Source organism: Dipodomys merriami, unplaced genomic scaffold, assembly GCF_024711535.1.
Source record: "Dipodomys merriami isolate MVZ:Mamm:240054 unplaced genomic scaffold, mDipMer1.0.p SCAF_39, whole genome shotgun sequence".
NCBI lineage: Eukaryota > Metazoa > Chordata > Mammalia > Rodentia > Heteromyidae > Dipodomys > Dipodomys merriami.
Genome location: NW_027205492.1, coordinates 5359298 through 5484223, shown reverse-complemented (window position 1 = coordinate 5484223; position 124926 = coordinate 5359298). Strand labels below are relative to the sequence as shown.

Sequence of the window (124926 nt, the reverse complement as noted above, 5' to 3'; positions counted from 1 at the left end):
TTGCGGTTCAAAGCCAGCCCGGGCAGGAGAGACCATGAGACTCCTATCTCCAATAAACCACCAGAAAACCGGAAGTGGCGCTGTAGCTCAAGTGGTAGAGCGCTCGCCTTGAGCTGAAGAGCTGAGGGACAGCGCCCAGGCCCAGAGTTCAAGCCCAACGACCGACAAAAAAAAAAAAAAAAAAAAAAGACTCCTGAAATGAAAAGGCTTGATCCCCAGGGCAGAGGTGCTCAGAGGTGGAGGCAAAGCCTCCTGACTAATTATCCCTACTTCACCAAATTGTTGTTGATTCAGTAAGGCAAATCCATGTTTCTCAAATGCATCCTAATCTACTAATTCCTTCTTAGATGTCTGATTTTTTGTCTGACAGCTTCCTGTCATTATGACTAATTTCGGGGACTGGGAAGGTGGCTTAGTGGTAGAGTGCTTGCCTTGCATGCATGAGGCCCTGAGTTCGATTCCTCAGCACCACATAAGCAGAAAAAGTGGCGCTGTGGTTCAAGTGGTAGAGCACTCGCCTTGAGTTGAAGAGCTGAGGAACAATGCCCAGGCCCAGAGTTCAGGCCCCACGACTGACCAAAAAAAAAAAAAAGGCTAATTTTGAGGTCTGGAATGTGGAAACTGTATGGTACACAGGTTACACAGGTAGATAGGAAGGGGAGTGGAGAACCTTTTAAGCTGTGGAGAGAAGCCCAGGGAGACAAGGAAGTTAGAAAGAGAGTTAAAGGGAACAGGACAAGGATGAAGAATCTGTCTATCCTTAACAGCAGTGTTTTCATCCCCCTATGACTAAGCCCTGAGTAGGAGGTGATACAATACTTAGAAATGCTTTGGGATCCGTGCCCTGGTGACTCACACCTGTACTTCTAACTATTGAAGAGGCTGAGATCTGAGGATCGTGGTCCTGGTGGCATCCAAAGCCACCACCTGGGTATAGCCATGAACTGTTACCTGGTGACCTTGTTGATCACAGACCGACTAGTACAGCCAATGTGCCCATGCGGTGGGGGCAGCACCCACTGGAATGTGGATCTTCACCCATGCAAGGTGCCTGGGCATCACCTGCCTGTAGTACCTGGGCTTCAATTCCTCCACTGGCTCAGAAAGGCCAAGCTTCCTCTAGAGTCTCTAAAGCAGAATCTGTCCTTGTCTTTTCCTGATTTCTGGGGGAAAGCTGTGTTGCCAGTCAGGATGGGCTAGGTTTTGGTGCAGTAACAAATGATCCCCAACATTTCCTGAGTTAGCACACAAAACCACATTGCTTGCTCACCCAATGCCATCTCTCAAGTGTACTGTATTTCCTTTGTGACCTCAAGATCCAGTTTACTTCAGCCTCATGCAATATGTACTTCCAAGATGTAGGAAGTACAGGAAGTCTGAACGGGTCTCCAGCAGTTGACTGAATGCTTTAGCCAGTGAGTAACACCCGTTGCTTTGGCCAGCACCCTATAATGTGGCTGACTTGAGCACTAGTATTGTCTGCCTCTTGGAGTGGATGAGACCAGAGAACAAGGGAGACAAATGGTACCTGCCCTATCCAGCAGAGGGACAACAGCCCTGCTTCCCAAAATCACCTGTCCAAGTTCTGACTGGTAGCTAAACAACCCAACTGGGGACTCTATCCCTTTCTTGAAGTACTTCGACAGCTCAGAATCTGTCCATTTCCGAATGCCGAGAATCCCCAAGATGGGAGCTGTCCAGCTGTGTGGAGTGCTGAATCACCACCCAGGCATGGGATGGAGGCGATGGATGAGGTAGAGATGGAGGCAGTTAAAAGTTGAATGGAGCTGGGCACCGGTGGCTCACACCTGTAATCCTAACTACTCAGGAGGCTGAGATCTGAGGATCATGGTTCAAAGTCAGCCCAGGCAGGAAAGGCCGTGAGACCCTTATCTCCAATAAAACTCTCAGAAAACTGGAAGTAGTGCTGTGGCTCAAGTGGTAGAGTGCTTGCCTTGAGCTGAAGAGCTGAAGGACAGGCGCCCAGGCCCAGAGTTCAAACCCCATGACTGACAAAAGAAAAAGTTTGACAGCATTTGCTTGGGTGACTATTGTCAGCTCCCACCCCACTGCTGCTTCAGGAGCAGACCTGGTGCCAAGAGACAGATCAAGCTTAAGAGAGACAGGAAGGAACAGCTGATAGCATGGACAGCACAAGGTCCCAACAATAAATAGATGACTAGGAAGTCTGGAGGCACTGCACTGCCGTTATTCCGCTTGTGATCTGGGACATGGCCATTGTATTCTCCCACCTTTAGTTTTCTCACATGGACACATAGAGGTAGTATATGTTTCTCTAGACTTACTGTTCTCTTGGCCAAACAACCACCCCCTGGCCAATTGCAAAGACCCAGGTGCTTACCTCTGTAGTTAATCCCACATGAGCCTACCATAGGGGGATGATCCAATACAAGATTTCCTGGAATATCTCTGAACCTTCACCCCTGCCCACTGCCAGCCCGTTGACTGTGACTCCATTATGTTGTTATGGTGACAGGAGGGAACACTGGCTTTTCCCAGGTCCTTTTCTGAGCCTTGAGAGGAAGGGTTCATCCAGAAGTCTTGCCCTTTGCCTCCATGGTAGATTCCTTCTCCCCATATCCCTCCTCAGCATCTGTAATTCTCTCCGGAATCCTTATTTGACTCCTGCATCCATTCTTCCCTTCTGGAGAATAATCACAGCAAGAGAGGCTGATGGGGTGGAACTGAACCTCACCCTCCAAGGACAGGCTAATTGGTCTCAGCCAGGCTGGGTGATCTCATCTCTCAGTGATCAGGGCAATGTCAGGTACAGTAACTCAGGCTCATTCAATAGTACATTCGGTCAGGCATGTGCTGGGCTGTTAACACTCCTTCCTGATGAGCATTACAACACAGGATTCATGATACTGCTTCCATCCAGTGGCCACTATGGAAACTGCAGGATCCAATGTTTGCTTGCCTGTCTGCCATATTCTCTTTCTCCTTCCCCCACCATAGCTTATCTTCTTCTTCCCGCCCCTTCTCTCTCCTGTTTCTGTTCATTCTCTTCTCCTCCCAAACAGCCTGTGCACCCCATTATTCCAGTCTAATATCAAACACCACCTATGCCAGCCTCTGGCCTGCATTTATCTTTGATGACTCATTTGAACCAACTTGAATCAGTTCTCTGTTGGACAGTGATCAACCACTCCAACCTTGGTGGCATAAAGCGGCAGCGTCTATGGCTCCCCTCTCTCACCATTTAGGAGGTTGGCTTATGAGTGATCTCCAATCGGGCTCTGTTTGCAAGGTCAGGCTGGTGGTGGCTGGGGCTGGAGTCACTTCCAAACTTTTCCTACTCACGCACCTCGTTTTCCCAGGGGCCTATATGAGTATGTGAGAGGGCTGGTATTGTTAAAAAGCTATTAGCGTGCTGTTTTGTTTTTTCTTTGCTAAAAGTATAAAATGATGATGGCTACTCCTCCAGCACAGCAGTCAGAAAGTCAAGCGCCTCGCGCTTACCTGTTAATAGACCCCACCTCCGCCCCCACCCCAGGCCTCACACTCGCAATCCTCCAGCCTCAGCCTCCCAAGTGCTACAGTCCTGCATCACCACACACTTAAAAACAAGATCTTTAGAGATGCTGTGATTTATCCTGTTTCACACACATGTGTGTCACGTGGGGACGCTTACGTGGGAGAAATCCTGCAGGGCATGTAGTCTTAACACCGCCGCAGTTTAAGGGACTGTCCCTTCTCGCCCGCAGCGTCGGTGACGTCACGTGTCACGTGTCTTTTCTGTCCGGGGACCGCAGCCGTCGTCTGCCAGGGGCGGTGGGGAGCCGTGAACTTGGCTCAAGGCGGTGGCCGCGGCGCCTTCTGGGTAGTGTGGTCCCGGAAACTCAGCCACGCTCTGTGGAGGGCCTTGGAAAGCGTATACGTCACTTCCGGGCACCTGCCCAGACGCGTTTCCGGTGCTCCGCTTGGCCCCTCTGGGACCGGGTGCTGCAGCCTCCGCCTTCTCCGGCCGCGGGGCCTGCTGCTGACTGGAAGCCAAGTCGGCGTCCCCCGAAGTTAGGGAAGGGCTGGCGGCGGGCTCCGGGCCCTCGGGGGTGGGCCGCGGGTCGGAGCTGGCCTTCCGCAGGCCGGCAGCGCTGGGCTCCGGGCCCGCAGGCCTCGGGAGCGGCCGGCCGCGGCCCCCGGCCCGCCGTGCGGGGAGGGGTTGTGCGTGAATCCCAGGTGTTGGCGTTCGGTGCGGGAGCCGCGCGGGGGCCTGGGGACCTGCGGCCCCTCATGAGTGCGGAGGGCAGAGCCTGCGGGGCGAGCCGCCGCGGCGGGGAGCGGCGGGGCGCGCGGCCGACCGGGCGGCGGGGCGCGCGGCCGAGGGCGTGGCCTCTCCATCACGTCCCAACACCTGTCCGCGCCCCAGCCTCCACTCTGCTTATTCGGAGTTGTCCAGACCGTGTCCGCCATCACCCGGCATAGAATCACACAGTGTAGGTGAAAGAAGAGCCGTTTAAAGCTGTTTAGATTTCCGTTACTTTAAAGTTAGGACGTGGAAGATAACGCTTTCATCTCCTCAGCTGTCTACTAGTGACAGCTGAGAAGTGAATGCCACTCTCCTACTTCCAGCTCCGTAGTTAGGACTAGGTCCTCTTGTGAAGCTGAACAGGGACACCCACCAGTCAAAACAGATAAACACCTTAAACCACTTGCATCCTTTCTTACTGGAACCTCTTCATCTCACTGGCTAAACACATTAGCAGAAAAATAGGTAAGTGACATAATATCAACGTTTTCCTGTGTTAATAAATATTTTTATCCTAGCTTCAATTTTAATGCTGCAATACCGTTCCTAACTTTGGAAATCTATTTTTCTTTTTTTATTCTTTTGTCGGTCATGGGGCTTGAACTCTGGGCTTGGGCGCTGTCCTTGTGATCTTCAGCCCAAGGCGAGTGCTCTACCGCTTAAGCCACAGCACCACTTCCCCGTTCCTAACTTTGGGTATATTAATTTTTATTGGATCAGTGTTCTAGTATTGGATTCGGGTTATGTTTTTATTTTTCCAAAGGAGATACAAATTGACAGTAATTCAGTAGAAAACATGGGTGCACTCAAGAAAAACGGCTCATTTCACGACTTTTAACTAGACGTTTCCTCCATCTGTGGGTTTCCTGGATCATATTGGTCTCAGTGCCATTTCTGTACGTGGGTGTGTGTCTGTCTTGCTAGGTACTTGTAAGAACTGCCGCACTAGCCAGACCTCTCACGACTCCCTTCCGCATTCTTCCTTACTCAGCTCTGCTTTCATCTCTCTTGGCCCTTTCTCAAGAGCACCTGAAAATGAACGAATTCCAGGTAAGTTGTTTAGGGATTTACTTCCCACATTTTTCAGTGGATTTCAAGAAACTTATAGTTTGTACATTCAGATGAAATAGGAGGAGGATATAAAATTCAGCTTCTGACAAAATAGGAATATCAGATCAGTACTGGAAAAAAATTAATCTAAGCATACCAAATCATACAGTACTTTAGACTTATTCAAGTTGTTTCAGAAAGATCCAGACAAAATAAAACAGACCTTACTTACATTAGTAATTAGTATAACTTTTTTTTATCATTTATACATAAACATTTTCTTCAATAACCTTTGAATAAAAGCTGCAAAGGCTTTCACCAAAACCCTCTGTGAAAGGAACACAGTGGATTTCCTGAGACTCTTATATCCAGGCAAGCAGAGGAGTTACGGGGAACTAGCTCATTATCATATGTGTGGACAGCACTCTGCTGTTTTCCATGATCTTGGGATAACCGAGAGTAGATGGTTTACATGATTTCAGTTGTACTTTTAAATGTACCGTGTAAAAGTTTTTCACTTGCTTTCCTCATTTCAACTCATTTTATTCAGTCTGTGGTGTCTAACCATCTCACCTGCCTCCATGGAGCCATTCTAGTAAAAGCAGTGACCTACATATTTTCAAACCCAGTGGATGTTTTCCAGTGCATGCTTTGTTGCATTGACAGTATGATCTCACACACACACACACACACACACACACACACACAAAGTTCAGCTTTAATAATTATTGTAATGTCATTCACAAGATTCTCTTTCTAAACTCTCTAGTCATTTCCACCATTATATGGTCTTCTTTTTGTACCATAAACATTGCTATTCCACAATTAGCCCACTATTATTTTATACCATTTGTGGTTTGATTTTTTTTTCATACCATTTGTGGTTTTAACTTGCAATATTTTGTGCTCAAAATCTTGTACTACTTCTAAGAGCCTCAGCCTGAGATTTTCGGTTACCCCTTCTGTAAAAAATGTTCCATAACCCCTCGGAGTTCCCCAGGTCCAAAATAGAAATAAGATTTATAATCTGTTTAACTTGTTTCCTCTTTAATTCTCTGTCAGTGCCACTACCATCCTACCAGTATGCAAGCTAGAAAGAAAGTGAGATTCCTTCATTTTGCCTTCCCCTTCCTACTTCCCTGTCTTGGTATTTCTCCTAGATTGTCAAAAGATTTCTCACTTGTCTGCCTTCTTTGACCTTAAGACTGTTGCTCAAACTGGATAGGCCCCTAAAATGCCAAGGCTCCTTTAGATGACTTAGAAAGTTATTCATGTTGGGCTGGGAATGTGCTTTGTGGTAGAGTGCTTGCCTAGTATGCTTGTAGCCCTAGGTTCAATCCTCAGTACCACATAAACAGAAAAAGCCAAAGTGGTGCTGTGGCTCAAGTGGTAAGAACACTAGCCTTGAGCAAAAGAAGCTCAAGGACAGTGACTAGGCCCTGGGTTCAAGCCTCAGGAATGGAAAAAGAAAAGGCTATTCATGTCACAACCACTTCCTACTTATTTAATTCCTGCCACTCTTAAGCTTTTCCTTCAATATCTAGATACTGGTCAAACTGTTAGGTGCCAAATAGTATGCAAGATATACATTTAGCTTGGACAAGAGAGATCTTATCTCTGGCTCCATGGAGGTTGCAGACTAGGGAAAGAGAAAGACATTTCATTTCACAAATATCTGTGGTGAGCTGATTTTCAACTTTGTCAGACTTATCTGTCCATATAAGTAACACCTGTCATACAAAGACAATCTGTTCATACTCACCATCTCTTTCATTTCTTTGAGTCATTGCCAGCTACACACCACTCCAGTAGAACAAACTGAGGTGTGGTTTCAGGCTTCCTGAGAGACCAGATGATGGAACCAAATGTTGCAGCCTGGAAGTGCGTGCACATCAACTCACCTTGGGTGTGAACTGTGAATTCGGGAAAAGGGGAAATGAGAAGAATGTGGGCAGAAAAAGTGCCCTTCCTTGCCCTCTTCCATGTACCACCATATGGTCTGGCCATATGCTCCTGGAGAAGTCCCACGTGCTGATGGCAGTCCCCCACTGAGGCTCCTGCCGCCTCTGTGAGGCCTGCAGTCGTCATAGGCGGTGGTAGTAGGCAGTGTAATGACAACACCTCTCACTCTGCATTGCTTCCATTCTTTCCTCTCTTCCCCGCCTCCCTCTCCTGCTGTTCTGGCCCAAAGCTCCCACTGAAATCATAGCACTTAGTTTTTGCTTTCATTGGGCTCTATTCAAGTAATCCCAACTAAAACCCAACTCTATCTTGGTAGACATAAATAATCTACTTGTATGTATTTTTTTAATCTGTGTGGGAAAAATAGAAGCAATGACACTTAAAATATTTTTATTTATGGGGCTGATACTTAGGGCCTTTACTCCTTGAGCCTCATCTCCAATTCTTTTGAGGTTTTTCTTTTTTTTTTTTTTTTTTTTTGAGAGGATTTCACACTAACTCCAGGCACAATCCTCCTATCTCTACCTCCCAAATAACTGTAATTACAGGTGTGCACCATCACACCCAAACCTAATTGTATGTATATGGAATCTCTTGGTTACAAATATCCCAAAAGTGAGAGTTTAGTCTGGTATTTATATATCAAAGTTTGAATCACTGAATGTGACAATTACAAATTCACACACTGGTGTAGGTGTGATGTTTTCATGATTCGCATACCATGCTGTTACTGCCATCAGTGATACTTTTTTTTTTTTTGTCAGTTATGGGGCTTGAACTCTGGGCATGGGCACTGTCCCTTAGCTCTTCAGCTCAAGGTGAGTGTTGTACCACTTGAGCCACAGCACCACTTCCGGTCTTCTGGTGGTTAATTGGAGATAAGAATCTCACAGGATGATGCTGGGAAGGTGGCTCAGTGGTAGAGCGCTATCCTTGAGCTGAAGAGCTGAGGGACAGTGCCCAGGCATAGAGTTCAGGCCCCACGACCAGACCCAAAAAAAAGAATCTCACAGACTTTCCTGCCCTGGCTGGCTTTGAACAGTGATTCTCAGATCCCAGCCTCCTTAATAGCTAGGATTACAGGCGTAGGTCACTGGCACGCAGCCATTACTGATACTTTTCAAGAGAGTGAAAACTTCTGAGATACCAATCCAAATCCAACTTTTTTAATGTACCCAGTATTGAATTTCAGGAAAATTTATGATGTTAGAGAGATAGATGATAAGCAGATAAACAGAAAAAGATCATTGTGAACAAATTTGTAATTATATAGATGAGTATTTAGGACATTAGAAAGTTATGTCACGGGCTGGGAAGGTGGCTCAGTGGTAGAATGCTTACCTTGCATGCCTGAGGCCCTGGGTTTGATTCCCCAGCACCACATAAGCAAAAAGAAAAAAAAGCCGGAAGTGGCGCTAGGGCTCAAGTGGCAGAGCACTGGCCTTGAGCTGAAGAGCTGAGGGACAGCGCCCAGGCCCAGAGTTCAGGCCCCACGACTGGACCCAAAAAAAAAAAAAAAAGTTATGTCAGGCCTAGGACATTTCTGAGACTGACCTGTATGGTGTAATTCATCTGCTGTCCCTTGTTCCATCTCTCTCTGTCACATACTAGCAGCATCCCACAGAACTTTGGCAGCCCCCAAATTCTTGCACAGATTCAAGGGGCAGGTGTCACCGACGCTGAGAACCACTGCAGAGTGATGATGGCAGAGGGCATTTAGTTCCCAAAATAAGCCCCGCTCCCACATTCTGCCAGCTGCTTTTGACCAAGTTTCCATATTTCAGTCCTCCTTAGCTTTTATCCCCACGTGGTTTGTGACCTGAGCCAGGAACCATGTCCTCATTCCTTTTCCCTCTGCCTCTGGGCTGCGTGTGTGCAGAGCATCTAGCTGCACCTCTGCATCAGTGGAGAGTCTGCACTACCTGTGGGTCTCCCTGTGAGAAAGGCCCCTGATGCATTTCTCTTGGTGCCCCCATTAAGCAGTGCAGCTCACATTCATGTTCCTCATTTCATTTTGTGAACCCTGCTCTGAAATCAGGCCACTTGAGTTTCTTTTCCCTTTATGATGAGCACAGATCCATTTCTGAGAAAGTGAATACAGCCACTGGTCCTGCTGTGGAGGGCACTGTTCTGTCTGTGGGCAGAGGACTGATGATCTGTGATATCTCACTGCTTCTCCAACTCATTGGCCTTTTGCTTCCAGTAATTTTGTAATATTCTAATTATCAAGATCTTATATGTACACTGTGTGCCTGTAACTAACTACAAGCTACTATTCATTGTTAGGAAGCTTGTAACTTTTTGGAGGGAATAACTAATGGGGGACATAATTCGGATAATGTGACTACTTCTGATTTATGCATGGAGGACCATTGCCTGATGACAGGAGGGATGTTATTAAATCACTGCTGAAGTGTGTTGTGTCACAGTGAGGATGTGGAGGCCAGGAAGGCAGGCTAAGGTAACCTAGAAGTTGTGTGGTGCACTGTCTGCAGCGTCCCAGAGCACAGGGAATGCACATGTGTTGGCAGAGTGGAAAGGCTGTTCCATTTTTTTTTTACTGTTTAATTTTAAATAAATTTGGACTTTGAAAAAAATCATACAGAGAGAACTTACAGTCCTTTGTCTCTCATGACCTCAAGACTTTACTGGCCAATTACCCTATACAGTTCATTCCAGCCCGATTACAATGCCTTTGTCTCAGATGGAGAAAGCTGACTCTCATAATCTACACTCAAGTTATCTGTCTTCTCAGCTATGTCTACACATGTGGAAAACAATTTTCCTATGGAGAAGAGCTGAGGGCATGGATTAAGTGATAGAGTGTCTGCCTAGCAAGCCTATGACTCGAGTTCAAACACCAGTACCACCCCCCAAATAAAAACAACAAAACTTTTTAAGTAGATAATTGTATACAGCTCTTTTTCACCTATAGTTATCACTGAATGGAATCAGAATGCTCTTCTCCACAGTTCCTTTGGGCAGTTCTTTTCTTTATCTTATCCACTATGCCTGTTGCTTCTCCCCCCCCCCTTTTTTTTTTTTTGCTAGTCCTGGGGCTTGAACTCGGGGCCTGGTGCTGTTCCTGAGCTTTTGTGCTCAAGGCTAGCACTCTACCACTTTGAGCCACAGTGCCATTTACAGCTTTTTGGTAGTTAATTGGGGATAAGAGTCTCACAGACTTTCCTGCCCAGGCTGCCTTTGAACCACAGTCCTTAGATCTCTAGCCTCCTTAATAGCTAGGATTACAAATGTAAGCCATTGATGCTTGGCTGTTACTTGTTTTTAAGAAAGTTAATTTATATGGCACTATTTGTATTTTGTTTGCAATTCCCTTTCCATATCGTGTTTGATTTTAGTTATTTGTTTGGGGGGTAGGCGACATTGCTGTCATTCTGAGTCAAAACTGCATAGAAAGACATTTAGAGAAGGGCCACTTGTTCCTCATCTCTTCTTCCCTTTTCCCATTTCTGTCTCCCCACCCTCCCCAAGAGGTGGCTAAGTTCATTCATTTCTTGTTACCCCCTCTGAATTTCTGTATTACACACGTGGTGTTTTTGTGTGTACTTCCTTATAGCTCTTCCTTTTGTACATAAAGATAGCACCGTAGATACTCTTCACTTTTCTTAGCAGTATACCCTGGAGATCACTACATGTCCATTCATAGAGACCTTTCTCATTCTCCCAGTCACCTCATTTTGCCTTCTGACTACCATTCTTTGTCTCTTCTGACTTCCAAAACCAAATATCCACCTGTCAGATGGATATTTATGCCCACACTTCAAGAATTTCAAACATAGCGTCTAAAATGTTCCACTCCATTAGCTTCTGCTCAGATCTTTTGTTGGTTTGTTCTACAAGCCTCAGCATACAATATTCATATCTACTGATCTGATGATGCTAAGTAATTGCACAAAACATCTGCAGCGCCAGCCAACCAGAGGCCAGCTCATCCTGCTCCTTGTCATTGCAAAATCCACCCCCTCCTTCCCACCCCCACTGGAACTGCCTGAGGTCCTGTCTCACAGGACATCTTCATTTGACTTTTAATCTGCTCTCCATTTTTCAGAGTCGGAGATAGAAACATTTTCTTTAGAGGACCAGATGATAAATATTTTCAGCTTTCCTAGCCACATGGTGTCTGTCAGGTCTATTCATCATAAGGTTGTAGCAAACAGTCACCAGCAATGTGTAAACATGATATGGCCAGATCTAGAGCTCAGCAGATGGCTTCTGTCCATGGCTGTTGTTTGCCAACCCCTATATTCTGAAGCATTTCTTCTAAAATACACATTTGGCCACAGTACTCCAGTATGTCATATATATGCCATTATACATATATATATATATATATATATATATATATATATATATATATATACACATACATATATATTTCCACTATTCACAACAATGACAAAGTCAAGAACAAGAAATACTCCAGGGAGTATTGTGTTAATATCTTGGCTAAAAGAATGAGAGAATAATCATACTTAATTGGTATTAAAACATAGCTTAAATCAACTATAATTACATGATAATTTCTAGTTAAACATATGTGTTAGTAGCATGTGCAAGAATGTTTTACAGATGTATTGCACTGAGTAAAAAGTCTTGAGATTGAATTCTAGGGAAAAATGGCCTCTGTTCTCTGCCTTCTGTCCAGGCTCCCAGGTTTTTTTATACAGAAATAGCTGTGAGTTTTAATCTTTACATCTGTCTTGTCTAGTGTATTTTTTTGTTGATCACATTTTGACAAAGCACACTGTATTTCACATCCAAAAGTACCCCTTCCAAAGAAGTCTAACGACAAAATGGAAAAACTACTTTTCTCCTTTTATTTATTTATTTATTTATTTTTGAGTCCGGTCATGGGGCCTGAACTCTGGGCCTGAGCGCTGTCCCTCAGCTCTTCAGCTCAAGGCTAGCGCTCTACCACTTGAGCCACAGCACCACTTCCGGCTTTTTTTCTTTTTTGCTTATGTGGTGCTGAGGAATCTAAGCCAGGGCCTCTGGCATGCAAGGCAAGTGCTCTACCACTGAGCCACCTTCCCAGCCCTACTTTTCTCCTTTTGTGGTCATCCATTTCTGTGTGTCTGACTATTGTTGCTCTTTTCTGAAGGTATGTGTTTCTGTGTTGCTTCATCAGAATGGATGCCTCTTGAGAGCAGGACCAGTATTTTTAGGAGAGTCAGTATTTAGGACATAGTGCAAACTCCATACATTTTAAAAATTCATGTTAAAACAATGAATAGGATGGGCTGGGACACAGCTCAAGTGGTAGAGCACCACCTGGCAAGCATAAGGCCCTGAATTTAAACCCCAGCACTCCCCCACACACACAAAAAAAGTGACAGGATATTTCTAATTTTCTAGCCTCCACAAACAATACCACCTTAGGGCATACGGTTAACCACAGCAGTGGTCTTACATTTGATGTTCCCATAGATTTGATGTCACTCGGTTCTAATCAGCTTAAATGTGGTCTTTCAGAAATCCATTTCCTTCATGGACTTGACAGTGGACTTCACCCATGAGGAGTGGCTGCGCCTGGGCCCTGTGCAACGGCTCCTGTACAGGGAAGTGATGCTGGAAAACTACAGCAACCTCATCTCAGTGGGTGAGTGTGCTGTCCCGTGCAGCTCCCCAGAGTACCCTTCCCTTCTGTGCTAAGTCTTTAGAATCAAATTACCTGGTCTTGAGCATCAGGGGAGAAAGATGATTCAGAAACATTCGTGTGAGCATACACAGGCACATGCACGCACACACATACTCTGCCTTCTCCCACCCTTCACTAAATGTTCTGACTTCACCCATTAGAGTCCCTGAAATCCAAAGAGCTTGTTCCAGTTCTGTCTATGTCTTTTGTCTTTTCTCATTAACAGGGATACACACTAGCAAACCAGATGTGATCTTCAAGTTGGAGCAAGGGGAAGAACCATGGATAGGGGATGAAATCACAAGTCAGAACCACACAGGTGCGTAAATGATAACTGAGCTGGCAGAAACCACGGACTTGAGTTCCTGTGTGGCTGGTGATGACAGAGCTCTGGAGGTGGTGTGAGGTCAATGAGCTGTCATGCCACAGATTCCTTAGCACTCTCCCCAAATGTACATCTTCAATTGAAGCTTATAAAGATTCTTTGCCACTGAGTGACCTATCCCCACAACCATTTTTATGGCATTCTCTCCTTGCCTTCCTTGCCCCACTACTGTCATGGAACTGTGGTTTCTGCTTTTTTTTAAATTGTGCCAGTACTGGGACTTGAACTCTGAGACTTGTGTATTGCTTAGGTTTTTTTCTCTCATGGCTGCTGCACTACTACTTAGGGGTCTTTGCTGGTTAATTGGAGAGAAGAATTTAACAGACTTGCTGCTGGCTTCAAACTGAGATTCTCAGATCTTAGCCTCCAGTACCTAGGATTAAGGTGTGAGCCACTGATGCTCAGCTAGGCATGCTTTATATTCAAACTAATAAGTGGAAATAAATAATATATAAATATATAAGTACATATGTGTATAAATATCAGTATATATACATATGTATGTGTATATATACGTATTTGTCTTTAGAATGTAAGGTTTTTATTTTTATTTTTGATTGGTTGTAGGGCTTGAACTCGGGGCTTGGGCACTATCCATTCCTGAGCTATTTTGCTCAAGGCTAGTACTCTCCCACTTTGAGCAACAGTGCTTTGTCCAGTTTTCTGGTTGTTAGTTGGAGCTAAGACTCTCATAAACTTACTGCCCAGGCTGACTTTGAACTGTGATTCTCAGATCTCAGCCTCCTGAGTAGCTAGAATTACAGGCAGAAGCCACCAGTACCTGGATTAGAAAGTAAGTTTTTACTGAGTGGCAGTGGCTTGAGTGAATTGAGGTTTGAAGCGTAATTTAGACAAAAAAGTCCATGAGACTTTATCTCCAAAATAACCAGCCAAAAATAGGGATGGGGTAGTGATTCAAGTGGCAGAGTGCCAGATAAGCAAGCATAAGACTGCCAAGTTCAGACTCTAGTACCACCAAAAATAATAATAAATGTTAATTTTTTAAAGTTTATTGGTTAATGAAGATTGAGCCCCAAGCCTTGCACATGCTCAGTGAGTGCTCTCCCACTTGAGCTATGCCCCAGCATTTCTTTCTGTTTTTATTTTGTTTTTGTGATAGGGTCCCCAGTTTTTGCCCAGGCTAGCCTCAAACTTAAGCTCTTCCTATCCCCACTGTCAAAGTAACTGGAATATTGTGGGCATGTGCCTGGCTTTAAAAATAAATCTTGATTTATATGATCTTTCTCATTTGTTGGGGTTTTTTGTTTGCTTGCTTGTTTGTTTTGTTTTTCCTCCCTACAGTTTAAGAAATAGAAATAGTTTTTATTCCCAGCCTCAGAAGGGTTGGGCCTAGGGTGGAGCAAATAAGTGTCCTAGCACAGAGCTTAAGAAGATCCTCCTCTCATTTTAGGGATGTAACTTCCCAGGCTGTCCGATTTCCTTTCTCTACTCGTAGCCATGCTCAAACGTCAGCGTTCCCTCCTCCCTGCAGAATGTCTTACCCTTTCCTTGTGTTTGTGTCAGCACTGACCATCTTTCTGAGGTCTTACTCCATCTTATTTTTCTCTTCAGTTCATACATTTTTCTATTGCAGTCAATACTTCAGTCAGCCACACTTCCAGTGTATGCAAGTATTGTTCCCTGTGGCTGTTTTTTTCCAGTCTATGCTTTGCCAAGTGTCAAGGGCTCTTGAGTGTTCTTTCTTTAATCCTGGGAGGCTGGGTTTGAAGTGTACACACCAGGGTATTGATATACACTCTCATTTCATAGCATTGCATGTGTGTAAAGCCTCACAAATTATTGTCCATTATGCTCCTTTCTAGAAGATGATGGTGCCTTAGAGAAAGACCCAGAAATCCAAGACAAACATTTGAAGCAAATTGTATTCAACAATGAAACAATGATTACAGAAAAAAATGATGTATTTGGGAACACATTTACCCTGGGCATGAATAATCTTCCCTCAAGAGAAGTACTTTATAAATGTGATTCAGATAGAAACTGCTTGGAAATGAATTCAGAAATAATTGTAAAAGAAAGCAAAGAAAATGCAAAAGTTCCTAATGAACACAGTGGATGCGAGAAGTCACTACTCCATGCTAATCATGAGAAAGGTCATTCAGGAAAGAAAAAGTCCAAAAGTAACCAGATGAGGGAAGTCGGGAGTCAAGATGAAGATGTTCTGCTGCATCTGAACAATGAGGCTTTGAAACTACCTCTCGCCCATAAGAAACACGGGAAGTCCTTCCAGCTGCCAGTTCTTTCTGCACAGAAGGAGAGACATGCTGAACAGAAGTCAAATGAATGTGAGGACTGTGGGAGAAGATTTTCTAAAAGGTCCACCCTCGTGGCCCATCAGAGAATCCATACGGGGGAGAAACCCTATGCTTGCAGTGACTGTAGGAAAACCTTCCGTGTGAAGACAAGCCTCACACGACACCAGAGAATTCATACTGGAGAGAGACCCTACGAGTGCAGTGAGTGCGGGAAAACCTTCATCGACAAGTCTGCCCTCCTTGTGCATCAGAAAATTCACGGAGGGGAGAAATCCTATGAGTGCGATGAATGTGGAAAGACTTTCTTTCGGAAGTCAGCTCTCGCGGAGCATTTTAGGTCTCACACAGGGGAGAAGCCTTACGAATGTGAGGAGTGTGGGGAAGCCTTCAGCAAGAAATCTTACCTCATTGTACATCAGAGAACTCACAGGGGAGAGAAGCCAAATGAGTGTAAAGAATGTGGGAGAACCTTCTTCTGCCAGTCGGCTCTGACGGCACATCAGAGAATCCACACTGGGGAGAAACCCTATGAGTGCAGTGAGTGTGAGAAAACTTTCTTTTGCCAGTCAGCCCTCAATGTGCATCAGAGGAGCCACACGGGAGAGAAGCCCTATGAATGCAGTCAGTGTGGCAAGTTCTTATGTACCAAGTCTGCCCTGACCGCACACCAGGCCATTCACAGAGGAAAGAAGTCTTACGAATGTAGTGAGTGTGGGAAGCTCTTTTACCATAAGTCAACGCTGGCTATACATCAGAGCACTCACACTGGAGAGAAGCAGGAGGCGCTCAATCAGTGTGATGGAATGTCTTCTGTGCAGTCAGACTGCAGTGAGCGTGAGAGTGTGAGCACAGAGGAGAACCCTGAGTGTCCCGAGCCTGAGCATGAAGTCAGCAAGAGCCCACCCCCCTTACTAGGTCGGAGAACTATCTGGGACAAGCCCTATGAATGCAGTGATTGTGGGAGGGCCTACTGCAGGAAGTCAGCTCTCACACATCATCAGAGAACACACTCAGGCGAGAGACCCTATGAGTGTAACGAGTGTGGGAAAACCTTCTCCCAGAAGTTTTCCTTTAGTGAACATCTGCGAACTCACACTGGGGAGAAGCCATATGATTGTAAGGAGTGTGGGAAAACCTTCTGCCACAAGTCAGCCTTCAGAGTACATCAGAGAATTCACACAGGAGAAAAACCCTATGAATGTAATGAATGTGGGAAAACCTACCGCCGGCTGTGGACACTGAATGAACATCAGAAAATACACACAGGAGAGAAACCATATGAATGTGACATATGTGAGAAAACATTCCGCCACAAATCAAACTTCCTGTTACATCAGAAAACCCACAAGGAGTAAGTTCCAAGAAAGCAACAAATAATTCACCTAATGCCAAAACTAAGTGGTACCAGTAAGGAGTTGGGAATTTTTCCTGTCAAGTCAGAGAGCTCACAATAGATGAGAGATACAGTCTGTTTAATAAATGAGGTGGAACAGTCATTGTAAACCATGAGAATGCTCGACACCATTTCAAACACCATGCCAAGTGTGCCTCCTCTTTGAATATGAAGCATGTTATTTAGGTTTAATTGTTGATTGTTCTCCATTCTTGGTATATGCTAGTGTGAGGCCCTAATTTTACTTCATTCCAAACCAGTGTCACTTAATCAACAATGCAGACTGAATAATTTACAGCTTATAAATTTACAGTGTCTTGAAATCTCAGCTTGGTTTTTGCTTTCTAACCATGCCTCTGTTGTCTAATGACAGCCCCCAGTCCCTGCATCTGCAAAGGTAACCAGAGGACTGGCTGGGGCAGCTCAGTTCTACTTGTGATGAGTTTAACACTGGAGCCTTTGATACAGCTGAGCAAATGAAAGCCCTTTCTAGGATGCTTCTAATGAAAGAGGGTGCAGCACAGCTGGAGTGTGATCCCCACACTTCCAGCAGTAGGAAAAAACAGATTTAAACAGCAAAAGTTTAAACCCGAGTTTATCTCTCTGATCTTACCTCATAATATCCACACATCCCTGTTGTGTCAGTGGTTTAATTATATCGGTATATTTTCAAAAACCTCTGGGATTATCTAATAAGCATGTTTGTAGATATATTCTTTGAAATTCAGACTCAGAAAAAGGAGGAGCCTCTATAATGCTAATTAGAAATGTATTAGATGAGTCAGGTGCTATAATTCCAGCTACTCAGAAGGCTGAGATCTGAGGATTGAGGCTAAAAGTCAGCCTAGGCAGAAAAAGTCTGTGAGACTCTTTATCTCCAGTTAACCACCAGAAATCCAGAAGTAGTACTGTGGCTCAAAGTACGGTAGAGAGCTAGCCTTGAGCAAAAAGTTTGGGGACAGCGTCCAGGTCCCAAATTCAAGCCCCATGACTGACCAAAAAAAAAAAAGTATTGTATGGATATAGGCATTTAGGACTGGATGCCTTTTATGGCCTAAATATTCTTAAGTCCTGACTTCTGTGAATGGGAAATGATAACCCATTTCTGGCCTCTCTGCCACGTTATGGAATGGCAGAGGTAAGATGAAATGGGTTCATCTCATTGGTAAAACAGAATAATAACAGTTTTCTTAGCTCAAGTCTTTTCCTCTTTGTGGTGAGCTTTCCTTGCATTGCTTATGGCTATGCTGGTAGACTGGCCTCATTCGCTTCCTCAGCTAATGGCCTGCTTGGTGGTCACTTTAACCACCTATCAGCCCAGTCTCAATCAGTAGCAGAGGTCTGTTTGCTGTATTTGAGCCTGAACCTTCTCTATTTGGATTGTAGGGGTGGAAAAAGGTGCCTCCACCTGAAGCTTAATTTATCTGCCCATTTATTCAGTCCTTACTTGAGTCCTTCAGTGAGATAAGTGTATATAATAATATGTGTGCACAGGTATATATGTTAAATATATATGAACATAAACTTAGATGTGAATATGTGTTGTGTGTATTTGTATACCATTCTTATGTAACTTATCTTTTGCTTTAAAATTGTCAGTAGATGGAGTTTCAAAGACAATTTTTGTCACAACTTTGGCCAAATTTTTTGCTGATATATAAATATTTAGCTTGGTCTCGCCAAACTTACTATCTATTGTAAATGAAGCTGGTGGACTGCTTTGTAGCTTCAACTTGGCTTTGCTGAGATCTGTATACTCGCTGTCTGTAGCTGTACTGTCTGCTTATTCACTTGCCTTGAGTTAGAAAACCAGAGTTCTGCCTAATGCTGTATTTTCTTTCCTATGGGTTTGATTGATATTATATAGATGGAAAAGCTATATGGTGAGACATTTTTTCAAATATGATGAAAAATATAAATGTCTACATCCAAGAAGTTCAGTAAGCTTCAGACAGGATAAAAAAAAAGCCCAGCAAAATAAAACTTTAAGGCACATAGAAATCAAAATCCAATTTAATAAAGAGAAAAATCTTTAAAATAGCCAAAAGGACATGACACATAGGAAATATTTTCCCGGGGCTGACATAACAAATGAACCTAAGCCGTGTGATCTACAACCACAGAAATCTGAGGTTAGAAGTCTGAGGTCAAGGCTGTGTTCTTTCTGAAGGTATTAGAAGATGGTCTTCCCCAGGCTTCTTCTAGCTGCTCTGGCCATGCTTTGGTTTGTTTCAACTTTTTTTTTCTTGGTGGCCCTAGGATTCGAAATTAGTGCCTTGCCCTGCTAGAAAGCACTCTACAGTGGAGTAATACTTCCAGCCCTTTGGGCTCTGTTTGTTTTTAGCTGGGGCCCATCCTTTTGCCTGGGCCAGCCTCAGACAGCTCCATAGTAATGGGAATTTCTGGTATGAACTACCAGACTACCTTGTTTGTTGAGATTATAGCTGGGTTCAAACCATGACCCTGCCTCTATCCTACCTGAGAGGCTAGGATTATAGGAGATGTGCCATCCACCTAGCCCTCTAATATTTACATGACATTTTGGTTATACATGTTTTTGTCTTTCCCCACTTTGTAAGGACTTACTGGATTAAGGAACCGCTGGATCCAAGGATGGCTTAATCTTAACTGTTTACCTTGTCTCTAAATGACAAAACATTCTGACATACTGGAGGTTGTTTAGGAACTTGGTGATTCAACCTGTAACACAAGGAAATGTAATCATTGTCTCTTGCTATACAGAAAATTACTCCCCAAAGTTAGCAGCTTAAAACAATGTTACTATTTCATTGTATGTTTAAAACTTGGGAGAATTTAGCTAGGCTGAAGGAGCCACTTTTACAATGACACCCTTACATGGCTGTTAGCAGGAAACTTCAATTTCTCATTTGACCCCTCCATAGTTTCCTGGGTACCCTCATGACATCCCCCAGGTGAGTGACCCATGAGAACAAGACAGAATCCACATCTCCTTTATAGCCCGGTTTGGAAGTCATAACTCACTATACTGACTTGGTTTCACAGACCAACCTTGAGATGTAGCAGAAGAACACACCTTGTGCTGTGTCTAGATATCTAACATTTGTTCCTCCAGAACCATGCTCCACCCCCTCCACAAAGTAGACTAGGAGCTACATCTGCTGAGATCTGTGACCCTTAGGGTAGGGGCCCTAGCCAGAACTCATTATAGCTAGGGCTTTCCTTAGGCTTCTAAAATCATTTCTTTTCTGTGTCATTCCCGGATCAATCAAAGCAGAGCAGCACATGTGATCTCTGGATGGATGGGCTTGTTAAAGAGATAGGATCTTACGCGATTGTGGGGAATTGGTTACATGATTGACTCTGTGGTTGGTTTTGGAATCTATAGGCCAAGCAGGAGAAAAGAGCCAGTGGGGGAAAACAAAGCAAGCTGAAGCCACAGAAACAGGTAGGCCTGTGTTACTCTTCAGTGTCATCAACCCAGGCAATGTGGGTAGCCTAAACCATGCCTATGCCCAGAGCAGGAGGAGCTACTGGACTTGCCTTTGAACAGAGGGCCACTAGAGGCCTGGCTTCTGGCCTCCACCAACAGGAAAACCTTCAGGTAAGAATAAATGCTGTTGCTACAGACACCCAAGCACAAAAACACAAAATGACTGCTTTTCTACCTCATCCTCCACAGTCCACACAGAAATGCTCCTTATGGTCCATTGTCACTGAAACACATCTGGGAATACATACAGAGCCAATGGAGAGGGTCACCTTACAGACTAGAGATGGGTGACTACCTTAGTTTCCTATACTTCTTTATAGTCTTCATTGTTTTTCCTTTATTCCTTTCCAATGTACTGTTTGTTCGTGGACGTGATGCTATAATGGGTGCTGTCAGCGAGCAGTGCCAGAAACATAGGTGGACGTGTGTCCCTGCAGACAGGGCCAGAAGTCCTTTACTTTGGCATTTTCCTGGGTTAGCTAATGAGTGATCGGGCAACAGATTAGTGTGTCTGCCTGCCACATCTCAATCTTTGGGTGTTGCTCCTTTTATAGGCCCAAATGAGGGGCTTTCATATGTGATGTTAATGTGTCCATTGCTTCTGATAGGATTTGCTATATTTGCGGATGTGATTGCTTATTGGCACATTTGTCAGATGCGTGATGTGCTGGCAGATGATGGTTGTTCATGAGCATAGACAAGATGTGGAGTCATTTTTATTTGATACTTCTACTCAAAATGGGGTAGTCAGGTCAAAATTGCTTTATCAAATGGAGTAGTCAAGATTGGCATAGCCTTACTCTGCTGTTCTATGCAACATAGAACAGACCCTGCCTGTTCTCAGCCTCTAGAAGTGTCTTTGGAAATAGATCCTGAAATAGAAATAGTAGGATCCTGGAGAATATGGTATCGCTAGGGTTCCAGCCCTTACCCTTTGGAGCCCAGGTGAACACAGCATAGCGGGCCTTAGGGCAGAGTGATCATCAGGTCTGGCCTGCCAGGGATGACGAGTTGATCATGAAAGCCTAGAATAAAATTAGATAGGCAGCTTTCTGAGATGCAGCCTTATGAATGAAACATTTCGGGGTCACTTGCACAGGACCGTGGCTGAAGGGATTACAGTGGGAATTTGCAGAACCCTACTCAGATTCCAGGTATGATTTCCTGAATCCAGAGCGGAATTAGGAAGGCCTTATACTGGCTCAGCACCACTATCTACCTGAGCCCTCTCAGGGCTACCTGTGACCATTTGCCAGCTTGACTGCTCTGGAGGAAGGGAAGTGCTGAGACCCACATGGATAATTCAGTATTGACTCAGAGAAAAGGCTCCTGCTGACAGTTCTCAAATAGCGCCATGGGCCACATCAGAGTGGAGAAAAGGTCAGGAGACAGAGCTTGGCTTGAACTCCCCACAGAGGGTAAGCTTTGCCTGTGGACCTCAGGCCCTTTTTGTGGTGATTTCCTCAGTCCCAGAGTACATAAGAGATGTTTCCCAATGAGAAGAACCCCTTCTATGGGTTCCCTAAGGGATTTTACCTTTGTAGGACATGTGTATACAAACCTGGTTGGTGTGGTATAACATGCTACCCGCCCAGGCAGTCACTGAGGGTGCGCACCCAGACAGCAGGTTCCTGCCCTAAGTACAGGAGGCCATTGCTCTGTAGTGTGTGTGTGTGTATGACAGCAGGTTCCTGCCCTAAGTACAGGAGGCCATTGCTCTGTAGTGTGTGTGTGTGTGTGTGTGTGTGTGTGTGTGTGTGTGTGTGTGTATGACAGCAGGTTCCTGCACTAAGTACAGGAGGCCATTGCTCTGTAGTGTGTGTGTGTGTGTGTGTGTGTGTGTGTGTGTGTGTGTGTGACAGCAGGTTCCTGCACTAAGTACAGGAGGCCATTGCTCTTTAGTGGTGTGTGTGTGTGTGTGTGTGTGTGTGTGTGTGTGTGTGTGTGTGTGTGTGTGTGTGTGTGTGTGTGTATCCAAAGGCACACTGGAAGTACTTGGAAATAGAATGTCTCAGCTCCATTCAGATCTGTTGAGCCACTGTGGTGTATGTCTGTGCCCTCCCCTCTCTAGAACACTAGGATGTGGCACATAAGTTTACACATCAAGAGCTGGGTGCTGGTGGCTCACACCTGTAATCCTAGATACTCAGGAGGCTGAGATCTGAGGATCATGGTTCAAAGCCAGCTTGGACAGCAAAGTCCGTGAAACTTTTATCTCCAATAAACCACCAGAAAACGGAAAGTGGCGCTGTGGCTCAAGTGGTAGAGCGCTAGCCTTGAGCTGAAGAGCTGAGGAACAGCGCCTAGGCCAAGTTCAAGCCCTACGACTGACAAAAAAAAAAAAAAAAGTTTACACATCAAATAAGTGAATTCATTTTTGTCAATAAAACAGTAAGTAGTGGTAATTAGTCCCTTTCCCCACTGCCCCTCAGTCTTCTGTAGGGAAATGAATATTGTTATCAGGCCAGCATGCATTTTTCTGCCTTTCTAACTTTCTACCCATTCATAGGAAATCAGATAAATTAGATGGAGGAAGTAGCTAGTGTTGTGCCACCTGCATAACAGGAATCCCAACTTATGAATTGGGAACAATGGCACAGAATGACAATGGTAGTAACAATGTCTGTGTCAGGTACAGATTACAGTATAGTCCCAGCCTTGAGAAACTTCCAGACATTGTAAAGAACCATATAACTTACACCTAGCAAAGAGCATTAATTGTGGACTCTGTAGATGTTCTCAGCATCCGTCTGTATCACTTTAGCATATACCCCAGGATATATCTATTGAACAGTCAAGGCCTTATGAATGAATACATCGTTACTGATGCTTGAGAATGATCTGAGTGATTTGTAGCTTGTTTTAACAATCACTTCTCCTAAAATCTTAACTCATTTAATTACCACACCAGTCTCATCCAAATATTCATTATAGGATGGTGCTTTTAGGAGACTAAAAAAAATAATCAAGACCAATTACTTTGAAGTGGAAATTAGATGCTGTGATACATAACAAAGACACTTAAGCAAACACCAGAATGCATTCTCAGTTAATTTAGTGATGAACATTCAATACAACACAGAGCCAGTGCTGCGAAAAATAAGGAGATCAGCATACATGGTTTTCACGATGAATGTAAATGTATGCTTCCTGAAAATGCCCCCTTCCACTTCAGTCTCCTTCCCCAACAGATTAGTATTGAATAATGCAGCTTTTGAATTCTTCAAGGCCCACCCTTATCAACAGAATCCCTAAATAACTTGCTATACTATTACATACCAGAGCGAAGTTTACAGATTTAACATTTGGTTTCGTTCCTATACTTGGTATTTATATTTTTTTATTTTTTTATTTTTTTTGGGGAGGGGTCCGGTTGTGGGGCCTGAACTCTGGGCCTGGGCGCTGTCCCTCAGCTCTTCAGCTCAAGGCTAGCGCTCTACCACTTGAGCCACAGCGCCACTTCCGGCTTTTTGCTTATGTGGTGCTGAGGAATCGAACCCAGAGCCTCAGGCATGCAAGGCAAGCGCTCTACCACTGAGCCACCTTCCCAGCCCCTTATATTTATTTTTAAACTCTCAGGAGATGTATGTGATTCTTACAAAATATAAGCCAATGTTTATATTCTTCTACAAAGTATATATTAAAACACATTGTAAACTTCACCTATGTCAAAATATTACAATTCTATGTAATTTATATTATAATTTTAGTGGCTACCCAGTATCCCCCTTTGTGGATGCCTCTAATCGATGGCAATTTTGTTTTTACATTTAGGTGTTTTACTGTGTGATAATGTGAACATAAACTGAGACTGTACCTTTACTTGTACCTTCAGACAATTACTTCTTTAGGTCATATTCTGGAACGGGAGTTGCTACAGTAAAGTACATGTTCTATTTAAATCTTGGGACAGAATGGCCTTGAGATTGTTTCATAAGTTATACTCAAAAAAGAAATTTATGAGGATGAGCATTTCTCCAGACCTTCGGCCTACATGGTGTCAACTTTCTTTATAATCTTTGCCTGCAGTAAAAGCCAAAAAATGTATTTAAGAACTCTCATTTTTTTCTTTGTAGTTTATGGACTGCATACATTTATTCCTCATTTGCATTTTCCCTCTTATTACTTGCCCTTTATATCTATAGATCATTTTTATGGTAGTGTGATCTTCTTATAAATGTGTATGAGATAATTAAATGAAGTCAGTAAAGCATTTCTTTCATGTACTTAGCAAATCTATTTTCCAAATGTGTTTTTACTTGATTTTTTTTCTCTGAACACAAGGTTTTAAATTTTTCTAGGCTACAAGTCACCAGACATTTCTTTAGTGGCTGCTGCCTTTGATCCCTATCCATAGATGAACCAAGGAGATTCTCTGATACTTTCTCTAGGTACTTAGTGATTTGTTGTTAAAGTGGTAAATCTCTAAGATTCGGTGAAATGTATGTGTTACACCATGTACAATGACCTTCCTCTTCTACCTCTTGTTTTTGTTGTTGTTGTTGTTATTGTTGGAGGTGGTGGTTTGGAGGCTTGAACTTGGCCTGGGCACTGTCCTTTAACTTTGTGCTCAAGACTAGCACTCTACCACTTTGAGTCACAGCTCTACTTCCAGTTTTCAGGTGGTTATTGGAAATAAGAATCTCACTGACTTGGAAGTGGCACTATGGCTCAAGTGGTAGAGCACTAGTCTTGAGCTGAAGAGCTCAGGGACAGCTCCCAGGCCCAGAGTTCTAGCCCCATGACCAACAATAACAACAACAAAAAATCTCACTGACTTTCCTGCCTGGGCTGGCTTTGAACCACGATCCTCAGTTCTCAGGTTGAGTAGCTAGTTTTTAAAATATGACTTGTGAGGACTTCATTTTCTCTACTCCCTACTCATCCTCAGTTGGGTTTTGTCATACTCTGCAGTTCCTGCTTCTCCTGTGTGGCCTGTGCCATTTCAGCTCTTGCTGACTTAGTCCTAGATATTCAATGTACTGTGACTAGAGCTTATTCTAATAAATTATTGTCTTATTATCACCCACAGAAGAGAAGCATTTGACATAAAAGAATATTGAAGCCAGGCACCAGTGGCTCAGGCCTATAAACCTAGCTACTCAAGAGGCTGAGATCTGAGTATCCTGGCTGGAAGCCATTCCAGGTAGCAAAGTCCATGAGCCTCTTATCTCCAATTAACCACCAAAAAGCCAGAAGTGGAGCTGTAATTCAAGTAGTAGTGCACCAGCATTGAGTGAAATAGGTAAGGAACAGTACCTTGAGCTCAAGCCTCAATACCAACACACACACACACACACACACACACACGCACACACACACACACACACACACACACATGTACGTGTATATTGACCTACATATCACCAAAGTTAATACTACCAAAGATGAGATTAAACTGACATCATGTGGGGTTTTATGAAATGTGTAAAAGTACCTCTTATATAGGAGTCCTGTCACGAGTGTAAAACTTAAAATTTTAAGCATGAAAAAACAAAGGGAAGGGGTGACACTGTCCAAAAAGAAATGTACTCGTTACTTGACTTGTGTAACTGTAACCCCTCTATATATCAACTGTATACTAACATTTTTTTAAAAAGAATGAAAAAACAACAAGGCAGAGGCTTCTTCAAAATCACTAATATCACCAGATACAGAGAAAGACTAAGAAATTAAAGGAATTTAGATATGAGGACTGGATATCACAAATGATTGGGAATTAGATCTTGGATCAGTAAAAATGTGATAAAGGATATTCTTTTTTTGTGTGTTTGTGTGTGTGTGTGTGTGTGTGTGTGTGTGTGCTGGTCCTAGAGCTTGAACTCAAGGCCTGGGCACTGTCCTTGAGCCTCTCTGTGCTCAAGGATAGTGCTCTACCATTTGAACCATAGCACCACATCCAGCCTTTTCTGTTTATGTGGTACTAAGGAATCCAACCTACAGCTTCACGCATGCTAGGCAAGCGCTCTACCACCAAGCCACATTCCCAGCCCAATAAAGGATATTCTTGAGGCAAGGTGAAATTTGAATACAGTCCAAAGACTTGATAGTGTCATATCCTGGTTTAATTTGACCATTGTATGATGTATATATGTATGTATATGCCCTTGTTCATAAGAGATATATAGTACACTGAAGTTTGAGTGACAGTTCATGTCTGCACCTGGTGAACATGATGAGGGGTGAGAAAAATGGGGAGGGAGGGAGGGAAACACGAAGGGAGAGAATACATGTGGGTAAAGTATTCATAATTGGGGCATCTAAGTGAACAGTTTCTAGGTGTTCAGTCAGAGGGAATTGTTGCTCCAACTTTTCTGTAGGTTGAAATATGTCAAAATGCAAGGTTTAAAAGGATCAGGAAACTAATGTGTTTGATGAAAAGAACAAAATGGCACATCAAGTTTTCAGGGCCCTATTTAAAAAATACAGTTGTCTCTGGGAGAAGAGATAAGGAGTGCATTACATTCCATCATTTTTTCCCCTTTGATTTATGTATATTTGCCATGTTGTCTGTGATTTCAGCAAATTACTTTCAAAATCCAGTTTTGTGTGGAGGTAGCATTTGCATTTGGGCAGAAAACTTGCTGGCTGTATTAATCTTTTTACTTTATTTAACTTTTGTTTACCATATTGCTTGTTTCTCTTTTCCTATAAATACTTGGCTATACGGCTTGCTTTTATTTTCAGTAAATATGTTGCTGTGTCACTCAGCTTTGGTTACATGGAACAGTGTTTTTGTTTTCATGTGTGCAGTGGCCATACCTTCTGCTTCTCTAAGTAGCTTTGCATCTAAAGGGATTGGTTGTGGGTGGAGCCAAGTTCAAATCCCTATTGCAATGTTTTGCTGGGGAGTGAGGGACTAGGGCTCCAAACAGAAGCAGAAATGACTTCGGAGCATAAATCACGAAGTCGCCAGATAGAGCAGAATGCCTTCCCCCTAGGGGAGGGAGCCAGGACAAAAGTCTTGATTGTGATGGATTGCCCAGGAGGACCGGGAACTTGCCTCTCATAGCTCCTACTGCGCATGTGCAGTTCTTCCTCATTGTTCCCCGCTCCCCTTGTCTCCCGCTTCACCCAGCAGATCATCCTGGAGCTTTGAAGTGAACAAGTCGTCGCTCAGTGACAGGGCCCGGCAGGAGTGTGTGCACTGCAGGAGACAGCTAGTTCAGAGGGTTGCTTTGCCAGACTTGGGGTAAGTTTGGTCTACAGCAACAAAACTTGCGCGAGTCCCACGGGGATTGAAAGAAATCCTGCAGCACTTGATCTGGAGTGGACTCTGTATGTGGGGGTCTAGTGAGTGAGGAGATTCCGGGGTCTGCGGGTTTCTCAAGTTGGGGACGAGGGATCCAGGCAGGGTTTCTGGTTGGGTATAATGCCCAAATGAGGAGGAAAGGCATTCAGATGTTAATGAGGTGTTTATTGAAGCTTCTAGGATTTGCCCTGCCCTGGCCTAAGTTCCCACAAGTCAACCCCAAGACCAACCAACCAGCGGAGTGGGAATGAATTCCCAGACAGGTCTGAAGGTCAGACTAGCAGCTGATTTCAGATCTCCAGTTCAGTGTCAAGCTCTGCCCACAGAACGCCATTGGGGGGGGGGGGGGGAAGATGAGCCTCTAAGACTCAATTATTCCTGAAAGCTGTCTCACGGTTGTTGTAAGCAGGGTGTGAGAGCACAGCAGCAGAGCCCTAGGTGGAGGGCCTGGCTTTTCCCTGGACAGGTTACCTGATCTCGGTCTTCATTAAGTACTTGTACCATCTGACTCTCAAAACACCCCAAGGCCTTTGTCACCAGCCCCATTTTAACAGAAAGAACACCAAGAGTCTAGGTGCGTGGAGCACACCTAGGAGTTGGGAGGTAAACCCCAGTCATTTTATATCCATACTTCAGCCTGTTTTATCCAGTTCTTTCTCCTCAGCACGCAGCACTCAGCATGCCTACGGGCCACCAGCCCTACCTGGAGCTGGTGAGGACCAAGCCTTCCCTGCGGGAACCTGAAGATCTCCACCTGGCCCTTACTTTGTAACAGAGGCCTCTGATCTCTACCTGGGGCATCTGTTCTCCCTCAGCAAACTAGACTCCCAAGCCACATTCCTGACAGCTCTCAAAGCAGCCGGCATCAGAACCCACCTGGGGCTTGTTCAACCAACCCAGCAGATGTTAGGGCCCAATTGGCATTCCTGAGTCAGTAAAAGGTGGGGAGCAAAGTTTCCCTTTTCCTCTAGTCCCCTCTGGTGCTGGTGCCGCTGGTGTGAGGGAAGCACTGTGGGGCCTGGTGAATCCCAGCACAGTTGGACCCAGGCAGGGATTCCAGATTTGAATATGAATTCCAAATTCAGACTTAATTTTGAATTTATTCCCTCCGGTCAGGTTCAGACATCCTGGGATCACATAGTTCTTGTGGGAAAAGCAGAAAAGGAAGACAGAAGCAGGAATCCCAGCTGGGATAAGCCAACCTTCTAAGGAACTGGACACCATGGCTACAGGACAGGGACTCTGGATCCTTCTGCCTGAGTAACGTGCAATCCCTGCAGCTCTCAGGCACCACCCGTCAAGTGTGGGCCTGAGTCCAAAGCAAGAAGGTGAGCTGGGTTGAGGGTGGTAATCCAGAGGCAGGCCAAATGGGAAGAGAAAGCCCTGTGGGAGGGAGAGGCGGGGGTCAGGAAGAAGGCCTTGGAGATACTGCCTCCATTCTTCCCAAAACCCCATACCCTGAATTTTCCAATCACTCTTCTCAGATTTGCTGAGATTACAGAGTCCCCACACCAGTACCTACAGCAGAACTTTAGCTGTTCACCCACTTCTGTTTTCAGGGGTTATATAAACCTGCTTTACTAGAAGAGCAAAAAATATGCCCGAAAGAGTAATTAGCACAGTGCTTAAACACCTGATTTCTGAACTGGAAGAGAACAAGGGAAGGGTTGACAGTATCTAAAAAGAAATGTAGTCTTTATATGACTTACATACCTGCAACCCCTTTGTCTATCACCTTTGTAATAACAGTAAATAATTCATTTTTATAAAGCATTGTCTCTGAAGCCAGACTGCCAGGTTCAAAGCCAGGCCCACCATTCCTCCCTGTCCCCACTTATGGAATGGAAATAGCCAGGGTACATACTTCAAGCATGATTTTAAGGGAAAGTAGCTAGACCCATGCTTGTTACATAGAACACTGTTCAGCCCTGTTAGCTCTAATACTGGTAGAATGAGGGACTGCCGGACCATAAGGAGAACTGAAGCCCCAGACTACAAGGCCATTGCCCACCATGTCTCAATAGAGTCAAGTCTTTCAATTAAAAAAAAACAACCCTTGGAGAACATTAAAACTAAACAGGGAGAGTGATGACAGAGGTGACATCAATCAAGAAGCACTATACTTATAAACTGATTTATTGACTGGCAACCCCTTTGTACAACTACTTAAAGATAGTAAAAAAAAAAAAACACCATTTAAAAATCTAAAGGAGGGCAAACATAAAATAATAGACTCCTTTGAAGCATATCTGTCTCTACTGTCAATAGTTCCTTTAATTTTTTTAACCTCCAAGAGTTAAAAATATCTGTAGAAAAGTAAAGGAGCAGATCTTTGTAAGGTCTTTGTTATATCACTTCTATATCTTTTATTATGGGAATAGTCAAAACATACAAAAGTAAGGAAAATACTATAGTAACTCTAAAGCACTTATGATAGCTTCAACAGACAATTATATTGTCTGCATGACAATTATATTGTCACATATGCGCGTGAGCCCCCACACACATATCTGTATACTTTCTCCCTTTCTACTTTTCTTCATATGACAATTTTAAAGTAAATCCTAGTATGTAACGTGCAGTATGCAACATGTTTACAAATGGGCTAAAGTCCTGGTATCTTACCCTTCACTGTAGTACAGCTTGTTTAGCCAGATCTTAATGGGGGGTGGGGAGGGAAAGCATGGAAATTATTAGGGACCAGTGTTGATCTTCTGCCATGAAAGCCTGTTCTCTGAGCTCCATGTGGTGACACCAAGGTTGCCTGCCATTGCTTTCAGGGCACAAGTCTGCTGCCCCTGCCGTGGTCTGTAAGTGACACCAAGCAGTGTCTCTCAGTGTCCCACCAGGCAGCCATTCGTCAGCAGTATATGTGGAGTTCCAGGAGGCACAGGTGGTCTTGAAGGCTGACCACTGACCAAATCAGTCCTGACTTCTGTGCGCCTTCCCTGTGGCCCAGCCTGCCTTCACAGTTCTAACCTCTCCCAGGAGCTGAAGAGAATGGACACATCTCAGGTGAACAGTTCACTTACCTTTCTTCTTTATTTTTGTTAAACATATTTGCTATACAAGAGGGGAATTCACTGTGACATTCCCATACACATATATAAGACATTCCAGTGGACCCCCCCCATCTCCTGTCACTCTACCCTTTACTCTCTGCTTCCTAGTACAATTTCCAGAGATTTCCTTGTTCTATTTCCACCATAGTCTTCCTCTTTCACTCATTTCCTTCTTTCTTTCTTCCTTCCTTCCTTTCTTCCTTCTTTTCTTTTCTATTTTCTTTTCTTTCTTGAACTAGGCCTGGGCACTCTCCCTGAGCTCTTCAGCTCAAGATGAGCACTCTACCACTTGAACCACAGCTCCACTTCCAGTTTTTCTGGTGGTTAGTTGGAAATAAAAGTCTCTCTGACTTTCCTGCCCAGGATGGCTTTGAACTGAGATCCTCAGATCTCAGCCTCCTGAGTAGCTAGCCCACTGTTTCTTGTTACTCCATGTTTTCTGTGACATAAGGAGTTTGGATTTTCGTTAGCCATGTTTTCTTGTTAATTGCTTTTCTTCATTTGTTCATTTTTTTCCTCTGCATGATTATTTTTGCTGGTGTTTTTCCTCTTCCAGTAGCTTTGAAGGTCTACATTTTATTTTTGTTCCATGATTGGCCACCCATGCTGTGTTTACACACAGATAACACACTGCTCTCAGCATCCCAAGTTTTTGCCTGTTATCGCCTAAGCAGGGACAGCTGTCCACACTTTGGGTTTTCTGCAAATCCTCTAGCTGCCGTTCTTCTCTCCTTTTTTCATTTATGCAATCAATATTACTCTGGAATCCTTGCTAACAATTGCATCACTCTAGCTACTTGAACAACAATAATTTCAATTTGAATAGTATTTTCTGACCATTTATTCCAGCCCTAAGTTGGAGATAGAGCAACAAAACTATAATAATTGGTCTGCCATAATATTCTCTACAATTCACAGCTTGCCACTATAGATTTTCTCACATAATTCTGGCAGGGTAGGTACTTTAATTACACCCTTTTTACCGGCAGCTAGAAAGATAGAAGTCATTTCCCAAAGCTTGTGGCTGAAAGAGTTCAAAGAGGGCCTCCCTGGACGGTTGTCAGATGGGGACTTTCCAAGTGCACTCTGAGTTTTCCACCCATTTCTGAGAGCCCATGGTTATCTTTGTGTGTTCCGGCCCGCATGTGAACTTGGAATGGAGCTGTCTTAGGAATGGTTGCCAGATAAGACCCCTCAGTCATGGCACCTCCCACACTCTGAAGTGATTTGTCTTTTATCTGAAGGTGAAATGTAACAGGGTGCCTTGTGGTCTCTATTTATTTTTATTTTCTAGACGTAAAAGGTTTTACAGGGGGGTTACTTTTCAACATATCCATCTAAGTGGTCAGTGCTTCTTGATCCCCCCCACACCCATCACACCCCCATTCCCCAATCCCATGTGCTCCCTCCCCTAGGCTCATTTCACAGTTCCCACTTCCTTTAACACGTAGGTACAGGGAGTATTCTTGCTGTGCCTGCCCCCTGTTCTCTTTTCCATTCATTTTCCCCTGCCCCCTCCTCCACTAACCATCACTTTCCAGATTCCTGATACTCATTTTGTTCATATTTTCATTACTAAACTCTGACCACCTTCTTAGCTGGAAAGGAGGTTGGTGTGCCCTCTGCTGACCCCTGGTGGCAGTCCCAGCTGTCGCAGAGCAGCAGGTGTCCCTGGGCTTCAGAGGCTGGTTTTATGACCTCATCCAGATGGCCACAGGTGAGGCGGCGCCGCTGCCCCAGCCCTGCCATCCAGTGGCAGGGGCTCTCAGGGCTGGCACCCACCGTGTGTGGCTCTGTGTGAAACTATAAGCGCTTTCCCTGATACCCCTTATAAGATAGCAGCTCTCGCTGGCCTGTCTACTGCCCCCCATTGTCCCGCGTCGTCTTCCTGGAAGTCGGCTAACTTTGGACGGAGGGCTGTGGACTATGGCACACAGTGAGTGCTGCGCCCGCCCTCTCAGCCTGGGGGTCTGACACACCATTGCTCTGCACAGTCCTGGCAACGGGAGACTGATGAGAGGTTCTGCCTCAAAGTCCATTTCCTTCAGAATATTCTGAGGCAAGACCACCTGCCATGTCTCCTAGCACTTGGAGAGACCTAGGAGAAGGGGTGTGGTACCTTGGTTTTCATTCCTTTGTGGGTAACCTGTTTCTCTCTTTCCTCCTCCATCATCATCATCTCCTTCCCCTCCTCCTCCCCCACCCCCACATTGTGCTTAGATTTGAGATATTTTTTACCATGCAGCATCTGTTTATTTGTTCCTTTTTTTAGTCTGCTTGGTAAATTGACTGTGCTAATGAGATGAAGACTCATATGCTCTGAGGTGTTTTGATCTCTGTGTTCACTTCCTTCTGCCTTCCTCTTTGTCCTTAATACTGAAAGTCTCACTGGACTCTCTCCTCAATCTGTTCTCTTTGTTCTTTGGCTTTACCTCATTACACCCATTTTTTTTTTTTTGAATCTTTGGTCTGCACATAGAGAGATTCATTCTTGCAAACCCAAAGCCTTCTCGGCAGAGTTTTGGTTTGGTTCTTTCCCAGATCAGCAACAAAATATTTAATATTGGTGATCCTTTTCTTAGAGCAAACTTTTCTCATTTCATGGAAGGAAGATTCTCCCATACATCAACTTAGGATTATGAATTTGAGTGTTTAAACGTTATTCTCTTCAATATCTTATCTAAATTTGTTTTCACAGTTACTAATCTATTCATTTCGGTGCTTATCTCTTAGGCTATTCATTTTCTTTACATTAAATTTGTTTAGCAGTCTCCAAGCCTCTTCTCTTTTTCAGTATTTTTTTTTTTGTTGGTTGTGGGACTTGAACTCTGGGCTTGAGTGCTGTCCCTGAACTCTTTAGCTCAAGGCAAGAGCTCTACTGCTTGAGCCACAGTGCCACTTCCAGTTTTTCTAGTGGCTTATTGGAGATAAGAGTCTCACAGACTTTCCTCCCCTGGGCTGGCTTTGAACCTCAATCCTCAGATCTCAGCCTCCTGGAGTAGCTAGGATTACAGGTGTGGCCCACCAGCACCCAGATCTTTTTCTCTTTTTCTTCTTTTCTTCTCCTTTTCTTCTCTCCTTCCTTCATTCCTTCCTTCTCTTTCTTTTTCTCTTTCTTTTTTTCCTTTCTTTCTCTTTCTCTTTCCCTCTCTTTCTCCTTCCTTCCTTTTTTCCTTCCTTTCTTTCCATCTCTCCTTCTTTCTCTTTCTTTCTTGTGCCAGTACTGAGGCTTGAATTCAGGGTTTGGGCTCTGTCCCTTGGCTTTTTTGCTCAAGGCTAGTGTTTTACTATTTGAGCCACAGCTTCACTTCTAGATTTTTTTTCTGGTTGGTTGGAGATAAGAGCCCATGGCTTTGAACCATGATCTTCAAATCTGTCTCCTGAGTAGCTAGGATTATAGGAGTGAGCTACCAGTACCGGGCTAAAGTCTCTTCCTGATGTTTACTTTTTAGCACTAGCATTCTCTCCAGTGTTTTCCAGGTGAATCTGGAAGCAGAGAGCTTACTGGGTCTGTCTAGATACTGGTGTAAGCTCATTCAGCACAGTGCTCTGTTTCCATGATGTTTCTTCTGGGAGAAAGGACTCCCTTGGCACTTTACATGTGCATTGTGGAAACTATTAGTCTTCAGACATTCATTGCCATTAGACATACGGACAGGGACAGGGAGGCAGGAAGCAGTTCTTTACCAGAGCCATGGGTATGGGGCACAAGGCTTGGCTTCTCTCTTGGGTTTCAAATTCTCGCAGACTCTTGGGGGCAGGTCCCTGCTTTTACAGGAATATCCTCCTGAACACCAACCATCCAGGGTAAGTAAGGTTCCTCCAAAGATTCTGAGCAGCCTTCTCCTTGCTAACCATGTGCCCTGTTCAGCTCCAGCTCCCCTGCTCCTGAGCTGGCAGCTCTACTGGGCTCTGTAGGCGGACCCGAGGCTTCTGCCCCTTCCATCGTGTCAAGAGGTGAGCAAGGTGCCCCAGGGTCCACCTCCCACTGTGTGTCTCCCAGAGACAAACAGGTGTTGTTCACATTCTCACAGTTTCTCTGGTGGACACAGCATGTTTATGTTTCTCGCTCCTGCTGTTTTAGAAGCAGAAGAGCTCAATCCTGTGGCATCACTTGCTCTTGAACTTGTCTCTTCTGAGGCCCCCTTGTGTGTTCACAGCTGCATATGGCTCCACTGCAGGCTGTGGCTCTGCTGGAAGCTGCAGAGGGGGAGTGGGCTCCAGGCTCTGTTTTCCTCATGGATGCCAATCACGCTCCTCCCCGTGGGCCCCAGGCTGAGTTCCTGGTGAACACATTCCCTCTAGTGATGGCTCAGGCTCCTGCAGAGACACCTGCATCCACATCCTAGATCTCTCTCCTGAGTGCCAAGTCCCCCTGCCACCTGCCACCCACACCTCTCCATCTGTATATTCCACAGAATCCTTTATGCTAACATGGCCAAGCTCTGTCTTTCCTGCTCAGGGAATTAAGGCCTTAGCGTCTTCCTCAGCCAGAAAGGGTCCAGGCCTGCAGGGGAAAACTCCAATGACTTTATGAATTACTCCGTGAATTTATAGATACACAGCAGGGCCTAGTGGTTCAGGGATGACTTCTGTCTCTCTTGCAAAGTATAACCAGAAGGAAGGTAGTGTTAGTCAGCTCCCTACCGCATTCTGGTGAGCTCTTATGGAGAGGGAGGAGTCAGGGCATGCCGACACTTTGCTACATCCGGTCCTGAGCATTTCTGAGCAAGACTGATGGTTACACAGGGGCCAGTGCTGTTCAGAGACGTGTGTGTAGACTTCACCCGGAAGGAATGGCAGCTGCTGGATGTCACCCAGAGGCTTCTGTACAAGGATGTGATGCTGGACAACTACCGGCACCTGCATGCACTTGGTGAGCCCTGCCCCCCTCCCCACGCCCAGCCCCCCCAACATGGGTAAGCCTGGCATCCCCCACCCTTTGATATCCAGTACCCACAGCACTAGGTGAGCCCAGCCCCCTGCTCGACGTCCAGCACTCACACACACTGCGTGAGCCCCTTGTGACTCCCAGAACCTGTGTTTCCTGTTTTGGGAGCCAAATCCTTACAGAGTAGGGCATTTTAGGCCTGGGATTTTGGGCCCTAAGACACTTTGAGGGCACTGGAGAGAGTACTATGTTCTCCCTTCCCCAGTGGCAGGGTCCTTCCCCAGATGCCCACCTCTCCGGGCAGGATAACCAGCTGTCCCCCACCTCCCATGGGACCTGGGGTTGCTGGCTTTGATGAAACCCAGAAGGACCCTGCCGTGTGTGCTTAGGCCCTCTGTGCTTCAGGGGGCCTAAACCCGAAGCAATTTTGAAGTCCTCTGTCACTTCTCATCCCAGGGCTCTGCATGACCAAACCTCAGCTGATATGCAAGCTAGAACGAGAGGAGGAGCCATGGATAATGGAGAGAGAGCCCCCGAGTCACAGCCACTCAGGTGAGAACCCCAGAGTCACAGCCACTCAGGTGAGAACCCCCGAGTCACAGCCACTCAGGTGAGAACCCCCGAGTCACAGCCACTCAGGTGAGTTGTGGTCAGGTTGGAAGAACAGGGAGAATCTACATCCTGGTGGTCCAGGGTGGGGGTTCTTTGCAGTGTGGTCAGAAATCTTCTTTGAGGCTTTGGGCTTTGAAAAGGAGTAAATGAAGATGATGACACACCTTAGATCTCAGACCTCTAAAGGTCACTCTTCCGCATAGACTTGTTTTTTGTTTTGTTTTTTTTGGTTGTGGGGCTTGAACTCTGGGCCTGGGTACTGTCCCTGAGCTCTTCAGCTCAAGGCGAGCCCTCTATCACTTGAGCCACAGTGCCACTTCCGGTTTTCTGGTGTTAATTAGAGATAAGAGTCTCATGGACTTTCCTGCTTGAGCTGGCTTTGAACTGTGATCCTCAGATCTCAGCCTCCTGAGTAGCTAGGATTAAGATGTGAGCCACTGGCTTCCAGCATTATTTGTTCTACTTGAGTGTGTGTGTGTGTGTGCGCCAGTCTTTGTGCTTGAACTCAGGGTACAGGCACTGGTCATGAAATTTCTTGCTCAAGGCTACCACTTGGGTCACAGTTATACTTTTGGCTTTTGGTAATTAATTGGAGATAAGAGTCTCATGGACTTTTCTGCCTGGCTGGCTTCGAACCTCAATCTTCAGATCTCAGGAACTCGAGGTAGCTAGAAATGCAGGTATGAGCCTCTGGTGCCCAGTCTTGACTTGATGAGGTTTACTTGGCTTCTACACAAGCTACCTGCTGCCTTCCTCATTCCAGACACCTGTTTCTATTTTCACTCTGTGTAGCCATTGTTTATCTTCTCTCCAGGGTCATGCACTCATTTATTCATACATTCCTTCATGCAACAAATACTCATGTAGAATTTGCTCTACACCAGTTTCTTTTCAAGTGTGGGCACAGACCCTGCTCCTCTCAAGAGGGCCAAGTGGCTAGTCAATACAGACAGGACGGATACAAGTCAGTACTGTGAAGAAGGAAAGCCAGGTGAGCAACACAGGGCAAATGGGTGTTTGAGAAGGGAGATCAGGAGGCCTCTTTCAGGAGGTCAGCCTTTGAACAGGAACAGTGGAATGAAGGTGTGTGTGTGTGTGTGTGTGTGTGTGTGTGTGTGTGTGTGTGTGTGTGTGTGTGTGTGTGCGTGTGTGTGTGTGTGTGTTGGTACTGGGACTTGAATTCAGGGCTTGAGCATTGTCCCTTAACTTTTTCACTCAAGGCTGATGTTCTACCACTTGAGCCACAGTTCCATTTCTGGCTTCTTGGTGATTAATGAATAAGAATCTCCTGGACATTTTTTGCATGGGCTGGCTTTGAACCACAATCCTTAGATCTCAGCCTTCTGAGTGGCTAGGATTACAGGTGTAAGCCACTGGCACCACCTGGATTGGAATTTTGAATGAAGGGAAGGAGAGAGCTATGGGTTTTCTAAGCAGTTTCCAGACCAGAACAGGGGATGCCAAGCCTCTGAGACAAGACTGTGTTTGGTGTCATGAGAGAAAATTCAGGGCAGTGGAGGTCGCATACAGACCTGAAGAGTAACTTAGAAAAACGGTAGGTAAGATAGCAGGTCAAAAAGAGTACCTTGAAGTGTTGTAGGTAAATGCAGAGCACAGGATCCAAGCAAAAAAGACAGAGAACCATCCATCCAAGATGCAGAGGGGACCAGAGAGTGTGGTCCCAGAGCCCCAGGAGCAAGGAGGTAAGGAAGAGGTAGATTCCAATATGGAGATGCATGTGGACAGTCAGCTCGACCCCTTCTTTACTGAAAATTATCCCAAAGAAAATGAAAACAAATGTCAAGTCCATTTTCACTAGAGGCTGCAAGAAGCTGAAATCTCAATGTGAAAAATAAATAAGTTAAAATTTAAAGCTAGAAAACCTGCCAAAAGCAGTGAAAATCAGGCTTACTCATGTAGCTAGAGAAACAAATCATGTAGGAAAATACATTAGCATATATTGTCTAGACAGTACTTACCTGACTCCTAAATTGCACTTGACTAAAGATTAGGGACCACAGCTCAAGAGGGAGAGAGCTTGCATCACATGCTGGAGGACCTGGATTCAATCTCCAATGCTGCAACCAATTTAAAACTATGATCAGAATAAGTAAAGTTCACCGCAGTAGAATTGAAAGTGGTGAGGATGCACTGCATGGTCCTGAGGAGGTCTGTGTCCTGAGTTGACTCAGGACACAATAAGTGAAAATTCCAAGGGAACTTTGTGTCTTGAAGTAAATAGCTCTCTTCTTAGAGAAGCTGCTTCTTTAAGAAGCTCTTCTGCTTCTTATAGGAACCGATGGACTTGTAGACTTGTGGATGGTCTCTTGAACTTGCACAGTGAATGCTAGTATAAGAATCCAGTATAAAATCCAAGCATATTTGCTTTGTGAGCCCACCAGTTTCTGTTTTTTTGTGTGTGGTTTTTGTTGTTGTTGTTTTTGCCAGGCTTGAACTCAGGGCCTGGGTGCTGTCCCTGAGCTTCTTTTGCTCAAGGCTAGCACTCTACCACTTGAGCCACAGCACCACTTCTGGCTATTTCTGTGTATATGGTATTAAGGAATTGAACCTAGGGCTTCATGCATGCCAGGCAAGCACTCTACCACTGAGCCACCTTCCCAGCGCCTTGGCTTCTGTTTTATCTACTGTAGGAAAGTCATCTGTGTAGAAGAGGTCAATACTGGGACTTGAATTCAGGACCTCACACTCGCTGCCACTCTACCACTTCAGCCACATCACCAGCCCTTTTTGCGTTCATTATTATTTTGTTGGTGGTGGTGGTGGTAATTATAGGGCCTGAACTCTGGGCCTGAGCGCTGTCCCTCAGTTCTTCAGCTCAAGGCTAGCACTCTACCACTCGAGCCACAGCACCACTTCCGGCTTTTTCTGTTTACGTGGTGCTGAGGAATCAAACCCAGGGCTTCATGCATGCAAGGCAAGCACTCTACCACTGAGCCACCTTCCCAGCCCCACACTCATTATTTTTCAGATAGGATCTCATGCTTTTTGCTTAGAGCTGGCCTCAGACTGTGATCCCACTACCTGTGCCTCCCAGTAGCTGGGATCACAGGCATGCATCATCACGCCCAGTTTGTTGGTTGAGATGAGCTCTTGCTACCTTTTTGCCCAGCTTAACCTCAATGATCCTCTCTATCTCAGCACCCTGAGTGTCTGGAATAGCAGGTAGATGCAGGCCCAAGGGAAGTTATACATACTCTTTTAAGTGTACAGTTCATATTGCTGCATAAAATGTGAATAAAGAGGATAACAATAATCACTCATAGACAAAATTGTTTACAACAAAGACAAAAGGTAAGCCAAGCCCAGTGGCTCAATCCTATAATCCTAGCTACTTAGGAGGCAGAGATCTGGAGGATTGAGGTTTGACAATAGTTGGGTGTCATGTATATATCATCCTGCTATACAAAGAAGCACAAATAGGAGGATCGCAGCCCAGGCTACACTCAAAAGCAAAACACTATCTCAAAAACAACTATTTCAGAAAGGGAAGACAGAGAGGAACCAGCAGCAGAGCACCTGCCAAGCAAGTGTGAGGTCCAACCCCAGGAGGACACATAATAAAATAAAACCCCAAGGTTAATAAAAGCCCTTGGAGCCCATGTGAGTAGCCAAGTGCTTGAGTTATTACATGAAAGAGAAGAAGAAAAACATGGCATAAAACCAGCAGTAAAAGCTAAGCACTGAAGAGTTGTGTTCATACTAAAACCATCACAGAGATGCACAGAGCAGCCTGATTCATCATTTCTAAAATGGAGGTACAGGGAAAGTGCCCTTGGGGAGGTGGGTGGGTAAACAGACACAACACATCCTGCCACAGAGAAGAAAGCTGTCGAGCTTAGAAGAGTGAAAGCAACCTGTCTAAAAATGCCTCACAACCTCACGAAAAGCCAAACCTTTGAGGTAGTCCGAAGGATGGGTGGTGTCCAGGGCTGGGTGGAGGATGGGAGTAGGGCACACGGGACTCTGGCCAGGAGCTGCTGGTGAGATCTGCTGGGTGGACACACTTGTCCTGACCACAGAGCGTGCAGTTCTTGGCTTGGGCCCCAGGGGACGCTAGGGTTCTGGGTGGCAATGGTGTACCCTGTTGTGGTTAGCCGGGATGTACAGGACCTCTCTGACCTTCCACTCCATTTTACCATCAACCTAAATCTGCTCTTTGAAAAGCATCTAGTTTTTAAAGAATCGGTTTTGTGACAGGGCACAAGCAGTGGGTAATGCAAACCAGCTGTTGAGAGGGAATGTGAGATTGTCCTCAGGAGGGATTTTTGTTGAGGAACTCTGATGGAATCGATTGTGGCGCTAGCACCAGAGTGTGGATCTCCTGTGTGCCTTACACACTCATCTGACGTGGTTTCCCAGCCACATGGAAAGACAGGACTGGTCTTTAGACCTGAGGAAATGAGGGCTGTCTTAACTTTCACTTGGGGATTGGAGTACAGAATGGAAGAAAGGAGAGTGATCCGAATCATATAGACTGAATAAGGATGCTGCTGTAATTTGATCTGGAGAGAGGAGTAAGGATCTAGTCACTGATGAGGGTCCACATCTAACGCCTGTTCTGACCCACACAAAACCCTGGTCCTCTTTGTCTTGCTGCTCAGTGTTGCCTGTGTTTGCCCCATTTAAAATAACTTCCATTCTCTGTTCTCAGTTCACCATTCCTTGTGTTTTTTAAAATTTAAAAATGTAAAGTTTATTGTTATTTTAAAGGTGATACACAGAGGGGTTACATTAGTCATTGCCCTTTAGACAATGTCATCCTTTCCCGCACTATCTCCCAGTTTCCTTGTGTTGTATTTTGAGTTCTCTGCCCATTTTGAGGCCATATTTGTAACAAGCCAAAGCTACTACCATTTATATTCAGCTCTTTCCCTTTTTCTACTACAATGTATGACTTTGTATTCCTATTACCCAACTAAAAGGCTTGAAGAAAAGGTTTGCTTAGGACTATACTCTTCCCAAGAGAGTGTTCCTAAAACTCCAGAATTGACTCAGCATACAGGAAAAACCAAAAACCATCCTTAGGAACTATGTTAATGCAAGGTGCTGGTGGCTCAGGCCTGTAACTCTAGCTACTCAGGAGGCTGAGATCTGAGAATCAAGATTCTGAAGCCAGCCTGGGCAGGAAAACCTGTGAGGATCTTTTTTTTTTTTTTTTCCTGGTCATGGGGCTTGAACTCTGGGTCTGGATGCTGTCCCTCAGCCTCAGCTCTTCAGCTCAAGGCTAGTGCTCTGCCACTTGAGCCACAGCACCACTTCCAATTTTCTGGTAGTTTATTGGAGATAAGAGTCTCAAAGCCTGGGCTGGCATTGAACCGAGGTTTTCAGATCTCAGTCTCCTGAGTAGCTAGGATTACAGGTGTGATCCACTGGTATCCAGCTCTGTGAGATTCTTATCTCCAATTAAACACAGACCTTGTGGCTCAAGTGATAGAGCACTAGCCTTGAGCAAATAAAACTCAGGAACAGTGCCCAGGCCCTGAGCTCAAGTCCCAGGACCAGTACAAAAAAAGAAAGAAAGCTATGTAAAGATTTATAACATAGGGCTGAGAAGGTGGCTCAGTGGTAGAGTGCTTGCCTTGTATGCCTGAGGCCCTGGGTTCGATTCCTCAGCACCACATAAGCAAAAAGAAAAAAGCCGGAAGTGGTGCTGTGGCTCAAGTGGCAGAGCGCTAGCCTTGAGCTGAAGAGCTGAGGGACAGTGCCCAGGCCCAGAGCTCAGGCCCCACAACCGGAACCAGAAAAAAAAAGATTTATAACATATAGTTTACTTTTCATATTTCTAGAACCCCAGGATGCCAATAACATGAAAGTAGAAATCCAAGAACATGAAGAGAAATATTTGAGGCCAGTTTCAGTCATCCACAACAAAACATTGATGAAAGAAAGAAAGAAGGCCTTACAAGAAATAGTTAATATAACCACAAATCCAGGATCCTCAAGAAAAATAGCCCATAAGTGTGACTCATTTGGAACAAGCTTGAAAGGCATTTCAGAATTACTTATTAGTCACAGGAACCATGTAAGGAAGAAGTCCACTGATGCCAGAGGAGGCGGGTCCTCCGACACCCAGCCTGAGGAAGTGCACACCGGAAGGCAGCCCTGTAAAGTATGTCCAAACCAGAAATCTCACAGTTCTGATGAGGACCTCGTTCATCATCAGAAAAATGTGTCTTTGGAGCAACTTCTTGAGGATAACAATTGTGGGAAGACCTTGTACAGAAAGACAGCCTCTGGCTCATGTGAGAGAGCTCGAACTGTAGAGAAACCACCAGCAAATCATGACTGCAGATCAGCCCCAAGGAAAAAGTCAAAGCTTGATTCTGGTCCAGAAACCCTTAGGAAGAGGAAACCAAGTGAGTCCAGCCAGAGTGCAAAGTCCTCATGCATCAAGTCAAGACATCCCACAACTCACCGTGAGTGTAACACACAGATGGAGGCTGTGGAGGGGAAGTCCCAGCTTCCCCAACATAAAAGGAGGTGCGTAGGTGGACAAGCTGGCTGTGAGCGAGCCCACGCAGGGGCCAAGGCCTCTGACCACTGGGAAGGTGGGAAATCCCCTCGTGAAAAATCACGTCCGCACTGGAAACCTCACACCACAGGAATGCCCAACACGGGCACCGGTGAGGACGGTGCCTCCCAGGAGCCACACCCGACTTCCAACAAGAGAAAGAGCCCAGGAGAGAAAAGGCCTAAAGGTAGTAAAGATGAGAAGACCTTTCTCCCAAAGTCTGAGCGCACTCCATGTGGGAGGTCACGCTTGGAGAGAGCCCCTGAGGAGGGTGAAGGGAGTGGGGGCACACGCAAGGCTGGAAAGCAAGGCACCCCCCCAGGACGGAAGACCCATGCCTGCAGTCGCTGTGGGGAAAGCTTCGGAAGCAAAGCAGGCCTTACCCAACACCAGAGCACACACACAGGGAAGAAAGCCTTTGAGTGCAGCGAGTGTGAGAAATCCTTCTCAGTGAAGTCCAACCTCACAGAGCATCAGAGAACTCACACGGGAGAAAAGCCACACGGCTGCCAGCAGTGTGGGAAGTCGTTCTGCCAAAAATCGGCACTCACGGTGCATCAGAGAACTCACACCGGAGAGAAGCCATACAAATGCAGCGAGTGTGGGAAACGCTTCTGTGTGAAATCAAACCTCACTCAGCATCGGAGGACCCACACAGGAGAGAAACCTTATCAATGCAGCGAATGCTCCAGGTCTTTCGGCGTGAAATGCAACCTCATTGTGCATCAGAGAACTCACACAGGAGAAAACCCCTACAAATGCCCCACATGTGGGAAAACGTTCCATGAAAAGTCAGCCCTCACAAAACACCAGCGAATTCATACTGGGGAAAAGCCCTATGAATGTAACGAATGCGGAAAAAACTTCAGCCAGAGGTCAGCCCTCACAAAACATCAGAGAAAAACACACAAGAAGAAAACATCCACCAGTACCTTCCCTGTGCAGAAAGAATCCTGCCACCAGCCAAATGCACTGACCACTAGCAAAACCAGAGCACAGAAACCTTGATAGGCCAGCCCTTGCAGCAAAAGCTTCATACATAGGCTTCACGACGAGGAGCTGGGAAATTAAGGTAGACGTGCAGTCATGTGAGTGTCTTGATCATGTGAATACTTTCAACAAGTAATAAAGAACATGGGTGAAGATGATCTGTGGAAATACTATTCAGAAGTTATATTTCAAGCTGGGTGCTGTTGGCTCATGCCTACACTCCTAACTATCAGGAGGCTGAGATCTAAGGATCACAGTTCAAAGCCAGCCAGGCAGCAAAGTCTGTGAGACCCTTATCTCCAATTAACCACCAGAAAACCAGAAATGGTGCTGTGGCTCAAATGGTAGAGTGTTCGCCTTGAGCTGAAGAGTTCAGGGACAGGCCCACAGTTCAGAGGCCAGGCCCAGAGTTCAAGCCCCACAACCAACAACAACAACAAAAAAAGCAGCAGTTATATTTCAGGCAGAGAGGAAAAGATGAATCACTAACATGGAACCAGTTACAGCAGCAGGAACTGAATTCGGTTTGGTTACACTCTTTAAAATATTTAAAGTGGCTCACACCTGTAATCCTAGCTACTTAGGAGGCTGAGATCTGAGGATCATGGTTCGAAGTCAGTTTGGGCAGGAAAGTCTGTGAGAGTCTTATCTCCAATGAACTACCAAAAAGCTAGAAGCAGAGTTGTGGCTCAAGTGGTAGAGTGCCAGCTTTGAGTGAAAAAAAAAAAACTAAGGGACAGTGCCCAGGCCCTGAATTCAAACTCTAGTATGGACAGAAAATAATCCCCCCCCCCAAACTGTCATAGGCTTCCTCCTAGGAGGATTGACCTCCAACCCACTTCTTGCAGAAGAAATGAACCTCTCATTGTCGTTTTGCTGCAGGTAGAGGACATGAGGTGAATGCGCATCTTGGGTGTAGGGGGAGTGTACCACACCGTGCATGCACCGCGCTGGGGTCCTTGAGTGTACCACACCACACATGCACCGCGCTGAGGTTCTTGCTAACATCCTCACCAGACCTCAGTTCTTGTCAGCCTTGTGTCAGAACCACTGGACTTCATTCCTAGGTGGAGGGGCTCTAGTGGGGACAGCGAGCTAACCCCGGGGCAGGCTCCAGGTCACCCAATACACGGCAGGCTGGAGGAACCCCATCCTGCCTCCACTGCTCCTGTAGGATGGTGCAGAGGCTCTGCACCTCCCAGAAGAGGCTGGTGCAGGTGCAGGCTAGCCACACCAAAGGACCCGTGCCCTGCCCTTTGAACCACAGGAGATGAGGCAGGAGATGGGAAGGGGCAGTGACAAATCCTCCCCCGCTCCCCTTTTCTCAGGATGCTCCAGGACAGAGTGGTTCACACCAGCACCCTGAGGGTGCCCTGGGCACAGCATCAGCCTGGGCCTTGCTGCCCTGCTTCTCTCTTCCCTGCTCGCTCCGAGGCTGTACCTCTCCACAAGCTGTTAGCATGGATATTTTTGCTCTGGTCCCTCCCAGGCTAAGATGAGACTCTTCTGGAGAAATAGGAAAAAGAATAAGAAAAGAAGTTGAAAAAAGTAGGAAAAGAAAACTCATTAAAATAGAAGTTGGTTTTAGCCGGGCGCTGGCGGCTCACGCCTGTAATCCTAGCTACTCAGGAGGCTGAGATCTGAGGATCACGGTTCAAAGCCAGCCCGGGCAGGAGAGACCGTGAGACTCTTATCTCCAATAAACCACCAGAGGGGCTGGGAAGGTGGCTCAGTGGTAGGGCGCTTGCCTTGCATGCTCGAGGCCCTGGGTTCGATTCCTCAGCACCACATAAGCAAAAAGAAAAAAGCCGGAAGTGGCACTGTGGCTCAAGTGGTAGAGCGCTAGCCTTGAGCTGAAGAGCTGAGGGACAGCGCCCAGGCCCAGAGTTCAGGCCCCACGACCGGACCCAAAAAAAAAAAAAAAAAAAACCACCAGAAAGCCGGAAGTGGCGCTGTAGCTCAAGTGGTAGAGCGCTCGCCTTGAGCTGAAGAGCTGAGGGACAGCGCCCAGGCCCAGAGTTCAAGCCCCACGACCGACAAAAAAAAAAAAAAAAATAGAAGTTGGTTTTTAGAAATAGGGGAAATAACAAGAAATCTAAGCTACACTTCTTTGAGAGACAAAACTAATATATCATAATTCCATAGGTAAGCAAAAGAATCTGGATGGTTAAGAGAAGAGAATATTTATTATTATTTTAAAAATACTGAGTTTTGGGCTGGGAAGGTGGCTTCAGTGGTAGAGCGCTTGCCTTGCGTGCATGAGGCCCTGGGTTCGATTCCTCAGCACCACATAAGTAAAAAGAAAAAAAGCCAGAAGTGGTGCTGAGGCTCAAGTGGTAGAGTGCTAGCCTTGAGCTGAAGAGCTGAGGGACAGCGCCCAGCCCCACGACTGGACCAAAAAAAAAAAAAAAAAACCTAGTTTGGGGAAACTGAAGCAGGAGATGAGGAGTTCTAGACCAGCCTAGGCTATGTAGGCAAATTGTCTTAAAAACAAAATAAATTTTGAAAAAGATAGTATGTTACGATGGTGTTGTAAAGGCTAAAAGCCAGACACTAGGGTAAGTTGTGCCCCAAGCAGTACCCAGTGTTGAAGAACCTGCCATTGCTATTGCCACCCTCTAGTGGACAGAGCTTGACATAGCATCCTCTTCTTGAAGTCATCATAGATTATTGCCTCTGTCACCCAGGGGCTACGGAAATGGAATCTCCAAGCAGAACTCAATTTATTTCATGGCTCACATCCACTCCATCCCACAAAGGTCAGATATGCACATCTGAGCTAGGAGGGAGGCTGGCAATTCCAGTCTAACTCCCTCTCTGGAGAGGCGGGGCTTGTCCCCATGAACTGTCCCGTGAGCTGATTCGTGGAAAAGGGCCATTGCAGAGCTCATGGAAGTGAGCAAAACAGGGGTCTCCTGTAAGACAAAGCAGATCAACCCTCAGAGGAGGATTAAAGATAGTAAAAAAGAATAAAGAAGGGTTCATCAATAATTCTGTCACGGCTGACTTTGGGAAATAGAATGTAAGCTGTCCAGAGGAAGTACGATGTCAGCCACCTACATAATTACATTTTTTTTTCTAGTGATCACATTCAAAGCAGAAAAATGAAATATCTGAAATTAACTTTAATGATATCTTATTTCATCCAACACACCCAAAAGGCTTCAACATATAACCAATATGGAAGTTATAAGTCTTGCTAAGTCTTAAAAAAATTCAGTGTGTGTTTTAGAATTTAGCCCACTTCAGTTCAGAGCAGGGCATTGTTAAGTGTTCAATAGCGTGTGGCTGGTGTTTGGGACATTTCTAATGTAGAGAAAATGAAATCAGGACTTTATTTGAGATCATTATAAAATGAATTCCAGGCTTGAGTTAAGGTTAAAAACTTAAAGGCCAGGCATCTGTGACCCACACCTGTAATCCTAGCTACTCAGGAGGCTGAGATCTGAGGATTGAAGTTTGAAGTCAGCCTAGGCAGGAAAGTCAGGGAGACTTTTATCTCCATTTAACTACCACAAAGCTGAAAGTGGAGCTCAAGTGGAAGAGCAGCAGCCTTCCACTCTGAAAAAGCTAAGAGACAGTGCTCAGGCCATGAGTTCAAGCCCCAGTACCAGCACCAAATAAATTTTTAAAAAAGACCTAAATCTCTAAATAAACCTATGATAATTTAGAAAAAGACATATGGTGCTGCATGAACCCTGCATCTGATGAGAGCCCTCTCTCCACATGCAGACCAAGAATCAGATCAAGATTTAATATCTGTCTAAGCACAGAGCTGCTGCAGAATCCGTATCTGAATAAAAAATGATCAGCTGCTATCATGAGAGGACTCATAGGGGAACAAATCCAAGTGGTGACTAAGCATAAAAAGATTCAGAATCCCCACAGGAGTGAGGGAAATGCAACTCCAAACCCTCGTAGCGCCTCACGTTAATGGCATAGGCCAGTGAACTGAGTGGGTGTGAGCTAACACCTTCTCTGATTGGGAAGGGACATGCTTTGCCACAGCCCCAGCACCATCACCTTGCTGCAAAGCCAACTGGGAATGTTTGTCAAAATCACAGCTCTGTGCCTGCGCGGTCTCTCACCCTGCAGTCCCACACATGCACAGCACAGGAATCCATCTCGTGGAGACAAAAGAGCAGAATGGAGGTGGATGTTCGCACCCGCCGTGCTCATGATCCCAAGGGGAGAAAATCCTAAAGCAAGGTGGGTGCTTCAGGAGCAGAGGAATGGCCGGGAGGCAATGGCCCCTGGGGCTCTGCCTCCTGTTTATTCTTTCCTCCTATGAGTCACATTAATCAGACATTGGAACTAAGCATCTGTCCTCCATGGCTTCCAGCACGGATGAATTCACTTCTCCCATCTATTTTTTTCCCCACATTGCATTGTGGGAGAATTTTGTTTTTCGGCTGCTATGACAACATACCATAGACTGGGTAATTTATAAAGCAAGAATCTTAGTCAGGCATTTGGTGGCTTACTTCTGTATGTAATCCTAGCTACTCAGGAGGCTAAGATCTGAGGATCAGTGTTTGAAGTCAGCCTGGGCAGGAAAGTCAAGGAGACTCGTCTCCACTTAACCACACACATACACACATACCCCAGAAGCGGAGCTCTGGCTCAAGTGGTAGAGTATAAAAGCTAAGGAAGTGTGTCTAGGCCCTGAGTTCGAGCTCCAATAACAGCACACACTGCTTCCATATCAGTAACTGAGTCAGCTCTCTGATCACACACACACACACACACACACACACACACTGCTTCCATATCAGTAACTGAGTCAGCTCTCTGACCTCACTTCCCCAGCAGCCCTGACATCTATCCTCCTCCACCTCCTCCTATGTTGGGAAAGGAAGGAGTGGGACCTTGGTCACACAGGGAGGGGCAGTGGGGGTGTATTTGAGGACTTTCTCCAGGGGCTGCCTGTTCTGAACTGCTAGGACTTTTTCCTCACTGATTGCTAATATTGTACACTACTAATTAAGACTGCTTCCTTCTGGGGCTAAGCCAGCTCTGTCTGGCAGCTTCTCCTGTTCAGACACACACAGCCTCCCTGACGTGCACATGGGAAGCCACATACTCACCATACTGTTCTTTCAAGTATCACTGAGCTAGGGTGTGGTAGTGCATCTCTGTAATCCCAGCAACTCAGCAAGCAGAGTTAGGAAGCTGGAGATCCCAGGCCAACTCATGCAAAAATACAAGACACTTTCTAAAAATAAATTAAAGCAAAAAGAGTTGGGGGCATGGCTCAAGTGGTAAAGTACTTATTTAGCAATCATGAGTCACTGAGTTCAATCCCCAATGTCGCCAAAAGAAGAAGAAAATTACTGAATCCTTTGCCGTGTGTTGTCTTGAAGTGAACCTCGTCATTAGGATACGTGCTGGGGGTAATTCCAGACTGGAAGAAAAGCCTTATAGTGGTTTCCAGAACACTGGCCCCCAATGTCAGAGTTCACATGCTTAAGCTACTTAATAGCTGCACAGCAAATGAATTAATCTCTCTGTGTTCCACTTCCCCTTGTGAAAATGGAAGTAATATAATAATTCCTAGCTCAGAGGGTTGGGGTGAAAGTTCAATAAGATGTGGTGTATAAAGTCCCTAGGAGTAAATAAATTAATGTAAAACCCTTCAAACAGTGCCTGCCCTCCACCCCAGTGTAACATTGATAAGTGGTAGCTATTATTTTTATTATTTTTATTCTGTGAGCTAGAATTTTTTTTAAAGTTTCAATGAATATGCTCCAATATCCTTCTACCCCATATCACACACACACACACACACACACACACACACACACACACACACAGAGAGAGAGAGAGAGAGAGAGAGAGAGAGAGAGAGAGAGAGAGTTGGGGATTGTAATAGGTGGTATCCTGCCAGCAGGGGGCACTAGTTTCTCACAGGCGGCCTGCACCGGAGCCCCGGGGACTCCTGAGTTTCCACCCAAACACCAATAACCCCTCATTCCTGGAAAAGCGATCTTCACCAATTAAGTTATTGTGAGTTATGTGAGCCCCCATCTGCAGGAGCCAAGGCTAGACTGGCTGGCTGCCTTCTGCCCTTTGCTTCCCGCTTAGAGAACCAAGTCACCATGAATTTTCTTAATGATGCTTTATTCGCCTGGTCCAGACATTTTTCTTCCCTTTCTTTCTGAAGCAGAGACAATGAAACATGGAGGAGAGGACACAGGCCTTGAGGTTAGAACTGGCTTTGGATCCTGGCTCCACTAGTCTAACGAATAATCTGAGCTAATGTCACTACAGCAGATGCCTCAGCGTCCTCACTTGTCAAAGAAGAGCGTGAACAGAACTTAGAGGAGCATGAGGTCGAGTCAGCTGAGTTTAAAGAATGAGACTCCCCACGTAAGTTGTCCCTATTGGGTAGCGAACATGGGAAGGCAAGGTGAGGGTCCGGAAGGCATGCTGGCTTGCATATCAGCCAGATGGTGTGGCCTGTGCACCACCAAACAGCAGTCTTCCTCATGTGTGAAATGGGTACACTAATATCCACCCAAAGTCGACTGTTTTAAGAATGAGAATCTGTGTGACAGCCAGGAGGAGTATTGACTCACAGCAGACCCACAATGAGTGCTGGTTCTATTGCTGTTGGCAGGTGTATGTAGATTGTGCCATCTTTCCAGTATGGTGGCAGGGACTGTCTGTCCACAATCATTTAAAAATTGCAATGAAGCTAAGCACCAGTGGCTCATTCTGCAATCCTAACTACTCAGGAGGCTGAGATCCGAGAATTGTGATTCAGGCTAGGCAGGAAAGTCCATGAGACTCTTACTTCTAACTAAGCACCCAAAAGCCAGAAGTGGAGCTGTGGCTTACATGGTAGAGCACTAGCCTTGAGTAAAAGAAGCTTAGGGACAGCGCTCAAGTCCTGAGGTCAAGCACTCAGGTCCTGAGTTCAAGCCCCAGGACAGGCACCAACAAAAAGAAAAAGCAACAAGTAAGATATGGACACGTGTGACGTACTAGGTACACTCTAGGTTCTCAGGGGCCCGCTGTGAACTAGACAGCTCACATCTCTTTTGTCATGGAGTTTAAAACTGATGTCAGAAACTAGACAAGCAGTATGAGCTGGAGAGCTGGGGAGAGAAGAGGGGTGGGCTAGGGGCAAGGAGTGGGGTGGAGAGGCTGGGTTTGTGGACAGAGTGCCCAGGGAAGCCTGGAGCATGGCGGGAATGGGGTGAGGAAAATCACCGGTGATGACTGGCGTGGGCCTCCCTGGAGTGGGGCAGCCAGGGCCCAGAGCAGAAGTGGGAAGACGCTGTGTGTGCAGCATGGGAAATCGGGGTCAAGAGACTCAGGCAGAACGGGGGGGGCTGGGGAGTGCAAATGGATGAAGTCATGGCGATAGTCTAGTGCCAGGTCACCCAGGGCGTTGCAGGCCATGGTGAAGGTGATACCTTCCTTGGTCCCCACCTCTCTAAAGATGGTCTGCTGTCCAGTGTCCATGTGTGCTGAGGAGCTGACAGAAGCCACAAGAGGGCAGTGCATGTGTGTCAGTCATACCTGCAATGATAACCTACACTGGAGCCAAAGGGTTGTTTTGTCTCCCATGTTGGAGGTATCAGGTCACAGGTAATAGGTCCCGTGGTTCGAAGCCTGAGCTGGAACATGGCGAGAGTACCTGTCAGAGGAGGATTACCCACCTCATGTCCAGACTTGGAAGAGTGTGAAAGAGACTGGCACCCCACAATCCCCTTTGAGGGTGCATCCCCAATGACCTAAAGTCCTCCCGGTAGGCACCATGCTGAGACGGCGCCTTTAACACACAATTCAGAGGACAGCTCTGCAGAAGCAAAGGCTCTGGGGAGGAGGAGAAGGAGACATGCAGGTCCCCTGGCTCAGGAGCAGAGGAGCTGGGGCACAGGGAGAGGGGACAGGAGCCAGAGCACAGAGATGCTGCACTGATGGACATTTTCCTTCTTCTTTTTCCCCTCTGCACACACTGTGGAAACAAGGTCATCAACCCGGCATGAGGAGTTGAAGGCAGAGGACAGGAGATGCAAGAGTGTCTATCAGGGAGGAGAATAGGTTGGCCAGGACACACGTACAGGGGTGTAGCCCTGTAAGAAGGACCTGCCTCATTCATTGCTGACTCAGGAGTGGACTAAGTGGTGAGCTTGGTTAAGATTTGGGATTCAGGGTTAGAGGTGTGGCTCAATGATAGAGCACCTGCATGGCAAGTGCAAAAGCCCCGAGTTCATTCACCAGTACAGAAAGTGCAGGGATGGCAATTCTCCCCTCTGAGTGATTGGAGAGCAGAATGTTGAGTGCTGGGGTGCTAAGCTGGGTTTGGGGGAAGGTCAAATGGATTGGGGAACTGGGAGGAGGATTTCAATTTCAGTATGTTCTACTTTCAGATTCCATTTTAGGGGAACCTAATATAAACCCACATCATAAATACAGGAGTTTAAAAAACAAAATTAACTGAGCATCTACTACCTGCCAAGCGCAGTGCTCAGTGTTGTATATTTCCTGGCTCTCATGTAGCCTTTATGAACATCTATTAAGGCTGGATCGTTCTTCTTCCCCATAGTATGGAATGTGTCCCAGGGAGATGCAGTTACCCAGCACTCGGTGCTGGTCTGTGTATGACCCAGTCTGAGATCTGAACTCCTATGTACTGCCAAGTGCCCCACACCAAGTGGGCCCCTGCAATTGTGACAGTCAGCTGCTCCTGCTTGATCTCAGCCTGAACACAGGACACCTGACCTCAGCTGCCCAGCAGAGAAGCTGGGATGAAGGTGGAAAATCTGGAATGCTTCCTTGTGTGAACGAAGCTGTGGATCTGTTTGCTCTTGTGAGCTAAAGAATAAACACATTACCTTAAATTGGCCAACCTCTAACTGACATAAGAAAGTTCTAATCAAGAAGAGGAGAAAAGTCAAGATGCACTGTATTCATATACTGCTTTGTGGAGCTGGGAAGGTAGCTCAGTGGTAGAGTGCTTGCCTTGAATGCATGAGGCCTTAGGTATGATTCCTCAGTACCACATAAGCAGAAAAAGCCGGAAGTTGCACTGTGGCTCAAGTGGTAGAGCGCTAGCCTTAAGCTGAAGAGCTGAGGGACAGCGCCCAGGCCCAGAGTTCAGGCCCACGACCAAAAAGAAAACAAAAAGGAAAAAAAAGAAACTGCTTTGTTACAATGCAACTCTTTTGTACAACTACTTAAAGATAATAAAATACATACATATAAAGAAGAGAAGAAAAAGCTAGAACTTGTTTGGCCACCCAAACACCCCAGGGCATCAGCAGTCTCTTTTCTACTCCTGGGTCTCCAGCTTTCTGTCACCTCTGTGAGTCAGCCTCCAGCCCGCCAGCAACTCCAGTTCTGCTCAAGCTCGGCAAAAGTAGTTACTATGACTTGCACTCGAAGAAAAACAAGACTAAGAATTGTGAAGCTGTGGTAGATGATTCACCTCTGGGAGAAGTGCATACTGAGCAGGGCCAGGGCTGGGGTGGGCGACGCACCCAAGACACACAATTTGAGGAGGTTTCTGTCCAGCTAATGTGAGAGCAGGATCAGCTCTAAAATAAAAAAGGAAAACAAAAACAGCCCCCCCTAAAAACAACAAAAAAGAAAACTTGAGGATTATTTCTCAGCTAATGCTAGGGGACAGCTTTCCATCCTTGCCACAAACCTTCCTCTTCTTCTTAGTATTATTATTTAGTTGCACACAGTACTGAACAGAAAGTGAACCATTTGGGTCAGCAGGAGCTTTCTGCTCCCTATGATCATTTGAGGATCCTGCCACCTTTTCATTTGGGTGGCTCCGTAATCCTGTCACCATCATAATCAAGGAGAAAGAGGAGAAGGAAGAGGGAGAGGAGAAAGAGAGGCAGGAAGAGGAAAAGGAAGGCCCCTAGCCTTTACAGGCCTGAGGTGTCACTCATTCCTTCCAGGGCAAGAAGTCACCAACTGGTGGTATTCCTTACAAGGGAAACATGGCTGGGAAGCCATGTTGCTTTGGAAGGCAGGGACGCTCACAGAGCTCACAACTCAGTGCTCACAAGCCAGGCCGGTGGGCAAGAGGGTGGAATCAGAGGGAGCAGAGTGGAATCTGAGTTACAGGCTTACAGGTTCCGGGTTGGCCCAGGTGCGCCTTTAATCTTTCAGAGGCTTTGGGTTCCCTGTTTTTAAAACAATGAAGTGAAGGGAGGCTGAGATCTGAGAATCATGGTTTGAAGTTAGTCCAGACAGAAGCCAATAAACAAGCAAAAAGCTGGCACTGGAGCTGTGGCGCAAGAGATAGAATGCTAGCCTTGAGTGACAAAGCTAAGAGAGTGCCTAAGCCTGAGTTCAAGTCACACACACACACACACACACACACACACACACACACACACACACACACACACACACACACACACACACACACACACACACACACACACACACACACACACACACACACACACACACACACACACACACCCACCCTCAATTCAAGAAGTAAAACTGCCTTGGAGCGTATGCGGTCCATGCGAAGGGGTCAGTATTGTCTCTTTGCCGAGTGTCCCTTTTTGTTTTGTCCATTTTATTTCTGGAGACTGTTGTAAGGATCTGCCTAGCAAAAGGAGTTAAGACTAGAACTCGAAAAATGGAAACAAGAGGATTTTTACCCGCCCCCCCCTTTGTCTTGTTTGTTCCCTTATCTGTCTTTGGGGGAGGGGGGAGCCCCAGAAACCGAGAGCCAAGAGTGAAGGCATGCAGCCGTGGTGCCCACTGGACTCTACGTGGAAAATGAAGTATACAACTTGCGGGTGGGGATGGGTCCTCGCTGCCCACCACCTTTAGGGGATGACGACGGAGTCTGGGCGCGGCGGGCGTCTCCCCGACGCGGGTGGTCCCCCTGGGCCCCGTCTCCGCTCCCGCAGCCGGGCATGCGCAGTGCCGTCCGGGGCGTCCCCGGCGCGGCGCCCGGCCCCGCGGGCCCCGCAGGTGCGGTGCTGAACGCCGCCGCCCACGGACGCGTCCCTCCCCCGGCACGGCGGCGCTGCGCCCGCCGCTGCTCCGCGCCCACGGTCAGCCCCGGGCGCCGGTATAATTAGCTCCATCTCCGACACGACTGTCACCTCCCACTCGGATCCCCAAGCCAGCCGAGCCCGCGGTGGAGGGTGCGCGTGACCCGCCCACTGGGCAGAGTTGATGGCACCGGGGGGGCCGCGGGGTCCTCACCCCCTCGGGTGTGTCGCAGGGGTTCAGAACCTTTCCCTACGCTCTCGCGCTGTGTGCAATTAAACAATAACGAGAAGTCGTACTGAGAGGAAGAAGAAGGGCTGGAAAGCTGCCCTGAGCGTTGGCTGGACACTGCGGTGCTCCCGGTCAGACAGCCCGCCGGAGAAAAACCATCCTGTCTCTTTAAGAGACAAGGAGGCTGGGGAGGCGGGGACAGCCGGCGACCCCCAGCCCGCGCTGGTAGCCGAGCCCGCCTCTTTTTGAGTGACGGACCATTCACCCAATTGAAGGAAGAACTTTTAGCGCGACGGCAAAACAGACTAATAGACTGCCAGGAAGGGCTGAGAGGGGGGCGGGACCCCAGGAAGGCGGGGCGGGCGGAGGCTGGTGGGGCCGCGGTCGCTGAGACCCGGGCGCGGGAGCCGGGCCTAGGTCGGCGCCCTGGTGAGTGGGGCGGGGAGGGGGGGGCTGCTGGGGGTAGACGGGGATCCGCCCGGGGTGTGTGGCGGGGGGCAGGAGTAGATCTGAGCGGCGGGGAGGACCCGAGGCTACGGCCGGAGGGTCTGGGTGGCCGGTACCTCGGGCCTTGGGGGGTCGCGGCCTGGCCGGGCTGCGGGGCGGGACCGGGCGGCGCCGGGGGAGGGCGGGGGCGCAGGAGGAGGGGTGGAGCCCGGGGCCGAAGATGGGGACGGGGTGCCCGGGCGCCGGGGGTGCCCGGAGCCCAGCGCGGGTGCGGCCTGGCTCTGGACCCCGCCGCGGGTCCCGAGTCCTCGCCGGCCCCGGCCCCGGCCCCGGCCCGCTCGCCCACCCGGGACCGGCGCTGCTGCGTCTTCTCCCGTCTGCTGCGGGCGCGCGGCCCGGGGCCCGGCCCGGCCCTTTCAGATCGCTGCTGGGACGTGGGGTGCAGCTCTGCCCGGCTCCCCAGCCACCCTCCGGTCAGCGCCGGGCCCGCCCCTCGGCCCCGGGCTCGGCCCCTCCGCTCGGGGCTCCGGGCCTTCCTGGGGCCTTCCACCGAGCGTCCCTCGACCTGTGGGGGTCCCCCGGCCCCCCTCACCCCCGGGCGCCTTCCCGGGGAGGCTCCCCGGTCCCCGACCGAGCCGTGTCTCACGGTGAACACCCGGGTCTTCTCCCTCCCCGCCCCGGCTCCGCCGCCGTCGCGCGTCTGTTTACGGTTCGGAGACTGCGGCGATCCAGGCCGCACCGCGCGCGTGCGCGCGGGGCCCGCGGTTCCGTCCGAAGATAACCAGAAGATGAGGCCCACAGGAAGAAGGCAGGCAGTGTCCGGTGTCGCCCTTGCATCCCGGGCACCCCACACAGGTCAGGCGCCGTAATATTTACTAAATAAACAGAAGGCTTAGATTTGTCAAGAGGAAGGAGGTGTGAAGCTAGTCACCGGTGGGGCAACTTTGTGTGTGTGTGTATGTGCCAAACTCTGCTAAGGGGATGCTGTCCAGTAGAAAAAAATGAGGCAGGCAGGGGCCGGGTGTAGTGGTTACACACCTGTCATTCCAGATAGAGCGATGGGTGTGAGGCCTTGAGTTCAAATCCCAGTACTGTCAGGACGATGACTATGATGATGATACAGACCCCATATGGTATTTCAAATTTTCCAGTCGCTGTTTTTGAAAGCATAAAAGCAGGTGCAATTAATGGTGGTCATGTGCTTTTCAACTTTGTCTATTCCAAGTATTATCATACCATGCAAACGATAGGAAACAGCGCTTGGTGGGATTGCTCCATTGGTTTGCAGTACCTTTTTGGGATGTGCCCATTTTGTAGTCAGGACAGCCCACCTCTCACTTTGACTCGCACAGTGGCCATGGGTCTGGTGCTCTGTATCCACACGGTGAAGGCTGACACACCGGCTGTGCGGTGCTGGACCCTGCAAACCTGATGATGTCCAAGCCCCTCTTGAAGGAACCGTGGTTACCCACATTTCATTGATGAAAATAACGTTAGTACCTGCCTGAGGTCATCCTGGACTGTGTGGTGGAGAAGGTGGACTGAGACCTCCTTTGGTGAATTACCAATTATTGAGGCTGCAGTGGGGTTTGAACTCATGGTTTTCTGCTTGCTCAGCAGATTCTCTACCACTTGAGCCACTTTACCAGCTCTCTTTGTGCTCATTATTTTTGAGGTGTGTTCATGAGGCCTTATGTTTCAGCCCAGCTTGATCTGTGATCCTCCTGTTTATGCATCAGCAGCCCTGGTATCATGGGCACACACCACTTGGTTGAGATGGAATCTCATGAACTGTTTTGCTGGAGCTGGGCTCGAGCCACCATGCCCAGCGTCCATCTGTTAATACTGAAGCTGGTGATTCTTTTTATTCCCTATGCCGCTTCTACAGGAAGCAGGGGTTCAGCCTTCTTCTAATGGCACTGTTGTCTACAAGTTCTAGCTTGTTCCGTGCTTTGATAGCATCTAGGTGTTATCAGTACCATCTGTGTGAGTGGCTACAAGTAGCCTATCTGATGTAGTTGAAGAAAAAAACCTGCCCCAGGCTGGGTGCTGGTGGTCCTGGCACTCAGAGGCTGAGACAGGAAGATGCTGGGAGTGTAGGAATTCAAGACCACACTAGGCAACCTAGCAAGATGATGGCTGAGGAAAACCCCCTGCGCGGCACATCTGTCTCCGACTCAGTCACTTCCCTCAGTCCAGCTGCACTAAGTGAGCCTGGTCCCAGGATCTGGATGGAAAGTAAAATCTTCCACATGGCAGCATCTCGGAGGGGCTGGGAACTTGAAACTTATTTCCAGTTTGACCACTTTGAGTTATTGTTGAGTCCCTGCCCTGAGGCCTGCACTGTTCTAGGCCACCAGAAGTGACTTGAGCGTGTAAGTCACCGTTCATCTTCACAGTGCTTAACCTAAGCACTGGAAAGACAAAACCAGGTCACACAAAATGACCCATATGTGTGGTAAAAAACAACAACAACAACAAAAACCAGAAGGAAAGGTGGGCCAGGGGCTACAAAGTAGCCTTGTGGCCAGGTTGCATTTTTATTGATAACTGGTGTTTGAGCTCCGGGTCTCTCTTTCTTACTTGGCTTTTTTGCTCAAAGCTGGCATCCTGTCACTTGAGCCACAGCTCCACTTCTGGCTTTTTATTAATTATAATTATTAGAGATAAAGAGCGGAGCGCTGGTGGCTCACACCTGTAATCCTAGCTACTCAGGAGGCAGAGATCTGCAGATTTTGGTTCAAAGCCAGCCCAGGCAGCAAAGTCCATGAGACTCTTATGTCCAATTAGCCACCAGAAAACCAGAAGTGGTGTTGTGGCTCAAGTGGTAGAGCATTAGCCTTGAGCTGAAAAGGTCAGGGACAGTGTCCAGGCCCAGAGTTCAAATGTCATGACCAACAAAAAGAAGGGGGGGGGGGACAAAAAAGGTCTCACAGATTTTTCTGCCTGGGCTCTTTTTGAACCTCAGTCCTCAAATCTCAGCCTCCCGAGTAGCTAGGATTATAGATGTAAGCCACTGATGCCTTACATTTGCTGGTTAATTTGGAGATGGAATCTCATGGGCTTTTTTGCCTGGGCTACCTTCAAACTGTGATCCTCCAGAATCTTAGCATCCTGTGTACCTAGAATTACAGGTGTGAGCTACTGGCACCAGGCTGAAGTTGCATTAAAAAAAAAATAACTGAATTTGAACTTTTACAGGCTCAGTAGAAGTTTCCAGTTTTCCCAGACCCTACTACTTGGAGGCCATGTGGTTTATTTACCTGCCTGCCTGGGTGCTAAAGGCATTTGTTGATTTTGAATCACTAGAAAAGATCACTAGCTACTATGTTGGCTGGTTCTTCCAAAGGTATAGTAATAACAGTAGAATGCCTCCATCAAATGCCTGGACTTTGTAGAAATTTCTCTCCTTAATTGCTTTCATAGGTCCTTTCATTTTTGTCCACAACATACCACAGCCTGGCAGGGAGGGCTCTGTGTGTGTGTGTGTGTGTGTGTGTGTGTGAGTGTGTGTGTGTGTGTGCGCGTGTGCGTGTGTGTGTGTGTTCGCGCGGTACTGAGGCTTGCACATGTGTGTGTGTGTGTGTGTTCGCGCGGTACTGAGGCTTGCACATGTGTGTGTGTGTGTGTGTGTGTGTGTGTGTGTGTGTGTGTGTGTGTGTGTTCGCGCGGTACTGAGGCTTGCACAAAGAGCCTGGGTATTGTCCCTTAGCTTTCTTGCTGAAAGGTGGCACTCTACCCCTTGAGCCACAGCTCCACTTCCAGCTTTTTGGTGGTTAATTAGAGATAAGATCTCACAGCCTGTCCTGCCTGAGCTGCTTTGCACTGTGATCCTCCAATCTCAGCCTTTTGAATAGCTAGGATGACAGGAGTGAGCCACCAGAGCAGGACTGGTGTTTTTATCCCGGAGGAGATGTGGTTCCACTCCAAGTCCATGCAGCTAGATTTTTGCTTACTCTGTGACTGGTGTGATGTGTGGATGGAGCTTTACATACATTAATTGCTTTAATGTTGCCAGGACTTTGCCAAGTAGAGTTGCTTGGTTCTCATCTTCATTTTACAGATCAGGACGTTTTTAGAGCAGGGATCCAAATCCAGGCCTGTCCCACTCAGAACACAAGTCCCTATGGCTAAATGACAATGCTTCCTGGGAGGTGGAGTTGGGAAAGGCACACCCCTAGAAGGGGAGAGAGGAAGAGAAGGGGGGGGAGAGGGAGGGAGGGAGAGAGGGAGGGAGGGAGAGAGAGAGAGACAGAGAGCTGAGAGTGGGGGAGGGTCTGGCTTTCTTTTGTCTTTAAGTGGTGGCCTGGTGTGGCATTGCCAGCTCTTGGACCTCTGTTCCTTTTTCTATAAAGTGAGAGGGAGGACTTGGCCTAATTTATGAGGACAATGCTGGGTTGTTGTGGCCACTCTTGAAGGATTCTGGCCCACAGCCTTTGGGTTTCAGCTGTAACACATGTATTTTCTCAGCCGGCCATACCCTGCCTTACCCAGGCTCTCTCCCTGTGCAGTGCTGGTGTTCTCTGTGATCCTCTGAGCAGGTATTTTGTTTTGTTTTGTTTTTAGTGCTGGTCCTTGGGTTTGAACTCAGGGCCTGGGCACTGTTCCTGATATTTTTGCACAAGGCTAGCTCTGTACCACTTGAACCACAGCTCCACTTCTGGCTTTTTTTTTTTTTTTTTTTTGGTTATTATTGGAGATAAGAGTTTCATGGAGTTTCTTGCCCGGGCTGGCTTTGAACTGTGATCCTTAGATCTCAGCCTTCTGAGTAGCTAGGATTACAAGTGTGAACCACTAGTGCCTAGCTGTTGAACAGTTCCTTAAATCTTGAAGCAAGGCACCTGGCAACTCAGGAGGTTGAGATCTGGGGACTGAGGTTCAAAGACAGCCCAAGCAGAAAAATCAGTGAAGCTTTTATCTCTAGCTAAACAGCAAAAAACCAGAAATGGAGCTGTGGCTCACGTGGTAGAGCGCTAGCCTTGAGTGAAAAAGTTAAAGGACAGCACCCAGGCTCTGAGTTCAAACTCCAGTACTGGCGCACATACTAACCCATACATAGCTCATCTGTTTATTTTTTTTTCTCAGCCTGTGTTTGCTTGCTTTTCCCAAACAAGGAAAGGTCTGTCAATACTTCACCCGTCTGAGTCTGTCACCTGGGTTATTGAAGTTAGGGATTTGGAAAGTTCTGCCGGGGTCACCCTGCAGGGTATATTTGGGGTGGCATTCTTTGGGCTGTATGTTGGCTATGCACTACAGACAGTGGACAGCAGGAGAAGGAGAGTGGCCACAGGTTGATCGCGCTCCTGGAGTGGGAGGCCTGACCTGACTCTCCTCCCCCCCCCCCCGCCCCCCCAGTTTAGCGTCATGTAGGGGAGGTCTAATGACAGCCATTGATCTGCTGGCCTAGGGCCCGTTGCCTAGGCCTTCCCTCACCCTGGGGCTCCCATCCAGAGGGCTGGCAGAGGGCACGCTCCTGTGTCAGTGCCAGGATCCCCGTGTGCTGGTGTGCTGGCCCCACTTCAGCAATCTGGGAAGACTGTGCATTGGAGGAATTGGGAGGGATTGGTAAAAGATCAGAGCAACCAGCAAAGGTACAGTTGGTTTTACCTGAGGTCAGAGGCTCGGGGAGCCATCAAGAGGAGTGAGGTTCTCTGGGGCTGGGCCTGGGAGGTGGAGGTGGGGTTTGGTGTTTGCCCGTTGGACAAGCATGGAGTCAATAGCACAGGCAAAAGTGTGGACTGGTAAGAGCAGGGTTTGAGACACAGGTGGTCAGATGAGTAGGAAAGCCAGTTCCTCCCCAACGCCACCACAAGGCAGATGTGCCACCCACAGTGCCCTCTTGTCCTCTGAGGGCGTGTGTCTGTGAGCTAGTGGCCTTTAGCGGTATTTGGGAGAGTTGGTGGTCAGCATGAAGGCTCCTTTGAAGCAGCGCAGCAGTAGAGGATGGAACCTCAGCGGTGCCTCCACCCCGCCCCCCCCCCCCCACTGGGGGCTGCCCTGGGAGTGGAGTCGCCTCTGCAGAGAAGATGGCCAGGGGAGCCGCAGAGACGGTGGTGTGATTAGAAGGAGCGGGTGGCCTCCAGTCATCTTCCTAGGAAGGCTGCTCACCCTGGTTTGCAGGAAACGCTAAACCAGACTTGCCTAGGCCCCCCCCACTGAGTCCCAGAGAAAGAATAGAACAGAAGGCACTAGCCATGGCCTTGAGGGAAGGAGGGGGAGGCGGAGCTGGAACCTTCTGGCATTCTCCATCATGAATTCTCTCTGCCAGGCAGTGCCCCTTCACCTCCTCCCTGAGATGGGGCCTCCAGAGGGCTTTCCTCGTGGCACTGGCTCGTTGTTTGTTTGTTTTTAATGATCACACCTCTTCGAAGCCTCTTAGAGATGCTCCACGGAAGCCTAGCTCTTCTGTTCTCTTGTTCCTCCGTGGTGTCACTCCTGAGCTGCGCTTTAGCCGAGTGCCTTCAGATCTATGTGGGCCTCTCCTGTTCCATGGCCTTTAGAATGTTCCAGATTATTGTTGTGTTTGTTGGGCTGTACAGAGGGTGGGAGGGGGCTGGGGGTGTAGTAGCTCATGGGAGAGTTGCCTTGCATGACTGAGGAGAGACAGATGAGAGAGGGAAGATGGGAGGAAAGGGGAGAGCCCCGGCCTGGGGGAGAGTTGCTGGCTTGGGAAGGGGCAGGGCCGGAATGTGGAAGCAAGGCTCCTTCCTGCCCTTTGCTAGAGAACTCCAGTACTGCCGAGTGCTAGAGCACATGGCTATTTATAACCCTGAGAATTTTGCAATGTTATTCAGTTGTTTCGACCTAATTTCCACTTCCTTTCTAAAGTGAAAATGAAGAGTTAAGCAAGCTCATGCTGGAAGGGAGGATTTGCTTCAAGGAGGCCTCTATGCTGGGAATACTGATTATCTGGACATGTTTCCATAGGGATAAAGTGGAAGAGATGTTCCCTCTTTTAACTAGACTCCAGAGTGCTGGTGGGGTCCTGCAGGAAGACGTGTGCTGTGAGAGGCTGACAAACGCAATTACAAACGGAGGAGCCGTGTGGCTGGGAGGTGATGGGATGTGGAGGGAACGGCAGGCAGCCCAGCAGCCTACCGCTGGGAGCTAGTCCTGGTCTGTGGCAGACATCTACTTCCTGTGCCTAACCATGCCAGATGCTAAGCTTGATCCTGACACCACAGGGCCGGGCCTTTCCGGAGGAGGGGCCGGGGAGGAAGAGAGCTGGGTAATGGATAATGGAGGATAACAAGGTCTGTCATAGCAGTATGGATGGAATGCCTTGAGAAGGGGGTGGGGGCATGGGGGCATGGGCGGGGTGTCCCTTTTCTATTGGCCCTTGCTGGGGGAAGGTGAAGAAAGCTAAGAATGCTAGAGGGGAGCTGACATCTGAGCTGGCCTTTGAAGCTCTTTGACAGTCAATGGGAGGCAGAGAATGTACAAAGATATAGAAGATATGAAGGAACACAGCTAGGCATGATAGGGCATGCCTGTAATTCCAGCACTTGGGAGGTTAGAAGCCAGCCTGGGCTACAGTTGCAATTTGGAGGCCACTCCAGGCTACATTAGGATACCTAGTCTTAAATATAAAATAAAACCCCAGAAAGGAGGGAGGGAATCAAAGCACATAGATTATGGCTCAGAAGCAGGTGTAGTGCCAGAGGAAGCCTTCTTTGGACCCTGAGGCCTTTTTGTTTTTTGGTTTTTTTTTTAACAGCAGTGATGTCTTGCTTGGTTCTCTGTATCAGTCTGCTTTGGCGTTAGACACACAAACAAACCTCTGCAGAGCACTACTGTGGCTTGGTGCAGAGCTGCCTGCTTTTACTGGAGTCCCAACACCACCAGACCACCTGGGATTGATCTGTGGGTTACACTGGCCAGCACTGGACTCTGCAGATGCCACCTGACTTTTCTGTGCCTCCATTATCTTGTTGCTACAGGGTTGCTGTGTGAATTGAGTGAGTTAATATACATAAAGCCCTGAGCATGATAGCATGGTTAGCTAGCATCCTCCTCTTCTTCCTACCCCCAGGAAGGGCCACAGAGAGGGCAAGGAACTAACTGACATCACAAAACCTTGAGAACCCAGTACTTGTGTAGCTGACAGATCCCTTCCCTGGCAATGGGCTTAGAAGATGAGGGCGGCTGAGTGTGTTCACCCATTGCAACTTGAGCCTCCCCTCCTGTATGAGGAATGAGGAACGTTTCCTCGGGTTGTGTGCTCGCTGGGCTAGCTGATAGAAGTAAGTACTACAGAGTCATTGCAGCACCGCTCTACATGGGTTTGCTCTCAATCCAGCCAGAGTCAATGAAGTGCCCACTCAGTATGGTCATTGAAGGCCAGTGACGCTGGGGGCTCTGCTGACCTCCCTTGTAGATGGAAAGCCTTCAGAGCTTATGTCCCACTTGGTCTTGAGCTTTTTAGGTGCAATGAACAGACATGCAGACCCTGTAGCTGAAGGAGTTTCCTTGGCAGGGTGCAGTGGGGAGTTCAGGTGTCCTGGGCATGGGAAGTATGGCCATGGAAGTCTGTAGTACCTTACTTCTTCTTTCTTGTCCTGGGGTCTTGTGCTTTCTGCTTCCTAGATTCCGCTTGACTGTGTATTTCTGGAGTCTTCTAGCAGAGTGGTGCTCCAGTGTCCATTATCACTCCTCTTCTTTAACCCGTGTTCTTTCGGTTCCAGAGAAAGAATTAGATGAGTCTAGCTAAAGGTGGAGGTCCATCCTGTCGGCTGGGGCTGGGATATACTACCTGTGCTTTGTGGGTACCAAGAGTGGCTGAGCATGGGGGCACGTTAGTGTCTTTCAGACCATCTGCTTAGCTGTACAAGTTCACGCTTTAATAAGGGCATGAATTTTTGGAACAGTCAAGACTTGCTCAGTGGCTCACTGTGTGTTTGTATTATATATGTGTGTGTACATGCACGTATTCGCCAGAGCTTGGTGCGTCTTACTCTGTAAGTTGTGCCTTCCCCCGTGTGCAGCCCTGCCTCCTACCTGCAGCGGATGGGCACTGAGGACGCAGGTTCCTGCTGTGGCAGCCACGCCCTGGTACCAGCCCTGTGCTCCGTCACTGCAGCAGAGCGCTTCTCCAGAAGCTATGCTGTGGGTTCGCTTCTTTTCTGGCCTGTTGTGTACCTGGGTACCTAGAAGATTCTACCTGGAGCTTTAGGAGCATCGGGCCAGCTCACTTAAACCCCTGTAGGTTTGATGTGGTTGGAATGAACAAAAATTTCAATCTGTTCATGGGTATGGGGGTGGTGACACGGGTCAAAGTGGCTCCAAGTTCTGTCCCACGTTATCATTGACCTGCTGGTGATCATAACCCTTCACCAAGCTCTGAGCCTCACACTCTGTGTGTGTGTGTGTGTGTGTGTGTGTGTGTGTGTGTGTGTGTGTGTGTGTGTGTACGTGTGTGTACGTACGTACGTGCCCACATGTAGCATGTGTGCACTGGTACTGGGCTTGAACTCAGGCACAGGACATTCTCCCTTAGCTTTTTTGCTCAAGGTTGGCCCTCTACCACTTACTTGAGTTACAGTTTTGCTTCTGGCATTTTGCTGGGTAATTGGAGATAAGAGTCTCACAGATTTCCCTGCCTGCACTGGGCTGGCTTTAAACCAAGATACTTAGATCTCAGCCTCCTGACTAGCTAGGATTACAGACATGAGCCACTGGCACTGGCTTGAGTTCCACTGTGGAAATGAGGTGACAGTCCTGTGCTGCCTCCTTTGCAGGGCTACTAGGAGCATGGAGGAAAAACGGGTAAAAGCATTTTGTAAACCATTGAACTCTGGGCCTGGGCACTGTCCCTGAGCTCTTCAGCGCAAGGCGAGATCTCTACCACTTGAGCCATAGTGCCACTTCTGTCTTTCTGAGTAGTTTAATTGGAGATAAGAGTCTTATGGACTTTCCTGCCTGGGTTGGCTTTGAACTCGCGATCCTCAGGTCTCAGCTTCCTGAGTAGCTAGGATTACAGGCCTGAGCCACTGTTTTTGACATCTGATTTATGAAGCAGCCTACCTCACTTGGCCACCCTGTTTGTGAGGCTTGGGGTGTGTAGGGACAGACTTTCTCCCTGTTGTACTAGGTTTGCACCCATCAGGCTGTGAGAACTGACATCTGTTTGGGCTGAAAAATTGACGGGATACAGGAACAACAGCTTAGCCACATGATACAGCGTGTGCTAGGAGAGGTGGCAGTCCCCGCTAGTGAGGCGCTGATGGTGTGAGAACACCTCAAGGGTGCAGAAAGGTCTTTTTTATTAAGAGGATGGCTGCTCCTGGACCTGTAGGCAGGAAGTATAAATACACATTGGAATGATCCATCAGCCAGCGGCTTCCTTCCTCAGACCTTGGAGAGCACACACACGCGGTACCACTGAGCCACCGCGTTGTCTAGGTTACCAGTCACATGTCCCTTCTCCCAGACTTGCTCAAAGTGATTTATTTCCCTTGATTTTGGAGGGCGGTGGGAGGAGGGGCCAGAGGGCCTTGTCCTCCGCAGCGGGTCTTAGAGCGTCCCCAGTGCCCTATGCAGCCCTTGAGCCCTAGGCCCTTGGCCTTGGCAGTAGGGACAAAAATAGCATTTCCTGTCCCGATTTTTTTTTTTTTTTTTGTCGGTCATAGGGCTTGAACTCTGGGCCTGGGCGCTGTCCCTCAGCTCTTCAGCTCAAGGAGAGCGCTCTACCACTTGAGCTACAGCGCCACTTCCGGTTTTCTGGTGGTTTTATTGGAGATAGGAGTCTCACGGTCTCTCCTGCCTGGGCTGGCTTTGAACCTCGATCCTCAGATCTCAGCCTCCTGAGTAGCTAGGATTACAGGTGTGAGCCACCAGCGCCTGGCTCTTCCTGTCCCGGTTTTTTTGTCCCCACTTTCTGACCTTGTCCCACAGAGAGAGGACTCCACATTGGCCCGGGGCGGGGGGAGGGGGGGGTGAGAAGGTTGTAGTATGAGGAGAGAGGGAGGGAAGGAGAGAGGAAGGGAGGGACAGACAGACATTGGGGGGAGCCTGGGCCTGTCTACTGGCTTGCCTGAGTCCTCTGGCCTCTTCAGCTGACTGCTGAGGCAGGAGAGGACTGCCGACTCTTATCAGAGCACACTCTTCCCCTCCAAGATGGGACTTTGCAGAAAATCTGCTCTCCTACACGGAGTCATTCTGACCCCTGAGCTGGTGTCTCATGGGCAGAGCTGGCCCCTGGCTGAGCTACGGGTGAGAGGAGGTCCGCCCTAATTCTCTTTCCTCTTGCCATTCTCATCTAAAGGGACAGCCACCTAAGGAGAGGTTGTGGTGTGCGCTAGAAGACTCCATACTGAGTTGTGTTCCCCGTGTTACTTTCTTCACAGGCAGCTGTAACTGTGACTAGGAGAAGTAGGGCCTCCTGGGGACCATGCCACCACCATCTGACATTGTCAAAGTGGCCATTGAGTGGCCAGGTGCTAACGCCCAGCTCCTTGAAATCGACCAGGTATGCTCCCGAGTGGAGAAGCGGGGCTGAAAGGAGAGGGGTGTGGGGGCCCTGGCACGTGCTGCCTGCAGGGAGGGGCCCTGGGCCGCCATGTGGCCCACTGTGGCTCCCGGCAAGTGTGGCCTGAGGAGCTGTGGCTGCAGGTGAAGATGCTCTCCCTTTCTCTCACTTTGTGTGTATGTGTGTGTCTTTCAGAAACGGCCCCTGGCATCCATCATCAAGGAAGTCTGTGATGGGTAGGTTGAGTGACCTCATTTTCAGTGGCAGCACCTGGCACAGAAGGAAGCCACCAGGCTAGAAGGGCCTGTGCAGGCTCTCCAGGAGCCTGGCCTGTGTGGGGCCCTCATGGGGCCCTGCCCTCAGGGAATGCCCTGAGACCTGTGATCTTTTGTTGGTTCTCTTCAGTTTAGGAATGCCCACGGGTGTCCTGGTAGAATCTGAGAGCCACCCTCAATGTGTGTACCTCCTTTTGGGGTGTTAACCCTCCCCAAAGCCAGAGGAGGCTGGTTGTCACAATTCCACCCAGAGCTCCATGTTCATTCCACTGAACCCCATACAGGTCACTCAATCTGTTGAGCAACTGTATTAATTTTCGTTTTATTTAGTTAGTTTTGCAGTTCTGGGGTTTGAACTCAGTATACTTTGGTAGGCAGGTGCTCTGCCACATGAGCCATACCCCCAGCTCTTTTTGCTACATTATATTTCAAATAGGGACTTGCATCCTGGCCTAGGTCTGGCCTTGGACTGTGGTCCTCCTATATATGTATGCCTTTGCAAACTAAGGATTATAGGCTTGTCCTACGGTGTCTGGCTTTATTTGCTGATTCTGGACCGGCTGGAGGAGTAGCCCAGTGATACTCTTTCTCTCGCACAGGTGGTCACTACCAAACCCAGAGTACTACACACTCCGATATGCTGACGGCCCCCAGCTCTACATCACCGAACAGGTGAGTACTGGCCGGGCCACGGGTGGCATAGGCCTGCCAGGGACCCATCCAGGGAGACAGCACTATTCAGTATACTTAATTCAGGTAGCTCCAGTTCTTGAGTGAGGAGCTGCTTTTTCTGGACAGAGGGTCTCAGAATCGAGGGACACCTATTCCCTCCCACCACCCCCTCCAGGGATTCCAGAGTCTGCAGCTGTTCAGTGGGGCAGTCTTTGCATAGAGCCTAGTCATGTTCGCTGTCATTTGCATTGTCTTAAAATGACTGCTGGTACCTACTAAAATGGGAGTGCTGTATAAGTGGTTGTTATGCTGGATTTTTTAGGAAATCATGACAGGAAGAAAATCTGATGTTCAAAAGCAACTTTTTTGCCCGGCACTGGTGGCTGTAATCTTAGCTACTTGGAGGCCAAGAATTGAGGATTGCAGTTTGAAGTCAGCATAGTCAGGAAAGCCACGAGACTCTTATCTCTAATAACCAGGAAAAAGGCCAGAAGTAGAGCTGGGGCTCCAAGTGGTAGAGCATTAGCCTTGAGCACTAGCTTAAGGCTAGCTCTCAGGCCCCAAAAATAAACAAAGTGCAACTTTTTTTCCTTCACACATATTTTCAATTCATCATTTAACTGATTGTCCATGGATGGAAACCTGAAAACAAGAAAAGCGCACTATAATTTAAAATGACCACAAGCTGAGTGTCGGCGGTTCATGCCTGTAATCCTAGCTACTTGGGAGGCTGAGATGTGAGGATTATGCTTTGAAGCCAGCCCAGTCAGGAAGGGCCATGGTTAATCTCCAGTTAACCACCAAAAAGCCAGAAGTATTGCTATAGCTTAAGTGGTAGAGTGCCAGCCTTGAACAAAGAAAGCTGAGGGACAGCACCTAGACCCTGAGTTCAAGTCCCAGGACCTTCACACACACCAAAAACAAAGCTAAAAAAAATGCTGTTTTCCTATTTTCTTTGTCATATTTTATTTTATTTTTCTTTCTGTTTTCCAGACACGAAATGATATTAAGAATGGGACAATCTTACAACTGGCTGTCTCCCCGGTAGGTCCTCTTCCTGCCTAGGTAATTCATTAACTTAAAAGTGCATGCTGGTTGGGAGTGTAAGGGGAGGCACAGAACTGGAGGGACAAAGGGTGAACAATGCAACAATGGTACTCACTGGATACTTTGTTGAAAATGAACTGTACAACTTGAGGGTGGGATGGGAGAAAAAACTGGGAAAGCAAAGGAAAAAAAATGCTCTTTACCTGACTGTAACCCCTCTGTACATCACCTTTATAATAACAATAAAAATATTTTTTAAAGTGCATGCTGGGATCTGGTGGTGCATGCTGGAAAATCGAGCCACTCAGAAGGCTGAGGTCCAGAGGATCATTGTTTAAGGCTGTGCCTCAGCAGAAAAGCCCCAGTGATTCGATCTCTAAAATAAGTAGGAAAAAAGCAGGGTTAGAGTGGAGGTATGGCTCAAGTGGTAGAGTGCCATCTGAGCAAGCAGGCCTTTGCTGTATCTCAAGACCTATCTAAAAAAAGAGAGAGGGCTGGGATGTAGCTCAGTGGCAAAGTGCTTGCCTAGCAAGTGCAACGTCTTGGGTTTGATCCCCAGTACCAAAAAAGAAAAAGACAAAAAAAATACAGTTAATAAATAAATAAATAATAAAAAAAGAGAGAGAGAGGGAGGGAGGGGTATGTGGAGTGGGCAGTCATAGTTGAGAACAGGGAGATTGTCACAGTGGAGGAAGGTGTAATGAGCAGAGCCAAAGCCAACCACAGAGAAGGATCTGGGAAGCCAGTGCTGGGCTGCACAAGGCCAGCTCTGGTGGGGCAAGTGGCGGCCGGATGGAGTGGACTGAGTAACAGAAAGGTTACTTGGGAAATAGAGAGCCTGAAGTCTACTGCTTCTACTGCTAGATAAAGACACTTGATTTCAAAAGGTAGCAACTCAGAGGGGATATGCAACAGAACATGCTACAATAAAAATAGGTAAAATACTGGCTGAGTTCAGTGATGTATGCCTTTAATGCCAGCACTTTGGGAAGTAGAGACTGGGAAGATCATGGTTCAAGACGAGCCTGGGCAAAAATTAGATTCCCATTTCAACAACAGGCATAGTGGTCATATAATCCCAGGGATGGTGGGAGACATGGGTAGAAGAATCACTGCTGGAGGCAGCCCCACAAGATCCTATTTGAAAAATAACGTATGCAAAAAAGGCTGCAGGTGAGGCTCAGGTGGTAGAGAACCTGCATAGCGGGCCCAAGACCTGTACACATCTCAGTTGCCTCCCCATTAGGTAAAACATGAATGTGTTTCAAGAATTGTGAGGTTTGACAAAGAGCTGCTGAAAAGTCACTGTCCTGCCCTCACCTACCCAGTGCCACCTCTGATCTCTCAGTTGCTGATTTCCGGCACAGTTGTGTATGACAGGGGAGCTGAGGGCACACAGCTTGCTGCTTGTCACACAGCTGGCCGAGCCTGCTCTTGAAGCCAAGCCTATGTGACGCTAGGACAGTTTTCTTACTGTCATATTCTTTGCCTCCCCCATTTCTCCGGCCTTCTCCCCTCCCCTGAAGCTGTGCTAACTTAGCGTGCTGCTAGGGGAGTCCTCACTCCACCGAGCAGCCCCAGAGTGCTGTCTCCAGAGGAAAACTGACACTCAGACTGGAAGTTTCTAAGTGTGCTACAGCCAGGGATCTTCAGATTGTTCTGGCTCATGCGTGACCTTGTCCCCACCATAGGACCTGGTGGCTTTGTGCAGCACTAGGAGCAGGGTGCAGTGACAGCCCCTCTGTCTGAGAGAGGGCAGGGAGGGCCGTTGGCCTGACTCCTTGGCTGGCAACAGAACTGGGCCTTTAGTCACTTGCCAGACACTGAGAAGAAAGGTGAGGAAGAAGCATCTTTGCCCTTAAGGTTCTTTAGAGCTGAGAATGTTCGGTTAAACAATAGGGAAGAAGGGAGGGAGAGAACCAGAGAGAGAGGGAGCTGCGGAGGGGAGGCTGGGCCATGGGGCAGTGTCCTGTGGTGGGGGAAGTGAGGCCTTCACCATCTCTATAAAGCGGGATATCTGCTCCTCTTCTCTGGGGACTGCTCCTTTGGACTTGGAGAGAAAGTTTGTTTGTTTGTTGTTACTGGCAGGCTTATCACATTGTAGGATTAGAAGGGACCTGAAGGGTCATCAGATTAGGTTCTGTCCCTGTGGTAGTTGCTGTCACATTCTCCTAGGACAGTGACAGGAGCTCCATTCCTCCCTGAATCCTGCTGCTGCTGCTGATGGGGTTAATGATAGAAGATGCCTGTTTCGCCAGGGTCTGCTTCTCTGACTCTAGTTACTAATCTCCTACCTTCGCCTGCTCCAGAGCCCAGAGGGGCACAGACAACATACGGATTGGTTTTGACATCCTGGAAACTCCCTGATTGACCCCATAAACTTTTATTTAGCAACTCCTAAGCAGTGTGAAGAACTGATTCTGCAGAGAGGCCCCTGGGGTTCTCCACGGCAGTAACCTGCCACAAGGAGCAGATGGCATGTGTTTTGTCCCTGATCTCACAGTCCCGGGCCGCACGCCAGCTGATGGAGAGGACCCAATCGTCCAACATGGAGGCCCGGCTGGATGCCATGAAGGAGCTGGCCAAGCTCTCCGCCGACGTGACGTTCGCCACCGAGTTCATTAATATGGATGGTATCGCTGTGCTGACGAGGCTCGTGGAGAGCGGGACGAAGCTCTTGTCCCAGTGAGTGTTACTGGGGACTTCAGAGACCTACTAAGCGCTCACTTCCTACTGCATGAATCAGATAAGGACTCACTGAGCAGGGACAGTGTACTGGAGTCCAGCAGAGGCCTGGCTCACTGTGCTCCTACATCTGAGGCCGTGGGGCTTGCACATGTCATGGTCCCCTTCCATGCCCCCTGAGCTGTAAAATAGGGGCCCCAGTCATTTATAGAAACACCTAGCCTGCTGGGTGCCAGTTGTCATACCTGTCATCCTAGCTATTCAGGAGGCTGAGATCTGAGGATTGAACTTCAAAGCCAGCCCGGTCAGGAAAGTCTGCGAGGCTCTTATCTCCAGTTAAACCACTGAAAGGCCAGAAGTAGAGCTGTAGTTCAAAAGGTAGAGCGCTAGTCTTGAGCAAAAAAGCTCAGGGACAGCACCCATACCCTGAGTTTAAGCTTCAGTACTAGCACCAAAAAAGAGAGCGAGAGAGAAGAGAGTGAAGGAAGGCAGGCAGGAAGACAGACAGGCAGGCAGGCAGAGCTGAGAACTGGTGGCTCATGCCTATAATCCTAGCTACTCAGGAGACTGAGATCTGAGGCTTAAGTTCAGAGCCAGCCAGGACAGGAAAGTCCATAAGATGCTTCTCTCCAATTAACCACCAGAAAACCAGAAGTGGTGCTGTGCCTTAAAAATAGTAGAATGCTAGCTTTGAGCAAAAAGCTTAGGGACAGTGCCTAGGCCCTGAGCTCAAGGCCCATAACCAACCAGAAAAAACAAAAAGGCAGGCAAGCTTGGCCTGGCAAGGATCTAGAAGCAGACTGGACTGTTGTCTCCCAGGTGCGCTCTCTCCCTCTCCCCCCCACTCCCCAGCCCCCTCCAACCACATGATCACAAATACACTGGCCTTCATGTCTGTTTGCTGCTGGTTCCCCCACTAGGTGTCTGGACCCCCACCTTCTCAAGGAGGAGGAGACCAGAACTTGGTGTCCCCATGAGCACCTTTTGTGCCCTCCAGAGTAGATGTGGCGAGGCCGCACCTTTCACCCAGCAGTTCTGTGTGAACCTGCAGAGCCAAAGCAGGCACACAGGGAGTCACACATCTGCTCTCAGGCGAATCTTCAGCCAAACCAACCAACAGAGCGTAGGTGTTTGTTCTGAGGCTTAGATGTTCCAGCTGCACTGAAGTCTGGAAGCCTTCAGCTGCCATCAGGAGTCCTGCAGTCTCCCAGGAGATGTGGGTTAGACTGACCGGGCCTTAGTTTCCTCCTCTTTAAAATGGGATTACCTCTCAGTGGTTGTTACTAATGAGAATGTGTCTGAACATGCTGAGAAGTAGAAGAGGGTTTGTTAATTACAGAGCCCTATACACATGTACAAAGAGTAAAAGTGTAAGGAGGAGAAACTAAAGGCAGTACGCTCCTTTCCTACGAGCATTACCATGAGGGCTCTGCGCACAGGTCAGCCTGCCCTCGCCGTGGCTCAGGGAGGTTAATGCTGAGGGACTAACTCCACTCTTCTGAGGCGGAAGCTGAAGATTGAGGGGTAGCTTTGCATGACTAGTAAGTGACTGAAGAGGAACTGAACCAGGTTGGGGGCCTTGTACTCTTTCTCCCCCATGCTGCTGAAGGTAACATGGGACGTAAGCTCCCTCTTTCCCCAGCAAGTGTCCAAGGCTGAGAAGTCTTTGTTTGGGTATCGTGGATGCGTGAGTCTCTGTCCTGTGCAGCAGCATGGGGAAGGTTAGCCTCACGAGCCAGCAGCCTCTCATTTGCAGTGAGCAGTATCTGGACTGAATCTGCTCCACATCTGGCCAAGGCTACGCGCAGGTACTTCCTTCCTGCTGCTCCGGCCCACTCTCCATGGGGTGTCACACTGAAGTCTGCCCTGTTGTAGTTGCTGTCACACTATGTTCACAGATCTGAACTTTTGTATTATTTTGTGTGTGTGTATGTGTGTGTCACACATGTCTCAGCTACAGTGAGATGCTGGCATTCACCCTGACTGCCTTCTTAGAGCTCATGGACCATGGCATTGTCTCCTGGGACATGGTTTCAATCACCTTTATTAAGCAGGTGAGGCCTCTGCTGTTCTCCTTCTACCCCCAGCCGCCAGGTCTCTGGACACTAGGGCAGATAGGGACAATTGGCCTGAACACTCTGCCAAGGGTCAGCTTTCTATTCTCTGGGAACCAGACTTTTCGTCCCCAGGCTCTGAGTTCTGTGGCTCCTGAAAGATTCACATGATGTTTTACAGATGGATTCTCAACCTGATGGGCTCTAACTTGATAAACCCATTGTAAGTTGAAAATATCACCAGATTGAAAATGTGTTTACAGAACCTAACTGACTGACTGAACATCCTAGCTTAGCAGCCCAGCCTGCTGTCAGGCCTCTGGTTCCCTGTCACTGAGGCAGGCCCAACTCGGGGCCCAGCATCGGGAGAGGCTAGTGAGCCCCGGACAAGAGCAAAAGTTTCTCCAAATGCATATAACTCGTGTGACCCTGAAAAGTGGAAGTAGAGCAAGGAGAGCCAGATAGGAAGTCAGCAGCCATCGTCTCTCAGGGCGAGAAGGTTGAAGGGGCTCCCAGCAGATGATCAGAGTAGAACTGTCAGTGAGACTTAGAAGCAACCAGTCAGTCAACTGCTACCCTCCCTGAGTCTTCTGAACTGCGTCCCTAACTCTCCCTTCTTGATGGATAAAAATGTGTGCTTGTCATTTCCAAATCTGCTTTCTATTCACGAATCTACAAGGTAGCCCGCGTGAGTTGTCCCCGGGACCTGAGGGGGTAGAAGGGCACTTCTGCTTCTGCCTTTCTTTATTCTACCAAAAGAGGTAGCGTGGATTAGAAAACTGAGCTGAAAACAGAGGCTAGAGTTAGACCCCCGACCTAAGATGGCCCAGGTTGGTCCGGAGTATTGGGGACTTTCTGCACTGGGGGCATCCATGTGCCTAGGAAATAAAATGAGGATTGAGAAGAGGGGAAGGTGAAAACATTTCAAGGTCTTTTCCGCCCCTCCAAGTCTGGCAGTGTGGAAGGAGAAAAATCTACGTCAGGAGAAAAGTAGATGGAGATAAAGTGAAATCCCAGAATTGGCAAGCCCTTGGCTTTCTCAGGCCTGCAGTCTTATTTTGAAAACAAAGATTAAACTTGGGTTTGGAGAAACAATCTAGTGGCTAGTATAATCTGAGCTGAAGGGATCCATGCCTGGGTCATCCTGGCACAAGGCTAGGGTAGCCATACACCAGACAGCAAGCCTTCCCAGCCACAACTACAGGCAGCGTGCCTGAGGGCAGAGCCCTAGGGCTGGTGCCAGGCTCAGCTGGGTGACTGAGGGCCTACCTTCCTTGGGCCCTGAGTTTTCCACTTAACATGCCCCTGTCTGGGTCTAGATTGCAGGGTATGTGAGCCAGCCCATGGTGGATGTGTCCATCCTTCAGCGGTCCCTGGCCATCCTGGAGAGCATGGTCTTGAATAGCCAGAGCTTATACCAGAAGATAGCAGAGGAGATCACCGTGGGACAGCTCATCTCCCACCTGCAGGTGTGAGTAAGAGACCCCGCCTCCCCTCCCCTCAGCATCTGCTCTTTCCTCTCTCTGCCTTGTGTATGGTCCACACTGTGCCCATGCCTTCAGGACCTCTTCCATGCAACTGTTGGAATTCCTCCTGTAGTTCAGTCGGACCATGACGCCTCCTGCCTGAAATCCTCACTCTATGTGCCCTTTAGGCTCACATAGAGGTTTTCTCAGTCTCTGTACCACCCACATGCCAGGCTGCGTTAAAGGCTGCTTCTCCCAATGCTCTAGTGGGCTCTGTTTGTACTTTTGATAATGATACTTAGATAAAATGCTGTATTTTTGTTATGTTGCCCACCTGAAACTTTGACCCCTTAGGGGACAGTCATTCTTGTACTCTGATTTAAGTAGAAGCTCATTTTGTATCTGTTTGATGACCCTTGCCTCAGTACCCTCTCAGGTACTGTGGCAATGTGAACGGTGTGGTGTAGGCCTGCAAATCCAGGCTCTGCCGCCCTCAAGGAAGGTCTCCGCCATCAGCAAGCTACTTAATCTTGCCTGGCCTCAGTTGCCTCTCCTCTGGATTGGGGCTAATCCTACCCCCACTTTCCAGGCTGTGGGGCCCAAAGGAGATAGGAAAAAGGACTACCATGGTTGCCACCCCAGACTAGCTGTTCATTAAATACATTAAATGCCTGTCTGCCTGCCTGCCTGCCTTCTTCCCTTCCTTCCTTCTTCCCTCCCTTCCTTCCTTCTTCCCTTCCTTCCTTCCTTGCTTCCTTCCTTCCTTCCTTCCCTCCTTCCCTCCTTCCCTCCTTCCCTCCTTCTCCCCCTCCCCTATTTTTTTTATTGTGAAAATACCGTACAGAGGGGTTACAATTACATGGGCAAGATAATGAGTACATTTCTTATCAAGCATTGTTGCCTTTTCCTTTGTTTTCCCTTCCCATCTCCTACCCACCCCCCACTCCCCACCCTGGCCAAAGTTGTAAAGTTCATTTTTGTCTCAGCAAGGCAAAATTTACTTCTGCTCAGAAGAATGTGCCATTGGCAAGCAAGCACTTTTTGTTTATTTTAAAAACACTTACTATATCCCAACACATTTCTACAATGAAGCCCAATAGAGCCTTGGCCTATGCTTTCTTTCCCTTCCATTCTTTCTTGCCACTTCCATGTGGGAGCTGGTCAGAACGGGGCCAGATCCCCTGCAGGGTCCGGGGACTTAAGCACTCCAGATTTGGGGGCTGATTTCCCACCAGCTCTAAGGAAAAGAACACAGTGACTTCTTTGCAGCTCTGATGTCATCCTGTAACTCCTAAGGAATTAGTCAACCCTAGCTTTCATACCAAAAGAGCCAACATGGCTGATGAGGGAGAAAGGGGCGTTAGGGAGCCTGATTGCAGAGTTTTCTGGTGACCTTCCACCTACCCTCCGTTCCTTGGTCTCTTGGGGATGGCCTGGGGCCAGGGCACACAGCATTTCCTAGAGGTAGGCTATGATGCATTTTGGTCTCACAGTTACTGGCATGTGTGTGTTTTTCCTGTGTAGATGGGAGATGTAGCCCCTCCACCTGACCAGGAGGCCCCTTACCTCCCCATGTCAAAGATATGTCTAGGGCTGGGAATGTAAGTAAGTGGTAGAGTGCTTGCCTAACATGCATGAAGCCCTGGGTTCAATTCCTCAGTACCATATAAACAGAAAAGGCTGGAAGTGGCACTGTGGCTCAAGTGGTAGCGTGCTAGCCTTGAGCGCAGAGAGGCTCAGGGACAGTGCCCAGGCCCTGAGTTTAAGCCCCAGGATTTGCAAAAAATAAATAAATAAATATAAAAAAGATATGTCTAAATCTTTTTTGCATCCCAGATGCCTTCAAAAATCCCACTGCGGATTCTCATTTCTTTGGAAAACATAGTCAACTAAATAAATGTATAGAGTTTGTGTGTGTGTGTGTGTGTGTGTGTGTGTGTGTGTGTGTGTGTGTGTGTGTGTGTGTGTGTGTGTGTGTGTGTGTGTGTGTGTGTGTGTGTGTGTGTGTATTGGGGCTTAAACTCAGGGCCTTGGAAAACATAGTCAGCTAAATGTATAGTGTGTGTGTGTGCGCGTGCGTGCGTGTGTGTGTGTGTGTGTGTGTGTGTGTGTGTGTGTGTATTGGGGCTTAAACTCAGGGCCTTGGAAAACAGTCAGCTAAATGTATAGTGTGTGTGTGTGTGTGTGTGTGTGTTGGGGCTTAAACTCAGGGCGTGTGTGTGTGTGTGTGTGTGTGTGTGTGTGTGTGTGTGTTGGGGCTTAAACTCAGGGCGTGTGTGTGTGTGTGTGTGTGTGTGTGTGTGTGTGTGTGTGTGTGTGTGTGTGTGTGTGTGTGTTGGGGCTTAAACTCAGGGCCTTAGCTCTTTTGCTCAAAGCTAGTGATCTACTGTTTGAGCCACAGTTCTACCTCCTGCTTTTTGCTGATTAATCAGAGGTAAGAGTTTCACAGACTTTTCTGCATGGTCTGGCTTTGAACCTTGATGCTCAGCTTTCTACCTCCTGGGTAGCTAGGATTGTAGGCAATGAGCCTACACCATTCTTGAGGTTCACAGATTACAGGGATATAAGCCATCTCTGAGTACTATGTTAAGAATCCTTACCCTAAAATGCAGTTTAAATTGCTAATTTAAATTCTCTCATGTTAAACAGAGTTGCTAATGAGAACATTTGGGCTGCTTAACAGTTCTTTGTCTTTTTTATTAGTATTCTAATAGAGTCACTTCCTGATAAACCTTGGATAGCATTCTGTTTACTGTCTTGGATAGATTCCTATTGTGGAATGGCTGGGTCAAGAATGGACCCACTTGAAATGCTTTTGAGACTTCAGCCTTGGGTTATTATTTGATTAGTCTGTAAGTAATTGCTTCAAGCTGTCTGTGAGCTTGGTCTTGCTGTTCAGTCCTCTGATCTCCCTCTTCATCTGTCTCCATTGACACAGCTCCAACCAGGAGATCCAGACCTATGCCATCGCACTGATTAATGCACTGTTCCTGAAGGCACCTGAGGACAAGCGACAGGTCTGTGGCTGCCTCTTCAAACCTGCCATTTGGGCTCTTCCAGAAGAATTCCTACTGTACCACCTCCTTGCTGGGCAGAGAGCAGAAATCCAGCTGTTTTCCTAAGAGCTTCTCCTCCTGGTGTTCTATGGCCAGAGCTGAGCAGGGTGGCTTTGGCAAGGAGCTCTTGGGGAGAAACTGTTGGGGGAGAGACTAGCCGGGTGTTGGATCAGAATGGGGCTTGAAAGCTTTTCCTCTGGAGGCCAGACTGTAAACATTTTCTACTTTAGGCCTCACAGACTCTGTGGCAACTCTCCAACCAGGCTCGCGTAGTCTCAGATAATAGGTAAATGAACAGGCATGGCGTGCAACCAGGCCTGACTTACTGAGTCCTAGGTAAGAGAACAGGGAAGGGAAAACCCTCTGGTGTCATTGTTGAGGTCAGGGGGTTGTGAACAAATGGCACTTAGTACCAAGTTTTGTTCTTGAAGTCCTTTGAACTGAGTTCAAAGCCCTTTCCTCTACTCATCAGCTGTGTGACATACAAATCACTGAGCCTCACTGGGAATGTAGGAGTGATGACATCTGCCTTGCTGACCTCACAAGGTTGTCACGAGGAACAGCATGACCCCGTTTTACAAACCAGGGCGCCAGGAGTACCAGGCTGCAGACAGGCACTTATCCCTTGAGCCCAGGGTTCTGGGACCAAGAGCTTTTCCTGCCTGTGGTTGGACAAGTGTTTTTATCCTCCTCAGGTCTGCTTGTCTCTAAAATGAAAGGATCAGATTAAATGATCTCTAAGGGCCCATCCAATACTGCCATTCTAGATCTCTCTGCTAAAAGCCCAAGTCATGTACGACAGTAAGACTTTCTAATTCTGTCACTGTCATGGGCTTGGCGAGATGAGTTCGAGTGGAATTGAGTGTCAGGCTCTCTGGAGACTAGAGGGAGGTACAGGAGTGTCTGTGCTTTGTCTGTCCTTGTCTGTCTTGGATGGTGTAGCTCTGTGAATCTCTTCCCATCCAGTCCTTGTTTGAATGTAATCCAAAAGCTCATTCTGTCTGCTTCTCTCTGTGCTTTTTGCTTTCTGCCGGCAGGACAAGCACCTTAATCCTCTAGATCTGCCTGTCACTGTAAGTAGCTCCACTGTGGAAAGGGCCCGGCTCTTCTCAGAGGGGAGGTCAAAGCGGGGCAGCAGTACACAGGCTGACCTCGATGTTCAGGGAACCCAGTGCTCAGGGAAAGGTTATGTACTGTCCATCTCACTGTCCAGATGGGCAAGGGAGCACTGGGCGGAGAGGAGAGGCCCAGAAGGACTGAGGGATGTCTGCCCAGGGGACGGGACCCAGGCTTTCCTGTGATTTTCCCTTTGCCTGAGTCCGGTCTATAGCGTGCATGAAGGGAAGCCAACCTGAGTAATGCGAGTGTGTGGTGGCTAACACTGACCCTGGAGGGGAAGGCAGAGGAACTGGGAAAAGCTGGCAGAACAGGTGAAAGCATGGTGGCCTGGGAGCCGCAGCTCCTCGGGGAGCACGGGGCGCAGCCAGCCTCAGCACTGGTGTGCTTCTAGATGAAGCCGAGGCCTTTGTAGGACTGAGTTACAACCATTGCAGTCTCTTCAGAAGTAAAGGATGTGTACATTTCTGAGAGATTTGTCGGTAAGACTGGAGAAAATAACAGTGCTGACAGAACCCTTGAAACTAAAGTCTCTAGAAGATTCATTGATCTAGGATACTTTACTGCCAAATCTGAATCATAGGAACTTTTTATGAGAATCTGCCCCAGAAGACCCCTCCACCCAGCGTAGTGTGGATTTATAAGGCAGCCAAGTGCCAGGTGGCTTCGGTGTGGGCATTGTGGGGTGCAGGCCGAAGCGCCCCCGGTTGAGTCAGTGCTTTGTTGGAGGTGGGGCCATGCAGCTGGGCCCCGTGTTGCTCTCTGCTCCGCATGCAGTGTCCATTGCCCAGCTTTCTCATGACAGTGTCTCGTCAACAAGCCGTCCACGTCCCTCTCCGAAGGGATATAGTTGATTACACACCATCAGGAAGGAAAACTCCATTTGAGTTAATTGGCACTCATGAAAAAGCCAATGTTAGTGTGTTTTAGAGTGTGAAATGCATTTGGTGGTTAGTGGATTTTCTGTTCCATTCACCTCCTTGTCATTTGGAAGGAAGAGATTGCAGAGGAAAGGTCCAGAGCTCTGACACCATTCCCAGGATAACGGTCACAGGGGAACCATGGCCCCTCCTGACACTCCCCTGCTTTTCTCCTAGGACATGGCCAATGCCTTTGCGCAGAAGCACCTCCGGTCCATAATCCTGAATGTAAGTTCCTGGAACGCATGGTCCTCTGCTAATGTTAATATAATACTAATATTATCACTATTACGGTAGCTAGTTACTGTTGAGAGGGGAGGGCTTTCTTAGACTGGAAAGGCTTTTCTTTCTGTGCTTTTCTTATTGAATACTTAGGGAATTAATGTTTATTGCATAATCAGAATGTGCAAACTAGACAAGAACATTTGTTTAGGCTTGTATTTTCAGGGCAATTATTTGCTTATTGTTAGATAATTATTTTAGCAAAACTGTGAGTAAAGTATCTGGTGGGAACCACTTAAAGATTTCTGAGGTTTTGGTCTATTTTTGTGTGGTCTGGGGCTTGAACTCAGGGACTGAGGGCTGTCATGCTACCACTGGAGCCACAGCTCCACTTCCAGCATTTTGGTGGTTGACTGGAGGTAAGAGTCTCATGGACTTTTTTTTTTTTTACCTGGGCTGGCTTGAAATCACAGTCCTCACATCTCAGCCTCTTGGTTACGTAGGATTACAGGCGTGAGCACCGGTGCTCATCACGGAAAAGGTCTTTCTTGTAGCCCTCTGGGCAGAGGTATCTGGGAGGAAGTTTATCCTACCAGGAATTGCAGCATCTCCAGGGAGGAAGTGAAGCCATCTGAACTGCTCCTCACAACTCCAAAGTGTTCTGTCCAGGGCGAAATGTGAGAACAGCATGAAAGAGTAGAGCAGTTGGCTCAGCTTACACTGGTCATAAATGTGAGTCCCAGAGACACTGAAAGACTAGTGTGCTGTCCAGACCTGGTGCAGCACAGTGGTCAGTGCTTCCTGGAGCCTGGTGGTCAGGGGAGGACAGGAGCAGTGACCTGGCTTGCAGGAGGGGTCAGGAGGCCTTTCAAAGAATGTCTCCAGCTGGGCCAGGAAGCCAGGAAGGGCCTGTGCCTGGGCAGGGTGGGGTGGGGAGCCAGTCTGTCATGAGGTTGCAGATCTAGCTCAGCCTTAGTCTCCTCACCCAGCTACAGTTTTAGGTGTGTGCCCTGAGCAGGGGAGAGGGGTGGGGAGAGGAGAGGCAGAGCTGAATGGTTGGAGAGGGGCCTGGAAAGACAGCGCCTTCCTGGTTACCCTGGGGTGGATCAAAGGAAGCAGTTTTAGCAGTTGTCAGAAATGAGAAAACTGAGAGACCACAGTGGAGAAAGGAGGTGAACGAACACTCGAATACTCTACTCGAGGGTCAGGTGTGAAAGGCTGAGCGTGGGCGGGGCCGTGGAGCAGCTGTGTGCTGTCACCCTGTCTGCTCTGATCCTGAGCCAGTCGCCCTGCTGTGAATGGGCTCCCAGCAGCAGTCAGCAGGGTGCCCGGTACCTGTCGGACTCTGTGGGCACAGCAGGGAAGGCCACAGCATTCAAGAATAAGTGTGGAGGGAAGGAGTGACTTTGTCCAAAAAGAAATGTACTCATTCCCTGACTTACGTAAACATCACCTTTACAATAATGACTTTAAAAAATTAAAAAAAGCGAAGCGTGCCTGTACTGAAGTACAACAGTGAAACCTGTTGGAACTGTTATAAGAAGGCAGGGGTGGTGGAGAGCAGTGAGGGAGTGATTAGAGAGGGACTCATCTGGACACACTGTTCGTTCGCATGGGTGGAAATGTCACAGCCCTCATTGTACAGTGAAGGTTTGCTGATAAAACCAGTGCGCTGGTCAGCTGTTTTACACCTGCAGCCTGCCTGCCACTGGCTCCTCCCTGCTGGCCACCGGGTCACGGCCCGGCTGCCAGATGGACAGGAGGGCTCCAGGCAAACAGTGGGGCACTGGCCCCAGCGACAGGGCGCATGTACTCCCATGCATTGCTGTCAGCACTCCTGAGCCGTGGTCAGGCGCCCTCCTCTGTGTGGGGGGTGAGGGTGCCTTCTAGGGAGCAGTTTAATTACTTTTGAGACTTATTTGCCTTTATGGGGTTAGAAGTTCAGCTCACTTCTGGACAAACCATTTGAATCTCTATAGAAGACAACTCGGCTTAAGTCAGGACTTAAAGCTCAGTCAGAGAATGGCTGGTGCTCACCCTCTGGTTCAGGCCTCCCCGCTATGGTTTAGGCTTGAACTCTGGGCCTGGGCACTGTCCCTTAGCTCTTCAGCACAAAGCAAGAGCTCTAACACTTGAGCTACACCACCACTTCCAGTTTTCTGGTAGTTAATTGGAGATAAGAATCTCATGGACTTAGCCGGGTGCTGGTGGCTCACGCCTGTAATCCTAGCTACTCAGGAGGCTGAGATCTGAGGATCGCGGTTCAAAGCCAGCCCGGGCAGGAGAGACCGTGAGACTCCTATCTCCAATAAACCACCAGAAAACCGGAAGTGGCGCTGTAGCTCAAGTGGTAGAGCGCTCGCCTTGAGCTGAAGAGCTGAGGGACAGCGCCCAGGCCCAGAGTTCAAGCCCCACGACCGACAAAAAAAAAAAAAAAAAAAAAAAAGAATCTCATGGACTTTCCTGCTGGGCTGGCTTTGAACCATGATCCTCAGATCCCAGCCTCCTGAGTAACTAGGATTACAGGCGTGAGCCACCAGTGTCTGGCCCCACTGTGGTGTCTTTAGCTTGAGAAAGGGGGTAAAGGAAATGAAAACCAAGCACATGCTAACTTGCACCAATCTCCAGAGCTGTCTGGAAGGGAAGGGAAGGGAGAAGGGAGGCCTGGGGACCAGCAGGTTGGGAGAAGTCAGGTGCTAGAGAGGGAGGAGTAGAGGAAGAAAGGATGACAGAGGCACAAGATTAGGTATGAAGAGCCGGGTACTGCTGGCTCCCTCCTGTAATCCTAGCTACTCAGGAGGCCAAGATCTGAGGATCACAGTTCAAAGCCAGTCTGAGCAGGAAAGTCCATGAAGTTCTTATCTCCAGTTAACTCCTAAAAAGCTGGAAGTAGAGCTGTGGCTCAAGTGGTAGAGTGCCAGTCTTGAGCTAAAAAGGTCAGGTCCTGATTTTAGGCTCTAGTACTGGCACAAAAAAGGAGAAGGAGGGTGGTGAGAGGCAGGAAAGCAGCAGCCCCGCCCTGCACCCAGCCTCAGCCCCTGAGGCAGGGAGCGCGCCCTTGGCCTGCAGTGAGTCATTTCCGCCTGAATGGGACCCGTTCATCCTCAGTGCCTCTGTCACAGGGGCCCCTGTGCTGGGGAGGAAGTGTTCCCTGCCCTGCACACTTCATCTCCAGCATGGATGTGGCTCCTCACAAAAACAGTCAGGGGGCTGGGAAGGTGGCTCAGTGGTAGACTGTTTGCCTTGCATGCATGAGTTCAATTCCTGGGTTTGATTCCTCAGCACCACATAAGCAGAAAAAGCCGGAAGTGGGGCTGAGGCTCAAGTGGTAGAGTGAGCCTTGAGCTGAAGAGCTGAGGGACAGCGTCCAGGCCCAGAGTTCAGGCCCCACGACTGACCAAAACAAAAAACAAAAACCAGTCCATTCAGCCCAGGCCCTCTGTGTGTGCTTTTCCCAGCATGTGATCCGAGGGAACCGCCCCATCAAAACAGAGATGGCCCATCAGCTGTACGTGCTTCAAGTGTTGACCTTTAACCTTCTGGAAGAAAGGATGATGACCAAGATGGACCCCAATGACCAGGCAGGTGCTAAGGGGGCCTCTCTGGCCCATGGCGTGCTGTTCTCTCACAGCTGTGGTGCATCCCACACTCAGTCTGTTCAGGGCACACACATGTGTGCACTGTGTGTACTGCTGGCCCTGGGAAGTCGAGTGTGCTGAGGAATCTGAGCCATACCCACTTCTGCCTTGTGGTGGAGGTGATGCCCCACCGTTTCTCCTCCTTGCTTCCTTGGCTGCTGATTCACCTGCCGCCTCTTTGTTCCCTCTCCAAGGCTCAAAGAGACATTATATTTGAACTGAGGAGGATCGCATTCGATGCAGAGTCTGACCCGAGCAGTGTCCCTGGAAGTGGGACCGAGAAACGCAAAGCCATGTACACCAAGGACTACAAGATGCTGGGATTTACTGTAAGTACCTGGAGAGTGGCTGGCAGCAGGCTCCCTCCCTGGGGAGAAGTCCAAAGGCCCAACTGACAAAGCCCGGAAGCTCTCCCTTCCTAACGGGGCCCTAACCGGGGGGGCAGCACACAGGTGGAGGGGCTGGGTGCTTGTTTTGCAAGTTAGTGACGTGTACATCATCCATCCCTGCAGAAGCAATCCAGCAGTGGGAGGACGTGGGAGGTCAGCCCCAGCGGCTAGAAGGAGCCACAAGGATCTTTGCAGAGCTAGAGTGATCATTTCATGATAGAATGTAGCACGCTTGAGAGGTTAATTTGATCAAGTATATACTGCATGCCTGCTTAGTGCCTAGCAGCACGCTGGGTGCTAGGGTGCAAGAGGTACAGGCAGCCTCAGTCCTGTGCTGCAGGACCTCGTGATCTGGCAGTGGACATGGGCAGTGGTTGGCCCTAGGTCCAAGGTGAGTGGTCTGCAGGTAGCACAGGGAGGAAGAGCAGGTTCCCCGGGTCATTCTGTACAGGGACTCCTCAAGTCTCACATCGGGCATCTTGATTTCTCCAGAACCATGTGAACCCTGCCTTGGATTTCACCCAGACGCCTCCGGGAATGCTGGCCTTGGACAACATGCTGTACTTGGCCAAAGTCCACCAGGACACCTACATCCGTGTAAGGACAGTGGAGGGGTGGGGAGGACCTGGCCCGTCACTGCTGGTGTCCAGCCATGCCTTCCTCCCTCACTTCCCTGGTCACCCTTTCCTCCTCCCCCAGATTGTGCTGGAGAACAGCAGCCGAGAAGACAAACACGAATGCCCATTTGGCCGCAGTGCCATCGAGCTCACCAAAATGCTCTGTGAGATCCTGCAGGTCGGAGAACTACGTAAGTCCACAGCTCCCTCTCCTTCATCAGCCAGCCTTGTAGCCCAGGCCTGGTGAGACATTCCATCAGCACTGACTGGTTCTTTTCTCTCTCTCTCTCTCTCTCTCTCTCTCTCTCTCTCTCTCTCTCTCTCTCTCTCTCTCTCTCTCTCTCTCTCTGTCGTGTGTGTGTGTGTGTGTGTGTGTGTGTGTGTGTGTGTGTGTGTGTGTGTGTGTGTACATACTGGGGCTTGAACTCAGGGCCTTGTACTCTTGCTTTTGACTTTTTCACTCAAGGATGGTGCTCTACCCCATGAGCCACAGCTCCTCTTCCAGTCTTTTGCTAGCTAATTGGAGATGAATATCTCATAGACTTTCCTGCCCAGGCTAACATTGAACTGCCATCCTTGGATCTCAGCCTCCCTAGTAGCTAGGATTGCAGGCCACTGGCGCCTGGCTCTGATTTTCTTTCTTAATTTCGGTATGACCTGATCATCCATCTTATCTTTGCGGGAACCAGGGATGGCTATTGCTTTGTTGGAGCTTGTAATTCGAGGCATGTCCCAGAACCTGCGCCAGGCCTATGTGTTGGCCTAGGGAGCGCGTGGCAGGCAGAGGCAGGGCCCTGCATGGAGGAAGCGGGGAAGGCCACCCGCCCTGCCGCTCTTGTTCCTGACCCAATTCCGGACGGAAGCACATCCCTTCTCTGTCACTTCCCTTCCACAGCCAATGAAGGGCGCAACGACTACCACCCCATGTTCTTTACCCACGACCGGGCATTTGAGGAGCTCTTTGGGATCTGCATCCAGCTGCTGAACAAGACCTGGAAGGAGATGAGGGCCACTGCGGAGGACTTCAACAAGGTCAGGGTCCCTGCCAGGCCCAGAGCCCTTGCCGCGGCTGCCAGTGTCCAGGGGAATCCCTGAGCTGTGAGGCCAGCTTGGGCACACGGCAGAGGCGCTGCAGAGCCTGGCTCCTCCGCGGCCCCCAGGCCTTCGTCTGCACAGCGAGGCCGGCACCTGTGCTCCTGTGCTCCTCCAGGGTCAGGACCGCAAGCTCAGCAGAGCAGCTGCGGTTAATGTGCCCTTGCTGTGGGGGCCCTGTTGGAGCTCTGTGAGCCGCAGACATTAGAGACGGGAGGGGATGGCGTGCTGTGTGTCGTGGCGGTAGTGGATTACAGGCTTGGGGATTTCAAAGAGCCCTTTATACAGAGAACTCTGCTCAGGCCACACGGACAGGCTGGGAGGTGGACTGTGAAATCACTGCAAAGTAGTCAGGTGCGTGCTGTCATCCCAGCACTCAGGCTGAGGCAGGAGGATCCTGAGTTCCAGGCCGGCCTGCCCTATACATAGCAAGACCCTGTCTCAAGAAAAACAAAACAACCTGGAAAAGACAAAGGAGAAAAAAGTTAGAGACACTGCCTCACCCAACGGCAGCCATGTTTGTTTCCCTCCAGCCTTGTTCTAGGGACTTTGCTCCCTAGAACAAGCCCGCAGCAGGCTGTCCTGCTTTGTCTTTGGTAGTTGTTGAGTTAGGGGAACTGGTGCTGGCACTAATTGCAGATAGGGCCTTGTGTTTTTCCCCAAGATTGGCCTTACACTACGATCCTCTTCCCATGGCCTTCTTCACAGCTAGGATGACAGGCAGGTGCCACCATACCCAGCTTAATTGGTTGAGAGGGAGTCTTAATAACTTTTTGTCTTAACTGGTCTCAAATCACAATCCTCCCAATCTCTGCCTCCCAAATGTGAGTCTATGATCCCAGCAGAACTGGTCCTTTTTTTTTTTTTTTCTTGGGCCTGGGCACTGTCTCTGAGCTCTTCAGCTCAAGGCTCTTCTTCTTTTCTTTTTTCTTTTTTTTTTTTTGTTGGTGGTGGTGGTGGTGGTGGTGGCGGTTGTAGGGTCTGAACTCTGGGCCTGGGCACTGTCCCTCAGCTCTTCAGCTGAAGGCTGGTTGTAGGGCCTGAACTCTGGGCCTGGGCACTGTCCCTCAGCTCTTCATCTCAAGGCGAGCACCTTGCCACTTGCGCCACAGCACCACTTCTGGCTTTTTTCTGCTTATGTGGTGTTGGGGAATCAAACCTAGGGCCTCATGCATGCGAGGCAAGCACTCTACCACTGAGCTACCTTCCCAGCCCATCATGGTGAGCTTTCTACCACTTGAGCACAGTGCCACTTCCAGTTTTCAGGTGGTTAATGGAGATAAGAGTCTCACAGACTATCCTGCTCAGGCTGGCTTTGAACTGAGATCCTCATATATCAGCCTCCTGAGTAGCTAGGATGACAGGTATGAGCCACCAGCACCCCGCTGCCCCCCCCCTTTTTTTCCCCGGTCATGGGGCTTGAACTCTGGGCCTGGGCGCTGTCCCTGTGCTCTTCAGCTCAAGGCGAGTGCTCTACTACTTGAGCCACAGCACCACTTCTGGTTTTCTAGTGGTTTTTTTTTTTTTTTTTTTTTTGGTCCAGTCATGGAGCCTGAACTCTGGGCCTGGGCGCTGTCCCTCAGCTCTTCAGCTCAAGGCTAGTGCTCTACCACTTGAGCCACAGCGCCACTCCCGGCTTTTTTCTTTTTGCTTATGTGGTGCCGAGGAATCGAACCCAGGGCCTCATGCATGCAAGGCAAGCACTCTACCACTGAGCCACCTTCCCAGCCTCTCTAGTGGTTTTGATTGGAGATCAGAGTCTCACAGACTTTTCTGCCTGGGCTGGCTTTGAACTGTGATCCTTAGATCTCAGCCTCCTGAGTAGCTAGGATGACAGACGTGAGCCACCTGTGCCTGGCTTTTTTTTTTTTTTTTTAAACACTATGCTTTGAGATGTAACACCTCAACCGTACCCACCAGAAGACAGGTCTTCCTTTCTCCCACATTATAGAGACAAGGGCATAGAGGCCTGGAGTGTTCAGTGACTTTTGCTTAAGGAACAAATTAAGAGCCAAGATCAGAATTCATTTCTCTCTGCCTTGAAAACGCTGTGCTGATTCTAGATACCAGGTATTAGTTGAAGCCTCTGCCACCATCTGTCACTTGCCCTGAGTGTCCCTGAGAAAATCAGGACTCTTGGTAGTGCCTGCTCAGCTCGGGGCTTCTGGGGAAGTTGGTCACGGAGACTTGCCTGCGCACAGGGCAGCCTGTCCACCCATCTGAGCAGTGGTGTGAACTACCTCTTGCTGCCAGGTGATGCAGGTCGTCCGCGAGCAGATCACTCGAGCTTTGCCCTCCAAACCCAACTCTCTGGATCAGTTCAAGAGCAAACTTCGTAGCCTGAGCTACTCAGAGATCCTGCGGCTGCGCCAGTCAGAAAGGATGAGCCAGGATGACTTCCAGTCCCCGCCCATTGTGTAAGTACCAGCCCAGAGGGGCAGGGTGAGGGGGGGGAGGAGTGCTGTCCCAGAGGGGCCGTGGTGGGGCTGGCTGCTAGCTCTTCCTCCGGCCTGCCATCCTGGACCCTCTCTTATGGCTGTGTGCATCAGGGAACTGCGGGAGAAGATCCAGCCAGAGATCCTGGAGCTCATCAAGCAGCAGCGCCTGAACCGGCTGTGTGAGGGCAGCAGCTTCCGGAAGATCGGCAACCGTCGGAGGCAAGGTGCGGGAAATGAGCCCCAGGGGCCCCTGTCGAGCAGCCTGGCGTGCCGTCCTTTCGCCCTTAGCCTGGTGCTGCCCGAGCTCACCTGCTTGTGCGCCTTCTGTTCCAGAACGGTTCTGGTACTGCCGCTTGGCCCTGAACCACAAGGTCCTGCACTATGGTGACCTGGACGACAACCCGCAAGGGGAGGTGACATTCGAATCCCTGCAGGAGAAAAGTAGGTGCATTTCTCTGGAGGGGTCATGGTAGAGAGCCAGTTCTGGTCCAGGCTGCTTCACGCTCAGTGTCTGGTCACCAGTGCTTCACCGCTGACCCTGGCTCGTCAGATGGTATGGAGAACCAGTGCATTCACAGGCTGCGAAGGGCCAGACAAGACTCCGAGGAAAGGCAGTGGATAGGAACAGAAGTGTCCAAGCCAGGCCCTGATTCAAATCCTGACTTAGCACCTAGTTAGAAGTCTTTCATTAGTTACTTATTGTAAATTAATTCCCATTTCTGCCTCGCTTTCTTCTCTGGAAGATGGGCCAGCACACTTCCCTCCTCTTAGGAGAGGACAGCCCCGGGTATGGTTGTGGAATGCCTAGAATACTGTGTGGCAGGCATTAAGCCTGTAGCAGATGCCGTGCGGGGGCTCTGCTGGCATTGCTGGAAAGGGCATTGGGGGAGTGTCCAGGACTCCCCATCTTGGGAAGGTGAAGCCAGGTGACCCCCCCAAACTTGAACACACCTCACCATGGTGTATAGAAGGAGAAAACAGGGGCTGGGAAGGTGGCTCAGTGGTAGAGCGCTTGACATGCATGCTCAAGGCCCTGGGTTCGATTCCTCAGCACCACATAAGCAAAAAGAAAAAAGCCGGAAATGGCACTGTGGCTCAAGTGGTAGAGTGCTAGCCTTGAGCTGAAGAGCTGAGGGACAGTGCTCAGGCCCAGAGTTCAGACCCCATGACCGGACCCAAAAAAAAAAAGGGGAGAAAACAGTTCCTGGGCACGCACACTGTTGACAATGGCCTGAGCTGGCAGGAGAGCCTGGGCGCTGCCGCTTCTGGGCACTCTGCCCAGGGCTTCCTTCCCAGCACCTAGGTGGACACCGGCCAGCTTGCAGCATAAGCTTCCAGACACTAATTTCCATCATTTATCAGTTCCTGTTGCAGACATTAAAGCCATTGTCACTGGGAAGGACTGTCCCCACATGAAAGAAAAAAGCGCTCTGAAACAGAACAAGGTAAGTGGAACGGGTGTCCTGCGCCCCAGCAGCTGACAGAGCCTGCACAGTGCCGTCCATGGTGCTGTGTTAGGTACCTGCTTGTTCTCTTTAAAGGTTTCCCAGCCATTGTGTTAAGATGAATTTTGAGACTGGGAACAGTAGTGTATGCCTGTAATCCCTGCACTCAGGAGGTTGAAGTAGGAGGATGATGACTTCCAGCCCAGCCCAAATTGTGGGGGAGGGAGGGAGAAAAAGCGGGGAGGGGATAACAAGTTAGACAAGAGCTATAATCACTTCCTTACCTATGTAACTGTAACCCCTGTGGACATCACCTTGACAATAAAACTAAAATTAAAAAAAAAAACATTGTTTTGAACACATACAAATATAAACACACCTCACCCTACCTCAGCAACCAGGGCACATTCTGCCATCCACTTCCTGTCCCTTTGACTTTGGAGGAAATCCAAAGTGTCGTATTTTATCTGTGAATAATTTAGTGTGTTTCTAAAAACAGGGCTGTTTTAACATAGCCACATTATCATGTTGTATTACTTAATATTGAATGTTTTACTCTGTTTTGATGACCACTGGTTGTTCTTGAATGTGATCATTTTTCTCTATTAAAGAGTGGCTCACGCCTGTAATTTTAGCTACTCAGGGGGCTGAGATCTGAGGATCCTGGTTCCAAGCCAGCCCAGGCAGGACAGTCTGTGAGATTCTTATCTCCAGTTAACTAGCAACAACACAGAAGTGGAGGTGTGGCTCAAGTGGAAGAGTGCCAGCCTTACGAGGAAAAGGCAAGCAAGAGCAAGAGACCCTGAGTTCAAGCTCTAGAACCAGCACTGGGAAAAAATATGTAAAGGTTTATGTGTGTATGACTGCACGAGTGTGCACACACATGCCTTCATTTTGTTTAAATTAAAAATAAGGTCTACAAATTATAAGTCTGAACCTTTTTTTCTTTTGTGGGGGGGGGTCCGGTCGTGGGGCCTGAACTCTGGGCCGGAGTGCTGTCCCTCAGCTCTTCAGCTTTACCACTTGAGCCACAGCGCCACTACCGGCTTTTTTCTTTTTGCTTATGTGGTCCTGAGGAATTGAACCCAGGGCCTCGGGCATGCAAGGCAAGCGCTCTACCACTGAGCCACCTTCCCAGCCCAAGTCTGAGACTTCTTAAGTTTCTTCCTTTTTTTTTTTTTTTTTTTGTCAGTTGTGGAGTTTGAACTTGGCCTAGGTGTAGTCCCTGAGCTCTTTCAACTCAAGGCTAGAACTCTGCAATTTGAGCCACAGCTCCACTTGTAGTTTTTGAGTGGTTAATCAGAGATGACAGTCTCACAGGGATTTTTCTGCCCCGGCTGGCTTTGAACCACTCCTCAGGTATTGCCTCCTGAGTAGCTAGAATTAAAGGCATGAGCCACCAGCACCCGGTGCAAGTTTCTTCCTTTATCAGTTCTCCCTCTGTCTTTTCCATCTTTTTCTTTTTGTTATTTGTAGTTTATTAGTTGGAGAAACCAGGTTGCTTGTTCAGTAGTTTCCCACAGTGTGGTTTTGCTGATTTTCTCCCCGCGGTATAGTCGGACTCATTTCTCTGCCCTAGATCTTTAAATTGGAAGAGGGATCTGGAGGTTTGGTTTGGTTCAGGTTTGACATTTTTCTTGCAAGGCCACGTTGTAGATAGTATAGAATTCTCCCAAGGGACCCATAGTGTCTGGTGTCTCTCTGTGTCACGTCAACAGATTGCTGCTGTTCAGGGCCTCCCGTTAGCAAGTTCAGGTCTGCAAGCAGGTGATGCTATGATACTCTCACACAACTGTTCTTCCTGTCCGCAAGCTAAACTGCCACTGCAGAAAAGGCTACTTCTGCTGGGCACCAGTAGCTCATGCCTGTGATCCTTGCTAGAGGCTAGATCTGAGGTTCAAGGTTCAAAGCCAGCCTGGGCAGGAAAGCCTGAGAGACTTATCTCTAATTAACTGCCAAAATTCTGGAAGTGGAGCTGTGGCTCAGGTGCTAGAGTGACAGTCTTGAAAAAGCTAAGGTACAACGTCCGCGCCCTGAGTTCAAGGCCCAGGACTGACACACTCCTGTATCTTTTTGATTCCCCAGTGGCAGAGTTGACGTAAGGAAGGCAGGTAAATGCCCAGTTCTTCTTTTACACTCATAGCTGTAAGACAGGGACAGAGAGCTCTCTGGGCTCCCCTAGCAAGGACCAGATTGGTGCCTGGGGTTGGTTTTTAGTATTACTACAAGATTATGGAATTGGATTCCATCCATTGTGGCTATTTTGCTAATGTCCAAACTCTTAAGACTTCCCTGTGGGGGCTCAGTGGTAGAGCGCTTGCCTTGCATGCCTGAGGCCCTGGGTTCGATTCCTCAGCACCACATAAGCAAAAAGAAAAAAGCCGGAAGTGGCGGTGTGGCTCAAGTGGTAGAGCGCTAGCCTTGAGCTGAAGAACTGAGGGACAGCGCCCAGGCCCAGATTTCAAGCCCCACAACTGGATCAAAAAAAAAAAAAAAAAAAAAAAGACTTCCCTGTGGGAATTACAGCATACTCGAGGAAGAAATACATCTTTTAGGGGAACCTATACTCAAGGATTCACATTCAAGGGGTCTGACTGTTGGAAATGACTTTTCTCCAACCTAGCTCCTGCTTGTTTGGGTGTTGTTGTTTTTTTGTTTTTCTTGAGATAATCTGTGTAGCCTGTCTCATTGTTCCAGGCCTGGAACCCTGCCCCTTGAATGCTGGGGTTACAGGTGTGTGCCACCATGCCTAGCTTCCAATCCTAAAGTCTTACCACATCTTTGTGATTTGGGTGGAGAGTAAAGGTTGATTACCACCACCTCCCCCCAGGCCCACCCCTCCCCCTACACGTGTGCCTCAGAGGCCTGGTGACATCACAACCAAATCACTGCTTCTAATAACCGAATCCTTTCTCTTTTAGGAGGTGTTAGAACTGGCTTTCTCCATCCTGTATGATCCTGATGAGACCTTGAACTTCATTGCGCCTAATAAGTACGAGGTGAGCTGTGTGCCACATGTGTTCTGTGAACAGTTGCACCACCATGGCTGTGGCTCCTGGAGGCAGAGGAGGAGCGGGCAGGACAGGAGCATGTGGGACAAGAGCAGGCGGGGCCGGAGCAGGCAGGAGCGCCCCAAAGCAGTGGCAGAGCAGGTGGTAAAGGCTCTTGGACACTGGCCTTCTATCTCCTGCTTGGCCTCTCCACATTAGTGTAGTGCTCACTATTAGAAGGACAGGTCTAGTTACTTCCTGAACACTAGGAGAATTGTCTTTTCAGTTTCTCTTGGCTTCCTGCCAAGTGGACCCAACAGGTAGGCCCTCAGGGCTGCCAGTGACCTTGAAGCCATAGGGATCTGGTGCAGACTAGAGCACAGAGTTCTACCTGCAGCTGCAGCCCTGGAAGGTACTGGGCATTAACTTCAGGAGAGACCCTGTGTGTCTGGGACTGGAGCGTCCAGTGGAGGACTCGTGTGTGTGTGTGTGTGTGTGTGTGTGTGTGTGTGTGTGTGTGTGTGTGTGTGTGTGTGTGTGTGTGTGTGTGTGTGTGTGTGTGTACGTGGGTGTGCATATCCCTAGGTAGGAGGGTTTGAACTCAGGACCTAGATGTGCTCTCTTAACTTTTTCCCTCAAGACTGTTGCTCTACCATTTGAGCCACAACTTCCCTTTGAACTTTTTGGTGGTTAGTAGGACATAAGATTCTCACAAACTTTCCTGCCTGGGCTAGCTTCCGAAATCCTCAGATCTCAACCTCCTGAGTAGTGAGGATTTACAGGTGTGAGCCACTGGCATCTGGCTTCTGAAGGGTAGTCCAGGCTAGTCTTGAACTCATGAACTGGCCGCCTCATCTTCCCCATTTATTACCATGGCCAGCCCAGTGGAGTTTTCCAGGCGGCACTGAAGGACCGGCAGGGGCAGGGCGGTGAGCAGGCACCACAGACCACTGAGGAGGGAGGGTGAGGAGTGTGTGCTGCTCTCCCCTCGCATTACGAGACCCCAGCTCTGTGTTTCAGCTTTTTGAACATTAAAGAGTTTTTAAATTTACATTTTGAAACAAACTTGAGGTCTTTATCAGCCTCCATAAAAACAGTCTCTTGAGGAAGCAGACCCCCCCATCTTTGTGAATACCCCAGATCATAATGCCTGGACTATGCATGTCCCGAGGTGACCTGTGGCCCCGGGTGACATTTCACACCTTGCCTGCAGTACTGCATCTGGATTGATGGCCTCAGCGCCCTACTGGGAAAGGACATGTCCAGCGAGCTGACCAAGAGTGACCTGGACATGCTGCTGAGCATGGAGATGAAGCTGCGGCTGCTGGACCTGGAGAACATCCAGATCCCTGAGGCACCACCACCCGTCCCCAAGGAGCCCAGCAGCTACGACTTTGTCTACCACTACAGCTGAGCCAGGAGCCAGAGACCGCAGGACCGGGAAGGAACTGGGGCCCAGGAGACACACTCGCAGTCTGGTGCCTTGTCTTTCACCTGTACAAAATCTGTAGTGATCACGGTGGCCAGTGAATGCCAGCCTCTCCTCAGACCCACCTTGGGCCGCACAGAGCTGCTCCTGGTCCAGGGAGTCACGAAGGCAGGACACACTGCCCTCAGCACTGCAGAGCCTGGGGTGGGACCGTGGGGAGCAGGCCTCTGCCTTCAGTCCCAACTGGCCTTCACAGCAGCCACTCTTTTCTTCCTGTGCTTGCTCTCTGGTTGGCTGGGCCCCACAGGAGCCAGAGCTGGCCCAGGAAAGGCTGCCTGCGGAGCACAGGTGGGCTGGCTGTGGTGAGAGCCTTGAGTGACTAGCTTTGAGTGGCCCGTGCCTGAGACTGAGATCTGAGGACAGGCCTTGGGCCTTGGCTTTTGTCTTCATGAGGGCTCACTCCAGCCTCCTCTGGTGCCAAGATGCTGCTGCTTCTGAGCTTTGGCTCTAACATCTCTGGTTTCTAGAGCTATCTGATCTCTCTTGCCCTTGCAGGTATCAGGGCAGATGGAAATTTCTCCTACAAGCTCAGTTCCTCATCCTGGCCAGGCAGAGACCTCTGGGCCAAGTCCTGCCCTCGGTCTCCAGGAACGCATCAGGGAAAGCCTGGCTGAAGCCTGGGCCTAGACTGGTGAGGTCTCAAGATTGTACAACCTTTGTCCCTAGGTTTATCTTTTTTTCTCCGAAGGGCACATTCTTCCCCCAGGAATTTCCATCCCCTCCAGTTTGCTTTCCTTTGGCCTTCTAGACTCCAGGAAGTCTGCCTTCCCTTCCTGTCCTCCCTGGCACCGTGGTATCTGCCGTTGGCCATGATTTCAGAAAGCTGACTAAGAGCACATGTATTAGCACGGTGGCATTCCATTCTGGCAGCCTGGCATGGTAGTACCACCCAATGAAGAGTGTACTTTATATTTTCTTTACTCTAGGCCATACTTATGCAGACATGTATATATATTTATAGAAGATCTACCTATCCTAGGATGGAATGTTTGGGGTAAAATAAAATTGAGGGTTATAAAAAAGTATTACTTCCAGTTGTAAAGTGAGAATGTAACCAGAGAGCTGGCAGGAGCTTCCTGTCAGTAACAATGTTTTCAATAAATACTCTTTGCTGTACCAACCAGTTCCTACTAACACTGTCTCTGTACTGACCCAAGGGCAGGGGTCACCTAGCAGCTTTCATTTTAGTGTGCCTGGAGATCTCCGAGCTCCAGTTGGAGCCCTTAGCCCCTGTCCTCCCCTTCCACACCCACCCTGTTCCCATCACCCAGACACACACCTGCTGGCTACAATGCTCAGATTGTTGCACCGGGACAAAGCGTTTCCTGCTTGGCGCTGCTGGGAAGCATGCTCATTCTACACTCCCATCAACATGTCCTCCCTCTTTTCTCTGCCAAGGACACAGCCAGGGAACAGCATGAGTACTTGTGCCTTAAAAGAAGACACATTCTGCACCCTGCGTGTGGCCTGTGCTTGGTGCCCAGCCTCCCCAGCTGGTGATTTAGTCTGTTGCTCCAATCTGCAGCCTTGGTAGCTGGGAGATCTGAACAAGAACAGTGATGAAAATAGACTCTTTCTCTTGCCTCTGAGAACGGGGTGAGGGCAGTTCTTTCAGAAGGCATAGAAAGTACATCCAATTCAGACCTAGGGAAGCCAAAACCTTGGCTGTGATGGGTACCACTGTAGGCACTCGGTAAGCACTGAATGAACTGCGCTGAATGCCTGCATGGTGCTCCTGGCATTGCCAAGGGCAGCAGTTTGCTAAAGCATTGCTTACCCTGGCCTGGAGCCTCCTGTTCTCAGGGGCCAGGAACCCAGCTGAGTCACTTGCAAGGACCCCTATTTGCAGCCAGCCCAGGAGGAGGCTGGAGTTTCCGTGTGCAGCCTTGGCCTCTCAGACTTGATGGCTCTCTGTCTGCCGGCACATCTTTTAATTCATCCTGCAAGATGAATTAGGTCTGGATCTCTGGGCTGGCATTTTGGAGCCACGACAATCTGTCTCTTGTCTACTTAACCCCCTTCCCCCCCGCCGTGGGTTTTGGACCCCGTAACCACTCTGGCCCCGACCATCCCACTTCCTCTTGGATGGCCCTCTCCGCGCAGCACAGACCGCGCGTGGAAGTGAGAGCGTGCTTAGCGGCTCTCCCGAATCACTTGTGCAGGGATGCCGGCAGAGAAAGGAAGCCATGGGCTTGTCTTCCAGGCTCGGCCCGTGACCACGGGCGCGGGAGTAGCCTGCGGGGACCCCGCGCGCGGGCGTCCGGGCCCGGCCCCGCCCCGCCCTCGGCAGCCGCTTCCGGCGGAAGTCCCCCCGCGGCGGGGGGAGGCGGGCCCTGGCTCGCACTTCCGGCAGGAGGATCCCTGCCCAGAGCGCCGGGGCGGTGAGTGGGCGCGCGGCGGGCGGCCCGGGGACCCCGCCCGGGCTCGGTGCGCGGCCGTGGCGGGCGCACTCGAGGCCGCGGTCTCCCCCGGGGCGGGAGGGGCCTCCCGCTCCCCGGCGCGCGCTGAGCATCCGCCGGGGCGCGCCCCGATGGGGGCCGGGCGCCGCCCGCCGGGCGAGGCCGCGGCCCCGCCGCGGGGTGGGGCGCTGGGAGCACGTGGACAAACACGGAAACGTCAGCTGGCGGGAGTGCCGGGGCCTGGAGGCGCTCGGGACGGCCGAGGCCCGGCGCGCAGGGAGGCGGCCGGGCTCCCGACGGGGCCGCGGGCCGGGGGGGGGGGGGGCAGGCAGCAAAGGTCGCGAGGCCGCGGCGTGGCCGCCGCCCTCGGGACGTCACGTGGCCTTCGGTGGCCCAGCCGCCTTCCCTGGGTGCTGGGAGGACCCCAGGCTGTAGGGGCAAAAAGAGGAGCAGGGAGGCGGCCGCGACCCCCGCTGCAGGCCGCGGTCTGGAAGGTAATGGCGGGAGGAGAGGCGGGAGCGGTCGCTGGAAGGGCTGGGGCCAGCCCCGGTAGTAGAGCCTGTTCGGCGCCCAGCACATCACCCCGAGAAAAGTGACTGGGGCTGGAGCTGACCGGGCAGCATCTGAGGAGCTGGGGGAGTTTGCATGTGACGTAACATAAACTGGGGACAGTGAGCAGGAGCTCTCTACATGACTTTACAGCAAGTTGGAGGCACCAGGACTAAGATTTCTTAGGACATCTTAAGATTGGGCTGTCTCAAGTAGAGCAGTCGGACATCCTGAGTGCTCAGGAAAACTGGCTGGCGGGGGAAGAGAGGAGAATAAGTCCATCTGGGAGCTGGTACTGAGGGCAGTGCCTGGGGCACACTCCCCTCCTCAGAGGCCCAAGCTTTGACCTTCTAGTAACAGTTGGACAAATCCAGACCAAAGGTCGTTTTTCTGTGTCCTGCAGTAGCAGGTGAGGCTGCAGGATTTGCACTTGGGCCTCTGACTTCAAAGTTGAGGGGCGCAGGAGCTGCTCTCAGCTTAGCTGATTGTTAGAGAAAAGCAGGCCTTTCTCCCTGGCTTCCTGTGTGACCTGGATGCAAATGAGGAACTGCACGTTGCTTACTGAGGTCATGAGCTGGGGTGTCATAGGATTTGGGTATTTGAAGGTGAGGCCGGTTTTGAACCCTGCGGTGAGACATGACAGTGTTGGAACAGAAACTTGGCGAAAGCAGGAAGTGTTAGAAGCTAGTTCACAGAAGGGGGCTTGGAAGCCCCTGGAAGGGGTGGATGCCCCAAGACAGTCTTCCTAGTCCCACCTGCCCCATGACCACCTGTGTGGAGTAAGCAATACCCTCCCCCATCCAGTGCCAGCTTCTCCCGCTGAACTTCACCCCTGCTCCCAGCTAACATTTGTGCATTTTAGGTGTTACAACATGGGGTAGGAATGTTTCTAGTCTCCAGTGGGTGGGGGCCAGATATGCCTGCTAAATGAACTCTAATACACAGGACAGACCTTAACCCTCAAAAATTTACCCAGCCTCAAACACCAGTAGTGCCGAGAGAGAAACACTAGTGGCAGAAGAGAGTGTGGGCCTTAAAGGCTATTGTGTGTATGTTTGAGGCCCATGCACCTCACTCCCTCTTCAGGCTGGGAATGGCAGGCGAAGCAGGAGCTCTGCAAGGGGCTACTGCAGTGGGTGGGAGGAGTGGGGGCGGGGCGGGGCCGCCGGGCAGGCTCAGCTGCGATAGAGGGTAGGAAATGTGGCTCATTTCTGGAGAGTTTTTGAAGATGGTGGTGCTGGCACTTGTTGGGGCTCAAGGAAAGGGTATCAGAAATGAGAACAGGGCCATGGGCTGTGCCCAAGGTGGATGGCAGGATTGGCTGTGGGTGGGGGGCTGGAGACCCCCTTTACCCAGACATGTAGGTAAAGAGGTCAGGGCAGCAGTGGGGTGAGCCTCTGGGGAACAGTGGGATGCACATGGGGAGGGGAGGGGAGCTGCTTCGCCCCCATCCCCAATCCACGGTTCCAACTCGCCTTCTATCACAGCCATTTCCTAACAACTTTTATTATCTTGAAATGAAACTTGTGATTAGTGAAAACTGCCTACACAGAATTTTTAAAAGTCAATGGTGCCCTGACTATAATTTGGAAGGAAAGTAATTGACAATAAAGTCGAATGTGTTTCGTCTGTAAGTTCGTGCGTACAAGGGAGCTGGAGGCAGAGTGTGGCAGCCAGCGCTTTTCCCCTGGCCACAGAACATCTGGGCGTGTGGCCGCCATCAGTGTACCGAGCTCTGGTGAGCCCCGGTGTCGGCAGCTCAGCAGCTCAGACACCAGGGTGCCGTTGCTGCCTGTGACATGGGTTTTCCGGAATGGAGAAGGGGTTAAGCTGCTCCTCAGTGTGCCTGGTAATTGTGTTCCTGGCAATTTCAGGAACTAGTAGAGCCGTGTTCATAACTGAGCTAGGTTCTGGTTCTGTGACCACAAGTCAGTCTTCTGCCTACATGAATGTCAGAGTCCCACAGAATGCAGACCACTTCTTGGTTGTGGCACCTTTGTGGTCCCTGCCAGGATCACCCGCAGTTCCAAAGCTGTTCTGAAAAGAACCATGGCCCCGGGTGCCCACGGGATGCGGGCATTTCTGATCGGTGATCCTGGGAAGGCTCAGAGGTAGCTTTTCAGTGGGGTGGGGAGATGACAAGGGAGAAAGCAACACAATGAAACAGGTGTGCTGAGGGCGGGTCCCCGGTGCCCCTAAACCCTCCTCTGGGTCCCTGGAATGCCAAGGAAGGGTAGTGGTTAGACATGCTAGGACCCTGAGGTGGGCACCTTGGGGTGAGTGACTGGAGGCTAGAGCAAGGTAGATTTGGGGATTCCTGGCAGATCTAGTCCAACCCTGAAAAATCATGTATGTGGCAGGCGTGTGCATGTCCTGCTGGAACTCCCAGCCTGGCAGGAGACTCGCCCAGGACCCAAGGCGCTGGGGTGGAGTCAGTGGGGCCCCACTCTCCTAGCATGGAGGAGGCTCTGGGCTCCATCCCTAGCCCTGAATAGATCCATAAATCACACCCTACTCCTGTGCTTTGGAGGGAAAGTAGGGGCTCTTGGAGTGGGCAGAGCAGGGTATTGGGGAAGTGCTTGAGTAAGTGACAGGGTGATCTGAAGCTACACAGGATGAACAGGAAGAACTGAAGGCCGCAGGGTTTCTGTTCTGCAGCACCTGGGGGCTGGGGAACTGAAAGGCTGCGGTGAAAGCCGGGCCGGGCTGGACAGACCAGCCTGACCAGGTCTCCTCTTCACGCGAAGAGCTCTGGGAGCTGCAGCAGGGTGCGCAGTGTGGTCTGACGGGTTGGGTGAGCAGCTGCAAAGGTCAGCCTGGGCTCGTGGGAGCCGTGGCCCCCACAGCCTCCCTGTGCCCTCGCCTGCCCTTGGCCCACGCCACCAAAACTGCCTTTTGATCTTTGCAGCAGCAGCAGAGCTAGGGATCTGTGAGCCCTGCGTCCTGCCAACCATGGAGCAAGTGGGCTGAGGCCCCACCCTGGGGCTGTAGCCACCATCCCAGTGATGGCGGTGAAGAGGGCTCGGCCAGCCCAGGCAGCTACGCGTTGAAAGTTGCCATCCAGCTGCACCAGCTCGGCCTGTGGGCTGCCTTCAGGAGCCGTGCCTGTCCCTGCCGGCCCTGGAGCTGGGTGCCGTAGCCCCCACAGATGGGGAGGTGGGCCCTGGACCTGGCCTTCATGTGGAAGGCCGTGTTGACCCTGGGCCTGGTCCTGCTCTACTACTGCTTCTCCATCGGCATCACCTTCTACAACAAATGGCTGACGAAGGTAGCCGGAGGCCTCGCCGGGGCCGGGGCTGGCAGGGAGGAGGTGGCTGCAGTTGGCACACGCCACCGTTGGCCTGGGGTGGCAGGGCTGGGCAGGTGGCCAGCCGGCATGTGTTGGAGGTAGCCCTTGGCTGGATTGACCTCCGGGCTGCCACTTTGGGTGGCCTCTAACACGGGGACCAGTTTCTTCCTGGTCTGGGGTCCTGGGTGGGTGGGTGGGGGGCACAGGCAGTGCCTCTGAGAGTGGCTCGTGCTGCCCCAGGACCGGGTGGCCTCGGGTGGACGGCCGCAGCCGCAGGGCAGCCTGGCGAGCCTGGCCTGCCTTGTGCCCCGCAGAGTTTCCACTTCCCCCTCTTCATGACCATGCTGCACCTGGCCGTCATCTTCCTCTTCTCCGCCCTGTCCAGGGCGCTGGTGCAGTGGTCCAGCCGCAGGGCCCGTGTGGTGCTGAGCTGGACTGACTACCTCAGGAGAGTGGCCCCCACGGGTATGTTCTGGGGGAGGCCCAAGGTGCTTGGTAACCTTGATGCTGGGCACCCCTCTTCCCACTGTTCCCATCCCCCACTGCCTCCCCATCTCCCCGCCCTGCCACACACCTCAGAAGCCACACTACAGAGTCGGGGGGGGGGGGGGGGGCCTTCCCAAAGCCAGCTGGTGCTGGTCTGGTCTGGACGATTTCCTAGGCAAGGCCTAAAGGAAGGATGAGACCTGGGAGAGGGCGCTGGCCCATAGCGAGGTCAGAAAGGCAGCTGGGCGGGTCCTGAACACGGAGAACTCCACTCTGGGAGGGAGGAGGAGGCGGGGAGAGCAGGGTCCAGGTACCCTTTAAGGAGTGTGGAGTTTGACCCCATGGGAGATTTCAGATGAGTTAACAAGTAGAAGAGCACAGGAGGCAACCAATCAGAAAGGAGTCCACCTCTAATGCTGGAGCTGACTTGCCCCTACTTTTGGCCAATGTTAACTCTTTAGCTGCTGGGGGTGGGGAGGGGGCGCTGTGGTTTCCAGACAGGACGTGCGAGGTGCCCTGGGCACCTCCTGTCAGCCACCTTGGCTGGGTGTCCTGTGCCCGTGCCAGCTACAGCGCTCCTTGTCTCCACAGCACTGGCAACAGCACTTGATGTGGGCTTGTCCAACTGGAGCTTCCTCTACATCACCGTGTCACTGTGAGTACCGGCCACGCCCGGCCACCTCCCTTCGGGCTCGAGCTGTCTGTCCAGCTGGCAGTCTGCTGCGCACCGGGCGACGGGCCAGCCACTCCACCGCTCTGGGACCAGCCCTTGCTCTCTCAGCTCCTCCCTGGCGCCCAGCAGCGCTCCGGAAGTCTCCACTCCTCCGTAAGCCCAGTGTAGAGGGACGCTCCGCCTGCCTGCCAGGCAGCAGGGGGTGCCAGGGGGTGAGGACAGAGCCGTCCCGGCCTTGGGGAGGGGACCCGGAGGGCAGGCTGGGCAGGAGTCGGTCCTTCTCTGATCGCTGGCCTCAGAGCTCAACCCCCCACCCCCCACGCGCTCGCTTTGTCCCCATTCCTCATCCTTCCTTCCTTGCCTGGTCGTAATGAAGGTCAGGTAGAGTGTAGCAGTGTCACACCCCCAGCATCTCCGTGGCTACTTCAGCTTCTGCCGTGAAAGGTCACTTGTCAGTCAGATGACTTAGGCCAACCCTGGAGGTCTTCTGTACCCAGCTTTCCCTGCTGGCCTCTGGGGAGCAGAGCAATTTGCCCTCTTCCAGCCCACTGATCTGTGCCTGGGTTTTTTCGAGGGGGCGGGGGGCAGGTCAGAGCCCCAGGCTCCAGCAGTGCATTGTGCGTAATCTCTTCTTCCAGGTACACAATGACCAAATCCTCTGCTGTGCTGTTCATCTTGATCTTCTCTTTGATCTTCAAGTTGGAGGAGCTGGTGAGGCCCCCCATCTCCTGTCCTTCCTGCCCTGCCATGCCCAGAACGAAAGGGGATCTGAGCGAGGCTAGTCACCAAGTGACAGGCTCAGCCCAGGTTGCAGCAGTCAGTGCCCTCTCCTGAGGAAGACCTGGGCGAGAGGCGGTGCCAGCATGTGTGGAAACAAGGGCAGGGTGCCCACAGAGGGAGGAGAGAGGGCTTGGCCGAGCTGGGTCCAGGGGTCCCTGTGTACTTGACGGTGCCCCTTGGCTCCTCAGCTGCGGGTGCTCGGGCCCTGGCACAGACATCAGAAAGCACCACACTATCGCAGATGGTGGGGCTGTGCCAGCCAAATGCCATCCCTGCACACATCAGTGGGCAAGGCCTGGTCAGGACCAGGAAGGGTGAGGGGACCGCTGTGACCCCTGGAGTCCAGGGTCCCTGGGCCAGCGATGCCTGCTCTCCCCCTCCCCCGCCCCCCAGCGTGCAGCCCTGGTCCTGGTGGTCCTCCTCATCGCCGGGGGGCTCTTCATGTTCACCTACAAGTCCACTCAGTTCAACGTGGAGGGCTTCGCTCTGGTGCTGGGGGCCTCGTTCATCGGGGGCATCCGCTGGACCCTCACCCAGATACTTCTGCAGAAGGCTGAGCTGGGTGAGCATGGGAGAGGGTTGCGCACGTGGGTTGGAAGCTGTGGGCGTGGGCCGGGCCTCACGGCACCCCTGTCCCTGTCCCTGTCCCCTAGGCCTCCAGAACCCCATCGACACCATGTTCCACCTGCAGCCTCTCATGTTTCTGGGGCTCTTCCCTCTCTTTGCCATATTTGAAGGTATGTTGTGTTTTCCACCCCGGGGCCACCTCAACTCAAGGAATCCCAAATCCTGGCTCTGAGCCCGGGCTGCTGCTAGCCACAGCCGTTAGCAGGATCAGGCACAGGCCCTCCCTCTTCAGCCATGGCTTGGGGCTGGACAGACACACAGACAGCGTGGTTTGAATCATGTGTGACAGTGTAGCACAGAAAGTGCATAAAACAGGAGACAGCCCTGCCTGCACAGGGCCCAGGGCACCAGAATCACTCGCATTGTTCTGATCCTCCCCAAACTACGTGGGTAGTGCTGCCAACCCCATTTTGCAGACAGAAGAAACAGACACAGAGACATGTCCCATAGCTGGGGAGGAGCCACTCACGGGCAGGTGCTGAGCCAGCTTGCAGGTGGGGAGTGGGTGGCCGGTCGCCAGACTTGTGCCGGAGGACCAGCGGCCCGGGGGCTGGAGACGGGAGCACCCTCCCCTCTTCGTCAGCTTGCAAAGACACAAGACAGGCAGGAAGACCTGCGCGGGCTGGCGGGGCCTGGCTTGCCTTCCTGCTCTGTTTTGGGATTAGTCTTTGTCTCCTGCCTGTTTATCCTTCCTCCCAGAGTCCCAGTGTCCTCGGGGTCATTACAGAAAATTCCATCCCACATCCATTTAAGTTTCAAGCAGTGAAGCGTCTCCAAGCTCCCTGAGAAAATTATTCCGCAGTCCCGTTGTCCAGGAAACTTGTATTCGTTCAGAGCCGTGTTTTTCTTTTTAAAAATCTCTCCCTAGCCCTTCATTATGCCCCTTGTACCAGGTGCCAGGCTCCCCCCTCCCCGGGCGTCTGCAGCACAGCGCGGCCCTCATCCGAAAGCCCCTCATCGTCCGGCCCCACTTAGCAGAGCTGCATGGATTTAGCTCCTTTAATCTTTTCTGGTAAATTAATCCCCCAAGCTCCTTCATTACTTATGTTGCTCTTCTCCGAATTCCCTTCAATTTGCCAGGGCCTTTGCATTGCTGCTGAGCCCAGCACCAACAAGATGTCCTACATTGTAAAGCGGCCGTCCTGCGGAGGGGGGCACTGGCACTGTGCCTTTATGCTTCCTCCACAGAAAGTCCCAGGGTTCCTTTCGGCTTCCCGTTCCCACAAGTGTCTGTGTTGTGCTGAGTGGGAGCAGCTTCACTCCCTGCTGGTGCCCAGGGACCTCGCTGGGGGTGCGGCCCAGGCGAGCGCTCTCAGGGGCTGCACAAAATGTAGCGTGTGCTCTGGTCGCAGGTTCACGTTTATGTATCTTTTCTTTTTGAGGAAGGTCCATTTCTCGTTGGGGAAGTACCCGAGCAGCTCCATGGCTGAGCACCAGGGTCACATTGCAGCTGTCTAGCTGGGTGGGCGCCAATAGCTCACACCTGTAATCTAGCTACTCAGGGAGGCTGAGATTTGAGACTCATGGTTCAAGGCCAGCCCAGGCAGAAAAGTCCCTGTGAGCTGTTTGTCTCCAATGAACCAGTCCCTGAATTCAAGCCCCATGACCAACACAATGCTGCGGCCCTCTCTCCCAGCGCCCAGGCTCAGCTCCCTTTTCACTGCTATCTGTGCATCCCCGGACCCCGCCCCCCAGGCTCATCCTCTGTGAGGACTGTCGCCTGATGGTCAGCAGGCGCTCCCAGGTCTCCACTGCAGCCGCTATGAAGCCTGGCTGGCTGGTCCTGGACCTGGCCTCCCGTGCTCTCTTCCCCGTTGCTTTCAGGTCTCCATTTGTCCACATCTGAGAAAATCTTCCGTTTCCAGGACACAGGGCTGCTCCTGAGCGTGCTCGGGAGCCTCTTCCTTGGCGGGATTCTTGCCTTTGGTTTGGGCTTCTCTGAGTTCCTCCTAGTCTCCAGAACCTCCAGCCTCACTCTGTCCATCGCTGGCATCTTTAAGGTACAGAGGAGCGGCCTGGGCCTCTCTGAGGCACCCTGTAGACCCTACCCTGTAGCTGCCCAGTTAGGTGAGGTGCTGCGCTCCCTCTGCGCATCCCGTGGCCCCGAGGGTGGGCGATGGTCCCCATGGCAGAGTTAGGCACCCTGGAGAGGCCCCTGCCCGTATAGGCAGCTGGGATGAGTTCACATTTTCAAGTGCAGTGCTAGTCCTGTGGCTGAGATCTGGGGCCAAGGGTCAGTGGTCTGTCCATTCTCACCGGAAAGCTCCGTGATTGGGGTGTGGTGCGACTGGGTGGTAGCGTGTGGGAACCTCTGGGTTCCAGCCCCAGCTTGTGCCCGCTGGGCAGTGCTTGCCGCAGCCTGGCCAGGGACAGTCGTGGCATCACACGTGGTGTCATGCGGCCGGGGCTGCCACCTGTCCCCTGCTCTTCTCCTTTTTCTCCCCCTCACCCATTTCTCCAGTCTGGCAGGTGCAGAGAGGATCTCCCCCTGTGGCCAGCAGACACCCTAGAACTAGAATGCGTGGGCCTCCTGGCTGCCACCTGCCAGATGAGCAGGCCTAAGCCTCGGGCTTTAGAGTGATGCTCTGCAGACCCATTGGTTCTGTGAGGCCACCTGTGAGTGCCCGGTGCCCGCGGCACGCCCCGGCTCTCCCGTCACTTCTGTGCAAAGCACCTGCAGGGCTGCATGTTGGCCATAGGAGAGCCGCAGGCCCTGTCCCTGGACCTCCACCCTGCAGCCAGCCAGGCCTGCCCAGATGGGAGGGAGTCCGTCGCTCTGGCTTCAAGTGCACCGGACTCACCTGACTGTGCCCTCCTTGCCCAAAAGCCAGCTCCAGTCTGTGCCCAGCCCTCAGCCCTCTTCTCTGCCCACAGGAAGTCTGCACCCTGCTGCTGGCGGCTCACCTACTAGGCGATCAAATCAGCCTCCTAAACTGGCTGGGCTTCGCCCTCTGCCTCTCGGGAATCTCCCTGCATGTAGCCTTGAAAGCCCTGCATTCTAGAGGTACGGAGCCTTCCAGAAGCCTCGGCTTTTCCCATGTCAGCCCCTTTTCCCTGACACTGAGCGCCTCCAATCACCCTTCCCCCTTCCCCTGGCTGCCAGCCTGCCACCAGCTCTGGGGGGGTCACAGGTCACCTGGAGAGGGCGCGCGCCCTGGCTGCACGGGTCACTGGTCTGTCTTCTCAAGGGGACGGTGGCCCCAAGCCCCCAAGGGGCCTGGTGTCCAGCCCGGACCTGGAGCTGCTGCTGTGGAGCAGCCAGCAGGACGAGGACACAGAGGAGCCCAGGTGCAGCAGTGACCACCCGGAGGACCTGAGCCCCTGCTGCCGCGGCCTTCGACACCCCGACACGCCGGCAGCTCAGAGCTGGCAGAGGGGTCGCCCTGCCCGGAGCCCGCAGCAGTGACCACCCGGGGGCCTGAGCCCCCGCTGCCGCAGCCTCCAAGACCCCAGCACCCCAGCAGCTCAGAGCTGGCAGAGGGGTCGCCCTGCCTGGAGCCCGGGCCTGGCAGTCGCTGGGCAGGGCCCTGCAGTGGGCCGGGGCTCCTGGTCTTGCCCTTCCCTCTGAAGCTGGAGTCTGCCCGTGCTGTGCTGGGAGCCATGTTGGACCATGGCAGTGAAGGGCGGGGTGAGCTCTGCTGGCCTAGCTGGCAGCCAGCATGGCCTCTGGGGGCCTCCTGGGGCTGGGCTGGGGCCTGACTGGGCTGCCCAGCAGTTGGAGGCCGGGTCCTCATCATCTGGACTGTGCGCATAGAGAGCAGATCTATTTACAGTTTGGAGATGAATGTCAAAGTCCACTGTTGTGTGGTCCCTCCCCCGACCCCCCACGGCAGGGCAGGGAGAGCCGGCCTCCTGCTGCTCTCTGGCTTCTGTGCTGAGCCTAGGCATCCTTGGGGCCCCTGTACTCCTGCAAGCAAGAAATAAATGAGCACTTGCTGGAGATAACGTTTTTAGTGCAGATGTGAATAGTGTCTTAGCCACTAAGTAGCTGTGTGACCTTTAGCAAATCATTTAACCTCTCTGTGCTGTAGTTTTTTCATCTGTGAAATGAGGTTATCTCTCACTGGTTCTAAAGATTCTTTTTTTTTTCATCTGTTGCCATTATTTATTTTTAAAATCTCTTTAATAAGTAGCCAACAGGCCAAGACCTACAAAAGAAAGGTAAAGAACTTATTAAGTCCGAGGAGTAGGGAGGGCCCACGGAGCCTCACTGCTGCCCCCTCCTGCGGGGAGGTGGGCTTCTGACCTCGCAGCAGGTGGCGCCAGCGGCCTTGCCTGGATTCCCAGCTACGCTCCACACCCCGGCAGCAGAGGGACCCCGCGGTGAGAAGCAGGACAGGCCTGCCGGTGGGCGGCGGCGCCTGCCCCCCCCCCCCCCCCCCCCCCCCCCCGCTGCAGCCAGGCGGGCCTGGCGCCTCCGAACCCAGCCAGTCAACGTTTTCACAGACCGAGAGTAAATACTTCCTGTCTGGGGACCATATGGCATCTGTCACACCTCCCCACCGCCATCGCCATGGGAAGCACGCTTTGGAGTGTCCCCAGGAACCTGCGGCCCAGAGGCTGGGGGTGCGGGGAGGGGCGCCCCGGGCCCTGCTGGAAGCCCGCTTTGTGCCAGACGGACGCATTCAGAACGGGATCAGGTTCGGACCCCTCCTCAAAGCTGAGTTCCAGCCCCGGGACAGGGGTGGGGAGAGGCTGGGTGGAGAGGGAGCAGCGCCCGCTGGCTCAGGTGGCCGAGGGCTCCTGTCTGCTCCCCGGGGCTCGGAGCTGCCTGTTGTCTGGGGCGGTAATTACAGGGTGCGGCCAGAAGCCCGCACGGCACACGTTGAGTTCAGTGACAGCCCCTCACTTAGCGGCAATTACCAGCCAGGCCTCCACGAGGTGCCCCGCAGCCCCCGCCGCCCCCCGCCTGGTCTCCCGGCCAGGGCCGCTCCGTCCAGCCTGGACTCCCCTGACTCCCCGTGCTGCCTGCAGCCACTGCATGGCAGGGCTGCGGCGTGGCCATGGCAACCCGCGTGCAGGTGGAGGAGCCCGGGGTGCGCCCGGCTCCCCAGGCTGCGGTGCCTGTCCCCAGCTCGCAGGCCCCTTCCTCTCGGCGGGAGGGGCGCTGGGCCGCTGACCCACAGGTCTGAGCTTTAAGTGCTTACATGCCCACTCCTCTCCCGGGAGCCCGCGGTGGGAGGAAGGTTAATGCCCCCAATATACTGGGACGTCTGCAGTTGGTGCTCGCGGGGAGGCTGAGCCATCAGGGCAGGCGTGAAGTACCTGCATCTTCATTCCGCTCTTGTCCGCCTCCGCCGCCGGGCCCAGGGATCATCTCCATTTGTGTCTGCCTCGCGCCGCTCTGAAAACCCAGGGGCTCCCCGTCCCCAGGAGGGTCTCTCCCTCCCTTTCTCGCTCTCCCTCTCCCCCTCTCCTCCCCCCTCTCTCTGCCTCATGAGCTGGTGATGGACTGAGTTGGGCCCCCAGTTGGTAGTGCAGAGAAGCAAAGGTGGAAGTCCCAACCATCCACTTAGAACAACAGCATGGGGGGGCGGCCACGTGGCAGGCATTGTTCTTGGAGCCCCCACTCCAACCCAGGGAAGAGATGGCCAAGGGGAAAGGCAGAGGGGGAAACCGCTTGAGGAGAAGCTGCTCACTGGACACCCCGGGCCTCCACGCGGCTCCATTCGCCCCTGCCAGCCAGGTGCAGCAGGAAGTGAGTGACACACCCATTTTGTGGCTAGAGAAGCGAAGCTCGCAGAGAGCAAGGCTGAGTGTCCAGGAATAGAGCCAGGCTGCCTCCTGACACCACGAGAGCCACATGCATTAAGTGCAGAGACCTGGGGGGGGGGCGCTGTGTCCTTGTTAGAAGGGCCGGTAATGGCACATCTGTTAAAACTGCGGTAGAGGGAGAGGTAGGATGACGAGGGGAGCCACCATTGCCTCAGCACCAGCCATGTCACAGCCCGCTTGGTGACAAACCAGCAGCGGAGCCCCGCCTTCTGAGGCCTCCATCCTTGCTACAAAGCCTGGCACAGAAGCCACCCCAATCAGCACTTGCTCTGCAAAGGGAACCGCCAAGCGGGGGCATCAGAGGCTCGAACTTAGAGATGAGTTGTTCACACCCCCCACCTGCCATGCCCGCAGCCTCCCTGGCCAGCCTGTCCCCGTGCCCACAGCCCAGCCTGGCCACGCCAGCTCCCCCCCCCCTTCAGAGTAGCCAATGAGCTTGACTTCTAGTCCCAGGATTATTTACTGTTTCCTTGGCAACTAGTCCATTTCCCTATGCAGGCCTCCAGGCTGGCTGGCATCTGCTGCGCCTTCCTCCTGACTCTGATGAGAACTCTCCTGCTGGGGACAATAGAGGGACAGAACAGAGGACCAGAAGAAAATGCATTAGAATGCATTCAATAAGTGTTTCTCCAGCATCTACAACACACTGCCTCCCTGCTCCATGCTGGAGATAATAGAAGTCATTAAAACCCTGTCCCTGTCCTCAAGGAACTTCTTCAGGGCTTTTTAACCCAGCGGGTCCCTGGAAGCAGACTGAGAAATGCAGATGAGCCCCAGATGTTAACTAGAGTGTGGATGGATGGAGACCAACCAGACTGGGCAGAGAAAGAAGCTGAGCTTCAAGGAAGACCCCACGAGAAGGCCACAGCACAGCCCACCAGGCACTGGAACAGAGGTCACCCTCGGTGCCCAGAGACAGGTGAAAGTCTCAGACCCGGCTCTGAAAGATGGGGCCTGGGATGAAGCCGTTTTCTTCTAACCAAGACAGCCCCCCAAGTGACTGACAGCTGAGGGCAGTCATGTGCTGACCATGTCCCTTGGGCCTGGTGGAGGGCATCCTCTGTTCCCAGAGTGGAGAGGTTGGGCTCCCAGTGTCCACCCTTGCCAGGCCTCAGCCTGGCCCCAGAGATCCTGAAGAGGACAGCTACAGCTGGCGCGGATGTGCACACATGGTTTCCCCAAAAGAGGAGCCGCCACTGGTCTAGGGGAACTTAGGCTTGTCTAAAACCTCAGTAGGATCAATAAATTTGCAAGGATGGATGGGGTGGGTGGGTGGGTAGATGAGTGTGTGGATGGACGGATGGATGGATGGGTAGGTGAGTGGATGGATGGGTGAGTGGGTGGGTGGATGGATGGATGGATGGGTAGGTGAGTGGATGGATGGATGAGTGGGTGGTTGGATGGATGGATGGGTGGGTGGAATAGTGGCTGAGTAGATGGGTGGAGAGTTGGAGGGAGGGGAGGTGGATGGACAGTTGGGGAGTATGTGGGTGGATTGGTGGAAGGCTGGGTGGGTGATGGATGAGCCAGTAGATAACATAATAGAAGAAAGTCTGGGAGGCACGGAAAAGGAGTAGAAGGCAGTTCTGTCTGGGTCAGAGGAGGGTGGACCTCCAGGAAGAGCTCACCCTTTTGAGCAGTGTTTTGAGGACTATATAGGAGTTTTGCTAAGTGGACAAAAGAGGAAAGGCAGGCACATTACACAGAGAAGGGGGGACTCAAAGGCGCAGGGGAGGGGGGGCGGAGGATAGACTTGGGGTGGTGAGAGTGAGTCCCCCACTCTGAAATCACTGCTGTTGGCCATCCTGCTTTCCATGGCAGAAACCTCCACTGGCTTGGAGAGGCTGAGCCAGTTGCCCAAGTTGACTGGCCTCAGCCACCAAGCAGGGAGCCCTCCTCTCCGGGCTGAGCCTTCCCGGGCCCCATGCCTTCCACCCCCCACTGGGCCACCTGAGGCAGGGCTGGCACGCCTCTGCCCTCTGGGCCTGGGTCTCTCCAGTTGGGCACAGTAATAATGGCCCTCCACAGGGGCCAGGGGCCCCGCGGGGCGGCCTCCTGCTGCTAATATTTTGCCCTGGGACGGATCCCCCACTGCGCCCTGCCTCCTGTCCTGTTCTGGGCCTGGCCCATGAATTAAACATGCCCTCGTGGTTAACTCAGTAATGCTTTTATTAATAGTTAATTACTCAACGCGCACTGGGGAAATGAGACTCACTCAGGCCTCGTAAATTAAGGCAGTGATCTGGTGAAGGCGGCCAACGGGAGTTCATTACCCCGGCCCCTTCCCCGGCTCTACCTCTGGGCTTGCCATTTAGCGGTGCTAGAGCGGACGTGCGGGGTGGAGGGGCAGCAGGACAGGGGCCGCCGCAGGGGAGCGGGGGACCGGAGGGGGAGCTGAGCAGCTTCTTCCCGGAGACAGGAAGAGCTAGGAGAAGCTGAGAGGAGGGGCCCGGGGAGCAGGAAGGAAGGGCCAGCTAGGAAATGTCATTTTGCACCTGAGAAGCTGGCCATGGGTCTGTGTTCCCTGTCATTCCCCAGGGATTCCCAGACAGGATAAGGCCCCCTGTGCCCGGTGCGGAACTCCCCTGCTCGTTCTGGGCCTACCCCTCACAAGCCACCAGGATGTTCCTTGAACCCACGGACGCTTCCCTCCCTCTCCCTCCCTCCCCTCCCCCTCGTCTTCCAGGTGTGAAGGCTTCTACCCCTTGCAGGCTTCGGTTAAGCTAAGGCCCCTTTTCCATCCGGATTCTGTGTCAGGGCTGGACTAGCATCCTCTCCTAAACTGGCCTGGCTTTTCTAAATTGAACTTTCATGTTCTGTTTCCTGGGAGATGGAAACCCCTGCCTCAGTCTTCATCCAGGAGAAGCTAGCCTGCGGTGTGCCAGAGCACCTACTGTGTGCCAGAGCACCTACTGTGTGCCAGAGCCAGCCCCTGCAGCTTGTACTCCTTACGTATAATTTCCAGCCATGTGTGACGCCACTTCCATCCATTTCTGCCTCTGCAAATGAGGATGGTGATAATAATAGCTGTGTCTGAGGTTATTATGTGGCTGAGATGAACTTTTTTATGGGGGGGAGGGTCCATTTTTGGGGCCTGAACTCTGGGCCTAGGTGTTGTACCTCAGCTCTTCAGCTCAACGCTAGCACTCTACCACTTGAGCCACAGCACTACTTCCAGCTTTTTTTTTCTGCTTATGTGGTGCTGAGGAATCGAACCCAGGGCCTCAGGCATGCAAGGCGAGTGCTCTACCACTGAGCCACCTTCCCAGCCTGAGATGAACTTCTGAGAACACTGTTTAAAACACAGGTAGCTGGGCACTGGTGGCTCACACCTGGAATCCTACCTACTTGAGAGGCTGAGAACTAGAGGATGGAAGTTTGAGGTCAACCCAAGCAGAAAGTGTCTCTAGACTCCATCTTCAATTAACCAGCTCAAAATCAGGCTGATGTGACTCAAATGGTACAGCACCCACCTTGCAAGCTCAAAGATCCAGTACCAAAACCAAAGAAAAAACATTCTGAGTGGCCCCTGTTCTTTACAACCATGCTGCTCCTAGATACTGCCCCACTTTACAAATGAGCAGTGAGGTTTTACATAATGCTTTCTGAGTGCCAGGTCTGGGGCTTGAACTCAGGGCTTGGGCCCCGCCCCTTAGTTTTCTCACTCAAGGCTGGTGCTCTGCCACCTGAGCCACAGCTCCATTTCCAGCATTTTGGTCGTTAACTGAAGATGAGAGACTCATGGACTTTTCTGTGGGACTGGCTTCTAACCATGATCCTTAGATCTCAGCCTCCCGAGTAGCTGGAATTACAGGTGTGAGGCACGGATGCCAGGCTTTACTCTTTGGCTTGCATGAGAGACACAGTCAAGACCTCTACATTGCCAGATCTCCGCATGTCCTTCCCCGGAGGGAAGGGGGGCCCAGCCCCAGGCTCCCCTCTGTTCCCACTCACAGAGCCTTTCCCAGGCTGTGCGGGATGAGTCCAGGCTATGGGGCTGGCCGGGCTGGCCTAGGTGCAAATCCCACTCTACCTACCAGCTGTCCCTTGCGTCAGGGGAGCCTCGGTTTCCACATCCGGGTGAATGGGCTCCTTCCCTGGACGATAATGAGGCTTCCACTTGGAAGTGTCTGGCCACTAGTGGCCTTCTTTCAGAACACAGGTCCCGGGAGAGCCAGCGGGGCATCCGCGGGACAGGCGAAGTAAGCAAGGTGAGTTGCTGGGCTCTGTCTTAGGCACAGCTGCTGGCCCAACCAACCCTGCCCCGCAGGTCAGGCAATGCCAGGGCTGGGGCAGATCCTCTGCCTCACACCCAGGCCAGCAGGCCAAGGTCAGTCTCTGACCAGACAACCACCAGAGCCACACTCGGGCCAGGACTCAGGGGCACGAGCTAGACGCCACCTCGGGAAGGGAGAGGCCACAGAGTGCAGCTCGCGTTCGTATAGAATGTGCAGCCGCCAATTGAAGTGTCTCCGCTGGCAGCGGCTGACCGGGGTTCCCACACAATGGGCCGCGAGGGGCGTCGCTGCCGCCTCTTCATCTTCCTGGCGGTAGCTGACCAGAGGGAGGGAGATTTGGTTTCTTAAAAAACTAAACAGTTGTTGAGCACTCTGGCGTTGCCTGGGCAACAGCCTAGGGGGAGAGAGAAGCATCTTATTGTTTAAAGTTATTCTTGCTCGATTTCAAAGGTCTGCTCTGAAAAGACCGGCATTCTCCAGGCAGGGAGGCCGCGTCTCTGCACGGCCCAGCAGTGCCCGCCGCTCCAGCCCCAGTGCCAGTCGCTCCAGGCTGTGGAAGGGTCAGGGCTCGCTGGACCTCAGGGGGCCCGAGGCAGATTCCTGCTGTTCTCTGGGTACTCCTTCTGGACCTGCAGGATTCATTGTTGTCAACTTGGACACAGATTCAAGGATGCCCAGGACACTGTGTGTGTGTGTGCACACACGCATGCGTGCATGCATGCACCAGTCCTGAGGCTTGAACTCAGGGCCCTAGTGCTGCCTTCAGCTTTTTTGTGTTTAAGGCTAGCACTCTACCTCTTGAGCTACAGCGCCACTCTCAGCTTTTGGATGGTTAATTGGCGATCGGAGTCTCACTGACTTTCCTGCCCCAGCTGGCTTTGAACAGCTATCCTCAGACCCTAAGTAGCTGGGATGACAGGCATGAGCCAATAATGGTGCCTGGCACTGACTGCTTTTTCAACTGCTCCTCCTGACTTGGGTACTTAGACACGAGGATGGGGACTGAGGGGTTCAGCTCCACAGAAATGCATGAATTTGGAGGCTGGGACCTTGACCACACATGTGGCAGAAACTGGATTCCAAGCCCAGCCAAGGGCAGCATCCAGCCGTCGCCTGGGCAGTGGCTGCCCAGGAAGACCTTGTCGTGCAGCCTGGCATCACGCCCGTCTGCCCCTCCCACAACACTGTGCTGTGTGGTTTACTCATGCTCCTCCCCGCGAGACCCGCAGCTCCCTGGCAGCCTGGCTGCGTCTCCTCGTCTCTGTGTATTCTCCTAAGCTGCCTGAAATCCTTTCAGGAGCCAGGCAAATTCTGAAAATCCAAATGAGATGTACATATATTTTTAATTAAGAATGTTTGCATAGTGAATATATACACATGATCCAGAATTCACAAGGTTCCCAGGGGATAGATGCTCCTGTTTTCTGGTACCTACTATCCTTGTATGGGGACCATCATGGTTCCCTCCTTCCAGTGCATCCTTCCAGAGCCATTCTGTTACACAGACACAAGTAAACAGCTAATAGGATAAGTCATGCATATTTCTGGTCCCTTTGTCTAGCATGGGACCCAGCACATTTTATTTTTCATTTTTGGGGGGGGGGGGTCCGGTCGTGGGGCCTGAACTCTGGGCCTGGGCACTGTCCCTCAGCTCTTCAGCTCAAGGCTAGCGCTCTACCACTTGAGCCACAGAGCTACTTCCGGCTTTTTTCTTTTTACTTATGTGGTGCTGAGGAATCAAACCCAGGGCCTCAGGCATGCAAGGCAAGCGCTCTACCACTGAGCCACCTTCCCAGCCCACCCAGCACATTTTAACAGGTAAAGGACGAATGGATGGACAGATGGATGAATGGGTGAATGATTAAGTAGGTAAATGGATGGATGGACAGGTGGATGGATGGATGGGTGAATGGATGGATGGATGAATGAGCGGATGGTTGAGTGGGCCACTGGATGGATAGGTGTTTGGATGGGTGGGTAGGTGGGTGGATGAGTGAATGGATGGATGGAGGATGAAAGGGGGATGAATGATGGATGGATGGATGAATGGATGGATGGGTGGATAGTTGGGTGGATGAATGGGTGAATGGTTGAGTGGGTAAATGGATGGATTGACAGGTAGGTGGATGGGTGGATGAGAGGATGAATGAGTTGATGGTTGAGTGGGCAAATGGATGGATGGATGTGTGGATGAGTGAGTGGATGGATGAGTAGATGGATGGATGGATGGGGGATGAATGGGGGGAATGAAGGGTGGATGGGTGGATAGGAGGATGAATGAGTGGATAGTTGAGTGGGCAAATGGATGGATGGATAGATGCATGATGAACGGCTGGTGGGGGGCAGATGGGTAAATAATGCATCTGTTGTACTCATGTACACTTATTGGTGGCTCATACAAATTCCCCAATATGAAGTCTTTGAGAGAAGGATGAGAGGCCCAGCCATGGATGCGTTGAATTTGTGGGCCTCCTATTCCGATGGAGCCATTCTGTGAACAGTTGGATCTGTGATCTTCCAGGTAATATTGTCAGCCCAGATGCAATGGCTTGAACCATTATGATTTATTTTCTCAAGATGGGAGGCCAGATGGAAGTTCAGCCCTCAAGGATATCAGAGTCAAGGACACCATATTCCCCTTCAGGTTTCCCTCCTGGTCCCCAGACTGTTCTAGGAAGGAAGGAAGAGGAAGAAGAGGGACAAAGGAATGAGTCAGTCTCCTATAAAAAGCCCGTTCCTGGAAGCCCCACCTGATGACTCCTAATCAGATCTCCATGGCAACCTGGACTGCAAAGGAGGCTGGGAGATGTGGCCTTCAGCTGGGCACATTACTGCCCCAGACAGCGTTGGGATGTAGTGTTCGTCAGGAGGAAGGGAGAGATGAATTAAGGTGGGCACCTGGCAGCCTCGGGCCCTGGGTGAAGAATGAGCAGTCCTCCCAGGACTTCAGTGAAGGAATCGCCCTGGCCCAAGAGGGGCGCGAAGCAAAGCAGCAGGGATGGCTCTGGATCGGCAGCTCTAGCGCCAGTCCTGTTGGTTCGAGCCTCAAAATGTATCTTGAATGCAGTGCTTCTCCCACCATCTTTTTTTTCACCTCCTTTTCCCTGCTCCCCTCTTAGCCATCACGTGGTGGGTGCTTTGGTCTCTATCCAACATCCAGAGAGAACGTCTCATCCCACAGATCTGATGGCCTCACCTTGCTCAGAAGCCCCGAGTACAGGCCTTCCGTCCTTCCATCCTTCCGTCCTTCCGTCCTTCCGGCCTTCCGGCCTTCCGTCCTTCCATCCTTCTGTCCTTCCAGCCTTCCGTCCTTACGTCCTTCCGTCCTTACGTCCTGTGTTCCCGCCTCCCCTCTGTCCTCTTCTGTGTGATGGCTTCACCCCAGCCCCGCAGGCCTCTGCTCCTTCCCACTCCAGGCCATCGGCGGCTCTCGGCCTGTAGCAAGCCTGACTTGCAGTCTTGCCATTCTGGAGGCACGTTTTCCTCCTCCAGGGTGGGTGCTGATCAGATCCGCTCCCCCTGCCCTCCCCGCCATGCTCCCATCCCCCTCAGGAGATCCCTCCCTCGGTTCACAGGCCCTTGGCATCGGCTGGAACCCCCAACCTCACCCCGATCCTTTTTTTTTTTTTTCTGTCAGAGTAAGGTTCAGGAATGCATAGAAAATGCAGAAGTTTGCAAAGGCAGCCAATTATATTTAAATACCGGTTTCAAAATATTTACAAAACAAACGTGATAGGGTACATAGATGCTTCCTTATTAATGCATTAAATGACAAGTGGAGCCGTTCCATTAACTGCCAGGATTCCCAGGCAGTGATAATGCCAATGGCATTTTGAGATGTTTACAGCGCCCCATGCGATAGGAAACATCTGAGTGGTGCTGGTGACAAAGTCCCAGGCACTCAATGCTATGTGGCCTGTCCCCGGCATTGATAATGGCAGAGCGACGCTCTATTTCAGGTAAAGACTCCTAAAGTAACAATGTCCTGGCTTTCCCTTCTCCCTCACTGAGCACCTGATTTCTGTCTACAGATTCCTTGTCAGGGCTGGGGGAGGGAGGGTCTGCTTCTCCTCTTCCCTTGGAAGTCCCTTCCGCTGTCTGACATCCTGCAGCTACCTGCTCACCAGCTCCCTGTCAGGTCCTCCCGAGACAGCCGAAAATTTCCCTGTCCTGTTCTCCGCCGTCTCTGATACCTGGAGCACTGCCAGGGACATGGGCGATCTGTGAAGGTTTTTGAATAAATGAGCAAGCAAGAGATGAGGCTGGAGCCAGGCACGGTAGTGAACGCCTGTAATCCCCGCACTGGGGAGGCTGAGGCAGGGAGATGGTGAAGGTCACTGATGTGGGCTGTGGGCAAATTCTGGGACAGCAAGGCTATGTCATATAACTGTCTAAAAAATTATAGACAGACAGACAGACACACAGGAGCCTGATATGAGGCCTTGAATGCCACACTCAGAGCATACTGGGCTCACTAGGAGTAGATCTCCCTGGTAGGAGTAGGTCAGTGTCCCTGAGGAGCCGGGCTGGCAGGGGGAGGTGAAGTGAGGAGACCCCGGTGACCCCCCCCCTTCACCTCTACTCAGCTGCCGGGAGGAGCTGGGAAAACACTGCATAACCAGCTCGGCATCCGTGCTGGGTGCCAGCAGCCCCTCCGCTCTCTGCGCCCGTCTCCTCCCTCCCTTGGATTTAATGTTAAACTGGGACCTTGGAGAAGCGGAGCTCCAGGTGCGGCCATCATTCTTCATCATTTCCCAGACAATAACGCCATGCCAGGGGACGAGGAAAAGGCCCCAGGGGGCTTCAGAGGAGAGGCCCAAGGGCCAGGCCCTGCCTTGGGGACATCCTCAATGGCTCCCTGCTCCCTGCCTGGGGCTGCCATCCAGAGCCAGTGTGCAGTGTGGCATGAGCATGGGTGAGACCCATCCGTGCCCCCTCCTGCCTCACCCCTGCGGGCCCCAAGCAAGTCGGCCCTGCTGCTCACGTGCCGGGCTTCTGTCCCACAGGCCAGGTGTCTCCAACACGGGTGGGGGGCCTCAACTCTGGAAAATCGGGGCTTACAGCCCCTCGCCCTGCTTGGGCCTGTGCTTGCAGGCACAGCTGGGCCACAGCCTCCACCTCGAGTGCCCGCGTGGGCAGCGGCCGGGAATAGAAGAGCTTCCTGCTTATGGGTGGAATGCTCTCCTTAGCAATCGCAGGCTCCCAGCGGGACGGGTGTCTTAAGAGGATTCCACAGCCCAGGGCGCTGGAGGAGAGCCGCCGTGCCCGCTCCCTCCTGAGCTCCTGAGCTCATCGCGAGCTCTTTGGAAAGGCCTGCAGGACAGGAAAAGAGGCCCGCTCAGTGCCACGCTCCCAAACTTAGCAGCGCGCGTGGTGAGGATGGGTCTAGAGCAGGGGTGGGAAGGGACACAGCCCTGGACCCAGATCCCAGCTCCCCCCACCCCACCACCATGCCGTTGATGATAGACAAGATGGCCAGGCACCGTGGCTCACACTGTGAACCTGGCTCCTCAGGAGGCTGAGATTGGAAGCCAGCCCAGGTGACAAATCCAAGAGACTCTTACATCCAGTTAACCATCAAAAAGCTGAAAGTAGAGCTGTGGCTCAAGGAGTAGAGCACCAGCCTTGGACAAAAATGCTCAGGGAGGGCTGGGAAGGTGGCTCAGTGGTAGAGTGCTTGCCTTGCATGCATGGGGCCCTGGGTTCGATTCCTCAGCATCATATAAGCAGAAAAAGCTGGAAGTGATGCTGTGGCTCAAGTGGTAGAGCACCAGCCTTGAGCTGAAGAGCTCAGGGACAGCGCCCAGGCCCAAAGTTCAGGCCCCACGACCAATAAAAATAAAAACAAAAAAAAAATGCTCAGGGAAAGCACTCAGATCCTGAGGTCAAGACACACACACACACACACACACACACACACACACACACACACACACACACACACACACACACACACACACACACACACACACACACACACACACACACACACACACACACACACACACACACACACACACACACACACACACTGATAGATACGTTTTGATTCCTCCCAGACATAGAGAACCAAGTCGATGCTGCTGGCCGGAGTCTAGTTCTGGGGCTGCTAATCCACACTGTGTCCTGGTGCAAATTACAAAAAATAAAAGGAAGAATCAATCGCCTTCCGGGCCAGGAAAGCCACGCCCGAGCGCCTTGTCTGATGCAGGCCCGTGGCCCAGAGCACTTGTGGGGACGCAGCCTGTGTGAGAGCACAGGCCACCCCTGTCAGCCCAGGCCTCCCCCAGGCTCGGCCCCCCCCCCCCCCCCCCCCCCCGTGTACGAGGTCCCTCATCCCTCCGGGAGGCCGGGCTGAGGCCGGGCATGGAAACAGCCCAGGGTGGGCTCTACTTCTCCAGCCCCAGAGCTGCGGGCAGCCAAGGTGCTGACTCAGCAAACTTGAATTTATCTCCCAGGCCAGGGGTGCGTGTGAAGCAATTAGTGAAATAATGGTTATGTCGCACTAAAAATTATTTATAGAGTCACCGTGCACACAGCTGTGATTAAATTAGACAACCAGGGGGACTTTAACTGCCAGAGGGACGGCCATCCGGGCCCAGGCTGCAGCTGGCGGGGGTGGGGTGGGGGGTGAGGTGGGGTGGGGTTAGGGGGAGGGGGAAGGGGGGGGGGGAGGGGAGCTGCCCCCTGCCAGCAGCTAAAGCCCCTCTGACCCAGGCACAGCACGGGAGCTCCGCCCAGGCAGGGGTGCAGCAAGGGGTGCTCAGGAGGGCCCCAGGGCCCATGTATCTAACCACAGCCGGTACTAACCCCGTGTGAGAGTTCGCTGCAAAGACCCTTCCAAGGCCCCCTCCCCAAAAGCTGAGAGCGGCACTGGGAGCTCCCGGCCTTGGCCTTGACCTCCCTGTGGCCCGAGAGCCAGGTCCACCCTTGACAGTGTAACTGGGGGCTGGGACTTCCAGCTCTGTCCCCCACAGGGGGCTCAGGAGAAGGTGATCCAGCTACAGCCCCCCCCCAAGACAGCTCATCAGCCCTTGCAGTATAACTCTCAAGAGTTCAGATATTAGATAGGTGGCATTTAGTGATCACCTGTTGTATACTGGGTACCGTTGCATAGTTGTGTTTACTGTCTTCTTCATGTTTTTATACATTCTTATTTCACCCCTCAAAATATTCTTGTGGGGCTGGGAAGGTGGCTCAGTGGTTGAGTGCTTGCCTTGCATGCATGAGGCCCTGGGTTCGATTCCTCAGCACCATATAAGCAGAAAAAGCTGGAAGTGGCACTGTGGCTCAAGTGGTAAAGCACTAGCCTTAAGCTGAAGAGCTGAGGGACAGAGCCCAGGCCCAGAGTTCAGGCCCCACGACTGATTAAAAAAAAAAAAGTTATTTTCCCCACTTTACAGATGAGGAATCTGAGGTTCAGAAAGGTCAAGATACTTGGCCACAGTCACAGAGCAATGAGGGCAGAAAGGTTTTCATTTTTTCTTTTTCTTTTTGTGTTACCACTGGGGTTTGAATTTGGAGCCTTAGGTTCTCATTTGACTTTTTTTTTTCTTTTTCCTCAAGGCTGGTGCTCTATCACTTGAGCCACACCTCCATTTCTGTTTTTTTTTCCTGGTTAATTAGCGATAAGAGTCTCATGGTTTTTTTTTCTGCCCTGGATGGCTTCAAACCAGAATCCTCAGATCTGAGCCCCCTGAGTAGCTAGGTTTACAGGCGTGAGCCCCCAGCACCCCGCAGCTTTGTGTTCTTGTGGCCCGTCTGGGGGGTAGGGTCTTCGGGGTGCCAGTCCTGAACTACCCAATGCCACAAGTGAAAACTTCACATGAAGTGGGCCAGACCTTCAGGCAGAGCCTGGGCCACGGCGCCCCGAGCGCTTCCCAGGCACCTGCGTCCCTGTGCGTGGGGAAGGGCCAAGTTTGGCATGAACCCAGAGGAAGGAACCTGGAAAGCCACTGCAGCCGCAGCTGCCCCAGAGCCCGGCACAGACCAGGAGGGGGACTGAGGTGACAGCTGGGCTTTTGGGGTCCCCTGCGGGCTCTGGGTAAGGCTCAGGGACAGCCCTGAGTGTGTGGCTCTGGGTCTGAGGCTCCGGAGAGCAGGCTGGGGCCTGGCTTCGTCACTCCCCAGCACACCCACCCCTCCCTGCTCCCTGGAGACGTCCCCAGCCAAGTCACGAAGGCTTCAACCTCCTTGTGTGGTTGGATCCTTCCCTGTCCCCCATCTAAGCAAGCCCCCAAGGGGGCTGTGAAGTGGGGACAGCAATGACCCTCCCTCCCCCTTCTCCTCCTCTCCCTCTTCTTCCCCCTCCACCAGCCCCTCCCATAGATCTCCTCCCTCATCCTTTTCCCAACCAGATCCTTCGCCCCTCCACCAGGGCAACCACTCCCCAGCCCTCTTCCAGACACCTTTCCCAGCTGGCCCTGCAGATGCCCCCGCCCTGGGCAGACTCAGGGTGCCCATCAACCCTACCAAGGCTCCCCAGGAAGAGGGCAGAGCTGCCCCTCCCCACCCCAGCACCCTGTCACGGCAGGTACGGCACCTCTCCAAGCCAGGGCTGCCAGGCGGTTCCCTAGGTACTCAGGGGTGGGCCCAGCCCCATCCTCAGCCTGTCCAGGGCCCGTTTGCTGTCTCTGGCCACTTAGCATGCAGCCCTGGTTGTTCAGGCTGCAGCAAGCAAATGAGATTAGCTCGCCTGCTAAAGCAAGTCCCCACTCACCGCCACCCACGGCCCGCACAGCCACCAGCTGTCACGAGCCTCCCACAGCCACTCACGCCCAGCCCCGGCCTCTGCCATCTCACCCCCTCCATCCCAGCTGCGTCTGATGGGGGGGGGTGGCAAGAGGGAGAGAGGACCTGGCCTTGTAGCCTGCCACCTTGCCAGCTCCCGCTGCCTGCCCCAGACCTCTGGAATCAGCAGCGGGGGGGGGGCACTCTTTGCTTTGTAGCTCGGCCAGTTCCCCTCCATCCAGCCTCCCGGGGAGGGGAAGGGAGCCAGGACAAGCAGGGCCTGACCAGCTGCCTGTATACAGCCGCCTCTCCTCCCATGCCATCCCCCGCCAGCCCCGGGCTGCGCAGGGAGCAAGGGCCTCTGCCTCTGTCTCCATGGACCGTCAGACGCGGGAGCTGCCCCAGCCCGGGACCCCTGTGCCTCAGCTGCCGGAGAGGGAGGGCGCTGGCAGGAAGAAGGGTCCAGCTCTGCCCTTTGGCCTGAAGAAGGTTTGGGGGGGCTGCGGAAGCTTCATCAGGGCGGAAGACTTCCAGGCAGCTGGCATTGTCAGGTTGTCAGGTGCCCAGGGAAGGCACGGGTCTGTCCCTTGATGCCGGGCCCTGGTTTCTGTGGGCATCACAGCTGCCTCTGGCACGTGCCTCATGCTTGACTGAGTCTCTGCCCCAGTGACTTGTTTTTTTTTTTGTTTTTTTTTTTTTTTTGTCAGTCGTGGGGCTAGAACTCTGCGCCTGGGCGCTGTCCCTGAGCTCTTAGCTTAAGGCAAGCGCTCTACCACTTGAGCCACAGCACCACTTCTGGTTTTCTGGTGGTTCATTGGAGATAAGAGTCTCACAGACTTTCCAGTCTGGCTTTGAACTGTGAGCCTCGGATCGCAGCCTTTTGAGTAGCTAGGATGACAGGCGCGTGCCACCGGCTCTCAGCCCCCAGCGACCCCTGTCCTGTCCTGTCCGAGTCTCTCTCTCACCTGGCTGCTGCTCAGGCCACCAGCCCAGCCAGTAGCCAGATGTTCTCATAACTACCCAGTGGTCTCAAACTATACTCTGAGGCTGTTGCCCTAAAGGTCTGACCAGGCACCTGCTACCTGAAGATGGCAGATCCCTGCCCTTACCCCCATCCAGCCCGTCCAGGCTGGTCCAGCCGGATGGGCAGGGGCTCTGTGGAGGGAGAGCTTCCCTGGCCTCTAGTCTCCAGTAAACCCTGATTGGGACAGAGCCTGCCCCATCTCCCTTCCTGTCTTTCTCTCCTTTCTCCTCTCCTGAAGCCCCGCCCCCCCAGCTCAGCTGCCACTCACACGGGCCCTGCACACTTCTGCATGTGCTTCTCTCTAAGTGCTCGCTGGGTAGCCCTTGGAGGCTCACTTTGCCCATCTGTACAAGGGGAGCAGCCCCCACTTCCCTCCAGAGCTGGGGCAGGGCTCGGATTAGATGGAGGCGGTGCCCGCAGCATGGATCCCAGAACCACCGGAGGCCTTATTCCCGACTTTGCAGGCCTTCACCTCGACCCCAGCCCTGCTGCTCCTTGGCAGGGTTATTTGGAGCAGGTGCGTCCGTCCTGTGCCGGTGAGCGCGCAGGGAGGAGGGAGCGCACCGGAATGCAAAGCGATGTGGATTAGAAGCCCATCACTGGAAATGGCTTTCTTATCACGACACAGCCTGAATTGCCAGGACCAACTCTGGAAATTGAATTGCCTCCCCCCACAGCCTCCCCTCCGCTACCCCTTCCCTCTGCTCCCCGATTCCTCCCTGGCCTCAGGCCCAACTCTGGAAGGCTGAGTAGGAGAGGCCAAGAGCTAGATGCAGGAGTGGGGGGGGCGGTACTGGGGGGAAGAGGGGCAGACGCTGGGGGTGAGGAGGTGGGGCAGCTCAGCCAGAAGGCCAAGGAGAGATGTGAGGAGCCCGGATGCCCCGGCCCTGTGCTCCTTAGGCCAGAGTTCTGGTAGGCCGGGTGGTGCCCTTTCCTGGCTGGCCCCTCTCCAGCCCCCACCTCGGCGCCTCTGCAGGGCCCCAGGGAAGGGCCCTGGTGGCCGGGGGCAGAGCCCTGGGCCGGAGCCCACGGGTGCTTGGAAGCTCCTGCTGTGAGTTCCTGGCAGAGCCGGGCTGCAGGTGGTGGGGACCGGCCGCCGAGGCGCAGCCAGTAATCAGGCCAGCCCTGTCTGTGGGGGGGGGCCAAGAGCGGAGGCTGTGGGGGGGAGGCCTGATCCGGTCCACCTGCCTCCCACCTCTCCCCGGGCAGCCTGGAGCTTGGGGTAGGGTGGGGGCTCAAAGACAGAGTCCAGAGCCTCAGGAGCTGCAAGGATCTGTCTAGGGATGGCCTTCAGCAGCCCTGGGGTCAGTGTTCTGGAAGCTTCCGGCTATTCCCTCCCAGCATGAGGTGGTCCTGGTGACCCCTTCTTAACCAGTGCACCCCTCCACAGCCTGAAAGCCCGGGATCCGCCCATCATCTGGGGCCTTTAACAAGCGGTATCCCCCACCCCCATCCCTCTTTCCTCAGCCCCACCTCCCGCCTCTCCTGAAGGGGTCCACCAGGCTGGCACAGCTTCCTGGGCACGGGAGCCACCAGAGCCCGAGGCCAGAACGGAGAGGGCACCAGCTCTGTTCTCTGTTCAGCTCGCCCTCCCCAAGTACACGCTACCCCACCCCCCCGCCCCACTTCCTCTGTGGGACTACTCAGAATATGTGATTGAACCTCAGGTGATCAGCTCGGGAGCCTGTCATCCATCCCACCCCCACTTCACAGACAGGGACGCTGACAGTCAGACAGGAGTGGACTGGTCCAAAGTCACGTGACAAGAGGTTCCTTCTCTGCCCACCCTTCCCCGCCCCAACCGGCGCCAG

The 124926-nt window shown here is 50.8% G+C and overlaps 4 protein-coding genes across 11 annotated transcripts; all 4 read left to right on the top strand.

Moving 5' to 3' along the window:
* Positions 1–4330: 4330 nt before the first annotated feature.
* Positions 4331–18976, top strand: Znf334 (zinc finger protein 334). 3 transcript variants are annotated; one of them, XM_069989900.1, is made up of 5 exons: positions 4331–4735; positions 5262–5320; positions 12776–12902; positions 13168–13260; positions 15153–18976. In XM_069989900.1, the coding sequence occupies exons 2-5, from the start codon at positions 5306–5308 to the stop codon at positions 16955–16957; spliced, it is 2040 nt and encodes a 679-aa protein (XP_069846001.1). In that variant the 5' UTR covers positions 4331–4735; positions 5262–5305; the 3' UTR covers positions 16958–18976. The 3 variants fall into 3 exon arrangements, with proteins under 3 accessions (XP_069846001.1, XP_069846000.1, XP_069846002.1); XM_069989899.1 differs by having other exon boundaries at positions 15150–18976; XM_069989901.1 differs by lacking the exon at positions 5262–5320 and having other exon boundaries at positions 15150–18976.
* Positions 18977–35542: 16566 nt separating this feature from the next.
* LOC138805341 (zinc finger protein 248-like) lies at positions 35543–43949 on the top strand. Its single transcript, XM_069990128.1, has 3 exons — positions 35543–35657; positions 36129–36224; positions 42092–43949. Exons 1-3 carry the CDS (start codon positions 35624–35626, stop codon positions 43822–43824), a joined length of 1863 nt encoding a protein of 620 aa, XP_069846229.1. The 5' UTR covers positions 35543–35623; the 3' UTR covers positions 43825–43949.
* An 11417-nt stretch (positions 43950–55366) lies between these two features.
* On the top strand, positions 55367–95665 carry Elmo2 (engulfment and cell motility 2). Of its 4 annotated transcripts, XM_069989897.1 has the most exons (22): positions 55961–56322; positions 66813–66934; positions 67130–67170; positions 67809–67881; positions 68875–68925; positions 71432–71613; positions 73568–73667; positions 74987–75138; positions 78072–78150; positions 79227–79262; positions 80403–80453; positions 83906–84028; positions 84280–84414; positions 84967–85071; positions 85174–85282; positions 85987–86123; positions 88437–88600; positions 88733–88845; positions 88955–89062; positions 89984–90066; positions 92988–93065; positions 94270–95665. In XM_069989897.1, the coding sequence occupies exons 2-22, from the start codon at positions 66857–66859 to the stop codon at positions 94468–94470; spliced, it is 2199 nt and encodes a 732-aa protein (XP_069845998.1). In that variant the 5' UTR covers positions 55961–56322; positions 66813–66856; the 3' UTR covers positions 94471–95665. The 4 variants fall into 4 exon arrangements, with proteins under 4 accessions (XP_069845997.1, XP_069845995.1, XP_069845998.1 ...); XM_069989896.1 differs by lacking the exons at positions 55961–56322; positions 79227–79262 and adding an exon at positions 55367–55449 and having other exon boundaries at positions 73574–73667; XM_069989894.1 differs by lacking the exons at positions 55961–56322; positions 79227–79262 and adding an exon at positions 55367–55449.
* Positions 95666–96860: 1195 nt separating this feature from the next.
* Slc35c2 (solute carrier family 35 member C2) lies at positions 96861–107439 on the top strand. Of its 3 annotated transcripts, none has more exons than XM_069989891.1 (10): positions 96861–96926; positions 100402–100761; positions 101097–101247; positions 101860–101923; positions 102580–102652; positions 103115–103283; positions 103375–103458; positions 105173–105348; positions 106223–106352; positions 106537–107439. In XM_069989891.1, exons 2-10 carry the CDS (start codon positions 100642–100644, stop codon positions 106752–106754), a joined length of 1185 nt encoding a protein of 394 aa, XP_069845992.1. In that variant the 5' UTR covers positions 96861–96926; positions 100402–100641; the 3' UTR covers positions 106755–107439. The 3 variants fall into 3 exon arrangements, with proteins under 3 accessions (XP_069845992.1, XP_069845993.1, XP_069845994.1); XM_069989892.1 differs by lacking the exon at positions 96861–96926 and adding an exon at positions 97258–97438; XM_069989893.1 differs by lacking the exon at positions 96861–96926 and having other exon boundaries at positions 100658–100761; positions 101023–101247.
* The last annotated feature ends 17487 nt before the right edge of the window (positions 107440–124926 follow it).

Coding starts and splice junctions, on each gene's coding strand:
- LOC138805341 (XM_069990128.1), top strand. CDS start 35,624: ATGCTGGACAACTACCGGCACCTGCATGCACTTG. Junction 35,658..36,128: donor CCGGCACCTGCATGCACTTG/GTGAGCCCTGCC, acceptor TTCTCATCCCAG/GGCTCTGCATGACCAAACCT. Junction 36,225..42,091: donor CCCGAGTCACAGCCACTCAG/GTGAGAACCCCA, acceptor TCATATTTCTAG/AACCCCAGGATGCCAATAAC.
- Elmo2 (XM_069989897.1), top strand. CDS start 66,857: ATGCCACCACCATCTGACATTGTCAAAGTGGCCATTGAGTGGCCAGGT. Junction 85,072..85,173: donor ACCAGGACACCTACATCCGT/GTAAGGACAGTG, acceptor CTCCTCCCCCAG/ATTGTGCTGGAGAACAGCAG. Junction 88,601..88,732: donor TTCCAGTCCCCGCCCATTGT/GTAAGTACCAGC, acceptor TGTGTGCATCAG/GGAACTGCGGGAGAAGATCC.
- Slc35c2 (XM_069989891.1), top strand. CDS start 100,642: ATGGGGAGGTGGGCCCTGGACCTGGCCTTCATGTGGAAGGCCGTGTTG. Junction 101,924..102,579: donor CTCTACATCACCGTGTCACT/GTGAGTACCGGC, acceptor CTCTTCTTCCAG/GTACACAATGACCAAATCCT. Junction 105,349..106,222: donor CCATCGCTGGCATCTTTAAG/GTACAGAGGAGC, acceptor CTCTGCCCACAG/GAAGTCTGCACCCTGCTGCT.
- Znf334 (XM_069989899.1), top strand. Junction 12,903..13,167: donor CAGCAACCTCATCTCAGTGG/GTGAGTGTGCTG, acceptor TCTCATTAACAG/GGATACACACTAGCAAACCA. Junction 13,261..15,149: donor CACAAGTCAGAACCACACAG/GTGCGTAAATGA, acceptor GCTCCTTTCTAG/AAGATGATGGTGCCTTAGAG.